The sequence below is a fragment of the Ochotona curzoniae genome, unplaced genomic scaffold, assembly GCF_017591425.1.
Source record: "Ochotona curzoniae isolate NIBS_2020 unplaced genomic scaffold, NIBS_Ocur_1.0 scaffold_4701, whole genome shotgun sequence".
Taxonomy (NCBI): Eukaryota; Metazoa; Chordata; class Mammalia; order Lagomorpha; family Ochotonidae; genus Ochotona; species Ochotona curzoniae.
In genome coordinates, this window is record NW_024467122.1 from 74770068 (window position 1) to 74887255 (window position 117188).

At 49.0% G+C, this 117188-nt stretch overlaps 1 protein-coding gene across 2 annotated transcripts; it reads left to right on the plus strand.

Annotated features, from left to right (window-relative positions):
- Positions 1-37903: 37903 nt before the first annotated feature.
- Positions 37904-97167, plus strand: BLM (BLM RecQ like helicase). Of its 2 annotated transcripts, none has more exons than XM_040969550.1 (21): positions 37904-38235; positions 39374-40068; positions 42871-43033; positions 46721-46842; positions 49765-49897; positions 50207-50856; positions 53235-53426; positions 55383-55501; positions 57626-57739; positions 59169-59267; positions 59476-59624; positions 70402-70508; positions 72261-72421; positions 76490-76685; positions 79926-80116; positions 86242-86389; positions 89118-89317; positions 89738-89930; positions 92077-92218; positions 93932-94087; positions 96934-97167. In XM_040969550.1, exons 1-21 carry the CDS (start codon positions 38138-38140, stop codon positions 97085-97087), a joined length of 4182 nt encoding a protein of 1393 aa, XP_040825484.1. In that variant the 5' UTR covers positions 37904-38137; the 3' UTR covers positions 97088-97167. The 2 variants fall into 2 exon arrangements, with proteins under 2 accessions (XP_040825484.1, XP_040825483.1); XM_040969549.1 differs by having other exon boundaries at positions 92077-92199; positions 93898-94087.
- Positions 97168-117188: the final 20021 nt, after the last annotated feature.

Sequence of the window (117188 nt, forward strand, 5' to 3'; positions counted from 1 at the left end):
GCATGCTGGGAATATCTTTATAGTTCCCTTCCCCCTTCTTCCTCAGGGGGAAGTCAGCTTCCCTCATTTCCTCACAAACAACAAAACACACAATCCTCTAAAGTTTAATTAAATCTCTCTACTGCTTGTCTCGCAATGTTGTTGTTTTCTCACTCCTGATGGCTACAAGTTAAACAACATACCTCCTATGGAAGCTGCTGTGAGACGCTCTTCCTGAATTGTACAAAACCATACATTTTAATTTAGTATTTTTCACTTTTTACATTTAATACTGTGAAGATTAACTATAGAATAGAATGCACAGTGAAGTCTTTCTCGCCTGTATTTTCCCCACTTCTATACCTAATAGGAACACATGATTTTATAGTTTTGAGGTTTATCTGTTTATTTATTTTAAAGGCAGAATGACCCTCAACATCAGACTCCTTTTCTTCTTCTTCTTGTAAAATGAATAGGACAGAAAATTCCACTCCCCCCGCCTTTAAAAAAATGTTTTTTGTTTTTTGTTTTTTTGTTTTTTGTTTTTTTTTTTGCGATTTTTAGTTACCTGACAGAGAAAGATATCAGCCATTGTTCCACTTCCCATAGGCCTGCCCGCACTAAGCCAGGAGCCTGGACGGCAGTCCCACTCAGCAGACACAACCTGACCGTCCATGCCGTCACTTGCTTGCTGTCCAGGTTATATTATCAGCTAAACTGGCTCACCGCAAGGTACATGCAATCCAGCATTCCACTATTGATGGGTTCCCAAGGGGCACTTCAACTGCTCCAAACCCTTGACCCAAATTTCACCATTTTTAAGCGTAGGGGTCCCTGGCATTAAGTGTACTCACACTGTTGTGAAAATGCCACCACCAACCATTTCCAGAACTTTTTTCATCATCCCAAGTAGAAAATCTACTGATTGAACAGTACTCTTACCTCCTCCCACCAACTCCTAGTAACGACTATTTTATTTGTGTCTGAGAATTAAAGGGACCCCCAATTAAAGGCAATCAACCAGTATCTGTTCTTTGTGACTACTTCTTTCACTTAGCAAAATTCTTCAAGGTTTAGCTATGCTATAGCGTATGTTGAAATTCCCTTCCTGAGCCTGGTACAGTAGCCTCGTGGCTAAAGTCTTCGCCTTGCATGCAGTGGAATCCCACATGGACACCGGTTTTAATCCTGGCAGCTCCATTTCCCATCCAGCTCCCTGCTTGTGGCTTGGGAAAGCAGTCGAGGATGGGCCAAAGCCTTGGAACCCTGCACCTGCATGGGAGACCTGGAGGAAGCTCCAGGCTCTTCTCTTCAGATCGACTCAGCTCCAGCCGTTCACTTGGGGAGTGAATCAACGGATGGAAGATCTTTCTGTATCTCCTTCTCTCTGTAGATCTGCCTTTCCAATAGAAATAAATGAGTCTTTTAAAAAAAAATAAGTCTGTTCTTTTTAAAGCTGCATAGTGTTTCACTGCATGTCTAAGCTGCATTTTGTTTACCCGTTCATGGGCATTGAGGCACGCCTAGCCATTTCTACCAACTAGCTGCTATGGACTTAGGGTACAGTGGGCTTGGGGTATATATGATATCCTCTGAACAATAGCCAGAAAAATCTTTTTTTTTTTAAAGAAAAAGTTATTTTTTTAATTGGAAAGACAGATTTATAGAGTAAAGGACAAACAGACAGAAAGATCCTCCATCCACTCATTCACTCCTCAAGTGAATGCTTTTCCAGGCCACAAGCTGGGAGCTGGAAGGGAAGTAGGGCAGCAGGACATGAACCAGCGTCCATATGGGATCTGGGAGATGTGCAAGGCAAAGATTTAGCTGCTGAGCCATCATTCCAGGCCCAGAAAGAGCTTTATAAAGTGGATAGCTAAGCAAATAATTTCTCTCCTGAATACGTCCTATGACAAGCTAACAAATCAAAATAAGATGCCTGTAAGTGATTTCTAGACAGCTAAGGTGAAGATGACTGAGGGTGACTGACAGTTCTAAGTGTTGTTGACAAAGATGCAGCGATAGATGTTGATATTGGTGGCAATGTAAAAAGGCTGAACATTGACTATGAGTGGGGAAGCTTGCAGCCTAGCAATTGAGGGGCCCAAGTTCTACCTTGAGGACCTGGGTTCTATTCCTGGCTTCTGGCTCCTGTTTTTTACTGCAGGGTGTGGGCAGCATCTGTGAGGGTCCAAGGAGCTGCATTCCTGCCACCCATCTGAAGACTGGATGGAGCTTCTGGCTGGTTCCTACAGCTACAGATATTCTGGGGAAGGACTCTCTCTCTTTTTAAAAGATTTATCTATTTTATTGCAAAGTTAGATATACAGAGAGAGGAAGAGAGATAGAAATATTTTCCATCTGATGATTCACTTCCCAAGTGACCGCAATGGCCAGTGCTGCGCCAATCTGAAGCCAGGAGCCAGAACTTCCTCCAGGTCTCCCATGTGAATGTAGGATCCCAAGGCTTTGGGCAGTCCTCCACTGCTTTCCCAGGCCACAAGCAGGGAGCTGGATGAGAAGTGGAGCAGCTGGGATTAGAACTGGTGCCCATATGAGATCCTGGCGTGTTCAAGCCGAGGACTTTGGCCGCTAGGTCATGGCGCCGGGCCCGGAATTTCTTTTTTGAATAAATAAATAATAAGTACACTTAGCCTAAGACACAGAAATCCCGTTCCTAGCTGTTTACCCAAGGGGAAAAAAAATCAATGCATTTATTTACAACAAGACTTTTGGTAGCTTTATTTACTTATAATAGCCAAAGGAAATGATTCAAATATCTATAAATAGATGAATAAGCTGTGTGGTGTTCATAGAAGCATATTATTGTTGAAATACTGATTTTCAAGATTTATTTACTTGAAAGAGTTATGGAGAGAAGAGGGAGAGGCAAAGAGAGAGAAAGAAAGAGAATGTTTTATCTGTTGGTTCACTCCCCCCACAGTTTCAACAGCCAAGGCTGAGTCAGGCTGATGCCAGGAGCCAGGAGCTTCCTTTGGGACTCACTGTAGGTGGCAGTGCCCAAGTACTTGAAGCATCCTCTGTTGCTTTCCCAGCTCATTCGCAGAGTTGGATGGGAAATGGATGTGAAGTAGTACTCATATGGGATGTGGGCACTGCAGGCAGCAACTTTACTCACGATGACACAACACAGAGCATGAAAAACACTTTAAAGCATGACTATTATACAAACATGGAAAGGTCACAGATTTTATTTGACTGGCAAATTAATGAGTGAGTCAAGAAGATGAGCTGATTCAAAGGAAAATGCAAAGTACTAACAATGAGGAATAATGAAATAACTTCACAAACTGGTGCAAAAGAACAGCAGAACTGGGCAAATCGAAGTTGATATTCCACTGAATGCAATGCACCTTTCTATAAACAATAATGAATTTTTTTAAAAAGACTTGTTTTTATCAGAATGGCAGGTCATATTCACGGAGAGGAGAGGCAGAAAGATCTTCCATGCGTTGGTTCACTCCCACTAAATGGCCACAATGGCTGGAGCTGAGCTGATCCAAAGCCAGGAAGCCAGAACTTATTCTGGGTCTTCCACATGGGTGCAGGGTCCCAAGGCTTTGGGCCGTTCTCAACTGTTTTCTTAGGCTATAGGCAGGGAATTGGATTGGAGTGGAGTACCTGGGATACAAACTAGTGCCCATATGGGATCCTAGCACTTAAAGGAGGAGGATTAGCCATGGCATGGGGTCATGGATTTTCTAGTTGTTCTGTAACTCAGAGGCATTGCATCAAGTCTTTCACTGCATTACCTGAGAGAAGCCACTCAAAAAGAGAGGTGTAGGGCCTGCTCCCCATTTCTGGTTTTTCTGGCCTTGTCTCAGTTGCCTTAGCATTGTCCCAGGATCCTGGCCTTAGATTTTGCATCACACCCTTTCCTTGCCTCATGGGCCTTCAGCTGAGGTTAGGGGTTAATCCTACACACACCCAGGACACTGCCAGCTAGTGGGTGTACTGTCACTGTGTGTGCGGCTGTCTTCCTCTACCATGGGCTAGGGGCGCCCCAAAGCAACCCACAGGGCCTGGCATGCTGGAAGGTATCAGAAGTGGCCACAAGACTGAAGAATGCAGAGGGCAAAAAGCCAAAGGTCAATCAAGGAGTTTGGAGAAACCCCATTTCAGGGACTGCCAACTCTCCGTGGGCTGTGACTGTTCCACCAGCTCTTTAGGTAAAACCAGTGGAGGCTGAGAGTCAGCTGCGATATTTTTGGTTAATCCCTTGTTGCCTTGTCTTGTTTCTTGGGCTGCTTCTTGCTGGGCCAGTCTGCTATTCAAAACCTGCCTGGTCTTCCATGCAGAAGGGAACCCAGGGGCAGTGTGACAAGAATGTGTTCTGTTTGTCTGCCATCTGCAGTGTTTTGGTTGTCACAACATTTAAACATAGGTAGATTGCACACAGATACTCCAAAATAGAAACAAATAGCCATTTAACAAAGGGTATGGTGTAGACATCAGCATGTTAAGGAATACACACCCACAGGTTGCTACAAGGGAGCAAATTAACATATCCATCACCTCACAGTTACCACTTCTTTTTTTTTTTTTTTTGGTGTGTGACTTGCTTTATTGTAACTTCCGTTCCAAACACACTGGGACCTTATCTGTGCCTCGAGCAATGCTGGGTGTCCATCGTTCTCAGCACTGGCACAACAGGGCAGCGTGGAGGGTACCCTGCGTGACCCACCCACCCTGAGGCCCACGACCCCAGCTTAGGACCACTTCTTGGTGACGCTGAGGTGCTCCAGCTGGTCGACCATGAATCGGTGATGGGCAGTGGGGGAGGAATTTGGCAGACACTGGCCGCCTTCAAGGCCTTGGCCCTGTGCACTGCTGCGTGGCTGCACTCCTGCTCCGCGCTCATGCAGGGTCTGCTCGGCCAGTAGTGGTGGTCGGCCTCGACCTCAGGACATTGGAGGATCACATCCTGCTTCGTGAAAGCTGACATGGGGCGGCCCGGGAAATGGTTGCGGAGGAGGGGACGGTGAGGAACATGGCGCCTGTGCACAAGAACCCGAACTGAAACCAGCTCCACAGGCCAGAGGGCACCCCTCAATGCCGTTCAGAGCCTGGCTTAACATCCACAGGGCAAGGCAGGCCCCCCGCCCCACCATCTCCTCAGGGACAGCCATTAACCTCCTTTAAAAAAATTTTATTCAATTTTCTTGGAAAGAACGATCCGATTTTTTTTTTAATTGGAAAGTAAGATATACAGAGAGAAGGAGAGACATAGAGGAAGATCTCCCCAAGTGACTGCCACGGCCGGAGCTAAGCCAATCCGAAACCAGGAGCCCAGAGTCTCTGGAATCTCTTCTAGGTCTCCCATATGGGTGCAGGGTCCCAATGCTTGGCCCATTTTCTACTGCTTTGCCAGGCTATAAGCAGGGAGCTGGATGCGAAGCGGAGCAGCTGGCACGTGAACCAGTACCTATACAGGATCCTGGAGCTTGCAAGGTGAGGACTTAACCATTGAATCATCATGCTGATTCCCTCACCCCCCACTTTTTAAAAAAGTTATTTGAAAGACAAATTAAGAGAGAAAATGAGGGCCCAGCACGGTAGCCTAGTGAGTAAAATCCTCGCCTTGCACGCACCAGGATCCCATATGGGTGCTGGTTCTAATCCCGGCGGCACTGCTTCCCATCCAGCTCCCTGCTTGTGGCTTGGGAAAGCAGTCGAGGACGGCCCGGGTCTTGGGATCCTGCACCCGCGAGGGAGACCCTGAAGAGGCTCCTGGCTTCTTGGGGAGTGAACCAGCGGATGGAGGATCTTCCTACCACTCTGTAAAATCTGACTTGCCAATAAAAATCAAAACAAAAACAGAGAAGCCAAGAAAGCAGGAAGCACACGGGAAGACAGGAAAGAAGCCTAACCCGGCCTCACAGGGCCCACTGTCCCGTGGAACGCAGGCTGTTTGCCACAACCGGGTGCCGGTTCCCTCAGAGGCTCCATCCTCCCCGAAGACGCCTAAATCTAAGACTCCACACAGCGCCGGAAGTCAGGGAGGTTCACCACGGTCACCTGATCCGCCCTTCTCGGTTCTGATTGGGGTTTGAGAATACGTGCCTCTCCAGTCACGTACGGTGATCCCTCCCACCGCGCGAGGGAGGTGGGGCGCAAGTGCCACGGGACGGAGGTATTGGTCGGGATTCTCAAGACGCAGCCAATCGGGGCGTGCTGTCTTCCGGCGCCAAGCGCTTGACGCCCGCGCGGGAACGGGGCTGGCGGCGCGCGGAGTTCGGATCGGGGCTCGGCTCTCCGGGAAGTTGCGGAACCGGTGAGTGCGGCGCGCGGCCCTACGGGTGGTCCCCGCTTCGGCCCTGCCCCACCGCCCTGGCCGGCCCGTCGGAGTCCGCCGCCGGTTCCCTGAGATCCCGGCTCGGGTTGGCGGGGCCCACCAAGGGCTGTGTGTGGCGAGCAGTCCGCGGACTCCCAGGGGCGCACGGAGGCCTTGGGAACCTTCCCAGGCCCCTGGCGCCGGCACCCCCCACTGTGCTCGGGAGGAAAGTCAGGGCTCGTTGCGTGTGCTGCACCTCGGTCGTGAACCCGGCTGTTACTTGGAGTGGGTTCTGTGGGTCTCGCGCCTAACAGCTGCTGCCCCGAGTGGGTTCTGTGTGTCTCGTGCCTGGTGCCTGCTGCCCTAGGTGTGCAGCTTCGCCGTAGCCAGGCTGGGCCAAGTTGGTGAAAGCCTACACTGCACAGATTGCTGGGGTTCGAACCCCGGCTTCTGCACGTCTTAGCTCTGTGGCTCTCTGTATATGACGCTCTTCGTGTACCCTGATTTTCCACCCTCATTCCAGGGTAATGATCTCTCCTTCGGCCTGGAGTCCTTTTAAGGGTTCAAGTAGTCTGATGTATGCAGAAGGAGCTTGCGAGAGGGCCTGGTGCGTGTTTGCCACACACGAATGGGTGAAGATTGTCCTTTCTTGAGATAGGAAGACTCGGAAACACGAGAAGGTTGCCTTTGTACTAAAAGGGTTTTGGGGACAGAGATAGGAAGTGAACCAGGAGCTCTGGACATCATGTGTTGCCCCAACCTGTGCTGGTATCATGGAATTTCGGACACCTGCTGATGTCTTGATAAAGTGGCAAGGGACTTGCGTGGGACAGGCTGGTTGAGAGCACACGAGGGATGGGCCAGGCAGAAGTATTTTATTTGCCAAGCAGTGTAGCAAATCAAATTGAACCCACATTTTGTTAGCTGGGTTGCTCTACTGTTTGCAAGAATCTTGCAATCTGCTAGGAGAAATGGAACTGCTGGGTCTTGAGACACTTGCAATGCTGGTCACTGTGGTAGTCAGCTTATGCATAGAATTTCTCATCTTAACCTTAGCTGGGAGAAGTAGCCTAGGAGGAAACAAGGAGTTTAAGACATTAGATAGGGGTTGGCACAATGGCTCAACAAGCTAATCCTTTACCTTCAAGTGCCAAAATCCCATATGGGAGCTGGTTCTTGTCTTGACTGCTCTACTTTCCATCCGGCTCCCTACTTGTGGTCTGGGAGAGCAGCAGAAGATGGCCCAAAGCCTTGGGACCCTGCACTCATGTGGGAAACTCAGAAGAAGCTCCTGGCTCCTGGCTTCAGAATGGTTCAGCTCTGGCTGTTGCAGCCACTTGGGGAGTGAATCAGTGGACAGAAGGTCTCTCTGTTTCTCCTCCTCGCTGTAAATCTGCCTATCCAATGGGGAAAAAAAATTTTTTTTTAAATAAAGGAAATTAGACAAAGATCTAGGATAGCAATAGCATGCACAGGGGAATTACACACATTGAGTTTAGCATTACAGGGTGGAGGAGGAGAGGGAGTAGATAAGGGGAGTGAATGAGATTTTTTATTTATTTTTATTTAAGTGTACCTGGAATGTGCTGTGTCATTGAAAGAAACAGAACTGAATTTATATGTGTCTTTATTTTTAAGAGAAGAAAGGCTAGAAAAGACTTCAAGGCAACACGCAGTAACCTTGGGAGTTGAGTGCGGGAAGTCCCAGGGGGTCCCATGAGCTGTGGGGTGAGAGTCTGGACCCCTGTGAGTATCCTAGCAGCCACCGCTCTAAGCAGTGCTGTTCCTGCTGAACCCCTCCCTGACCATGCCTCCTCACAGCCTCTGCCTTGTCCACAGGCTTCACCTGTCCTTCAGGGTCTAGTTCATGTGCCAGAATGTCAGAAAGATGCGTTCATTCCTCAGATGGATGGCTACAACAGCCAGGGCTGGGCCAGGCTGAAGCCAGGGGCCAGGAGCTCCATGGGGGACTCCTCCTTGGGTGGAGGCTGTTCACTGCTTTCCTAGGCGCATGAGCAAGGGCCTGGATTGGAAATTGGAAATAAAGCAGCCAAGACTCAAAATGCTGGTTCCAATTCAGTGCTGTTGAAAAGCTGCTCTAACAGGCATTGTGGCCAGGCCAGAGGGTTAAGCCACCTCTTGCAATGCTAGCATCTATAAATAAATGGGAAGAGACAGAGATCTTCTGTGCACTGGTTCGCTCCCTAAATGGTCACAGCGGCCAGAGCTGGGCTTATCCAGGAGCTTCTTCTGGGTCTCCTACATGAATGCAAGGGCCCAATGATTTGGGCAACCTTCTGCTGCTTTCCCCCGGCCTTAAACAGGGAGCTGAATTGGAAGTGGGGCAGCCATATGGAATGTCAGTACCATAGGCAGAGAATCAGCTTTCTATGCCACTGTGCCAGCCCTAGCATCTCATAATGATGCTGATTTGCATCCTGGCTGTTCCACTTCTGATCCAGCTCCTTGCTAATGTACCTCAGAAAGCAGTAGAGATCAACCTAGTTCCTTGGCCTCAGAGGGAGACCCGGATGGAGTTCCAAGATCCTGACTTCAGCCAGGATGCAGCCTGGCTGGTTGTGGCTGTTTGGGTTAGTGAACCAGTGAAAGATTTCTATCACTGTACCTTTCAAATAATAAATAAATCTTAAAAATTCATTTATTAAAAGAATGACAGAGACAAGAAATCATCCATCTGCTGGTTCACTCCCCAAAATGGCTGAGAGACCCGGCTAGGCCAAACTGAAGCCAGGGGCCAGGAAATTCCATCCTGGTCTCCCATGCAAAGCAACTGGGCTCTCAAGATTGGGACCATCATGCTCCACCTCCCATGACACAGCAACAGGAAGCTGAACAGCTGGCGGAGTAGCTGAGATTCTAACCAACTCCATGGATGTGTCAGCACCATGTGCTATGGCTTAGTGCACTGTACCACAACACCTGCTCCTGAAGCCAGCAAGTTTTTAAGAAAGCACTTTGTAGAGCCTGGTGTGGTAGCCTAGTGGCCTCACCTTGCAAATGCCAGGATCCCATATGGGCACCAGTTCGTGTGTCAGTGGCCCTGCTTCCTATCCAGCTCCCTGCTTGTGGTCTGGGAAAGCAACTGAGGACGGACCAAAGCCTTGGGACCTTGCACCCATGTGGGAGACCCAGAAGAGGTTCCTGGCTCCTGGCTTTGGATCAGCTCATCTCTGGCCGTTGTGGCCATTTGGGGAGTGAATCGGTGGATGTAAGATCTTCCTCTCTGTCTCTCCTCTCTGTATATCTGCGTTTCCAATAAAATAAATAAATCTTGGAAAGTATTTTGTCAGGTTTGCCCTGTTGTGTGGTGATTATTTGTTGGCATGTCCATTTCCTCATAGTCTGGAAGTTTCCTGAATGCGGTTCTTATGTCATGTTACTTCAAGGCCTGACCATGGTGTCTAGCACAGTATATCACTGGGTAAATAGTAACTGAATGAAATGTACAAGTCTAAGAGGGGAAGCTCCCGGAGTGATCATTTATGAACTTTGTTTTCTAGAATGGCAAGTAGCTCTTCAGTTTGTTTGAACATTCCTGTATTTGGTCCCGTGATTAACAGCCTTTCCCTGTATCTCCACACCAATCCTTTATCCCATAATGCAATGCACTGGTTGGAGTCCTGGCTCCATTTCCAATTCCAGCTTCCTGCTCTTGTGCACCTTTGCAGGCCCCCCAAAAGTTGGGTCCCTGTTACCCAAATGGGGAGATTTGGATCAAGTTCTCGTCTCTGGGTTTGGCCTGGCCCAGCCCTAGCTGTTATAGGACAGTTGAGCAAGGACCCAAGGATTTGGGCCACTGCTGCCTCCTGGGGTACATTAGCAGGAAGCTGATTTGGAAGTGGAGGAGGTAGTCCTTGAACTGGCACTCCAGTATGGGTAGCTTCACCCACTGCGCCACAGTGCTGCCCCTTCCTGCCTCTCAAAAAAAAAAAGGCTGGTATCTGGCAAGGGCATTTGGCCTAATAGCTAAAATGCCAGTTAAGCCCTTTGCATTCCATATCAGTGTCCTAGGCTCTTCAGTTCCTTGCTGTGGCTGCCAACTCCAGCCTGTGCAGTGCAGGTCCTTGGAGGCAGCGAGTGACCGCCCGAGCAGTAGGTCCAGGTGGCCGGCCTGCATGGGTCCTGGCTACCAGCATTGGTCTGGCCCGGGATTGATCACTGAAGGCGTTTGGGGGACAAACCAGCAGATAGAAATGCTTTGTTTTTATCCCTCTGTCTGCATCTCTCTGTCTCTTGTACATTTTTGAGAACATCCTGTGTCTTATTGAAACTATGTCAGGAAGAATATTACAGTCATAATCCTTTTGATCACTTAAGTTTTTGGGGTTTGCAGAGGTCCTTTCCAAGTTTTGGCTATAAAATAAGCTATACAGATTTAGCTGTATACATTTCCTAGATAGCTTATAACATAACTCAGTGTTTGGCATTATGTTTTTCAATGTTAAACTATTACTAAAGTAGCTCTTCAGTCTTTGTGGTTGTCATTTGTTTTTTAAATTGTTACAACATTGCTTTGCCACTTGGCTTAATGGATCTAAAACAGTGTTCTATAGAGTTAGCTGTTATGAGACTCTGTCATTTTCTTTGAGTTTATTTAGTATCTGTGGGTTCTGATGAGCTGTGCGTCAGTTCCCTGATCATTGGTCATAGAAATTTAAATGCATTTTGTACATTTTAAATGTTAGCTCCTTATCTATTGCCTGTTTACTAATTTCTTTTTAGAAATGCTTTACTGTGAAAAACAAGATACATTTAAAAATATATTACATACATAATTGAAAGCAAGGAAAGAGGAGGCCAGCACTGTGGCATGATGGGTAAAGTTGGTGCCTGTGACACCAGCCTCTCATGGCATCAATTTGTGTCCTGGCTGTTCTACTTCTGCAGCTGCCGCTAGTGACCTGGGCAAAGCAGTGGAAAATGGCCCAAGTGTTTGGGCCCCTGCACCCCGATGGGAGGTCTGAATGAAGCTCCTGGTTTCATCCTGAACCAGTGCTGACCATTGCAGCCATCTTGTGAGTGACCAGTGAATGGAAGATCTCTCTCTTTCCCCGGAACCAGAAGTCTGGAGCTCCGTTCTGGTCTAGCTAGTGGGTGGCTGGACTTGAACACCTGGATCATAAGCAGAACAACTAGTACTTGAACCTGTGTGTTCCCATATGAGATGTCAGTGTCACAGCTTAACCTGGTGTGCTACAATGTGGCCCCCTTTGTGTAAATTTTTGAAAAGATTTATTTGAAAGGCAGGGTGACACACACCTACACACACAAAGAGGGAGGGGGAGAGAGGCCTTCCATTTGCTGATTCACTTCCTAAATGGTGACGGCAGTCAGAGTTGGTCCAGTCTGAAGCTGGGAGCCAGGAGCTTCTTTGAGGCACCCAGGGACTTGGGCCATCTTTCACAGCCTTCCTAGGCCATAACCAGAAAGCCAGAACAGAAGTAGTGCACCTGGGAATTGAAACAATTCTCATTTGAGATACCAACACCACAGCCAGAGGATTAGCTTGCTACCCCACCATGTAGCCTTGAGAATTTCCATTCCTTTGATCCCTATCACACAGAGGTTCCTTTCCCCAGTTCCTCACTGGCTGAACAACTTGGAAGGCATCATTTGAAGCCAGGTCTCTTGTGTGGGTGGCAGGAGTCCAGGCACTTGAGCCATCTTCCACTGCCTTCCCAGATGCATTAACAGGGAACTGGGTTAGAACCAGAGCAACTGGGTCTTACTGGTGCCCCAATCTGGGATGTCAGCATCAGAAGCATAATTAACCCACTGTACCACAGCGCTAACCACTGTTACATTTTATTGTGGTAGAAACATTTACCATGAGACCTTTTCTTTTTTCTTTTCATTCCTTTTTTTTTTTCTAGATTGGAAAATCAGATAGATAGAAGAGACAGAGAGGAAGATCTTATGTCCACCGATTCACTCCACAAGTGGCCACAATGGTCAGAGCTGAGCCAAACCAAAGCCAGGAGCCAGGAGCCTTGAGCCTCTTCTGGGTCTCCCACACGGGTGCAAGGTCCCAAGGCTTTGGTCCGTCCTCAGTTGCTTTCCCAGGCCACAAGCAGGGAGCTGGGTAGGAAGTGGAGCTGCTGGAATTAGAACCAGCGCTCATATGGGATCCTGGCAGCGAGGACTTTAGCTGCGAGGCTACTACCCGTTTTTTAAAAAAACTTTTTCCATTTTTTTTTATTGTATTTTTTACAATCTCCACATAGTTAATTAGGGTAAAAAGGTTCAAAGGCTACAGGAAAGTGGGTAACACTAGTATTTCCACATTGTTACCTTCATGTATCTGGTGTAAAGGGAGATGCTAAGGGAGAAGCCCCACACAGTCTCCCACCCACCCCAGGTCCCGGATGTGGGGCATGCTCCAAGGGTCTTGCTCAGGTGGTTTTGATAGTTCAACAGTTATGAATTGCTGCCACTCCAAGCATGGTGAGGTCATTGAGGAATCCACTGATATACCTAGTCCATCATAGAGTCTCCGTTTGCACAGTATTTCGCTGCCAACATACAGCTGAGGTGGTTGATTGACTTGTTCTGTCCTCTGTCTTTTCATGGTTAGGGTTCTGAGTCTGGCAGTTCGATTGGGGAGATCCCCAAAGAAACTTTGTCTGAGGTGTTACCAGACCAGATTCTTATATGTACAGGCCCTGGTACAGTCCATCGCCCCAGCAGCTGGTGGTTGCAATTGCTGGGTTGGTTCTGTTTCCAGCCCTGACTTCTACTGGAACCAATGGGTGTTGCAGTCCAGCCTGGTTCTGCCCAGCACACACTTGGCCTTCACATAAACCAGTGGGAGCTGCAGCCTACTTAGAGTGACAACAATAACCCCCACCAGGCCCGCCCCCTACCCTGGTTTGCCAGTATGTGTCGCAGACTAGTCCAGTCTGTCCCACATTCCATTTGGCTCTCGTACATGTCGATGAGTATTGAAGCTTAGTTCCATCTAACCAGCTCCACTATCCAGCCCTCATAGATGCTGATGGGTGCCTTTCTGTCTAGTCACCCCAGCCCCAATCCTGGTTTTCATGCTCTCCAGTGGGAGTGGTAACCCAAGAGGGAGGAGCTCACTATTTCCCTTCTGGGCCACTCCCACTCCCAGATTATGCACTCTCCAGGTGGTTCTGTAGTGTAACTTGACAGAACTAGCCCCCAGTGCCAACTTCTGCCAGCTGATGCTGAGGCTAAGCTCAGACAACCCTCATCCACTCTAATTTTTGTTTGCGCCAGGAGGAACAATCAGCCCAGCCTGGCTTTTCCCTGATCTAGGCCACATGAGGTCCACAGGTGTAGCCCTGCTTAATCTGGTCTGCCCCATCCCAGCTCACACTGTCCAGTGGGAGTAGCTGTCCAGCAAGGGAATACCCCCACATTCCCCCTGCTGGGTCCGCCATCCTCCTTCCTGGTTCTCACATGTGCTGGTTGGGTGCTGCGGTCACATCTGGTACAGGTAACCTCACCTTGGCATTCCATATTGTGCACTGGTTTTTGTCACAACCGAACCTGGCCTGACCCACACTCTGTTCTGGTGGGTGATGTGAACTGATTCAGTCTGGTCTACCCCCAACCTATGCCAAATGTATGCCAGTGGGAAACTTTCCATGGCCTGTTCTGGGCTGTTTCCTATCATGCTTCTTGTGCTTACCTGCAGGGACAATGTCCTGCCAGTGGAATTGCCCAGGCTCTTCCATCAGAACCTCTCCCAATGCCAGAATTTGCGCATACCAGTAGGTTCATGAGCCATCCCTACTTAGTTCACCTCCTGTCCTAGCAGGAACGGTGGCTTTTCCTGACTGGCCTTCAACCCAATCTGGTTCTTGCTGTTAAATGTTTCAGCCCAGCCATGGCTCATCCATACCCACATACAGCTCACACATTGCTCAGCAGTGGCTGAGACCTAGCCTAGTCCGTCCCACATCTACCATGGTCCTCCAGAGCACCAGATGGTGTTGGAGTCTAGCCCAGCTTGGTACGTCCAGTCCCAGTCCACACTTATGCCAAGGGGACTACAGCCATATCCTGATTAGAACGCAGCCCCCATTCCAGCCCACATGCCCCTCGGTGGGAACCTCAACCCAGCTAGGGTGTCTCCTTAGCTCCCCATCCAGGCCTGTTCCAAGCTGTAGATCACACGCATGCCAGTGGTTGCTCTGACTCAGCTTGGCACAACCCCTCACCTGTCCCGGCCCCTGCCCTAGATGGTGTGGCTTAGTGTTCCTGGCTTGGCTCACGCAGACCAGTAGGTACAAGAGCCTAGCTCGGCATGACCTGTGCTCCATCCTGGTTTCTGTTTTTGCTTGTGAACTAAGGTTAGCTCAGTCCTGCCTGATTTACCCCATTCCATTACCAATTCACACATTAGCCAGTCATTGGAGCTACTTTTCACAGCTTGTCTGACCCCCAGGTCTGGACCACATGTTGACCAGTGTGAGCTATGACTCGCCAGGAGAGTTTCCCAAGTTCCTCCACTTGATCCACTCCCAGACCCAGTTCTCATATATGCCGTTGGGTTTTAGGCCAGTGTCAGACATAGTCTGGCCTTCCATTTGGCCTTATGTGAGCTGGTGAATGTTGCAGCCCATCGCACCTCACACCCTATTTAGGATGCACATTCAGGTGCTGCTGCCTTGACCAGTCCAGACTGTTGTTGATTCCTTTACCTGTGATTGATGGCAGGCTCCTTGGTCACACCTAGCCTAGTGTATCACCATGCCAACTCTTGAGCTAACCAGTGGGGCTAGAATTTCCACAGGGATTGGCCCACACATCCCCCACAGAATCTACCCCCGGATATGGTTCTCTCGAGTGCTAGTTAATGACATGACCCTGCCTAATGAGACCTGTCTCCTGATCCACAATCATGTCAAGTAATAGAATATGATCCTGCTAAACACGCAGGTTTAGTCTTAGGTTTTGCATGGACTGGTGTTCGCTGGTCAGCATTGTTCAGTGATTAGAAGTTCTTCAAAGGAAAAGTTACCCTGTCATTGGGAATCTTTAGGATTAATTCACATCTCAGATGCAGAGTACTATCAACGTGGAGCTACCTAAGCAGTGATATAAAGAGCGAAAACCCCAAAGGCGGCCTGATGCATGTGTTGGCTGGAGTCAGGGATCCGAGCATGGAGACACCCCAGCCTGGTGCCCACCAGCAGCCAGTATGCTGCAGGAAGTTTCAACCCCCAAGTCCAAGGTTGTGCCCCTCCCCAATCCCATCCCATGCACAATGATGGTGGCGGGTGGGCCCCTGGCCTGCTCAGCTCCCGAGACTTCCCTCCTTGGTGTACTCACCCCAAGGGAGCAGCCACTGGAGCCCAGGCAGGCCCGGGGATAGCTCACCACAGCATACGGTGGCTGGAGTCAGGGATCCATGCTTGAAGACACCCTAGCCTGGCGCACAGCCTTTTTTTTTTTTTTTGAATGCCTATTACAAAGGTGAGAGGGTTACAGACCCATGTGGGCCTCCCATTCCGATTAGGATTGGTGGGAAGGAGATGGATGAGATAAATATTTCCATTTTCCTTATGTCCCTGGGGACTGGGCTGGTGTGTGGGGAGTAGGGGGAAGTCTCTGCTTTCATACTATATTAACCTCCTAGGGAGGATGTGGGGAAAAATATTCTAAGGTTGTTATTTGGATGGTCTTGATTGTTTTAAGAGGTTGTCAGCTTTCTTACACCAGAGTAAGAAATCCTTTCTAAGGCCTGTTGGCTCTTGTCCGCCTCAGTGTGCCCACAGACATAGGTACCTGTTGTAGAGCCTAGCCTGGAGTGTTGTTCAATCTGTCCTTCTTTCCATCTTTTTTTTTTTAATTTAATTATTTTTATTACAAATTCAGATAACCAGAGAGGAGGAGAGACAGAGAGGAAGATCTTCTGTCCAATGATTCACTCCCCAAGTGACCACAATGCCTGGAGCTGAGCCAACCTGAAGCTAGGAGCCAGGAACTTCCTTCAGGTCTCCCACACAGGTGCAGGGTCGCAAGGTTTTGGGCCGTCCTCTGCTGCATTCCCTGGCCACAAGCAGGGAGCTGGATGGGAAGTGGAGCTGCTGGCATTAGAACAGGAGCCCATATGGGATCGCAGTGCATTCAAGGTGAGGATCTTAGCTGCTAGGCCACACCACCGGGCCCCCTCTTTCCATCTTTTGATGAGGTTTTCACAGTTTTCTGTTGGCTTAGATGAGCTGCCTTGTGTTTCGTTTTTGTCTGGGTACATTCTCCAATCTTGTGCAAAGGGCAGCAGCTGAGGTAGTCCAGTCCTGCAACATGTTCTCCAGGATCAGACCACATGTGTGTGATTTTCTCTGAGGTCAGGGATCTAGTGCAGTGGTCTTGTTGGGGCTCTCTAAGAACCCTCACCTGGGAGGTCTTTGGACCTTGCCCTTTTATGTGCCAACTAGTGCAGGGTCTGGTTCAGTCTGTCCCTTGTACCAGCCAATGTGCATACCAGTGGATGCAGCTGCCTGGTAGGTCCCACCCCTAGTCCTGGCTCTCAAACCACTGGTTCTGCAGATTAATTCAGCCCAGGCCGCCCCCAGGCCCAGCTCTGGTGTGCACTAGTCAGTGCTGTAACCTAGATGGAGTAACCCCAAAGAACTACTGGCCTGCCCCAACCTCAATTTTCTCATGTTCTATTGGGTGCTGTGGCCTAGTGTACCAACCCACTCCCAACCCTGGTTCTTGCATGCACCAGTGGGTGCTACAGCCTAGCTCAGCCCAGCGTGCCCTAACTCCAGCTTTTGCACGCACTGGCAATGCTGCAGCCTAACCCAGCCCCAACACTCACTGCTGCTGGGTACTGCAGCCTAACCTGGCCCAATCCACTGCCAAATCAGCTCTTGTGCATTTGCAGGTGCTTTGGCCTGACCCAGGGAGTCTCTCCAGATTCTATTTCTGATTCATCTCTCAGCTCCGTTGATACCTGTAGGTGCAGTGACCAGTTCATGGAAGCCCCAAGGAATCATTTTATGTATGTCAGACAAGTCCTCAGTGGTCCCCGTTCCAGCCCGTCCCCCTAGCAGTGCACCGCCCTCCCATGGCTCACGGCAGTGGTGATGGCGGTGGAGTGGCTATAGTTGATGCACATCCATGGTGGCACAATGGGCACTCTGCTCCCTTCCCCACAGATCTTTTTTTTTTTTTTTTAAAGAGACGGGCAACTATGCTGGCACGCTGGTAAAGTTAACATAGCATTCACTAGGCCCAGGACGCCTGTTGACTGCTAGCTGCTGTTCTCCCAGCAGTGTAACACTTGCCTAGGTACAAGGCTGCTGCCCACAGCTGGGGGAGACCTTTCCTCTTAACAGGTTTTCAGTTACCTGCAGGCACAATGCAGAGCTCTAGAACTTCTCGTATGTGTTACTGGAGCTTCCTACTTTGGATTGGCAACTCTTTAACCCTTGATTCTACTTGCCTCTTCAGTCTGTCTTAGGTGCCTCACTCATCTTAGTGGAATCATGCAACGTTTGTTCTTCTGTGAGTGGTTTATTTCTGTTAACATAATGCCTCCTTCAGGGTTTATTTTGTTCCATAGTGCAGATTTTTTTTAAAGGGTGAATACTATTGCATTATCTGTGTATACTACAGTAAAAGAAAACTCCCCTCTTTTGTGTTCCACACCCATAAAATACAAATGGTTGCTGACTTAGGATCTGATTTTACTTCACAATTCTCGACTTTATGACAGTGTGAGAGCAGAATGCACTCAGTAGAGATTGTGCTTAGGGTTTTGAATGGGGTCCCTGAGCAGTGACAGGCACCAGCTGTGAGTCAGGCCTGCAGGCACGAGGGGAAGCTTTGGATGCGCTCTGGCACGACCATTTGCTGAGCCAGGCTGTGTAGGGTAGGGGCCTGGGGATGTGTTTCCCTTGGTGGCTGGATTCTTGGGCTTCCCCAGCAGCAGTTCAGTTCTTCACGATACCTCCTGGCTTCCCTGTGATTTAACCTGCTTCTGACACTGCCTGGAGTTGTGCAGCCACACACTACCCCTGTCCCTGCAGACTCTTAAATGCTGCTGGTGGATGTGGGCATTACACACAGCTTTCTGTTTGGATTTGAAAATGTTCCACAACAACTCCCAGGACTCAAAGCAAACAGTCTTCTGGTGAAGACAGCTCAGGGGCAGCAGAGAGAGAGAGAGAGAGAGAGCAGTGAGGCACAGTGCAGGGGAGCAGGGGCACACCCTGTTGTCACCTATCCACCACCCCCGCCACCCACCAAACACACCGGGGCCTCAGCAGGCCCCTCAGCCTGGAGCTCTCCAAACCTGCTTTGGATTTTACAGAAGGTGTTGCCTGGCTGTTAGGGAGGAGTCTGTCGGCAGCCCCTCTCCCCTGTCTGGAGGAAGTTTGTGTTGAATGAACTCTTGGGTCATAAAGTATGTGTACATTTTCCTTTACCATCCCCCCCTCAAATTGTTCTCAGTCAAGGTGTTAGGCTGATACACCATTACAGGTAGGTGTATATCAGGAATGCAAAAGATGGTTCAACATTAAGATCATTACTATTCACCATGTTAATAAGCCTAAGGGTTATATTATTGTGTCTTTAATAATATGTAATATAACCTTATGTCATAATTACCCAAAGATTAACACCTATTTATGGTGAAGCCACTTATGCAGTTCCATTATGATCGACACTGCCTAAATATAATGACTGTCTCTTCACACACATGTCTAGGCCAAAGGAGAACCCTAGAGGCATTTTTAGTAAGGTCAAGAAAAGAGAAAGATACTCACCAATTCCACTCATATTCAGCATTGTACTGGAGCCTTGCTGACGCAAGTAAACAAATCGATAAAGAGGCATAAGATTTGGAAAAGAAAAAGTAATACTGTTCCTATTTGTAGACAGTAAGACAGCATATCTAGACTGCTACAGAAAATCAATAGTAAAACTAACTCAAAAATACAGTAAGAACAGCAGAATATGCAATTAATGTGCAAAAGTCAATAGTCTTCTTACACACAAATAACCTTTGGGGTAGATAATGGTTGGATAATCCCATTTACGGTGACAGCAAAAAGAAATAAAATATAGGGATATAAAACCACCCAAGACTTTAATTTTTTTTTTTCTTAAATTTAGGGCACTGCATGGTAGCCTAGTGGCTAAAGTCCTCGCCTTGTACATGCCTGGATCCCATATGTCACCGGTTTATATCCCAGCAGCTCCACTTCCCACCCAGCTCCCTACTTGTGACCTGGGAAAGCAGTCGAGGACAGCCCAAAGCCATGTGAGAGACCTAGAGGAAGCTCCTGGCTCCTGGCTTTAGATCAGCTCAGCTCCGGCCATTGTGGTTGCTTGGGGAGTGAGCCAGCAGACAGAAGATCTTCTCTGTCTCTACTTCTTTCTGTATACCTGCCTTTCCAATAAAAAGAAATAAATACTTAAAAAAAAAATATTTATTTGCTTATTTTGAAACACAAAGCTACAGAGAGAGGAGAAAGATCTTCCACCTCCTGATTAATTCCCCAAATGGTCACAACAGCCTTATACCAGGAGCTATAAGCCTCTTCTGCATGTCCCATGTCAATGTTGGGGCCCGAGCACTTGGGCCATCCTCGGCTGCTTTACCAGGTACATTATCAGTGAGCTTGATTGAAATGGAGCAACCAGCACCCATAAATGACGTTGGCTTGGCTGGTGCCAGCTTAACGCACTACGCACAATGTACGCCCCAATCAAATCCTTAATAAAATACCTCTGGAATGCAGAAAAATACTTTTAAATATATTAGAAGAAATCCTTGGTTTTGGGATAGGACAATCAACACTATGAGTATCTGCTCTGTGTAAGTTAATGTATAGTTAGTGACATTTCTATAAATGTATCAGTAAGTTTTTTTGTGTGTGTGTGCTAGGCAAGTTGGTTCTGTATTTTATGTAGAAAAAGCACATTGCAAGGCAGTCTGAGGATCAGATCTGAGACACTAGACCTGTAGATGTTGAAGCATTCTGCAAGTTCTGTCATGAAAGTTGTATAGACCAGTGGAGTACAATAAAAAGTCTAAAAATCTCCCCCTTACAAAGAGAAATGTAGTGTATAATAAAGATGCTGCCTTCGATTATTGAGACAGAGATGAGTGTCTTAACAAATGGTGCTGGGGCCACTCCGGCAGCCATTTGAAAACACAATATTATATCCATAACTCATATCAAACCCAGAGAGGAGCAGACAAGTCTTCCGTAACTTGAGTGTGGCAAAGGCAATAAAACAAAAAGATAATATTCACTCTATTAACTAAGTTCTTCATTACAGAAGAGAAAAATCCCAGAATAAATGTTTAAGGATGAATGAGACACTAGGATTTACAATGAACATGTTAAAAAACTACTGTCATCAATCCAAATTGTAAAAGAAATACCAAAATGTAATAAAGGACAGAAATACACGAGCAGATACAAATTTTTTTTTTAAAAAAAGACTTATATTATTTGAAAGGCAGATCAGATTTTACAGAGAGGAGAGATAGAAAGATGTTCTGTTCGTTGGTTCACTTCCCCAAGTGGCTACAACAACTAGCACTCAGCTAATCCAAAGCCAGGAGCCAGGAACTTCTTTCGGGTCCTCTCATCCTATTGCAGGGTACCAAGGCTTTGGGACCCTTCTCTACTGCTTTCCCAGGCTACAGGTAGGGAGCCAGGATACAAACCAGTGTCCATGTGGATCTCAATGCTTGAAAGATGAGGTTTAGCCACTGAGCCATCACGCGGGGCCTGAGATGGAAATTTTAAAAAAATTTTAAAGTGCTTAAATACTGGGGGAAGGATAACGTGCAGTTTTACTTGAAATAGGAATTGGAAATCATAGACTGCTCTGAAATGCTGTTTTTCACTTCTCTTATTGCAGTCATCTGAATGCTTGACAGGAAACCCTGTGACTGAGGCTGTGGGGTGGCAGATGGGGAGTACCCTCAGAAAACCTAACAGACTGTGCATGCGTTAAATCCCACTGTAAGAATATTTCCTGAAGACTCATTTGCAGAGCCGTGGTGTGGAGAACCTAGTAAAGCTGCCGCCTACAATGCCAGCATCCTCTATGGGCAATAGTTCAAATCCCAGCTGCTCTACTTCCGATCTGACTCCATGCTAATGAATGCTCTGGGAAAAAAAGAGATGGCCCAAGTTCTTGGGTCTCCTACACCCACATGAGAGACCTGGAATAAGCTTCTGGCTGAGGCCTGCCCAGCCTGATCTGTTGCATTTGTCTGGGGAGTGAATCAGTAGATAGGTCTTTCTCTTTTCTCTCTCTGTCTTTCAAATGAATCTTTTTTTCTTTTTAATTTATCTTTTTTTTTTTTCAAAGTCAAATATACTGAGAGGCAAAGAGACAGAGAGGAAGATCTTCCATCCAGTGATTAACTCCCCCAGTGAACACAATGCCTGGAGCTGAGGCAACCTGAAGCTAGGAGCCAGGAACTTCCTCCAGGTCTCCCACGCGGATGCAGGGTCCCAAGGCTTTAGGCCGTCCTCTGCTGCATTCCCAGGCCACAAGCAGGGAGAGAGCTGAATGGGAGGCAGGGCTGCTGGGATTAGAACCAGTGCCATATGGAATCCAGGCATGTGCAAGGCGAGGACTTAAGCCACTAGACCATGGCCGGGCCCTCAAATAAATCTTAAAAACAGAAAGACCTGGGCCTGGTGGTGTGGCCTAGCAGCTAAAGTCCTCGCCTTGAGTGTGCCGGGATCCCATATGGGCACCGGTTCTAACCCTGGCAGCCCCACTTCCCATCCAGCTCCCTGCTTGTGGCCTCGGAAAGCAGTTGAGGACGGCACAAAGTCTTGGGGCCCTGCACCCGTGTGGGAGACCCAGAAGAGCTCCTAGCTCCTAACTTCTGGCTCTGGATTGGCATAGCACCGGCCGTTGCAGTTACTTGGGGATTGAATCATCGGACGGAAGATCTTCCTCTCTGTCTCTCCTCCTCTCTGTATATCTGACTTTGTAACAAAAAAAAAAAAAAGTCTTTAAAAAAAAAAAAAACAGAAAGACCTGTTAAAATGTTAAACAAAGTAACCTCCTGGAGAAAATTCTGTATTACTGAAGCTTTGATGATCTGTGATTCCTTTAAAATTTACTGTACCTGAAATAATTGGCCCTTTTCCATTCAATTAGTGTTTATAGCCATTGTGTGTATTCCCACGAAGCTAGGATATTTTAAGTTTTTAGCAAATTTAATTGCTAAACTTCTCATTCAATCTAGTATTAGGCCTTTTTAGTATAACAGAAATGAGAATGTTATCTCAAAATCTAAAAGAAGAAAGAAGAAAGAGACTAGGAGGGAAAGGAGAGGAAGAGGAGGAAGGGAAGAGCGTTATGTTCCTACAGTTGTATCTACAAATGATACTGAGACTGTTCAAGACTAAGAATTTTTTTAAATAAAAATTATTTGGATCCTATAAAAAGGTACATTTCTAACAGCAGGAAGGTACACATGCAAGGTTATTTGGCACAGTGTTATCTGTAGTTTGTAAAATATTGCAGAACACTGAAATGTCCAAACAGGAAATGTGTTGAATATCGCAACACAATGGAGTAGTGCGCAAGTGCCCAGCGGAATGAGGCAGAGGGTGTGCGGTGACCTGTAATGTGTAGGTGGGAATGCTGTCCACCTTTTATGTAAGGGAAAGGAGAAATCAAGAGACTGCTCATTTTTGCAAAAACAGAGAAGGAAGAATGAACCAGAAGTTTGTTTGTTTGTTTTTTAAAGATTCATTTATTTTTATTTCAAAGTCAGATATACATAGAGGAGGAGAGACAGAGAGGAAGATCTTCTGTCCGATGATTCACTCCCCAAGTGAGCGCAACAGCCGATGCTATGCCGATCTGAAGCCAGGAGCCAGAAACCTCTTCCAGGTCTTGCACGTGGGTGCAGGGCCCCAAGGCTTTGGGCCATCCTTGGCTGCTTTCCCAGGCCACAAGCAGGGAGCTGGATCGGAAGTGGGGCTGCCAGGTTAGAACCGGTGTCCATATGGGATCCCGGCACGTTCAAGGTGAGGACTTTAGCTGCTAGGCCACTGTGCTTGGCCCTGAACCAGAAGTTTAATAAAATTTGTAAAACCCTCAGGAGATAAAGTGGTGGAAAGTTCTAAGATAGGCTATTTATGAAGGAAAAAAGGGTATTCTAAAAAAGATCTATTTATTTTTTGGAAAGATTTATAGAGAGAAGGAGAGACAAAGGTCTTTGTCTATTGGTTTGTTCCCCAAGCGGCTGCAATGGCCGGATCTGAGCTGATCCAAAGTCAGGAGCCAGGAGCTTCTTCTGGATCTCCCACGCAGAGTCCCAAGACAGTGCTGCTCTCCCAGGCCATAAATAAGGTGCTGAATAGGAAGTGGAACAGCTGGGATAGGAACGGGTGCTCATACGAGATGTCAGCACTTGGAGATGGAGGATTCACCAATTGAGCCATCATGATACCAGCCCCTGTTTTAGATTTGTTTTTCACAGTGGGAAGATGTTGTGATTCTGAAACTGCTTTCTGTAGTTTAGAATTGAATAAATGAAAGAGGGTGGGATTTTTTGTGTGTGTGGTTTAACAGAAGGATGTGTTGATGTAATTGTAGAGGTAGTTACATGAGGGTACTCCAGTAACTTTGTGGAAGAATGGATTACTACAGAAGTCCATGCAGGTTTTTTCATAAGGCACATTTTTCATGAACTTTTAACTTAGTACTTTCACAATATCATCATAGAAAGACACTTTTTTTTTCCCTAGAGCTTGACTACCTTAAAGATCTGTGGACAATGACAGTGAGGTATCAATGAGTAGCTAGGGTTTTTTTTTAAAGATTTATTTTTATTATTTTTTTGTTGGAAAGGCAGATATACAGAGAGGAGAGACAGAGAGGAAGATCTTCCGTCCGATGATTCACTCCCCAAGTGAGCCGCAACGGCCGATGCTATGCCGATCCAAAGCCAGGAGCCTCTTCTGGGTCTCCCACGCGGGTGCAGGGTCCCAAAGCTTTGGGCCGTCCTCGACTGCTTTCCCGGGCCACAGGCAGGGAGCTGGAAGGGAAGCGGGGCTGCTGGGATAGAACGAGTGCCCATATGGGATCCCGGGCGTTCAAGGTGAGGACCTTAACCACTTGTGCCACCGCGCCAGGCCTGAGTAGCTAGGTTTTAAACTTTTTTTCTATATGGAAGAATCCACAAAGCTCTGGGGAGGTGGTCAGTTCCATGCCTCAACTCTGCTCAGTCTATGAAGAGGACGAACAGGCCGTGCCAGAGAATGCCCTGTAACTGATGGGACTATGGGACTACTGGGTTCACTATGGAACCCAGTGAATCAGAGGAGAAATCACAGAATAGAAAATTGAAGAAAGATACAGGAAATCAGTACAACTAGGAGTTAGTTTTTTGAAAAGATATATACATATAACCCTTTAGCTAGATGGGCGAAGGATTTTTTAAAAAATGACTAAGATCAGAAATAGAAAATGGAATATTACAACTGATTTCATAGAAACGAAAAAGACTTGTGAAGAAATAGTGTGGCAACAAGTGGATAATGTAAGGAAATGGACAAATTCCTACATTTACATAAGCACAAAGATGGGATCGTGAACAAATAGGAAACCTGAAGGGATGTAAAACTAGTGAGGAATTTGAGTCCATAATCAGGAATCTCCCGACTAGGGGGAAAAAAAGCACCAGGTGCCTTCACAAGTGACTTCTACAGTTTGTTTATGAAATTTTCATTTTATTATATCTGAAAGGCGAATTTTTGCAGAGAAGGAGAGACAAAAAGCTCTTCTGCCTACTGGTTCACTCCCCAAATGATCACAGTGGCTGGAACTGAGCTGATCTGAAGCCAGAAGGAGCTTCTGGGTCTCCCATGCAGGTGTGGGATCCCAAGGCTTTGGGCCATCCTCTGCCTTTGCAAGACCATAAACAGGGAGCTGGATGGGAAATGGAGCAGCCGGGACCTGAACTGGTGCCCATATGGGATGCTGGTGCTTGCAGGCAAAGGACTAGCCAGTTGAGCCATTGCACCAGGCCCCTGTACCAAGCATTTAATGAGGAATTAACCTGGGCACTCCTAACCCTCCAGCAAATCATGTCGAAGTATGTAAAGCACCTCTACAGGGGCCAGTGCTGTGCATAGTGAGTTAGGCCTCTGCCCTGCAACTCCAGCATCCCATATAACTCACTTCACTTCCAAACCAGCTTCCTGCTAATGCACCTGGGAAGGCAATGGAAGATTGCTCAAGTACTAGGGTCCCTGCCACCCACATGGAAAACCTGGGTGAAGCTCTTGGCCTCTGGATTTAGCCTAGCCCAGCCCTGGTTGTTGTGACTATTTAGGGACTGAGTCAGTAGAGGGGGATCTGTCTCCCTCTTTGTAACTCTGCCTTTCAAGTAAATACGCCTTAAAAAACAAACACTGGCTGCAGGTGAACAAACAGAAAATAAAACCAGATTTTTTTTTAAAGATTTATTTTTTTTTTATTGGAAAAGCAGATATACAGAGAGGAAGATCTTCCGTCCGATGGTTCACTCCCCAAGTGGCTGTCACGTCCAGAGCTGAGCCAATCTGAAGCCAGGAGCCAGAAGCTTCTTCCCGGTCTCCCATGTGGGTGCAGGTTCCTGAGGTTTTGGGCCATCCTCAGTTGCTTTCCCAGGCCACAAGCAGGGAGCTGGATAGGAGGCAGGGCTCCCGGGATTAGAACCGAGGCCCATATGGGATCCCAGCAGGCGTAAGGTGAGGACTATGCTATCGCTCCTGGCCCAATAAAACCAGATTTAAAAATGAGGAAATGGGGCTAGCATTGTGACATGGCATGTTGATCCACTCCTTGCGACACTGGCATCCCACAGTGGATGCCAATTAGAGTCCTAACTACTCTGCTTCCAGTCGTGCTCCCTGCAGGTGTGCCTGAAAAGGTAGCAATTGATGATCCACGTACCTGGGCCTGTCACCTATGTGGAAGACTTGGATGGAGTTCCGAGCTCTTGTCTGTGGCCTGGCACAGTCCTGGCTGTATTAGCCATTTGGAGAGTGAACCAGTTTTTGAAAAATTGTTGGTTGTTGGGGGCTGGGAGGAGGGGGAGATAAGAAGTTACTGTCTCCGGGATATTGAGTTTTACAGTTAGAAAATGCAAAATTTCTGGAGGTCTGTTGCACAACAACATGGTGAAACTCAGCAGTACTCAATAAACACTTAAAAACGGATGGTACATGGTATCCCGTGTGGTTTTAACTCCCTCTGAAACAGGGAAAAAGACGTGGCTATCACTCCCAGGGGATAAATAGGAAGCAGAATGAGCATCAAAATAAGTGATGATAATGGATTACAACCCTAAATAAACTAAGTATTCTGACTGACTAAAGAATAATAATAATGGGAAAGGGCAAAGTTCCTTTTGGGCGGGGGGAGATTTATTTTATTTTCATTGGAAAGTCAGATATATAGAGAGGAGGAGAGACAGAGAGGAAGATCTTCTGTCTACTGATTCACTTCCCAGCTGGCCACAGTGACTAGAGCTGGACCGAGCCGAAGCCAGGATCCCGGAGCCTCTTCCAGATTTCCCACATGGGTGCAGGGTCCCAAGGCTTTGGGCTGTCCTCGACTGCTTTCCCAGGCCACGTGCAAGGAGCTGGATGGAAAGCAGAGCCGCCAGGATTAAAACCAGCGCCCACATGGGGTCCCGACACATGCAAGGCAAGGACTTTAGCTACTAGGCTACTGTGCCGGGCCCAAGGGTAAAGTTTTTTTTACAGTGGAATGCCAACTAATGTAAAGGAAGGATCTACTGGTACAGTGCGATGGCTTAGTTTCTAAGTCCTCGCCTTGCAATTTCTGGGATCCCATATGGGTACCCGTTTGTATTCCAACAGTTCCACTTCCCATCTAGATGCCTGCCTGTGGCCTGGGAAAGGCAGTAGAGGATGGCCCAAAGCCCTGGGACCCTGCATCCACACGGTCTTATTTTTATTTGAAAGGCAGAGTTATGCAGAAGAAAGACAAAGAGATGTTCCAACTACTGGTTCACTCCACAAAGGTCTGCAATGCAGGAGCTGATGAGATCTGAAGCCAGGGGCCTCCTACAGGTCTCCCACATGGTTGTAGGTTCCCAAGGACTTGGACCATCTTCCTCTGCTTTGCCAGACCATAAGAAGGGGAACTAAATTGTGAGTGGAGAAGCTAGGACTTGAACTTAACTGTTACCCATAAGGGATGTTGGCATTGCAGGTGAAGGCGTAGCCTGCTTGCCATGGCACCAACCCCCAAGGCTTTCTGACTTACAAACTTTTTCTTGGTTGCTCTTTGCTTATATTCTTCCATTTTCATTTTTTTTTAAAATTCTCTTTTTAATATTGTTTAAATGGTTGAGAGGGATGCATGCCTATGTGGTCTTCTAGTTGATGGGGAAGTTCAGATACCAAGGAATGTGAGTGGAATAAGTGTTTCAGTCTTTTTTTTTTTTTTTTTCTTGTCCACAGGGGAGGAGGAGAAGGAGCCTGTCTTTGCTGTCAAACCACATCAGCACCTGGGGATGAAGAACATTCATTTGATGACACCTTAGAGCCCTCAGGTGGGGATGAGTGTTCCAAGGGTGTCGTTTGAGTGATTTTGATAGTTCTGAGAAGTAGTTGGTTTCATTGCTCCAAGGTTGAGAAAATCTTTTAAATGTCTACTGGTTGACAAAGTCCATCTTAGTGCATCCACAGACCCAGGAACATGCTGTAAAGGTTGGCCAGCAGGCTTGTCCACCTGTTTTGTTTTCCATCTTTTGACGAAGCTATTGATGTCCCTTTTTGGTCTATATGATCTGGCCAACACATCCCCTGTGCGCATTTGGGCGTGCTATTCACTGAACAGGCACCAGCAACTGAGGAGACCCAGTCTCAATATGTGCACTGCAAGATCAGACCCCACATCCTGTGGTTTTCCCTGTGGCCAGGGTCTGAATCCAGCCATCTAGATGGGGAGTTCCCCAAGAAACCTCACCTGGGGTGACCTCATACTTGATTCCTGAGTGCACCAGCTCATGCAGGTTCATGTTCAGTTTGTCACCTGTACCAGCCGATGCAGCTGCCTGGCCACTCCTATTGCAACCCCATATCATGCGAACCAATGGGTGTTGCAACCTAGCCTGGCCTGCCTACCTCAGATCCAGTTCTCACACATAACAATGAGTGCTGTGGCCTAATTTGGGCGACCCTCAATAACCCCCACTTGACTTGTCCACAGCCCTAGTTTTTCGTGGGTACTAGCCTTTGTTGCAGCCTAACCCTGCCCAGCCTGTATCCTATACAGCTCTCATTTATACGCATAGGTGCTGTGACTCAGTTTAACCTGACCTGGCTCTCACATATGCCAATAGGTGCTACCACCTTGTCCAGCCTGGCCCACCCCTAACTCTGGTTCTTGTGCTCATCAATGATAAGTACAGGCTAGCAGGGAGGTGCCCACAGTTCCCATGCTTGGCATGTTCCCAGCCCCAGATCTTGCGCCTGTCAAGGATTATTGAGGTCTAGTCTGATGTGACATATATCCAACCCTGGAACTTGCTAGCTGGTGCTACAGCTTAGCCCAAATTGGCCTGCCCCCAATACCAGCCCACCCCCCTCCCTGCTGTCATACTCACCAACGGAAGCAGCAGCCCAACAATGGAGCCCCAAAGTTCCCCTAGTAGGTGTGCTTCAGCCCCATATGAGATGGCCTACACCCTTTACTAAAAGGTGGTGCAGCCTGCCTCAGTTTGGTCCACCCCAAGTCCTAGCTCTTGCTGGCAAATGCAGCAGCCTAGTCCAGCCTGGGGTAATCCTAGCCCTTGTGTGAACTGGCAGGTTTTGCAGTCCTACCTGGCCTGGCCTGCATTGTGTCTTGGCTCTCATTCATGCAAGTGTGTGCTATGAACTGACTCTCCTTGGCCCATCCCCAGACTGGGCTCACATATATGCCAGTGGGTTGGACAACCCAGCCTGCTGTGTCCTGCTCCCATCTCCAGCTTTCATGCTCACCAGAGGGAGCTGTGGTCTAGCAGCAAAGTTCCCCAAGTTCTCCTACCAGGCCTGCTCCCAGCAACAGATCTCACATGTGCCGTTCAGTGCTGTGGCCTAACCTGACTGGCCTGCATCCATCTCAGCTCTCACCAGTGGTTGCTACAGCTCTGCACAGCCTGGCCTACTCCCAGATCTGGCTCTCATGTGACCTTGTGGGTGCCGCAGCTTAGTTCAGCCTGTTCATACCTGTTCTGGCTCTCGCAAGTGCCAGCGGGTAGTGGAGCCTAGCTCAGTCTGGCTCACTCCAGACTTAGTCCTTATGCATGCTAATGGGTGCTGCAGCCTTGACCAGTCTGGTCTACCCACAGCTCCTGCTGTCATACTCACCAGTGTTGGCTGCAGCCCAATGGGGGAGTCTCCAGAGCTGCGCACGCTGGCAGGTGCTTTGACCCAGCCTGGCATGGCCCCCCCACAGACTGAGCTCTCACTAGCAGTTGTTGCAGCCTAGTACAGCCAGACATGGCCCACACCTTGTCCTGGCTGTCTTGTATGCCTGTAGGTGCTAAGGCATTTTCTGCCCCATCCCTGACTTTTGTGCTCCCAGCAGGAGCTGCAACCTAGTAGGGCATTTCTCCAAGTTCCTCTGCCAGGGCTGCTCCCAGCACCAGATCTCACATGTACCAGTTGTGGTCCCACTTGGCATGGTTGGCCCTTAACCTCAGCCCTTGCATGTGCCAGAGGGCGCTGCAGCCTGGCCACACCTGGTTTCCCAGCCCCAACTCTCATGTCAGATTGGTTCTTGTTGAGTAAGCGCTGTGGTCCAGCCAGGCTTGGCTATTACCACCCCTAGCTCTCCTTATAAACTTATAGTCCCATAGAGACAAGCCCCCAATTTGTGTACAGAATCTGCCCTCCAAATCTGGTTCTCTTGCATTCTGGTGGTGCTGCGGCCTAGCCTGACATGGTCCACCCCCTTTGCCAATGCTTGTGGGTGGGTTCTGCAGCCTAACTCAACTAGTCATGCTCCCAGCCCCAGGTTTTGTGTACACTAGCAGGTGGTGGATAATGCTATTTAGCCCATCCCAAGTCTCCCTTGACCTGAGTCAGACATGCCCTGCGGTTCCTCCTCCCCTTTAAACCACTCTGTCAGCTCCCTCATCTACCTGCAAATTCAACGGCTTGATCTATGGAAGCCCCCAGAAGACATTCCTCCCCTGCCAAACATATCCTCAATTGCTCCCACTCCAGTAAGTCCCCAAACTCCCTGCCCCAGGCAATCTGTAGTGTTCCCCCTCCTCACCTGGGGTTGTGGGTGCCCAGGTGGCATTTCCCAACCCAGAGTTCCCACCTTCCCCACCTATAGAAAAATACTAAATAATAAGCAACTATGCTGGTATTCTGCTTTGTTAACAGTAATTGACACTAACCAGCTACTTAACCAGCTACTGACTTTTTTTTCCCAGCAGCGTAACACTTGTCTAGGTACAAGACAACCTAGGATGCCGCCTACAGCTGAGGCCTCCATTTTCTTACTGCCAATCTTTCAACATACTTAATATTTTACATGTGTCTCTTGTAAACAGCAAGTTTAAAGTCACTTACATTTTTCCTCACTTAGATTACTATTCTTTGTAACTAAAGCAATTTGTTGATTTACATTTATTATAACTAATACTTGAATTTAAACCTCTGTGTTTTTGTGTGTGTATGTGCTTTGCATTCTATTTTTCCTTTGTGTCCCTCTTTTGTGTAGCTTCCTTTGAGGCAAGAGTTGGTTTTCTTTTTAAAAAATGATTTCCTTTTTCCCCTTCTAACTAGATGTTAGTGCCACATGCTGCTTTTTATTTTTACCCAAGAAAGCACAACATGCGCATTTACCTTTTCCGTGTATAAAGCTCATCTGTGCCGTTGTGTTCCTCCTGGGGATCGAGGGCACAAGGCCTCTGTGTGCATTAACTCCCCACCTCCCTCTTCACTTTTGTGTTATTGTTGGAGTGTTATTTATTCACGTTTCACATTTTCATTTTATTCCATAGAAAAAAAGAGCTCTTCCTTTAAAAAAAAAATGTCAGAGACAGAGGTAGAGAGGGTGAAATCTTCCACCTGTTGGTTTGTTCTCCAAGTGACAACACCTGTCAGGTCAGAGCCAGGAGACTGTCACATACTGCCTAGGGTTGCTCTCACACCATGGTTCAATAGTTATGAGACTGACTGGTCTGTAAAAACAAAAAATATTTGCTGTTGACTCTTTATATAAAAGGTTTGTGGACCACTGCCCTGGGTTACTGCTGGATAAAGATAAGAAATTCTCAGGCCCAATGTGGTGGCCTGGTGGCTAAAGTCCTTGTTGTGAAAACACTGGGATCCCATATGGGCTTTGAGCAGGGAGCTGGACCAGAACTGGAGTAGCAAGACCCAAATCAACACCCAAACGGGACGTGATATTGCAGGTGGCAACTTTACCCACAATGCTATAGCACTGGCCCCCTTTCTCTTTCTTTAACATTTGCAATTTATTTGACATATGAAGGTAGACAGCTTTTGTCTGCTGCTTCACTCTACAAATGCCCACAATGGATAGGACCAGACTGGAAACTTCATCCAGTTCTGCATATGTGGTGGAGATCCAGTTACTGGAGCCAATTCCTGTTGCTCCCTCCCTGGGTCTTCACTGGTAGGAAATTGGAGTCAGAAACCGTAGCTGGGGTTCAGGCCCAGGCACCCCCATAGGGAACGTGGGCACGCTAATCACTAGATTACAGATGATCACATTTCAATTAAATTACCAGATGTTATTTAAACCTCCTCACCTCGTCCCATGCTTTTGTCAAATGAATTTTAGAGGCATTTTTGTTGAGTTTTGAGACATTCTTTTGGTGTTCTAATTGAAACTTTGTTAACCCATGAATTGGTGAAGAGTTGCTGTCTTCCTGATGTATAGCTCTCCTCATTTAAGGACATGAGATGCTTGTCTGTCCAAATTCGTATTTCTTCCAGTCATATTGGGTCGTTTTCTTTGTATCAGTTATGTATGTCCTTTGTTGGGTTAATTACTAGTTGTTGTAGTATTTGTCATTGCTATTAATTGGGTACGTTTTTAAAATTGTATTTTCTGGTTAGTTATTACTACTACATGAGAATACGTTTGACTAGAGGATTTATATTCATCTTTTATTTAACCACTTTTCTGAAGTTTTAATTATCCATTGTTGTGACTGCACTTTTTATGGATTGTGCTAATGTATGATCAAGTTGTCTGCATGTAATGATAATCTTCTATTTGGAGTAGTTTGCATTGGCAAAAGTATCCAATATGAGCGTGAACATGAGAGCAGTCTTGTTGGCCCCTAGCTTTGATCAGTTTGCCCATAGTGTAAAATATATTGGCTTTTGGTTTGAAATATTACCTTTTTTTTTTTCCTTTTTAAGATTTATTACTTTGCTTAAAAGGTAGAGTTACAGGCTAGGGTCAGGGAGACAGAGAAATGTCTTCCATCCTCTGATTCACTCGCCCAAAGACCACAATGCCTGGAGATGGGCTGGAGTGAAACCAAGAACTTCTTCCAAGTCTCACATGTGGGTGTAGGAACCCAAGGATTTAGGCTGACTTCTGCTGCTTTCCCAAGTGCATTAGTGAAGCAGGGAGCTGGGTCACAAGTAGAGAAGCCAGCCTTTGAACTGGAGGCCATATGGGATGCCAGCACCACAGGCTGCAGCTTTACCCTTTACTCCAGGTGCCAGCCCCTAAAAACACTTCTAATTCTGTGTATTAAATCCATTTGTCAGAAATGCTTTGAGTTTTATCAGATGCCTTTCAAAATTACTTTGATAACACATGCTGCTATTTGGTTCTATAGAAAAAAGCAAGAATTGGGACTGGCATTGTGGCATAACAGAGCCAGTGACTGAGGGCCCACTGCCATGGCTCAACTGACTCCAAGTGCCAAGATCCCATATGGGTGCCAGTTTGTTTTCTGGCTGCTCCACTTCCCATATAGCTCCCTGCTTATGGCCTGGAAAAGCAGTGGAGGGTGGCCCAAAGCCTTGGGACCCCGTACCTATTTGGGAAACCCAGAAGATCCTGGTTCCTGGCTTTGGATTAGCTGAGCTCCAGGTGTTGCAGACACTTGGGGAAATCTTTTTTTTTTTTTTTTTTTTAACTTAAAAAATAGCCTAAGACGCTATATTTGGACCCCTGTGAACCATCAGGGAGACCTGGATGAAGCTCCTGGCTGCTCGTGGCCAGCTGGGGGGTGAACCAGAAGATGGAGCATCTCTTGCTCTCTTTCTTGTTGTTTATCTTCTCTCTGTAACTCTGACTTTCAAAATGAATAAAGAAATCTAAATCCAGTGAAACTAATATAACTGGGAAGGACCTGGGGTTCCTTCCAGTGGGATGCTGAGAGTTGAGTTTTTTCCCAGCCATGTGTCCATGAGCCAAGTACTGAGCCATGCACCAAAGGGGGGAGTGCAGTCCTGCAGGGGAGTACGCCTCAAGAGAAGCAAATCCCTGCTCATCTGATCATGCTGGTTTTATTATTTGGTTACATTCATGTGTCCATCAGTGGTTTCACTTGATGTTTTACCCCGTTTATGTTTCTGGGATAACCCCTGGTCATTGGGATAGACCTTTTAAGGCATCCTCTCTCCTTTAACATTTTTTGTTTTCTCCAATACGTATTGACTGAGTGCCAGACGCTGTAGATTACAAAACCAGCAACCCATATTGTACCAGCACTTACAGTCTGATGGAAGAAATAGCCCACCAGGCAGTCACCAAAGTGAATGCTGTGGTAAACACTGCTGTGGGAAACCATTTATCTTTATGGTTATTGCGCTTGGCTTTATCCAGCACACAGTACTGCTCACAGTCTGCCAAACACCGTTCTCAGTGCCCCCCAGATACCGGTTTGCCTAGCAACCACATGAAGTGGGCGTTAAGTGAGAAGGCTGAGGTGCCAGGAGGTCAGGGAGACGTCCAGGGACACTTGGTGGTAGGCGGCAGAGCCAGGGTTAACCGTGTCGTTTGTTCAGAGCCCGTGCTCTGTGCCACTGGCAGCCTGCTGTCTCAGTAGGGGGTTCACCTAAGGGAAGTAATGAGCAGATCGTCTGGACGGATCTGTCAAACAAGGGCTGAAAAAAGGCATTAGTTCACTCCCCAGGTGTCTGCCACAGCTGGATCAGGCTGAAGTAGCAGCTAGAACTCCATCCGAGTCCCCATAAAAGTGGCAGAGTCCCAAGACCTAGAACCATTATCTGCCTCTCAGGGTGCGTTCACATGAAACTGGATTGGAAGTGGAATAGTTGGGATGCAAAAATCAAGAGGTAGCCCAGCTGCTGCACCAAACATTTTCATGGGGAAAAATATTTAATTTAGACTTATTTATTTATTTGGAAAGCAAAGTTATAGAGAGATGCCTTCTGTCTGTTGATTCACTCCTCAAGTGGCTGCCACAGCCAGGGCTAATCCAGGCCAAAGCCAGGAGTCTGGAGCTCTATCCTGGTCTCCCATAGGGGTGCAGGGGCCCAAGCACTTGAGCCATCTTCCATGCTTTCCCAGGAGCATTAGAAGTTAGGCTGAAGTAAAGTAGCACATGTGTGGAATGTTGGCACCAGACGCATTCCACTGTGCTGGTCCCTTAGAAGTGTTTTTGGGGGCCAGGCCTGATAGCCTAATGGCGAAAATCCTCTTTCATGTGGCTGGAATCCCATATGGACATCAGTTTGTATTCCAGTTGTCCCACTTCCCATCCAGGTCACTGCTTGTGGACTGGGGAAGCAGTAGACAACAGCCCAAAGTCTTGGGACCCTATACCTGTGTGGGAGACCCGGAAGAAGCTTCTGGCTTCTGGCTTCGATCAGCTCAGCTCTGGCTCTACCTGTTGCAACCACTTGGGGAATGAACTAGCAGATGTAAGATCTTTCTGTCTCTCCTTCTCTGTAAATGTGACTTTCCAATAGAAATCAATAAAATTAAAAAAAAATTTTTTTTTTAAGGTATAATAACTCCTTTAAGAAAGGCATAGTGGATAGAACCAGTTCCTGTGATGCTGGGAGCCCATATAGATGCCATTTTGAGTTCCAGATCCCTGCTAATGGCCGGGGAAGAGCAGCAGCAGATGACCTAAGTGCCTTGTCCTTACCACCCACATCGAATACCTAGAAGAAGTTCCTGGGTGCTGACATCGATCTAACCCAAACTCACCCAGTGAGCCCATCTGGGGAGTGAGTCATCTCTCTCTCTAACTCCAACTTTCAAATAAATAAACACACCTTTTTTAAAATGCATTTTTGTATTTTACTTTTGTTGTACTTAGTTGCATGTTTTCTAGTTAGTAGTCTTTTTCCTTAGTATTATCCCCTTTTTAAAGACTTAGTTATTTATTTGAAAGGCCAAATAACAGGAGGCAATCTTTCATCTGCTGGTTTGCTCCCCAAATACCTACACCATCCAGGACTGGGCCAGACCAAAGCCAGTAACTCTGGCTCTCCCAGAGCGTGGCATGTGCACAAGCAGCCACGCCATCCCCTGCTGCCCCACTGGATGCACATCAACAGAAAGCTAAATGGGAAGTGGGGCTTGCCAGCATCCCAGGTGGCAACTTAACTGCCAGGCCAGATGTGCCACTGGTCCTCTGTCTGTGAGAGGAGTCCCCTGTATCTGCAGTGCTTCCCGTGCACCGGCTCTGGGTGGTTTTCACACCATCTCTTCCCTGATTTCTTTGATTTCGTCCTCTTCCCCTCTTTGAAAATGGTTTTCTAGCTGCTTTTGTTCAACTCAGCACATTTTAAAATCAGCCTTGTGCTGATTTGTGTTGTTTTGTGTATGTAAAAGAGAAGTATAATATGCCAAATTACCCTTGTGATTCTGGTGGTGAGTTGAATTCAGGAGTTTGGTTTTAATCTTTGGCCTCTTACTGCTTTGTGCCTTTTCTTTTGTGTTATAAAGGGTTTTGCCCATCTCAGTCCTTTTTCAGTTAGTTTTCCTTTTGTCTAATCTTTATTATTGTTGGTGAACAGTTTTTTTCCAAATATCTGACAATTTTATTAATACTTTAATGGAGCACTTTGTATCTCAATATTCAAGTTTTTAAAAGATTTATTTTATTTATTTGAAAGACAATTACAGAGGGAGATAGAGGGAGGAAGGGAGATCTTCCAACAACTGATTCTCTCCCCAAATGGACACAACAGCTGGAGCTGGACCAGGCTGAACCCAGGAGCCCAAGGACCTGGACCATCCTCCATTGCCCTCCCAGGCCCTAAGCAGGGAACTGAGTGGGAAGTGGGAGACAAATTGACACACATATAGGATACTGGCACATGTAGGTGGAGAACTAGCCAACTACACCATTGTGCTGGCCACGCAAGTGACTACTCAATCACTGTGCCACATGCTCACTTCTTATTTTTTTAATTGATACTTAGTTGTCATATTTTGGGGGAACAGCACTGGTATTTTCATGCATGAATGCAATGTATAATGATCAAACCTGTGTAACTAACGTAAGTATAACCTCAAATGTATTATTTCTTTGTAAACATAGGCTTCTCACTTATAAATGAAACACAAGCTATGTGGAACTTGTAGCTTCTGCAGGTTAACACAGAGCATTGTTAATCCCTGCTCCTAAGGTTTGTGGCACAGGTAAGGGTAGGTCTTCCATAGAATGACTGGCAGAGGGCTTGTCATCTGCAGGTGAAATGAATGCTTCTGCTGTGCCGGTGGCAGCTTCCTCTCATCCATAGTTTTGTGTGTATTTTTGTTTTGTTTTGAAGATTTGTTTTTCGGACCTGGTGTGGTGGCATAGAAGCTAAAGTCCTCGCCTTGAGTGTGCCGGGATCCCGTATGGTCGCCTGTTTTAATCCTGGCAGCTCCACTTCTCATCCAGCTCCCTGCTTGTGGCCTGGGAAAGCAGTCAAGGACAGCCCAAAGCCTTGGGACCCTGTACCCACGTGGGAGACACAGAAGCGGCTCCTGGCTTTGTATTGGATCAGCTCAGCTCCAGCCTTTGCAGTCACCTGGGGAGTGAATCATCGGATGGAAGATCTCTGTCTCTCCTTTTCTCTGTATTTCTGACTTTGCAATAAATAAATAAATCTTTAAAAAGTTTTTTATTTGGTTTTCTTGGAAAGGCAGATTTACAGAGAGAAGGACAGACAGAGAGAAAGAGTGAGCCCATCTGCTGGTTCACTCCCCAAGTGGCTGCTGTGGCTGGAGCTGAGCCAGTCAGGAGCCAGGAACTTTTTCTGGGTTTCCCATGCAGGTACAGAATCCTGAGGCTTTAGGTTATCCTCCCATTGCTTTCCCACAGGCAGGGAGCTGGAAGGGAAGTGGGGCATCTGGACTCAAACTGGTGCCCATATGGAATCCTGGCACATGCAAGGATCTATCTCGCCATTGCCCCAGTTTTAAAGTGGCCTTTAAGGTTTGTTCTGCTGGGCAGGAACTCAGCGACCGCCACGTTAGTTCCCCCTGGGGTAGAGGTGCTGAGTGCACGTTTTCTGTCAGCTGAACACGGGTGATCAGGACCCGGTGACCTCTTCCCCACCTCCCCATCCTGTGCCACACTTCTCTCAAGCCATGTCCCATTTTCCTGGAAGCCCTTTCCTACTAACCGTTTGCTACTACTTTTGTTCTGTTTTGCTGTGTGAGGAAGAAGGGAGGAGGAGCCGTTTCCTTCATCAAGTGAGCCTTCAGGTCAATAAGGATGTGCAGTTCAGATGTCACTAAAATACCCAAGGAAGTCTGGTTGCTGTGAGCACGGTGAGGACAGTGCCTGCATAAAGCACCAGATCCTCTCTTTCCGTCAGGAAGTCTTGTGACTGACGGAACCCTGACTTTACTGATAGCTGTCTTCCCTCACTTTGTAGAGTCATGGCTGCTGTCCCTCAGAATAACCTACAGGAGCAACTGGAGCTGCACTCAGCCAGAAAACTTAACAACAGGTCAAACCTTTCCAAACCCAAAGCTTCGTAAGTATTGCGCGTGGCTTTCTGTCGTATGTGTGAGATCGCTCCCTCTCTCTCATTCTGCTCATGAGGAAATGAAGTGACAGCGTTCCAGGCTTTTCCTGCCTGGCAAATTAATAACAGAGTGACTTGGCAGCACTAGCTAATAATTTATCCAACATCTCTATTGAGATCCTGGCAACATATTTTCCTAATAAAGATTGGCTGGTAAATGAATTTTTAAAAAGATTTATTTATTTTTATTAGAAAGTCAGATTTATGAAGAGAAAGAAAGACAAAAAGCTTTTCCATCTGCTGGTTCACTTCTGAAGTGGCCACAGTGGCTAGGGCTGAACCGATCTGAAGCCAAGAGCCAGGAGCTTCTTCCTGGTCTCCCACACAGGAGATCCAGGCCTTGGGCCATCCTTGACTGCCTTCTTAGGCCACAAACAGGGAGCTAGAAGGGAAGTGGAGCAGCAGGGTCATGAATCGTGCACATACGTGCGCGTGCAAGGCAAGGATTTAGCCACTGAGTGATCATGCCAGGCCCCAGAGTATCCTTGTAATGCTCTCCTGCTGGTTAGGATGTTTATCAAGATGTGAACACCGTTCCGGGCACCTGACTTTACAGGCACCACTGACCTTCACGTCCCTGAGTCTGGCCAGCAGCCGGACCTGGCCTCCTTTATGTGTCCTTCAGGTCTAGGCAGAGCCTGCCGCTTTAATTCTTTTCTTTTCTTTCCTTTTTTTTTTTTTTTTTGCCTTATAATCTTGATGAGCAGAGCAAAAGTAGCCACATTGGTTTCCTTCCTTTTTCATTTAACACCATTGCTTCCCCCTGGAGAGGGCTGCGTTTAAGTACTTCACTAAGTAATAATACCACCCTGAAAATGAGCTCATGAGAATGGACCTGAAAGTCTCAAGGCTCAAGAATTCGCTTCTCCGTGGGAAGCACCCAGAAAGAACACAGTGTGCTTTCACTCCCTCAATACATTTTAAAAATCAGAGCCACGTGGATCCTCTGCTCATTTACTCATTTCTAATACAAGTAATATAATTGGCCATAGACATTAGTAAAATAAAAATTGTTTTATAGTTGGTGGCTTTTTTTTTTTTCTTTAGATGAATCCATCTAATTCAATGTCTTTCCATTGCTTTTTAGAGGTTTCACTTTTAAAAAGAAAACCTCTTCCGACCACAATGTATCTGTAACTAGCTTGTCAGTAGCCAGGACGCCTGTGTTGGCTGAGAAGGATGTCAATGTCACGGAGGACTCTCCCTTCAGCGAGCTGCAGTCCCACACTGCCAGTCAGCAGACGAGGATTGGCCACTTCTTTAAGACTGTCCCCACAAGCCAGCAGACCAATAGCACTGAGGCACCCGCGCCACCATGGCCTGCATCACAGCCTCCCCAGCCAACATTCTGCACTCCCCAGAATGTGCTGGTTGCAAAGACGCCCCGCAGCACTGTCCTCAAGAAACTGGACTTCAGCTCCTCCCCAGACTCGCTCAGTGCCCTCCACGGCTGGGACGATATGGATGACTTTGATACCTCCAGGACCCCAAAAGCACTTGCCACACCCTCCAGAAAGCCTGGGATAAAAGTAAGCACAGCTCAGAAGCCAAAAAGAGCCAATAGGAACATTTGTAAAGCCAGTACCACAAGGGCCGGCTCAAGCCCTGCCTCCCTGGCCTGCAAGAAGGTGGACTTCACTAAGGAAGACTGGGGAGATTCGAGTTGGTTGGGTGGCAGAGTGATTTGCATCAGTGATGATGATGATGACCCCATTTCCCAAGTGCTAATAGAAGATTCTCAGGAAAACCAGTTGCCGGAAACCGACATGGGAGATAAAAAAGGTAAAATGGACCGTTGTCTCTTGAGTTCAGTGTGGTGATTGGCTCTTCAACACAGGACTGGGCATTGAGAGCAGCAGTGAGCCTGCTAGAGCTCAGGGAACTGTATGCTGTATTAAAGTGCTTGTTCTTGTTGAATGTGGCTTTGGGCCACATTCTCGAGGCAGGTCACATCGCTGAAACAAAGGGTTTAATTGTGCTGGTGTCATTTTTTCTATCAGTATCAGTGGTAGCTCTATGGCTTTGCACATGGAGACAGTAAGGTCTACAGGGTGATAACAGCTGGCTCATGGTAGAATTGCAAATGAAACCAAGCCTTTCATGGTATGTGGTTGCTATATGACTTGGTACCCTCAGTTGTGTACTTGTTGTTGATGCATAGTGTGATCTCGTGGCCTGGTTCCAGTACGGGCACGTGGTACTTAATGACAGGGTATGTCCTGGGGGAAGGCATGGGTGAGCTATGCCATCACTGCGTGACATCAACGGAGGGACGTGTGGGTGAGCGATGCTGTCAACTGCATGACATCACATTGTCCTTCCCAAACTTGGGTGGTGAGGGTGGGCGTAGCCCACTGCACAAGTGGACCTGGATGGGGGCGGCAGGTATGACCTGCCACCAGCAGGTGCCTCTGCTGAGCACTGGAAGCAGCTTTATAAACATAGAACAGGTACAGTAACAGTATGACATAAAAGGTAAATGAACAAACAGAACAGTGGGGCACTTTCTGTGACTGGCACTCACAGTGCTGGAATTTGCTCCAGTGAGTCAGCGAGTGTGAAAGCTGAGGCCGCTGCTCTCTGCTCCCATAGACTTTCTGAGTGCTGTGTGCTCTGCCTGCACCCAGTTCAGGACACACTAACTATCAGGGTTGTGGTTTCCTATGTAACTATGTGGAATACCACTGGAAAAGTCCTCCTGAGGCCACAGTACTCTTGGAGTTTTTGTTGCCATGGTCGAAGGAGTATACTATAAAATGACAACGGGCAGAAGTCTGGCGTGCTGGGGCTCAAGGCGCAGCTCCACTCCACCACAGCTTCTTGGGGATCCACACCCTGGGGCCACAGTGATAGCTTGTGTCATTGGATCCCCGATGCCCACATAAAAGAGCTGGCTAGGGTTCCAGCTCCTGACTTCCACCTACCACAGCCCCGGATGTTGTGGGCTTTTTGGGAGTGAGTCAGCAGGTGAGAGATCTTTCCGCCTCTTTGCTTGTCAAATGAGAAATAAGATTTTCTAAGATAAGATGCCTTGAAAATAGGCATGCATAAAAAATAAATAAATGTAATATACCAAATGCACGAAACACTAATACAGTTGCTTATTATCAAATATGTGTTATATTATTGTGGTCAGTATATACTGCCCCTAATTGTATGAGCTATACTTGTAAATACTTGGAAGCACAGAAAGTTTGTTTAAAGATTTATTTGAAAGGCAGAGAGCTAGAGCTTCCATCTACAGTCTTACACCCCAAATGGCTGCAGTGACTGGGGCCAGACCAGGTCAAAGACAGAGATAGAAAATGCCATTAGCCACTTGGGTGGCATGAGCCCAAGCACCCTGATTGACTTCTGCTGTCTTCCCAGGCAGACTGGTAGGGAACTGGATGGGAAGTGGAGTATCTGAGATTTGAACTGGTACTCATGTGGGATGCAGGTGTTGCAGGAGGAAATTTAACTTGCTGCTCTACAATGCCAGTGCCCACAGTAGGCTTGCTGACAGCAGCATCTCCCCAGAAGCATGGGTAGTATGTATGCACTGTGCTACCATGCTGCCACCTGCCACACTGCCATGTTGCGGCATTCCGGCAGCTGAGGGATGTCTGAGCTCCCTTGTTACCTGCCACGTACATGACCTGTTGCTGTGTGGCCCATGAATGTCATAAAAAATGGCATGCAGCACATTTCCCACTTAAGCCTTATAGCTACTAGATACTCAGCACTTGACTGAGCTTAGCCAGTGGTGGCATAACCACCTTACAAGAGAATTGTAAATATGAGGCTGAACATTCTGAACACGTGAGAGGACTGAAACTGTGTGGCTGTCACTAAAAGTGTGAAAGTGACCTGAGAGCAGGCCTGGTCTTGTGCCATCCTGTGTGGCCTGGAGGTCCTGCGGCAACCAGGTCCTGTGGCTGAGGCGGTCACCTGTGCAGGCGGCCGCCCCTGCTCATGCTCCTGCTACACTTAGTTGTTCACTGCAGCTATGTGCGAATGCAAGTAGAAAATAACAAAGTGTGTGTGTTGACACTAGGCGGGGATCACATGATTTAAGGAGAGATAGGCAGGAAAATCCCTGAGCAAATCTTAGGCCTCAACCCCAGACTTCACCAGACTTCATCCAGGGGACTCTGTAACCTGATTGCTGTGCACGTGAGAGGGTTGTCAGGGCTTGGGCCAGGGGCCCTTTCTGCCACCCTTCCCCTCCCCCCCCCCCGTTTTTTTTAAGATTTGTTTATTTTTATTGGAAAGGCAGAAGATGAGAAAGATCTTCCACCTGCTGGTTCACTCCCCCAAGTGGCCACAATGGCCGGAGCTGAGCTAATCCAAAACCAGGAGCCAGGAGCTTCTTCCAGGTCTCCCACGCAGGTGAAGGGTCCCAGTGCTTTGGGCTGTCCTCCACTGCTTTTCCAGGCCACAAACCAGAATGGGAAGTGGAGCATTCTGGATATGAACAGGTGCGCATATGGGATCCCAGCACATGTAAGGCCAGGACTTTAGCCACTAGGCTACTATGCTGGGTTTCCTTTCTGCCCTTTTAATCATCAGAAGGACTTGTGTTGATCTGCTGCTTTCCTTCAGATGACAGTGAAGACCAGAAGCATTCGGAGGTGATGGAGTCAGATTGCACTAAGGAAGTCCCACCTGTCGATCTGGATGATGACAATTATGATGTGGATTTTGTTCCGCCCTCCCCGGAAGAAGAGCTCTCTTCCACCACCTCTTCCTCTTTGCGGTGCTCTAGGTAACATGTTGCTGCAGCATGTTTATTGCAAGTTTGGACAAAAGCATCAAAATGTCTTATTTATATATTTTATTTATTGAGTTAATAGTAGTTTAAAGATGTATCATCTCATCATTTCCGCATAGTTGATTTTTGGCATGACTGTATTGCTGAAAATAGCAATATTTGACCATTTCATTTGGCATTCACTAAATTTTAGCAAATGAGTGATGAGATTGTTGTCATTATGTACTGTCACGAGCAAACTTTCTCCGTGACTGGTGGAGAGTGTAGATTCCTGTCTGCCACATTTCCCGCATCCTGAGCTCAGCTCCAACCCCTCGCAGTGGAGTGGTGTATTATTATTGCATGCATGTCATTTGAAGAGCAGCAGATCCCTGAGCGTACCCTCAACAGGGAAGGAGGCCAGCGTTGTATGTGTTTCCCTCGGTTTGTGTTTTAACAGAAGCACTGAGAGGTCTGACAGGTAGAAGAGACAAGTAGAAGAGGAGTGTTTTCTGTTGAATAACTGAACTAAGGAACCATTAGCACCCTCTCTTTCTCAGCATCATAGCAAGCTGTAACGCCAAGCGAGGTCCTTAGAGAGTCCAAGCCCATAATCTCCTGAGTGATACGGGCTGGGACCAGCATAGCACCTTCCCCTGGCCCTCCTGGCTTCCTGGTGGAGGCTTGGCACCCGTTATAACCAGCATTCTACATAAGAGTGAGGAAATGCTTGTAGTCCCCCAGTTCCAACAAAGGAAACAGAGTATTTGCCCATGTTTGGTTTTCATCCTGCTCCACATATGTGTTTGATTTTTGCATTGTTGTAATGTATATGTAACAATAATTTCACATTCTGCTGCTTTTAACGTTTTTCAAAACTTTCCCCATATTGTTGCATGATTTTCTTCTTTGTAATAGCTGTGTAATTTATTAGGTTGTCATATCATAAATAACTTTACCTGCATTTTTTTAAAGATTCTTTCTCTCCCCCCACCCAAAGAGTTACAGGGAGAGAGGGAAAGGCAGAAAGAGAGACTGAGAGATCTTCCATCCACTAGTGAATTCCCCAGATGGCTGCAACAGCCAGGCTGAAGCCAGGAGCTTCATCCGGCTCTCCCACCATGTGGGTACAGGGGCCCAAATGCTTGGACCACCTTCAGCTGCTTTTCCCATTCCATGCCCTGAGCGGGGAGCTGGATAGAAAGAGAAGCAGTCAGGTTATGAACCAGTGCCTGTTGCCACAGACAGCAGCTTTACCCTATAGAGCTACAATTCCAGCTTCTACCTACGTTTTCAGCAGTTGGAAAAGTGATCATTTCTGATTGATTTTCTTTATTTTCCATTGCAACCTAATACACAAGTTTTCACAGATGATACTTTGGTTTATGTTAGGTAGACATTTAAATTTTTACTACTATTTATTTATTTGTAAGTATTTAAAATATTCATATATTTATTACTTATTTAATGCTGACTGTGACCTCACTTTTCCAAGATTGATTGATCAGACAATAAAAAGAGACATGGGTTTGTTTCCTATATTCCAGATTTCTTTAGTTGGCACTCAATTCTCCATCTATTGGCCCCAAATGACCAATTCTGCTTTATCTCCATTTATGCCCTTTTGCAATAACCCTAAAGTTTCAGTGAGCCTGATGAGACAAAATGAAAAACATTGCTGATAATATGACAGTTTTCTTTAATTACAATATGTTATCATTTAAAAACCAATATATTGTAGGCGTGGAATTGTAGTGTAGCTGGTTAAACTGTTGCCTGCAATGCCAGCATTCCATATAGGTATTGATTCAAGTCCCTGCACCTCCACTTCTGATCCAGCTCCAACTAATGCACTTAGGAAAACAGCGAAGATGGCCCAAGTACCTGGAGCCTGGCCACACCTGGCCTGGTACTCTAGGCTCCTGGCTTTGGCCTGGCCCAGCCCTAACCACTGCAGACTTTTAGGGCATGACCCAGTGGAAGATTCTCTGAGTATCTCTTCCTTTCAAATAAATATTTAAAATTTTTAAAGATCTAGTATATGCCCTTGTCTTGATTTAGTTAGAATATTGTATTTCAGAATCCTGCTTTAGGAGAATACAGTTGATCCTGGGATGCCAAGCTGATAGAATTGTCTTTTAAAATTTTTCCCAAACCTGTCTTTCAAGGCTTGTTCAAATTCCACCTCCGTGGAGAAGCTTTCTCAAATTCTATCAAGTGCTTTCTTTGTTCAGCTTTCCACAGGACCCTCAATCATTTAGTATTCATTGGTTTTGCTACTTTTAAAGTATTTTATTTACTGATTGTGCATTTTAAGATTTGTTTATTTGAAAGAAGCAGTGACAGGACTTCCAAGCACTGCTTTACTCCCAAAATGACTGCACCAGTCAGAGCTGGTCTGGGCCAGGGCAGAAGCCAAGAATCAACTCCTTCTGAGTCTCCCCTGTGGATGGCAGGGGCCCAGGTATTTGGGCCATCATCTGCTGTCTTCCCAGGCATGTTAGCAGGCACCTGAGTTGGAGTAGCTCTGGGATTCAAACCAGCACTCTGATCATAGATGTGGGTATCTCAGGCAGGAGCTGTACCACAACACCAACCCTCTTTTTATATGTTAATATATTTTTGTGTAATATGTATGATTTAATTATTTGAACATAATATGAGAAGTTGGAGTAAAATGCCTTAAAATTTTAAGAAGAAAGGGGCCTGGCACAGTAGCCTAGCGGCTAATGTCCTCACCTTGCATGCACCAGCATCCCATATGAGCACCAATTCATATCCCGGATGCTCCACTTCCCTGCTTGTGGCCTGGGAAAGCAGTGGAGGAAGATGGTACAAGGCTTTGGGACACTGCTCCCACGTGGGAGACCCGGAAGAAGCTCCTGGCTGCTGGCTTCAGATTGGTTCAGCTCTGGCCATTGTGGCCACTTAGGGAATGAATCAGCGGGTGGAAGACCTTCCTATCTGTCTCCCCTCCTCTCTGTATATCGGCCTTACCAATATAAATAAATAAATAGGGCCCGGCATAGTGGCACAAGTGGTTAAGGTCCTCGCCTTGCACTCCCGGGATCCCATATGGGCGCCGGTTCTATCCCGGCAGCCCCGCTTCCCTTCCAGCTCCCTGCCTGTGGCCCAGGAAAGCAGTCGAGGACGGCCCAAAGCTTTGGGACCCTGCACCCGTGTGGGAGACCCGGAAGAGGCTCCTGGCTTCAGATCGGCATAGTATCGGCCGTTGCGCTCACTTGGGGAGTGAATCATCGGACGGAAGATCTTCCTCTCTGTCTCTCCTCTCTGTATATCTGCCTTTCCAATAAAAAAAAAATAAATAAATAAATCTTTAAAAATAAATAAATAAATATTTTTTAAAAAGAAGAAGAAAGAAAAAAGAAAGGAAACACAAATTTTTTAATTGAGAGAAGGTTGAATACCCCTTCTCTCTAACAGATAGCTATGGGCCTCTGAGGATTGTAACTGACAGGGTGATATTAGAATCAGGTGTTCAGGAAAGGGCACCATGAGAAAGCTGAGGACTCTGGGATTCCAAGGTGGGGAGAATGGGGTCCAGCTTCAAGAGGGGTTAGAATGGAAGAGGTAGGAAGCCATGCCCCTGTTGTCTGTGATTTGTCTGGCCAGTTGTAAAAGAAATGATGCGTTTGTTTGGCTTGGCATGAGGCCTGATTGGGTCAGAGTTTTGCTTTGCAGTGTGTTAAAGGACCTTGACACCTCACACAAGAATGGCCTGAGCACACCAGAAGACACTTTGTCAATTCCTGAGAAACGGACCCCACCAGAACCTGATCCAGGAACCACAACAGGCTGTGAAGGTACAGAATGTTTTAGATGAGGCGCATAATGCAGCTACTTACTTTGCATGCACCGTAAGACTGTGTTTCAGCCTGTGACAGTGTAGCACAGAACAACAAATTGACGGTCTCCTTTGTTCTGCTGTCAAAGAAGCATCCTGATGGGTGTCAGCATGTGCTAATCTTGTCCTCTGATGAGCTTCATTCTGTCTCAAAGATGCTGCTTATCAGGCCAGCACTGTGGTAGAGCAGGCTAATTCCCCATCTGTGGTGCTGCTCCACTTCTGACCTAGCTCTCTGCCAAAGGCCTGGGAAAGCAGCAGAGGGTTGCCCAAGTCCTTGAGCCCCTGAATTCATGTGGGAGACCTGAAACAGACGCCTAGCTTCATATCAGCTCAGCTCTGGCCTTTGCTGCCATTTGGGGATTGGTAGCGAACGGAAGATCTCTTTCTGTTTCTCCATCTCAGTAATTCCCAACTTTCCTTTAGAGAAGAAATTCTTACATCTACTGACTCACTCCCCAAGTACCTGCACTGCCCAGAGCTGGGCCAGGCTGAAGCTAGGATCAAGGACCCTGTCCGGGTCTCCCTGTCGGGGGACATACATATGCATGTGTGTTGCATGGTCTGTACATGGTGTTTGTTTCCTCTGAACTTCTAATTTTTGGTCTCTGAATTTTTTGCGGGAGATTTTCTATCCGATGGCCTGTATTCAGCAACCTTGCAGTATTAACAGAAGTCTCACACTGACCGTTTCCTGCAGTTTCTGTTAGCCTCATTTTACACACCGGGAACTCGGGTGGGCTGGCTGCATGAGTCAGACGGCAGTAGGCCTGCGACCCCAACCCAGCAGCTTGCGCTGATAACCTGTGAACCAAGCCAGCTCTGTGTCGGTCATTTTCACTGATAAAGACGGTTAGCGAGGACAGGGGCAAGGACAGTCCTGCAAAATGTCCCTGGGGGCCTTCCTCTTTGCTGACACCAGTCCAGTTGTCGTCACTTGCTTCTGCCTGTCAAGTCACATGTCTCTCCCTTGCCCCTGTGCGTGCCAAAGGCCTGGTCGTGGGACTCCAGAACATCCCAAGGGCAAGGAGAGATGCAAACCCAGTGTAGAAGCAGCCCTCCTCCTCCTTTTCTTCCTCTTTCTCTTCCTCCTCTTCTTCCTGATCCCCACACTACACTGTGGCTGTTTAATTTTTCTCCAGAAGCATGAGGAAAGTTACACTCAACTGGCTTGGTAGTTGTGAAGCAGGTACACGGCTGTCCTTCCCTGAGTGGGAGACGTTGTGACCTGCAATTCTGCTATTCCCTTTGGGGAAGTATATGCACTAAAGTGGCTGATAGGGCTACCTCCGTAATTGTTTCCTTTCCTTACAGCTCACAAAACAGCCACCTGATAGCATTTCTAGAATTTTTCCTTGTAGTGATATCCAGACCACCAGACTTTAACTTTGGGCAGGCCCTGTGAAATGTTTCTGAAAGCATTTGCAGGAGCATCATTTGCATGGCTTCACGGGGCTCCGTGCTGTGGTTCCTGTCGTTGCACTTTCAGTGGCCGGGCTCCAAGCCTAGCCCAGGGATCTTGTTTATGTCCTGGGGTGCAGCCTGCCAGACACTGCCCCCTACTCTGCAGCCTCAGGACCATTCTCCTCGCCTAGAAAATAGAATCACCTGGGGGCCTGCCAGTGCGCTGGCCCCCTCATGGGCTGCTGGCCCATTTGCCTCTGTCCCTGGTCATCCCCCGTCTATTTGTTCCTTCCTCTGCCTCTGCCTGGCGTCCCTCCATGACTGCTGTTCCCCCAGCAGGCTGTTCTGGCTTCTCTTGCTCCTTGGAGCTTTCTCTTCCCTGTGGTTCTTGTGAGCTCCTGAGAAAGCAGCTTTCCCCGCAGCCTACCACACTGAAGGTGGAGCAGGCATCTTCTTGCTCATCACTACCCTGAACTGCCTCTTTACTGCATCTAGAACCCCAACTGGCATGGCCGTGTAGTCCTTCTGTCCAGCTCTGTTTAGAGCTGGCACCAGCTGGCTGCATTCCATGGCACAGGCTTCACCATCAGCATTTCTCTCCTCTCTCTGGCTGTCTCTCATCTTCACCCCTCACTTCCTTCTTTCTGTTTTCTACCTTCCTTAGTGTCTCAAGTTCTTCTTCCTTGTGTGGGGGCAGGGAGACCAGCAGCAACCTGTCATGCCGGTTAAAAGCAGAATTTCCCTTTCCCAGCTGGTCTACCACAATTCCAGAGCTGGGACCAGCTTTATGCTGCAGCATGTCAGGCCGCCACTTAAACATGACTGTCTCATGGCAGAGTTCCATTCTGATCCAACTCTCTGCTGATGCTAATGCCTGGGAAAGCAGTAGGTGAGAAAGAAAGTGCCTGGGCTCCTGTCACCCATGTGGGCAACCTAGGTGGAGTCCACAGCCCCTGGCTTTGGCCAGGCCCACCTCTGGCTACTAGATCCATGTGAGAAGTGAAGATCTCTTTCTGGGCGTATCCTCCCTCTCTGTGCCACTTAAAACAATTAGTCCATCTTTAAAAATAAAATCAAAATTTCCCAGAGCTGATTCCCATTACATCACCTCAGCTCAGATGTCCACGGATGGAGTCGGGAAAAGCAGAGCGAGGGGCTGCCATCAAAGGGAAGCCTGGGGACGGGCAGGCCAGGCAAGGGGGCCTCTGGCCCAGCTCACCCTTAACTGCACACTTTGGATTGACATAGAAATATTTACACATGGAGTTACTGAACAATCACGGTAAACTGAAAGAGCTTCATGCCTTCCAACAACCTTAGTTACCCTAAGAAAACTTACTGTCCTGAGATTCAATGGAAGTACTCTGATGATACAAAATAAAGACAGTCTGTTTCTGCGACAATGTGTGGTTGTTTACAAGCTCGTTTTTCCATACTCTGTACTTTTCATGGTCTAAGGTCTCTCGTTGCCTTGTAGCTGGACAGGCACGTGTGCGGCAGCAGCTGCTCCAGGTGATGCATCACATCTGTGAATTGGTTGACACCATCCCCACCGAGGCACTGGGAACCCTGGAGGGCGGGAGTGAGCTGCTCCGGCAGCGGGACACAAGGTACTTTTATGTCGTTCCTTCCCAAACATGTCTTTCAGTGTTTCTAGCCCCCTCTTCAGTCCAGAGCAGACAGAGCTAATGGTCAGCTTTCTGGCCTGCACATTGCGTGAGGGTGCTCATCATGTGGCTCTGTTATCACTGTATTCACTCGTCAGACCATTCCCTTAGCATTTGGATTCAGACTCTCAATAGGGAGTGATGATGTGTTTTGCTACAACTTCTGTTCAGAGTGAAAACTGAGGTTGCACTTTTGTGGCCAGCCGTGGTAGACTCCTGAGTTTAACAGGCTGTTCTCTTTTCTCCCTTTAGAAGGAAGCTGCTGGCTGAAGCAGGTTTTGACAGAGACGAGCCCCATCTCCTGGATTCACTGTGGAGAGTCGGGCCCGACTCCCTGGGGAACTCTGTGCACAGCGATCCCTGCCCCTCAGCAGCTCCTGCGAAGGCGCTCTATTGTCCACGCTTCCCCTCAGCTTCTGTTTCCACTGGGAAACGTTTGACCACTGGCCCAGGAAAGATGGACTTCTCAGCCCCTACAAAGCATCTCTTCGAAAGACCCTCCTCGAGTTCCCATTTACAAAAGTCCTTTGTGGGCAGCAGTCCCTTGTGGCCTGAAATCTCTAGAACCCAGAAAGGCAGTGAGGGCCGCTCTTTCCCAGGAAGCATGCTCACCAGCACTGCGGTGAAAGACCAGCGTACACACACGGCCAGGAACGCCCAGGCCGCCTGTGTCACTGACAGCTTTGATATTGATGACTTTGATGATGACGATGACTGGGAAGACATCATGCATAGCAAAACCACAGCCAACAAGTCGTCCACAGCCGCATATCCCCCTATTAGGGAAGGGAGGCCGCTGAGGACAGCATCCGAGAAACTCTCCTTGGCCAAGAGCAACGGGCTTACAGTGGTGCCCACAACCCCCTGCGGACACTTCTCGGAGTCCATTCAGAATGACGCTGGTAAGCTTAAGATCAAGTGAATGCTTCTGTATTATGGGAAAACAGGACTGTCCAAAGCAGCAAATGTGTAATACAAGGCCATAGCAAGTCAGGGTGGCCTGCAAGCCACATTGCTTCTATGCAGATTTCTACTGATAATATGAATTACAAATCACACTTTGAAAGGCAAGTTGCTCTTTTGTCTGTGCCGCAGCTGTAGTTTTAGATAGTATGTAATTATCACCTATTGTAGTAAAGCTCCAAAGTCATTACAAATGTGCCTTTCAACTAATGGGTCTTTAGCCTCAAAACAATAAAGCTTGAGCTCAGGAGGGCCAAGTTTTTGATGATTTGGGAATGGAGAAAAGAAAAGATGAATTCTTAGCAGCCAAAACTTGATTAATGTATGACATTGGGGATCAGTTTGCCCACCAAAGATTGACTGATTGGTTTGAAAAGCAAGATGAGTCTTATAGCTTCTGGTTTTCTCCTCAAATGGCTATAATAGCCAGGGCTAGGCCATGACAAAACAAGGAGCCTGGACCTCCATCCAGGTCTCCCATATGGACGGCAAGACCCAAGCACTTGGGCCTTCTTTTGCTGCTTCCCTAGGTGTGTTAGCAGAGAGTTGGATTGGAAGCAGAACAGCTGGGACAGAAACAGGCATTTATATGACATTGCTGGCATCACAGGTGGTGGCTTAACATACTGAGCCACAGCACCAGCTCTAGGGAACATGTGTTATGTCTTTTTTTTTTTTTTAAAGGCAGAATTAAATAGATTGGAGAGATCTGCCATCCACTGGTTCATTCCCCAAATGGCTGCAACAGCCAGAGCTGAGCCCAAGAGCTTCTTCTGGGTCTCCCATATGGATGCAGAGGTCCAGCCACTGCCGTCATCCACTGCTTTCCCAGGTCATTGGCAGGGAACCGAATTGGAAGTGGAGCAGCCAGGACTTGAACATGCACCCATATGAATGCTGGCTCCACATTTGGAGGTTTAAGCTACTATGCCACAGCAGTAGCCCCTGCTTAATGTCTTGAAAGGATAAACTGAAGCCATATGAGGCAGTAGAGTCAGAAATTTCCGGATGTAGTTCAGTGATTTCCTTGTGCCGTTTGGGTCTTGCAACAGACATGCGTTGCATGCTTGCCCTGTGCTGTGTACTGTGTGAGCTCTGGTTACATCCTGGTGTACAAAGGAGTAGTGAGCAGTTCCTGCCCTTTGGTGCTCACAGTATAAGAAGAGAGAAGCTGCGGGGGAGTGAGGTTAGCCACTGTAAAGGCTCCAAGGAAAAGCCCAAATGAATGCACAGCCTTACCACAATGCTGTGAGGCTGTCACAGGATGTTTCTTAGTGAAAGCGAACTTCTACGTGCCAGGTTACGTAAAGCGCAGCCCTTGCTGCTTTTGCCGCTGGCAACTTAACACCTCGGAAGCTATTCTGACAGTCATGCTGCTGACCTTTCAAATAACCATTAATTTATTTTTGTGTCATGTTAGAATGTGTCACACTTGACGTTGGCAATTATGTACGAGACAATGGGGTGTTGGGTTGGAGTGGGTGCCAGGGCTGGCACGAGCGCATGTTGCTTTCTGTGCTGAGTCCAAGTTACGACAGCCAGGGAAGGAGTGAAGCAGGATGAGCGTGAGAGATGCGAGGGAAGGAGAGCCAGGCAGCTCAGAGAGTCCCCAGCGAGTGGGAATGCTGGATCGCCAGCAGTGGGGACGGCAGGTGTGGAAAGGAGGTCAGGCAGCCGTTTTCAGACTCACTGGGCCTGGAGTGTCAGAAGCAGCCAAGTGACACCAAGTAGGGCTACAGAGGGAGGCCTGGCGTTCTCCGCATGTGGGCAGTATTGGAGGCCCGAGGAGTAGGAAGGCCTCAGACTGGGGAAGGAGCCCCGGGAGTACCGGAAAGGCTCCCGTAGGTGCAGGACAGACAGGCTGAGTGCAAGCCAGGAAAGGGAATTTCAGGCCAGTAGAAGAGCTGTGGATGCTCTCAGGGTCAGGGGAGAAGGGGTTGTAGAATCTGCAGGACTTGGCAGACACTCCTGCAAGGGCCAGGCCAGGCGTGGGGGTGGGCTCTGAGCTGGGTGGCCAGCGGTCACTGTCTATGCAGTGTTTTCTTTCAAGGACTAGAATGCTTTCTCAAACCCAGGAAAGAGGGTTTTGATTGTTTTCACCATAAAGCAATGATTAATGAGAAGAGTTAAACACAGCTTGCAGGCAATAAGGACGAGTGTTGAGACATCACGTGGTACCCCATAAAGAATGGGTCAGTCAGAAATTTAAAAAGAAGTGAGCCAGGGGAGGCTCTGTGAGGAAGAGGAGGGCTGGGACTGACTAGTTACATTACATCAGTGCACTCAGTACCTCTTAACATTGATTGTTTTCTCTCAGACAAGCAGACGCAAAGTTTAACCTCCAGAAATGTGAAGCATGAACGTTTCCAGAGTCTTGACTTTGCCCATACAAAAGACATGATGAAGATTTTCCACAAAAAGTTCGGTCTGCATCATTTCAGAACGAATCAGCTAGAGGCCATCAACGCCGCTCTGCTTGGGGAGGACTGCTTCATCCTGATGCCCACCGGTAGGTATTTTTAGACAGGAATTGGCAGCAATTCCCTGGCAGATGTTCAATGAAAGCCCTTCACAGAAATGGAAAGCACGTCTCCCCAGCATCTCTGCCACCGAGGGACCTCTTAGACCTGCTGGGTGAGAGGAGGAACACGTGCTAGTTACCTCAGCCTTGCACCCCCATGGTTAGCGTGATTGTGTGGACAGCCCCCCAAGATCTTCCAACTCGACACCCTTCGTGTTGAATTAATCTAAGTGTTTTTCCTTGGTAAGTTTTCTTTGCTCCAGCCTAAATAAATCTAGTAAGTGAGGTGGACTTGATGCAGGCTGGTGTTGACGTGGTGAACAAATTTGGCAGCTCCAGGGTGTGGCTTGTATGCAAGTCAGTATGGCAGAGGCTTGGCCCTAGCTCCTCCTGTGTGGCTTGAGGAGGTTGATATTAACAGTCCTGCTCCCCAGAGGGCCACAAGGATTAGGTGAAAAGCGCTTGTCCCAGTTTGGGGGAGTCCAGGACCTCCCACCATGCTCCCTGAGCTGCTCAGCTTTCTCCCTGAAAGCAAGAGAGCATTTCCTGGAGAGTTTAGAGGGACGGCTCAGAGCATCCCACAGGACCTCAGCCCCTGTGTATCTCTTCCCTCTGCCTTTGACTTGCCTTGTGCTGATCTTCAGCAGGTCACTAGTGCCATCATTGTTAAATTGCACTCACTGGCTGTCTGAATTTTAAAACCACTTTTAAAATTTAGGTGATGATGGTTTCAGTAATCAACATTTCAAGCTGGAATAATTTGTTCAATGCATGTCTTCAAATTTGACTCTAGTTTGGTGTTCAAAACTCTTAACATTGGAAAGGCCCTTGGTGATGGACCACTTCAGTGATATTCAGGGCTTTCCAGAGTCTTTTAGGGCCTTTAAGATATATATATTTATCAAATATATATATACACATATACACACATACATATACATATACATATACGTAGAGAGAGAGCGCGCACGCCAGAACTGACTTGCAGCTTCATTCCAAACACCTCCTGCTTGTTTGCTTTCCTTATTTATCTGGAAGGCAGAGGGATCTTTCTGCTGCTGGTTCACTCCCCAAAAGCCTACAACAGCGACGACTGGGCCCAGCCCAAGGTAAGATTCCAGAACTCCACCCTGGTCTCCTGTGTAGGTTGCAGGGACCCAGGTGCTTAAGCTGTCATTGCTCCTAGGGTACACATTGCAGAAAACTGGATCAGAACTGGAAGAGCCAATACCCAAACCAGACAACATAAAAACTCAGGGGGCAGGTATTTGGCCTGATAGTTAAGCCACCGCTGGAATTGCCCATGTCTAGTATTGAAGTGTCCATTGCTGAACCCAAATTCCTGCTAATGCACACCCTAGGGACAGCCCTGATGGCTCAAGTCACTGGGTTCTCACCACTCGTGGAAAACTTATATCAAGACCAGGTGTTGTAGGCGTTTGAAGAGTTGAACCTACAGGTAAGAAATCTCCATTGCTGCTCTTCCACTGCAATTAATTAATTAACTGATTAAGTTTAAGAAGAAATGAGCAGCTGAAAGCCTTCGGTTTCATCCTAGGAATAATAAGGCATGTTTTGTGTGGTCTTTAGAACTGTGTATTTTATTACATTGTATCTATTACTTTCTACATTGTGTAGGAAGTAATTCTTTATTTTACCATGGTTGTTAGAAAGCCAAGAAGTTTTTCAGCAATTCCACTGCGTGTGAATTTCCTGCCCTGATTCTGGCTTTTGCTATTGGAGGTGTCTGTGTAAGATGTGCTGGCAGAGTATTGTTGTGCGTGATGGAGTTGGGCTCACTAGCTTGGCTCCTTCTGCATAACATGTTGTTGGTGCCCTGCGCAGCACCTCTTGGTGTCCTGTTAATATTGTATGTGATTTCCTTTGTGACTTGTTGCTCGCGGGATAGAACCTGACAGTCTGTGTTCATTGTGTCCCTTTCAGGAGGCGGTAAAAGCCTGTGCTACCAGCTGCCCGCCTGTGTTTCTCCTGGGGTCACGATTGTCATCTCTCCCTTGAGATCACTAATAGTGGATCAAGTCCAAAAGCTGACTTCCTTGGATGTAAGTTATGACATAAAAACACTAGTAGGAGCATGCGTCGGGAACCATTCTAGTTCTGTAGTCAGGATAACTGATAACCTTCTTTGTGAAAGAACTTGTGACTTAACAGAACAAAGCAGATTAAGTTGTGTTGTTGAGCACAAATTGTTGAAAATTCTGAAACGGGTACAACTTGTGGTTCATAGTTAAGTCTGACTTTATTCTACAAGAATGTATTTTCAGCTGTGTTTTGCTGATGTGACTTTTTTTTGTCATATAAAAGGATTTCCTTTTCTACGCCTGCCAGATCAGCATAGTTCTCTCTCCCTTGTGTCTTAAAATGCAGTCACATGCACATGCCCACACACATATGCCCCTTTTTCCTCAAGGCTAAATTTAAGGAAAGGTATGACTCCATTCCACTGAACTCTTCAGATTGTGTTCAACCAAGACTGCTTTCACAGTTGTGAGTCACAATTTCTCAACAAGGCCACTGATTTGTTTTTTTCTTTTCTTTTTCTAAAAAGTGCCTTAGTACAATGAAGGTGGCCAGGCATCTGTGATATTGTAATGTTGTAATGCATTAAAATCCTCAAGATACATTAACCTAAAAATATAGGCATCCTGGGGCCCGGTGGCCTGGCCTAGCAGCTAAACTCCTCACCGTGAATGCGCCACGATCCCATATGGGCACCGGTTCTATCCCCAGCAGCTCCACTTCCCATCCAGCTCCCTGCTAGTGGCCTGGGAAAGCAGTTGAGAACATCCCAAAGCCTTGGGACCCTGCGCTGTGTGGGAGACCTGGAAGAAGTTCCTGGATCCTGGCTTCGGCACAGCACTGGCCGTTGCGCTCACTTGGGGAGTGACTCATCAGATGGAAGATCTTCTCTGTCTCTCTTCTTCTCTGTATATCTGACTTTTCAAAAAAAAAAATAAGTTTTTAAAAAATATCTGTATATAGGCATCCTTTGGACTATAATCTTTGTGTTAAATTCCTATTTTACTTAAAATAGGAATAGCAAAGCAACCATAGAAAAGGAAGTAAACAGGCTGGTGGTGTAAAGGTGTCGCCTGCAGTGTCGGCATCCCATATGGGTGCCACTGAGTCCTGGCTGTATCCACTTCTGTCCAGATCCCTGTTAGTGCATGTTGGAAAACAGCAGTGGATGGGCGAAGTGCTTGGGCCCCTGCACCCATGTGGGAGACCTGGAAGAAGCTCTAGGCTCCTTGCTTTGGCCTGGCCCAGCTCTAGATACTGTAATCATTTGGACAGCAAACCAATAAATGGAAGATCTCTCTATAATTCCACCTTTCAAGGTAAAAAAAGAAAAACAAAAACAAAATCTTTTTTTAAAAAAAGGAAGTGAAAAATGGGAAGACTATATTGAGTTTTGCTTAGTAAGGATTTTTAAATCACACATTACCACTTAAGCAGTATTCTCAACATGCTGCACATCAGGGACCCTGGAGTGACATCAGGTGGCCTTCTGCCATTCCTGGATACTGATGTGGTTGGGTTAGTAGGAGTGGCCCTCTACTTCTTTCTCCACTTTCCCCAGATACGGGAAGCAAAAAGGAGATTGGAGGTAGTGTCTCATCTCATTTCCCCCATTCCTTGACTCTTCCCCACCCTAATTGGTAGTCCACATGGGCATGCATCCCTCTTAACTATGTAAACATCATCAAAAATAAAAGGAATTTATTATTAATTAAGAAAGAAATCACAGTGATTTCTTTTGTTACTTCCCCCTCTTACAAGAGGTGAATGACAGCAAGGGAAAGCCAGAGGGAAAGAATGAACTCTCATCCAGCTGCCCAGCCCCCAGATGCCCCAGCGGTTGGTGGACCAGGCCAAAGCCAGGAGCCAGGACTCCACTCAGGTCTCCCACGTGGGTGACAGAGACCCAAGTACTTGGCATTTGTCTGCCACCTCTAAGACCCATTATCGGGAAGCTGGATCAGAAGCAGAGCAGGCACTTCCCTATAGAGATGGCCATCCCAGTTGGTGGCTTGACCCACTGCTGCCACAACAATCTTGACAGGTCAAGTGTGTGATTTGTAAAACATGTTGAAACCAAAGAATAAATATAATCTTAATTCAAATTGGTGCATAAACTTTAAATCCTGTATTGCTTTTGCATTTAGATTCCAGCTACATATCTGACAGGTGATAAGACTGACTCAGAAGCCGCAAGTATCTACCTCCAGTTATCCAAAAAAGACCCAATCATAAAACTCCTGTATGTTACTCCAGAGAAGGTTTGTGTGCATACCATTGTTTTAAAATACTGTTATCTTTTTAAAGGCTACTATAGAAATGCTTGCATGAACATTTTTTTAAAATTTTGACATTTTTGGTATACAGCATAATGTAGCAAATTCCAGAAACTTGCAATGGTAACATTTTACTATAATCATTTTATTGTCCTTTTTCTCCAGTTTTTTTTTTTTTTTCCCTCAAACACTTGGGAACAAGTTGAAAGCATGATTTGCTTAACCCTAAATATTTCACTGTGCCTTTCCTAAACATAAGGAGCCTTCTCAGATAATTTCAGTGCAGTTGCAAAATCAGGAAATGCACGTTGATACAATGACATTGCTTAGTTTCACTAGTTGTTTCACTGGTGTCCTTTACAGCAAAGGAAAAGCCCAGTATCCTCGATTTGAGAGCAGCTCTCTTCTCCCTTTCCTGACTCTGGCAGCTTTCAGGAGTGAAGGCCAACTGTTCGGGGAGCTGTCCTTCGGCTGGCATTTCCTCCAGATTAGATTCCTGCTGTTGGTTTTAGCGGAAGCATCTGGGTAGTGGGGCTGTGCGCTTATGTAGCCCGTTAGGAAGCACTCAGTGTCCGTGCAGCCCGTTAGTGATGTGCATTGACTGATCCCCTTGTTAAAACAGTGTCAGCAGTGGTTGCACTTTTTTTTTCTCTTTGTCCTTTGTAATCTGCAGACCCCCTGGTGTGGGTACTTTATGTCCTATTACTCTTGAGCCTTTTACACACAGCTTTGAACAGTCATTCATGATTCCTCCCCAGATCACTCAGTACTGTGATGGTTTTTCTTATTTAATTGGCATCCTACCATAATAGAGGAAGACCGTGTACTCCATGTATTTAAACACTGGTGCAAGTATTAGCTCAAGGGTTCTTCATTTCTTCAGTGGGTTACAGTCAGTTGTTATACATTCTGGTGGCTTCATTGTTCTAGATGTGACCACTGAAGCTATCTTCCATGTCCTTTCGGGCTGCTTCTGTTGAGCTGTGAGTACTAGATATACCTATGGCACAGGGCTGCCATGGCTTCCAGGTGCTGTTACCAGACAGACTCCGGAATCCAAACACAAGCAGCAGTGTTGTCCACCAAACTATATGCCCACATGCCTTTAACACCTGTTCCCAAATTAAAGCAAACAAACAAAAAACCAAAAACACCTGTTCCCAGGGTAAACGTGCAGTGGCCTTCAGACACTTTGGGGCCTGAAAGTGTTTTAGAGCCACTGACCTTGGAAGTCAGCTGGTGACTGCAGCTGACTGTCCTCCATGTCTACTCTCTGTTTTCTACTTCTGCCATTCTCTCCACAGGTGGAAATAAGAACCAGTGCTATCTGTAGATCTTAACGCAGCCATAAGCTAATAAGATGACAACTTTGACAGGGTGCTGTGTTTAGATGTCCTGTGTGTTTCTGTTCTAGGTGTGCGCCAGTAACAGGCTGATCTCTACCCTGGAGAACCTGTACGAGAGGAAGCTCCTCGCCCGTTTCGTCATTGATGAAGCGCATTGTGTCAGTCAGGTAACTGCTACCCTTCTGTACTGCAGTGTCGTCAGGTGCACGCCACCAGAAGCCTGCATGTGTGTGTAGGACTGAAGGCGGACTCACACTCATTGCACACGCCTGCTGTTTGTTGCACACCAGAGTCGTGCTTAGTATGCTGACCAGTTTGCTTTTTCCTTAAAGAAAATCTGAGCAGTCTGAAAATCAGTGTTTCTGTTTCAACTAGTGGGGACACGACTTTCGTCAGGATTACAAAAGAATGAATATGCTTCGTCAGAAGTTCCCATCAGTCCCAGTGATGGCGCTCACGGCCACGGCCAACCCCAGGGTCCAGAAGGACATCCTCACGCAGCTGCGGATCGCCCAGCCCCAGGTGTAAGTTGTAGAGAGACCAGGGTTTCCCAGAGCTGCTAGCACATTAGGGTCGCCCATGCCAGCAAATAAGAATGTCAGCCTGGGACAATCCCTTCGTGGGTCCAGTGGGCAGCAGAGGTTGGAAACTGGAGCCCTGGGGCTTTGCTTCACTTGGTGAAATGAGAACTCCCAGCGCGCGCTTGGGACGTAGGGATGAAGTGCATGCTGTTCCTGGTGACCCCGTGTGATCCTGGAGTGGATGGGCTTTTCCTCAACTCCTTTTGGCCACCAGGTATTTCAGGGTTTATTGCACAAAAGCCGGCAGATGACCTTGCTTTACTGTTTCCTCCTCCCCTCAGAACCCCACTCATACCCAGGATGTAGAGAACATCCCAGAAACCATGCCATATCCTTTATCCCTTTTTGCTTCCATCAGGTCCGTAATTGTTTAAAAACAATGACAACAAATCTCACTTCTGTATCTAGGTTGGGCCGAGTCCTACTCCACCTGGGATTGTAGTGTCGGATGTGTTTTTTGTTGTGTCCACTGACTCATTAATTGCTTCTTTACCATCTGTTGCATACCAAGGTTAGAGTATTATTTTTTCCCTTGCCCTTTGTTAGCAAGCACTTTGAATTTGAGGTTCCAGGCCATTAATGGTTCTGGAATGGCCTAAGGAATCGTGAATGATGAAGAGAATAGGGTGAGTTTTTAAAGCCCATTGTTTGTTCACTTGAATGTGGAGACAGACTGGCTCTCTAAATACTGTGGGTGGTGAACCCCTAAGCAGTAACTCCCAGAAGGTGGGGAGGAAGCTGGAAGTGGTACGTGGTTGGGCATGAGGGCACCCTGAGCTCACGATGGCCGTAGCAGCCTTGGCACAGTAAACTGGCGGCCTCTAAATTATCTGATTTCAAACAGGGAGAACGAGTGCTTTGGCTGCCTGCCAGCCTTTAAGTTGTTTAGTTCCAGCCTAAAATATTTTGTTGCCAATAGCGCTTTTCTTATCGCACTAATGATCATTCTCAAGTACAGGAATTCTGGAATGGGATATTTTAACTTACTCTCACTTGTAGAGAATTATTTAGATCAAATTTTATGGGGAAAGATACTTTACTTCAATTACTGATATGCCCTATAATGGTGTGTTTGAAGGTTTTGTTTTTTAATGTTATTTGAAAGGCAGAGTTCAAAGAGTACAAGAGTGGGGGAATCTTCCTCAGCTGGTTCACTCCCAAAAGGACCACAGCAACAAGGGCTAGGTTAGGCCGAAACTGGGGCAGGGTAGGGCGCAAGTACTTGGTCCATGCTCTGCTGTTCTCCCAGCTGCATTAACATGGAGCTCCATTGGAAATGGAGCAGTTGGCACTTAGTGGGATACAGGGAGAAGCTTAGCTTACTGTTAAGCTCCTATACCACCATTTTTACGATTTAGGTTCTAACAAAGAAAGCATGTACTGTGAATTTATTTTTCTAAGTACCTCCTTGGGTTATGAAATTTATTTTTTAAACAGATTCTTGTTTTCAGCTTTTTTTCTATTGGTTTGTGCCAGATGCAATCTTCTGTCCTGATAGGTCTTGCATTCTTTGACAGATGCCCGTGCTTGGTGCCTTTCACCTTCTGAGAGTGAGCATTTGTACTTGCAGGCTTTGTGACCTGTGTTTGAGTAAGCACCACACACAGCCTTGTAGAGGCGGAGACCTGGAACCTCTTTTGTTAGTGCTGGTGAGAGGAGATCTGCCTGGGAAAGCAAGATTGTACATTTTCAGACTCTAGCATGTGGTGCCTTTTCGTACCTGGCACGCAGTGAGAATTAATAAGTGAAATGCATGCAGGCGTTTTGGTGAGCGTGGGTACTGCGTTTACACTTGGGCAAGTCTGTTGGCTGCCTGCTCTGCTTGATCCTTCTTTGCGTTTGGGAGGGGGTCCATCTGCATGGAGACCGACGATGCTAAGGAGGAATGCTTTCTGCCGCACTGTTTTCTGCCCTTCTCCAGTCAGGAGAGCTCTTGTGTCATGACCCCAGGGATGGCAGGTATTCCTGGGGTCAGAATAGTGGCTCTGTGGCTCCTGTCTCGTGCCAGTCTGTTACGATACCACTCCTCTTTAGGAAAACAAGGGTGGATACAGAAGCCAGGCTTGATACCATTCCCTGTGGACCTTCAAATATGAACTGGGAGACAGCAACGGTAGACACGGAGAGTTGACTGTCAGCATGGCAGTGGCTATGCCTGACATTGCGCATGTGCTAACTCTTGGCTGAAGGTTTCTCAACTGGTTCCTCCTGCTTTTTCCATTCTTTGGATGAGGGAACTGAGGCACAAAGAAATTAAGTAAGTTGCATGGTATCACACGCCTAGCAGGCACTGCAGTGAGGACTTAACACCAGCAATCTGGCTTCAAAACCCCATTTTTTAAAAAAGAAAACCAAGTTACTTTTATCCACTTGAAAGAGCAAAGGAGTTCTCCCATCTACTGATTCACTCCCCAAAGGCCTGCAATTTGTATACCATAAAATGTACAGTTCTCTGGTGTGAGTTTTCTGGTTTGTTTGCCTGGAGTGTTGGGTTGTTGTTCTTCTGCTGTGTCCATAGTTATGCATCTATCACTGCTGTGTGATTTTTTAGAACATTTTTGTCTCTCTCAGGAGACTCCATACCCATTAGTAGCTGGCATCCCCCAGCCCTATGCAGCCAGCCGTTCCTCTGCTCTCTGTCTCCACACTTTGTTGTCTATTCTGGATATTCTGTGTGAAGGAGGCACACAGTACGTGGCCTTTGGTAACTGGATTCTTTCGTTGAGCCCAGGTATGGGAACCGCATGAGGAGCTAACCACCTGTTCACAGCACCTGTGCTGTTTCCCATCCCCTTGAGCAGCATGTGTGGGCTGCTGCAGTTACTCCACGTGCTTGTCAGCACTTGCTTACACCTGCCTTTTGAATCATAGACATGAAAGACATAGACACGAGTGGGACATTAACAGGGAAAGATGAGGCACAGGCTAAGGTTTAGGCATGAAAGAACAAGTCAAGTCCAAAGCCCAGTGAGTAATCCACAAGATGAAGAAACATGGAGAAGGGTCACCCTCAAGAGTCAGCCTGAGGCCAGGTCACAGAGTCTGGCCTGTCAGTGATGGGAAAGTGTTTGGGTTTAAAGACTGGTCAGAAAGCACTCTGGTCTGAACTGGCAGCTCTGGTGGTACAGTGGGTGACAGAGGGTGGGATGCAGAGATTAAGCAGGGCAGCTCTTAGGGGCCATCTGGTCTCCTGCCCTTGTCCAGGAAGATGCTGCCGCTGGTACCTGCAGAAGGGGAAGGAGACAGAATCGAGAGTGAGCAGAGTTGAATTCACAGTGCTGACAGCCAACTGAGAGGAAAAACGTAAGAGCAGTGGAAGTTTATACCAATTTCCTAGCAGGCGACAAGTCCCCCTGACTTGTGGAGGGAGGAAAGGTAGCAACTTGGGAGTTGCGGGTGTGTGAGGTTTGGAGTTTTTGAGGGATGTGTGGAGAGACAGTGGTCTGCCTGCTTTCTCTGGCTCCATGTACCTCCCACTGGAGTTTTGGAAACCCTGCAGCCCTTGGACATTATCTAGTTGAAACTTGGAATTCTTCCAAGTCAGTTTAAATAAAGACAATACAATCTGTTGCAGTGTCAACATTTTAAAAACAATTGTTACCTAGCTCTTTAAAATGTATCCCGCAGAATAGAAATAACAGCAGCAATTGTGTACCCCTTATCAAGCCTTTAAAAACATTAAAAATGTTTTTTAACAATTTTGTTTTTCCTTTTAACTCATTTCCTCATAGATTTTCACACTAAGATAATCTGCTTTATGGGTGAAGTCTTTTTGCTTCCCGTCATATTTTACCTAAAAATCAGAAGTTTGTAAATTAAAACTTTTTTAAAAAAAAAATTTATTTATATTTATTGGAAAGGCAGATATACAGAGAGGAGGAGAGACGGAGAGGAAGATCTTCCATCTGATGGTTCACTCCCCAAGTGGCCCCAGTGGCTGGAGCTGAGCGAATCTGAAGCCAGGAGCTCTTCCGGGTCTCCCGTGTGGGAGCAGGTCCCAAAGCCCTGGGCCGTCCTGCATTACATTCCCAGGCCACAGGCAGGGAGCTGGATGGGAAGTGGGGCCTCCGGGATTAGAACCAGTGCCCATATGGGATCCCAGCGGCCTCAAGGAGAGCACCTTAAACGTTATGTCATCGTGCCAGGCCCAAGCATGGATTCAGTTGAGAGTGTGTTTATTAATGAACCACGATTATGTTTATCAGTTAGCTCATGACCCTCCGGACGAACTGAGTCAATTCATGTTTCTTGTTTTCATAGATGTAAGTACTGAGACATGTTGCTCAGATAAAGGCATTTCTTTTAAAGATTTATTTATTTCTATTGGAAAGTCAGATATACAGAGAGGAGGAGAGACAGAGAAGAAGATCTTCTGTCCGATGGTTCACTCCCCAAGCGGCCTCAACGGCTGGAGCTGAGCCAATCCGAAGCCAAGAGCCAGGAACCTCTTCTGGGTCTCCGACACAGGTGCAGGGTCCCAAGGCTTTGTGCCGTCCTCAACTGCTTTCCGAGGCCACAAGCAGGGAGCTGAATGGGAAGCAGGGCTGCCAGGATTAGAACCGGCGCCCATATGGGATTCCAGGCATGCAAGGCAAAGGCTTTAACCACTATGCTATCGCGCCAGGCCCCACATAAAAGCATTTTATTATAGCAGTAACACTCAATTATTTGAATTCTGAGACATATGCCAAAATTTCATCATAATCTGTCACCAAAAATTATTGTTAATGATCTGTCAGCTGACATCTCAGTTAAGTTCTCCAAATTTGTAGTGAGCAAAGAATTGGGAATTATCTGTTTGACAGCTTACTCATTTCGTTTATGTGGGGAAGACCCCTAAAAGACTTCGCTGGGACCTAACCCAGCGACTATGAAGTATTTTTGTCACTCTTTCAGTAAGAATCCTGTACTCTGGATCCAATGTATTTTAAAGAGTTGGGAAAAATCAAAGTATGCTTATTTCAATATACTTTTCTTATTTTTTTTCAGTGCCCCTTTCTGTTAGGATATTCTTAACAAAATACTTTTGTTGTGTGATACAGCTTTCAATATAGTTTTGTCAAAAGTTTCGGGGCGGGCATTGGCCTGGTGGTTAAGACAGCAGGTTGGGACATCCCATATCAGAGTGCCAGGGTTCAGTCCCCAGCACAGCTTCTGACTCTGGCTTGCTAGGTTGCCAGGGAGGGGACACCTCAAGTGGTTGGGTTTCCTGCCACCCACTACGAGAGCATCAGATTGAGTTCTTGGCTCCCAGTTTTGGTCCTTGGCCTGGCCCAGAACTATCTACAAGCATTTGGAGAATAGCTCCTCTGTGCTCCACAGCATCCTACTCGCAAATGAATTAATAAAAATAGATATTTCAAAGCCTTTGTAGCTATGTGATTAGCTTTTTTATGTAATATTTGTTTATTGTTTTTATTGGAAAATCGAATCCCAGAGAGGATAGAGAGAAAGATCTTATGTCTACTGATTCTACTCCCAAGCAGCCACAACAGCTGGAGCTGAGCCCATCCAAAGCCAGGAGTCAGAAGCCTCTTCCACGTCTTCCATGCGGGTGCAAGATCCCAAGGCCTTGTCTGTCTTCCACTGCTTTCCCAGGCCCCAAGCAGGGATTTGGAAATGAGGTGGAAGAGTTGAGACACAAACCAATGCCCCCATGGGATCCCAGTGCATGCAAGGCAAGGATATACTCACTAGATGATCGGGCCAGGCCCTGATTGTCTCTTTCAACTACCATCTAGCCTAATTGCCCAAGTCAGTCTTCATTGCCAGAGAAGTCAGCAAAAAGTAGATCTGTTCTCTCTCTCACACACACACAAACACACACATGCACAATTGTTTTATCAGTTCACATAGACTCTTCATAGACAACAGCCTCTGTTCCCAGCGCCACAGGAGATGAGCATTAATTGGTTCCATTTGCTCATATTGTCACATTGAGGTGCCCTTCACATGACACCCTGGGCTTGTGGTGTTTGTCCCGCTGATAGTTGTCCCTGTATTCACGTGCGCCTGGCCTCTTTCACAGCACGATGCTTTCAAGGGGTCATCCTGGAGGTCCATTGACCAATTTCACTTACCAGCTCAGGAATTGATAGAAACTGACTCTCTTGCTTTTCTTTTCATTTTTGTATATATCTTTGAAAGGTAGCAAGACAGGGATCTCCCATCTACTGGTGCCTGCAGCAGCCAATGCTGCTGGATCAGGTTAAATTAACCAGGCTCTGGGAGCTGGTCAGTTTCCCCACCTCGATGGCAGGTCCCAGCAACTGGAGCCATCACCAGCCGCCTGCCAGAGTGCATGTTAGCAGGAAGCTGGGACTCGTACCGAAGTGCTCTGCTGTGGAAATTGGTGACCGCACACAGCATTTAAGACACCAAGTGCCCATCCTGGAGGAGAACTCTCTGTACCAAGAAATTTAGTAATCCCAATGTCTTATTTTCTAACAGGCAAAGTATCATTTTGTTGCATGTAGTAAACTCTCGGCCTATTTTTGGACATCTCGTATAAACAGAATCATGCCCTGTGAGCTCTGTGACGGACTCCTGTTGACTTGTTTTCAGTGTTTGTTGCTGATAATACCCCGTTGTATTATAACTCATAATCCTGTCAGCATTCATGTGCCAGTCTTTTTTGATGCCTTTCAGGGTTGGTTTTTATTTGCTTGAGAGATAGGGACTGATCATCTCCCTGCAGGTGGCCAGGCCTGGAAATGCAGTCCTGGTCCTCCCTGTGCATGTCAGGGCCCACTGCCTCCCAGCCATGCTTTACTGGGATGCTGGGGTCAGACACTGTGCCACAAGGCAACTGTAGGCACGCTAGCAAGAAGACACAGTTGTCTTTTTATTTATTTCATTTTACCTGTTTCTTTCTTTGAAAGGCAGAGTTACAGAGAGAAGGATCTTTCATCCATTGATTCCCTCTCTTAATGACCACAATGACCAGGAATGGGCCAGGCTGAAGCCTGGAGCTTCATCCCAGTCTCCCACATGGGTGGCAGGGGTCCAGACACTTGGACAATTTTCCATTGGTTTCTCAGGCCATTAGCAGGCAGCCAGGACTCAAACCTGCCCCCACATGGGATGTCCATCTTTTGTTTGGAAGTAAGGATGGGAGTCTCCATTATATCATCACTATACATTCAAATTTGCATGATGGTTTCCTTGTATTAGAACATATGCTATTTGTCTTTTGGGGATTGACTTATTTCATTGAGCATAATGGTCCATAGTTGGGGGACCATCTAGTTGCAAATGGAATCATTTCATTATTTTTAATGGCTGAATAATATGCCATGGAGCTATCATGAAGAATATAAACCAAGCTGCAGGAATCACAATTCCAGGCCTCAAGACATACTACAGAGCAGTGGTCATCAAAACAGTCTGGTACTGGTACAGAAACAGAGAAGATCAATGGAACAGAATAGAAACAGAAAGGAGCCCACACATACATACCCAAATAATCTTTGACCAAAAAAAAACTGAAAACAATCCAGGGAAAAAGCCTGGTCTATTCAACAAATGCTGTTGGGACAACTGGATAGCAGCCTGCAGAATTAAGAAACAAGACCTACACCTGTCACATCATACAAACATCAGCTCTAAATGGTTCAAGGACCTAAATCTACACCCAGAAACCATCAAACTATTAAAGGAAAACATAGGGAGCACTCTCCAAGAAATAGGAATGGGAAAAGTCTCTTAGAAAAGATGCCAAGAGCACAGGCAGTCAAAAAGAAAATAAACAAATGGGACTACATTAAACTAAAAAGCTTCTGTACAGCAAAGGAAATGATTAACAAAGTGAAGAAGCAATGAACGGAATGGGAAAAATAAATCTTTCCCAAGCAGCTTGGCCCCATTTGCATTCCTGCCAGCAGAGGACCCTGAGTCTTACATAGCCTCCCCACCACTAGATTTTGACCTAATTTTTTTTTTAACTGACCTTAGAGCGCTCGTCTGAAGTTGTGGTGTAGTTCACACGGCAGGTTGGGGAACAGCAGCAAGGCCGTTTTGGGGGCAGCCATCCCAGCGCTCCTGCAGCAGCGAACCGGGGGTCCCTTCTCAGCAGAGACCCGGGTCCATGCAACCACACTCAGGCCTGTTTCCACTGCTCCCTCGAGCTCCTGGACAGTCCTTTTCGCACACTGTCAGTTTCAAGCCCTCAGTTTCCACCCTAGCAGCAGAGGTGATGAGGGACTGCCGGGGCCTGGCCGGCCTGTAGCGCCTGCCTTTCTGGCCCCAGTCAGCTTTACATTATTCGCTGTTTTAAGCTAAGAACTCTCAGTGTTTCATACACATAACTGATATCCCAAGAGATGGTTCTGAAGGATCATCCCACCGTCTGTGGCAGGATCAGGGAGGAGAGAAGCAGCCTGGCAAAACGCAGCTTGCCCTCCCCACCCTTCCTCCCAGAGCATGCTGATGAGGCCTGGAATCTGAGAGTCCTGATGCTGTGCTCTGCCCTCAGCACAACCAAGTGAAACTCAGGAGGCCGCCCAGCCCTGCCAGGCCTCCCTCAGTACTTTGACAAAAGGGAGTTTTACCTGCATTCCAACTGCATCCACAAGTGCCTTGGTTTTCTATCGCGCAGTACAGGGTGCTAAGTGTCAGGATGGGCAAGAACAGAATTTATTTTTATTTTTAAGAAGTGAGAGGACACCGGGTCTTTCTGGTTTGTTTGTGGAGAAGTGAGAGGACAGTTTAAAGGCGGAAATGAGCCAGGAGAAAGTACAGGACCAGGAACCCTGTGACATCCATCTTAGGACCATAGAAGATGGCCCTGGCTTGTGGGCCCTCACATTGACAAAGCCCAGGGTGTGTAGGCCATAGTTTCAAATCACTGTTCTGTAAAGATTGGAACTGGCTGGGAAGCATCTAAGCCAAGGACAAAGGCTGGCCTTGTTGGAGTGAGGCCTGTGTGCTGGGTGGAGCAGTAAGAGAGTAGAGGGAGGAGAGAACAGAGAATGAGGCGTTTGGGGCTGATTCTTTCCCAAGGGATAGGGAAAGGAAGAAATGGGGAGGAAAAGGACAGGGATATTCGGGTGTGGACAGAGAAGCGTGCAGTTGTCGGGGCTCTTGGAAGGTTCTCATCTAGCCAGCAATGACCCGGGAGAGAGAAGACCTTCCTGCTGCCTGTCAAATAAGTTAATGAATCTGGGGCTGGCACCGTGGCGAAGCAGGCTGGGCCTCTGCCTGCAGCTCCAGCATCCCACATGAGCACCAATGAGAGTCTGCACATCCAGCTCCCTGTTTATGGCCTGGGAAAGCAGTGAGGAAGGGCCCAAAACTTGGGGGCCCTTACACCCACATGGGAGGAGCTCCTGCCGTGGTGGCCATTTGAGGATTGAACCAGCGGAAAGATCTGTCTTTCTGAAATACTGCCTTATCTAAAAATTTAAGAATAAATGAATGAATCTCTTATTTTGAAATGTGTGTATTTCCTCTGATTTTCCTGTTTTTGTCCACTTGTTTGTTTTTTTTTTTTAAGATTTATTTTATTTTTATTGGAAAGTCAGCTGTACAGAGAAGAGGAGAGACAGATCTTCCGTCCAATGATTCACTCCCCAAGCGGCCGCAACGGCCGGTGCTGTGCCGATCCGAAGCCAGGATCCAGGAGCCTCTTCCAGGTCTCTCATGTGGGTGCAGGTTTCCAAAGTTTTGAGCCGTCCTCGACTGCTTTCTGAGGCCACAAGCAGGCCACAGCAGGGAGCTGGATGGGAAGTGGAGCTGCCGGGATTAGAACCGGCACCCATATGGGTTCCTAGCATGTTCAAGGAGAGGACTTTAACCGCTAGGCCATGCCGCTGGGCCCGTCCCATTGTTTTTTATTTTATTTCTTTGACAGGCAGAAGTAGATCTGCCTGCTGATTTTCCCCCCAAGATTCTCACAACAGCCAGGGCTGGGCCAGACCCAAGCCAGAAACCCAAAACTCATCTGAATCTCCCATATGGAAGCAGGGACTGAGTACTGAAGACTTCTTCACGTGCTGCCTCCTAGGGTGTGCAGCATCAGAGATCTGGAATTGTGCGTGGAGCCTCCCCCACCGCCCTGTGTGGGATGGTAGTTTCCTGAGCTGCCATTGCCAGCGTCATGCCCCTGTTTTGGTTTGCTGCTGCTGTATGCTCTAACCAGCTTTGTTCTCAGTCAACCTGTTCTTCGAGACTGCACTCCTAGCTTCCGTTGTCTTTGCTACAGCCTTCTTCCACAATCCTAACGTTTTGTCAGCAGGCTCTACAGATATTCCTTCTATGTCACCATCCTTTAACCCTTCCCGTACTTCCTGTTACGGAATTTGCCAGTGACAATACTCAGGTGCAGACAGCGTGATATGTAGATTTGTACTGTGGGAAATGGGTATTTCGTTTTTTAATAATGGCTGGTTTAGTTTGTTCTGCTATGAAAAGAATAGCATAGGCTGGTGGTGTTTTAAACAATAGCAGTTTATTGTAGAGCCCAAAATCCAAGGGCCAGCAGTTGCAGTGTTGTGAGGAAGGGCCCATTTGCTGGCTGACAGGTGGCATCAGATTTGGGGAACAGGGAACCACTGGGACCTACTCGTAGCTTAATCTCATTGCAGGTTTAGCCCTGTGACCTAATTGCTTCACCCAAAGCCCCTTCTCTGTTGTGGTAAGACTGAGGATTTTGAGGGACACATTTTGTGGCTAAAAGTGTATGTTGTCCTAATAACTAAATGTCATGTTTGTCTTCTTTTAGGTTTAGCATGAGCTTTAACAGACATAATCTGAAGTACTACGTATTGCCAAAAAAGCCTAAGAAGGTAGCATATGATTGCTTAGAGTGGATCAGGAAGCACCACCCATGTGAGTACCCATGTGATGAGTCATGTACAAGTCATAGATGAATGTTTTTTTGGCATCACAATAGGCATATACAGTTGAGTATTAGACATTTCTCTTCACATGTGATAGCGCAGCTGGCTATTTATAGAGCAGAATATTGCCAACTCTCTCAACTCTGGAAATTGCGAAATCTCATTCGGTGTGATAACAATAAAGCCTAACAAAATCTATTAAGCATCCCTCCTACACAGCTTCAAGCCTTGCTTCATCGTCTCCTCTGCCTTCTGTCAGAGTCTTTCTGTGGTAGCAGCTTCTCCCGGACATGTTGCCTTTGAGTAAGGTTAACAGGCTCTGAAAATCCTAGCAGTTTTCCATGGAGAAATTTTTTGGGGAAACATTTCTGTCATGTGTGTTAGAGGGGTGTGTTTGTTTTCTGTGTGTGTATACAAACACACCGTTGTCTGCCTCCCTCAACTTTGGTTCTACCATAGAGAACAGACTTTTCCTCAGTAGCTTTTATTTTCTGATTTGAGAACTAACATACAGAGGGGCAGGTATTGATCCTAGCAATTACGACAGCAGTTAGGACACCCACTTACCGCACTAGAGTGACCCGCTCACCGCTCTGCTCCCAATTCCAACTTCCATTGCACCCCAACACTGGGAAACAGCAGGCAGTTACCTAAGCTGTGGGTTCTGCCACTCACATGGGTGACCTGGATTGAGTTCCTGGCTCCCGGTTTCGTCTGGCCCAGCCCTAGCTACTACAGTGGAGTGAGTAGGAGCTCCGTTATCTCTCCCTGTTGTCTTTCTGGCTCTCAAATAAAAAATAAATATGCATCAAAACAATAATAAATAACTCTTTAAAAGCCATACAGAAAGATCTTCCATCTGCTTCCATTCCCGAATGTCTACAATATAGCCAGGGCAGGGCCAGGCTAAGGCCAGGAGCCTGGAACTCCAACCAGTCTCTCATGTGAGTGGCAGGAGTCCTCTGCTATTCTTTCCCAGGTAAATTAACAGGGAGCTGGAATTAACAGGGAGCTGGCTTGTAAGCGGAGCAGTTGGGGCTTGAAGCAATGCTGCTATGGGGCACCAGAGTATCAGGCAGCTTCACTTGCTGCACCTCAACACTGACCTCCTACAGTAATTCTAAGGCTCTTGATGTGTGTTACCTTGTGCTTTATGCAAAAGATAGATAAGGTGTCTCATGCCTTCCCATTGTTTGTTTATATTTATTTAAAAGAGATCTCCCCAAATGCCCCCAGCAGGCAGGGCTGGGCCCAGGCTGAATCTGGGAGCTGGGGATGCAGTCTGAGTCTGCCGTGTGGGTGGCAGGGACCCACATCCTTGGGCCCTCACCTTGCTTGCTGCTTCCAGGTGGGGTGTTGGCCAGATGCTGGAATCAAAGGCAGAGCCAGGACTAGATCCCCTGGCGCTGCAGGATGACGTGCAGGCATCGTACATGGTGCCTCCACCACTGTGCCAGGCACCTCTCTCTCTCTCTCTCTCTGCCTTCCTGTTGTTAGGCCTCTGTGCAGCAGACCCAGGATTTGCCCAGGCTCTCCTCCAGCAGGTCACATGCAGGGGACTAGATTGAAAGTCACATCTTACTTCCCGTGCGTGGGAAGTCAATGCTGTAATTGTTGTGCCTGTGTGGTCGTCCTGTCCTTTAAGAATGCCAGGAACTCTTGTTTATCTCCAATTGTGTCAGCCATGCTGTTAGCCATGTGAGAAGCTCTTGTTTCTCAACTCTGTCTCCCTTTTCGGCAGATGACTCAGGGATCATTTATTGCCTCTCCAGACGCGAGTGTGACACGATGGCTGACACACTACAGCGGGATGGCCTTGCTGCTCTCGCGTACCATGCTGGCCTCAGTGACTCAGCCAGAGACGAAGTGCAGCACAAGTGGATTAATCAGGACGGCTGCCAGGTAACCGCATTACCAATCAGCTAAAGGAGCTCTCTTTGGGAGTATGCTCTCACATAAGCAAATCTGTGTGTGTGAAATGCATATTGTTTCTGGTTTTGGACTAGTCATACAGTTGTTCATTTGAAAGGTAGAGCAAAAGGGGGATAGACAGAGAAAGACCTTCCATCTTCTCTTTCCATATTCATCTCCTAGATGGCCGCATCATCTGGAGCTGACCCCATCCGAAGCCAGGAGTCAGGAATTTCTCCCAGGTTAAAATAGGGTTTATCAAAATAATAAAACTAAAACAGCAAAATTATCTAGTAAGGCACCAGCAGAGGGCTGGTGTTGTGGCACTGCAGGTTTAATCGCCACCTTCAACACTGGTGTCCCATATGCAAGTGGAAGTAGAGTGCTGGTTCCAATCCCAGCTGCTCCACTTTTGACCCAGCTCCCTGTTAGTAAGCCTGGGAAAGCAGTGGAAGACGGCCCCCGTGTGAGAGACCAGACTGGAGTTCCTGGCTCCTGGTTTTAAGACACATGTGGACTAACCAAATGGCAGGTGACTACATCATGCTGTAGTCAGTGATTGGAGAATGTGAGAGGGGAAGCGGAGGTGGACATTCAGATAGGGGAATGAAAATGATATTTGCCAGCTGGAGATTAGAGAGTCTACCTAAGAATAGTAAGAGTACCCAAGGGGAAAGCGGGGTGGTTAAAACGGATACATTGGTCAGATGTGTTATAAATAAACAGGGAATGGGCGAGGGTTTCTCCTTGTGGATGACATGCCGGTCAGAGGCCCCACATGCAGTGGCACAGTGCTGTATCAGAAGGCATCTGCTGCCCTGGTGGCCCCAGCTTCCTGCTGCTGCAGACCCCAGGGCATGGATTGAGTTCCCAGCACCCAGCATTCCTCCAGCCACCAGGCATCTAGGGAGTGAGTAAGCTGTGCTGCAGGTAGCTTCCTACCTCGCTATCTGCCTTTCAAAGATTTTTCTTTTTTAAATAAAAACAAAATATAACCAGGGGAAGACAAAGACTGAAGACGTACATACTGGCTCATGGTTATATATGTTGGAAGTCAAGAAAGCACTTCCAGAGATGTAAGAATATGTCACAGATTTTCTTTACTGAAATTATTAGAGATTTAAGTCAACTCACATGAATGCACATATTTAATCCAAACTCCAGTGTAACCCTCTCCGGGGGGCTTTTCCTGGAGCTTACCTGAAAGAATATTCAGGTGAAAATAGCTGAATTGGACAGGGAACACTTAACTCTGGTTTTCTTTTTGTTTTGTTTTTGTTTAAGATTTATTTACTTTTATTGGAAATTCAGATTTACAAAGAGAAGGAGAGACAGAGAGAAAGATCCTCCATCCACTAGTTCACTCCCCAGGTGACCGCAACAGCCAGAGCTGAGCTGATCCAAAGCCAGGAACTAAGAGCTTCTTCTGGATCTCCCAGGTGGGTGCAGGGTCCCAAAGCCTTGGGCCGTCCTCGACTGCATTCCCAGGCCACAGGCAGGGAGCTGGATGGGAAGTGAGCAGCCAGGGTATGAATCGGCATACAAAATGCGATCCTAGTGGTGCATGCAAAGCGAGGATTTTAGCCACTAGCCTACTGCGCCAGGCCCTTAGCTCTTTTATAGAATAATGTGTTGCCTGGTCTAGAAAGTAAAGCCAGTTTTTTAAAAATTGTTTCAGCGAATTTGGCACCCCCAAGAAACAACGGCAACAACAAAACAAAACAAAAACCAAAAAAAAAAAAAAAGGCTTGGCTGTATGAGATCAATTGAATAGAAATCTAAAAATAGGAAAATGAGAAAAAACAATATGTGATGAGGATGGTACTAAAAATTGAGAATACTGACACTGTAGCACAGTGGATTAAGCCGTCACCTGCAGTGCTAGCATCCCATATTAGCACTAGTTTTGAGTTCCAGCTGCTCCACATCCCATCCAGCTCCCTGCTAATGTACTTGGGAAGGCTGCAGAAGGTGGCCCACATGCTTTGCCCCTGAACCCAACTGTTAGACCTAATGGAGTTCCTGGTCTAATACTGGCCTAGCCTGGCTGTTATAGCCATTCTCTCTTCAATTCTGACTTTAAGTTAAATTTTTTTAAACGAGGAAGGAAAGAGTATTTGACTGAGAGTACTGGTTACCTGGTGAGGGGAATCGCTTTAGATTCTCACACCAGGTAAATTGCAGAAAAATGAAGTCGGATGAACTCTCAGTGAGGGAGAAGCTGAGCTTGAAGCAATCCCAAAGGACGTAGCTACTAGAGATGACGGAGAAGCATAACACTTCTATATCAGGAAACAGATACAAGGGGACAGCACGCAAGGACACCATCCTAAGCAAAGGAGAACATCCGAGCGCATTACGGCTTTGATTAGAGCGTGAGTTAATTAGCCCAGGCCATCAACATTGTTGGAAATGAGGGAATATAAATGTTCTTCACCGTTTGACTTTGCTAATCAAAGGATCTCCCACATGAGAGCAGCGAGGAGGCTGCTTGTCACTGTGCTGTGGGGGGCCCCCGGGGCCTTGTGGAGCAGAATCCCCCCTCAGCATGGCAGGGACCCTAGTGCTACCCACAGTGCCAAGCAGCCTGATACTTCCATACCAAGTAGCACCAGTACCCCAAGAGACAAAATGTGAAGGTGGCCAAGTGCCAGGGTGGGGACAGACAGGGGGAGACCAGGGTGCAGAAAGGAGGAATGCTTTCTGTCCAGTTCTTTAAAACTGTATGTGTGTCACAGGTTGGAACTGTTGTACTGTGAAGGCATGTGTGTGAAAGGGAGTAAGGTGGTTCTTCCTCTGCAATCATGTAATCGTGTGTGCACCGCACCCTCTGCTCACCCTCCTGGTGTAGAGGCAGGGTGAGCCAGCCGCAATCAGACAGCCTTGACCTTGTCAGACTCCCGAGACAGAAGAAAGCCCCGAGGAACGGCTGTAGCCTCAAGTTTTAAAAATAAAATTTAAAAAAGGAAGTATTGGTTCTACAAAGCCAGTTTCCCCAGTTACGAGACCTCTCAGCTGTGGCCTCACAGTGGCTTCGTTCAGTACCTTGCAGACCACGCCCCGCAGCCACTTGCTCACCCCCTCAGCCCACACCTGCTCAGCCTCTACACGAGTGGCCACTCACGGGGAGTGGCCACGGGATCACTGCTGCTGGTGAGAGCCATTGGGGGGACGGATGAGGAGCCTGGCCAACCAGGCCACTGCCATCACCCGCGTTGGTGACTGCCCATCTGAGCTCTTGTCCTGGGAGCCTGCAGCCTCTTTCTGGGTGCTCACAGGCGCTGAAATCTAGTCATTAGCCCCCATCTGGCTGCCAGATATTTCAGATGCTTTTGAAAATTTTTTAAGTGCTGAAAAAGGAGGTGTAGCTTTATTTGTATGGTGTAATTTTGCCTGGAGAAATAACATTTTGGTTTGGATTAAAAAGGTCCTAAATTCACAATTGAAATGCATACTCTCAGAAAGCTGATTTATCCAGCTCGGGTATGTCACCTGGCTCCCACTAAGTAATCTGTATGGACCAGTAGCCATAGTCTCTGGCCTTCTTTTGTTTGCTTATTTGTTTTTAAAGTTTTATTTCTCTTCTTTCCTTTTAAGCATAAGTGACTCAGATTGTTACATGTATTTCCAAGAAAATTCTACCAGTTTTGACATTGAAATCAGCCGATGAACAGAAGGAGCTGAGGTGTAAGCAGCCATGTCCCTGGGGACCACAGGGCACCCAGGGGCAGGTGAGGAGCCAATGTCACTGAGTCGTGTAGGGCTCACAGGTCTAGGAACAGCCAGAGCCCCCATGCAGCATGGTGCACAAAGCATGGTCCCTCTATACAGAGACAGAAAGACCCAGTAACACAAGAAGGCCTGGCTCCCTGCATCCCCTGCCACACTGGGCTGCTGCTCTTGGCCTCCTTGGGAGTTGCCAGTTCGGCCACGCCAAATAGCAGGACCAGGTTGTGCTGTTTGATTGTTACGGAACGTGTTGCACTTCTGGGTGCTCCTGAAGTTGCCATGTCCCTGTCACTGCGCTCCTGGGCTGATGGCTTTCTGCTCTCCCCTCAGGTGATCTGCGCGACCATTGCCTTTGGAATGGGCATCGACAAGCCTGACGTGCGGTTTGTGATCCACGCGTCTCTCCCCAAGTCTGTGGAGGGGTACTACCAGGAGTCTGGCAGAGCCGGAAGGGACGGGGAAATCTCTCACTGCGTGCTCTTCTACACCTACCACGATGTGACGAGGCTGAAGAGACTCATCATGAGTAAGCTCCAGCATCCGCTGCTCCTGTCCAGCGCAACTCCCTGTCTGCTGACCTTACGTAGTTAGAAATGGTTTTTAGGTTACTTGCAAAGTAGGTTTTCTTAGAAAAGCTGTGCTTTTCTTTGCTTAAGAGTCAAATGGCACAAGGCAAAAACTTTCCAAATTCCATCTTGCCCCAAGAAGCAGCCCCAGTTACTAGTTTATTTGGCGTCCTTCCAGAGCCATTTTACACCTGCATCCTTGCATCAAATGCGTCTCTCAAAGGTGCGTGGAGATCAGAAGAAGGGGAAGATGATGAACTCACACAAGTAAAAATCAGTTATCCACGGGCAGAGCCAGCCCTGCCCTTTCCCTCCCCTCTTGTATCTGTTATTTACTTGACTGTTGTGTACTTTGTGTTTTTATGTATTGTGACCTGATGTTTTTCAGTCAACAGTAGGATATAATTGTCACCCTGACTAGCGTGTGTAGCTTGCCTTCATAGGAGTCCATGGTATGGTTATCCCATGTCATTAAGCCAGGCCCTTTTTAGATATTTAGGTTGTTTATTGGTTTGGGGTTTTTTGTTTTGTTTTTCTTACTGTTAATCAGTGGTGCAATACTGAGCAATCATGAACAAATGCCATTACCCTATTTATACAGGATATTTTTGAGACTTAAGACTCGCTGGGTTGGATAGACCCGTATTTCCTTTTGCCTCTTATCCACTTTTCTGCCAGATTATGCTTGTTAAATACATGTACTGATTTTGAGTCCACTGCTGAATGAACTCGGATAGGTACACAGCCCACAGGAAAAGGCCAAACACCCACTGCACGTGGCTCCTCACTCCCTTGTGTGCTGCCAACAAGTAGTTCTAAGGGGAGAGTCGCTCTCGCGAGAGGTGTGAGCTTCAGAGAGATTTGTTTGCAAGCAGGGTCACTGGCGGACACGGCAGGTGCAGGGGCCTAGCAGCAGTAGTGACTAGGATAAGGCTGCTTTAGCAGGCCCTGTGTGCTGCTCCAACTGTCTGACATATATCAGCCTTGCAATCTTGTCCACACCCCTACAGGATCAGAGGAGGGGCATGAGCTATGAGAGAACCCCAGTTCATCTGACTCCGGAGCCACGTGTTTTGCACAAAACTTGTACCAAAATGACTGTCATTGGGAAAAACAAAGTGGTCCCTGAAAACATGAAGGGCTCACGCCTGGTGGCCCATTTGTATTCTTAAACAAGCCCATACAGGTGGCCCCCATTGACAAGATGGCTTCACATACCACTTTCCAGCTTCATTGTGCAAAAGCAATAACAGAGTTGAATTTGCGTCTCATCCTGGGCCCCCCGCTCCGTGGTGCAGTACACCCCAGTGGTGGTGGTGCTGGGCAGCGCCATGAACCACAGCTGCCAGTCATCCTTGCCATCACTCTATGGTGTGCTGTGTTGCTAAGCTACAATGCCCTGTAGGGCAGGTGTACTGAATGTGTTTTTCATTCTGCATGTTTCCAACTCAAGGCAACTTAAAATATAACCCTCAGTCAGGGAGCGTCTGTATTTAGTTAGCCCCAAACAATGAAACCAGCATTTAGGTTCTAATAACTTAGCAACCATGTGAAAACACAATACTCAAAGAAAAAAAAATATTTTTTTAAGATTTATTTATTTATGATTGAAAGGCATATTTTTACAGAGAAGACAGACAGATGGGTCGTCAATCCAGTAGTTCACTTTCCAAATGGCCACTATGGCCAGCCGTGAGCCAGGCTGAAGCCAGAGTCCAGGGGCTTCTTGGGGATCTAAACAAGGAGCCCAGCGACTTGGGTCACCCCTACTGCTTTCTCAGGCCATGAACAAGGAACTAAACCAGAAGTGGAGCAGCCAAGTCTGGCATGATGGCACAGTGGCTAAAATTATCACCTTGCAAGTGCCAAGATCCCCTATGGGTACTAGTTCATGTCCCAGCTGCTCTACTTCCCTTCCAACTCCCTGCTTGTGGCCTGGGACAGCAGAGGAGGAAGGCACAAAGCCTTGGGACCCTATACCCATGTGGGAGACCCAGAAGAAGCTCCTGACTTCTGTCTTCACATCAGCTCAGCTCCAGGTGTTGCAGCCATTTGGGGAATGAACCAGCAGATGGAAGATCTTTATCTCTCCCTCTCTTTGTAAAATCTGACCTGCCTTTCCAAAAAGAGTGGAACAGTACCCAATTGAAACACCGGCACCACAGGGCAGAGAATTAGACTACTGCACCAGCCCCTAATTTTTTTTTCTAAAGGATTTACCTATTTATTTATTTAAAAGAAAGTGTTAGAAATAAAGAAAAATCTTTTGTCTACTGGTTCACACCACAAATGTCCACAACGGCCAGAACTGGGTCAGTCCAAATGCAGAAGCCAGGAACTTCTGGGTCTTTCACACGTATACAGGCCCAAGTACTTGGGCCATCTTCTGCTGCTTTCCCAGACGCATCACCAGCTGGATTGGAAGTGAAGAAGCCAGGACTCCAACCACAGCCCATGTGGGATGCCTGAGCTACAGGCGGCAGCTTCACCCACCATGCCACAGTGCCGGCCCCTAACTGTATTCTTGAGTAACAACAAATGCTCAAGAAAGTGTGCAGCTGCTTTTTCTCAGAACTTGGCAACAAATCACAGTACCACACTCAGTAGTTCATGTTTCTCATTGATTTTCCCTGGAAAGAACGCAGTGCAAACCAGTATTCCAGCCATGAGCTAATGCACCTGTTGAGCTACAACAAGCTGAGAGTATGGAGTGAAGGAGATGTTACATAGTGGTGTGTTCCCCTTCACTTTCAAATACCCTGTTCCTGGGAGTTCTCTGGACCACAGGATTTGCTGACCTGCAGCTTGGCACAGCACCTTGACCCCAGACTGGCAGGAGGTATGTGGGCTCCGCCATGGAGTCACACTGACTTACCCTGTGCCCACTTCAGTTAGTGTCTGTCCAACACATGCAAGTCTCCCCTTCATCACTGAGGATCTCCAATGAATATTTGGGGAAAAACAAGAGTTTTTTCACTTGCAAAAAGTTTTTTAAAAAAAAAATAAGCTTCCTCTACCATTGAAAACATGAGGGACAAACATAATGACCAGTGAGTTACATTACAGGGTGACATCACATTGACCTCCTGTGTTAATCAAAGTATTCTCAGTATTTCAAGTTCTACTAATCCCTTCTGCTTCTCATCGGTCTCCTGCTGCTGTAGGATGTATGATTTATTTGTGCTCTTCATCTCTTTTAGTGGAAAAAGATGGAAACCGGCACACAAGAGAGACTCACTTCAACAACCTGTACAGCATGGTGCATTACTGTGAGAACATCACAGAATGCAGGAGAATACAGCTTTTGGCTTACTTTGGTGAAAACGGATTTAATCCTGATTTTTGTAAGAAACACCCAGATGTTTCTTGTGACAATTGCTGTAAAGCAAAGGTAATGTAAGAAAATCCTAACTTTTTTGTAATTAAGGAAATTGCCAACATTTTTTATCCTTCTGGTGATTTAGGAAAGTTGTTACATGTTGGAGTGCCATAGGTAAGCCCAAGGGGCTAAGCAAGGGAAAGAGGACTTATTTTAATAGGAGTTTTTTGAGATTTATTATTTTTATTGGAAAGTCAGATTTGACAGAGAGATTTTCACAGGGCACAAGTAGGGAGCTGGATGGGAAGTGAAACAGCCAGAATATGAACCAGTACACATATGGGATCTCAGTGTGCAAGACAAGGACTTTACTCACTACACTACTGTACTGGGTCCAGAACTTTATTTTATTATTTATTTATTTATTTATTTTGGTAAGAGTTATTTATTCTTTGAAAGGCATAGTTACGAAAAGAGAGAGGTCTTCTATTTCCTGGCTCACTCAAATGGCCACAAAGGCTGGGGGCGGACCAGACTGAAGCTAGGAGCTTTATCCAGGTCTCCTGTGTGGCTGGCAAGGGCCCAAGTATTTGGACCATCTTCTGCTGTTTTCCTGGGCACGTTGTCAGAGAGCTGGATCAGAAGTGGAAGAGCCAGGACTTGAGCCTTCTGCTGCCTTCCCACACACAGTGGCAGAGAGCTGAGTCGGAAGTGGAGCAGCTGGGTGTGGAACCAGTGCTCATGTGGGATGCCAGCGTCGCGGGCAGCAGTGTAACACACTGTCCCACAACACCAGCCCTGGGGATAGGAACATTTTAAAGTAATTCAGTGCAATATTTTTTCTTTAGAATTAGAAGATTGTTTAAAAAAAAAAAAAAGGGAGGGATGGAGAGAGGGAGAAAGAGAGACAGAAAGAAAGAGAGGAAGGAAGAAAGAAAAAATAAATAAAAATGCAGCAAAGGCCAGTCTTGTGGCATAGCAAATACAGCTGCAGCCTGCAATGCTGACATCCCACATGGCAGTCCTTCTGGTCCCAGCGCTTCACTTCCGACCCAGCTTCCTGCCACTGTGCATGGGAAGGAGCAGAGGATGACTCAGTGCTCAGTGAACACTGGAGATCTGGAAGAAGCTCCTGGCTTCAGCCTGGCTCAGCCCTGGCCGTTAGAGCCATCTCAGGAGTGAATGAAGAAATGAAAGCTCTCTTTCTAGAATTCTGACTTTCAAATAAACAAAATAAACCTTTTTTTAAAAATGCATTCTCAACACCTACCTGTCTAAAATATCCCAGTTATGCATGTGTGCTGGTAATTACAGGATATTTTAGAAATATTAATACATGAAAATCCAGAAAGATCCAAGGTGGGCAGGTGGACTGTTTTAAATTCAGTTACAACCTACATTTATTTAAAGATCTCTTTCTCCAAAGAAAACATTCGTGTGCTGCATGTTTGGATTAAAATCAGTTACCTTGCCCATTGTTTCTTCACAAAGCCTGTAAACCACAGAGGCAGTGCTTTCTTGATGCGTTGTTCATTGTCATTGTCCTGAAATAACCTGGGGAGGTTGTGAAACGCAATCATCATCTAGGCTGGCAAGTCAGTGAGGTTTCACTTTTGTTTTGTAAAGATTTATTTCTTTTTATTTGAAAGGCAGATCTGCAGAGGGAAGAAGAGACAAAGAAATCTTCCATTAACTGGTTCATTCCCCATATGGCTGCAACGGCCAGAGCTGATCTGATCTGAAGCCAGAAGTTTCTTCCAAGTCAGGAAGGTGTAGAGTCCCAAGGCATTGAGCTGTCCTCCACTGCTTTTCCAATCCACAGGCCAAGAGCTGGTTTGGAAGTAGAACAGCGAGGACATAAACTAGCGTCAGTATAGAATTTGGTGCCGCAGATTAGAGGATTTACCTGTGTGCCATTGTACCAGCCAATTTTTTGTTTTTAAGATTTATTTTTGGGCCCGGTGCGGTGGCGCAAGTGGTTAAGGTCCTCTCCTTGCACGCCCGGGATCCCATATGGACGCCGGTTCTATCCCGGCAGCCCCGCTTCCCTTCCAGCTCCCTGCCTGTGGCCTGGGAAAGCAGTCGAGGACGGCCCAAAGTTTTGGGACCCTGCACCTGTGTGGGATACCTGGAAGAAGTTCCTGGATCCTGGCTTCGGATCGGCATAGCATCGGCCATTGCGCTCACTTGGGGAGTAAATCATCGGACGGAAGGTCTTGCTCTCTGTCTCTCCTCTCTGTATATTCGCCTTTCCAATAAAAATAAATCTTAAAAAAAAAAGATTTATTTTTGAGGGCCCGGTGGTGGGGCCTAGCGGCTAAAGTCCTCGCCTTGAATGCGCCAGGATCCCATATGGGTGCCGGTTCTAATCCTGGCAGCTCCACTTCCCATCCCGCTTCCTGCCTGTGGCCTCGGAAAGCAGTCAAAGATGGCCCAATGCTTTGGGACCCTGCACCCGCATGGGAGACCTGGAAGAAGTTCCTGGTTCCCGGCTTCGGATCAGCACAGCACTAGCCGTTGCGCTCACTTGGGGAGTGAATCATTGGATGGAAGATCTTCCTCTCTGTCTCTCCTCCTCTCTGTATATCTGACTTTCCAATAAAAAATAAATAAATCTTTATAAAAAGAAAAAGATTTATTTTTGAGAGGAAGGGATAGCTTCCATCTGCTGATTCACTTCCCAGAAGGCCTCAGTAACTAAGGCTGAGCTGGTCCAAAGCCAGGAGCCAGGAATTTCATCTGATCTCCCATGTGGATAACGGGTCCCAAGGACCTGCGCCATCTTCCATTGCTTTCCTAGGTGCAGGAAGTTGGATCAACAGTGGATCAGCCAGGAATTGAACTGGCAACCATATGGGATGCCAGCAATGGCAGGCAGCAGCCTAACCTATTATACCACAGCACTGACCCCTTCATGTCAGCTATACCTGGCTTTTACAGAGCAGTTTCACAATTGATGTATTGCCTAGAAAGTCCAAGGTGGATGCTAAAGGTTTACAAATGAACTTGGTAGGGGCCAGTTCATAAACTAGGTAAGGTGTGTGTGTGTGTGTGTGTGTATGTGCACATATCAGGGAAACGTGCTGTCATTATCATGACCGAGATAGGGAGCACTGGCCCTAGCAGGTGGCTCTTTGAGCAGATCAGTGAAGCAAGCACTGTCCTGGGAATGTGAACAGAATAAAGCCCCTGACCTTGTAGAGCTTTTACTTTCCAGCAGAGGGAGGTCAGTTTCAAGGAGGCAGTCAGAGGGGGCAGGCCTGCATTGCACAGTGAGTTAAGCTGCCATTTGCAGATGCCAGCATCTCATATTACCACCATTTCAAGTCCCAGGTGCTTCAGTTGCATACCAACGCCCTGCTAATGTGCCCAGGAAAGCAGCAGCAGGTGGTCAAAATGAACGAGCCCCTACCACCTACACGGGAGACCCCAGTGAAGTTCTGGCCCAGCCATTTAGGGAGTGATGCAGCCAATATGACATCTCTTTTTCTGTCTCTCCCTCTATCTTGCCTTTTTGAAGACCCCTCAGATATACTAGATGTATGTTCATGCGGTAAGGAGACAGAGTGATGGGTGGGGCGCAGGGTGAGGAATTCCGCCACGTGAAATCTGAGCCACACTTGAGGGCACTTAGCATAGCCCCTGCCCAGGTGTGGACCTGGCTGGCAGAGGCGCTGGCTTCAGCCTATCCCCAGGGTAAGGAAACCAGGGTGCGTGGGAAGGATGGCCAGAAGGCTGTGTGGACACACAGGGGTGAGAGTCACTGGGGAAGGGGTGCAGAGGACCAGAGCAGTCACCCTTGGCCGAGATGGGTGAGGCAGTTGGGCAGGGAAGGTCAGGAACACAGTTTTGGGAGTACTGAGTCAGCCAGGTCTGCCGAGAGTCAGATTCTGAGGAGAGGGGTGTGCTAGTGCCTGTGCGTTTGGGAGTGGTCAGCACATCATGGATGATACCTAAGCTGTGAGCTCAGGTGCAGTCTCTTGGAATCCAGGTTCAAACAGAGGAAAAGAAAACCAAAGACTGAGGAGAAGAGAAGGAGCTAGAAGTGGATAAAGCTCTAGGGATAGGTGTTGGGGTGCTTTTGTCAGGGGCTGCAGGAAGGACTGGAGATCACCAGTGGATTGGGCATCACCAAAGGCATAGTGGCCTTGCTCAGCTGCGTGGTGCTGAGTGAGCGCAGCTGGAAGCAGTAAATGTGTAGGGGTTCTTCCCAGTTTTGCCACAGAGATGGGGCCGTAGGGGCTTAGCTGGCACGGGAGGCTGAGTGAGGAAAAGACCGGAGGAATAACTTGCTGGTGCACTGCAATGTGTGAGGGGAGGGGAGGCTGGCTCAGAGCGGGGCCTTTGGGGCCGGGGAGGAGGTCCCTCGGAGAAGCAGAAAGATGGCCTTGGGTGCAAGCCTGTCTTGTGCAAGTGCAGTGGCCAGAGGGAACATGACACATGTGGGAGCAGAAGCTGACCAGGGAGGGACACAGTGGTGGGAATTGGTGAACGTTCTCCACAAATGGAGACATTCTCCAGTCTCCCATGTAGGCAGCAGGCCATCAGCTGACAGGAAAGGAAAACTCTTTGGCAGAAATAGGAAGCAGCCAGTAAGCGTTTCAGACTTTGCCACCATGGGATCTCTGTCACAACTACTCAATATTGTGATAGATTAAACAATAATACAGCATGCAGCACCTTCTAGTCGTGCTCCATGACTGTGTTCTGATAAAGCTTTATTTATGAAAGCTGGGATCGGCTGATAGGCTCCTGATTGGTTTAAGGGAATGAAAGTTGAGCTAACGTTGTACCTCACAGAGCACTCAAATCCCATATCAGAACACCTGCGTCCAATCTCACTGCCTGCAGCTGCACCTGGGAAGCAGCAAATGACGGCTCACACGGGAGACCTGGTTGCAGTTTCTGGCTCCTGGCTTCAGCCTGACCCTGTCTCTGCTGCTTTGGCCTTTTGGGGCAGTGAACCAGTGAAAGATTCTCTCTCTTCCTTTCAAACAAATTTTAAAAACTTTGAAAGGAGAGGGAGAGAATCGAGGAGCTGGGCGTATGATTCCATGAGCGTGGTGGCCATGTGCTGCAGTTAAGTTAGGAGTAATCACCCTGATTGGTTATGTTGTGTCTCCAGCCAGGTTCAGCCACATAGGTGCAGACCTGAAGGAGGTGACCACTTGGAAGTAAGGTGATGTAGTGACCAAGGGCAGTGCCGAGGAGTGTGGGGGTCCAGGCTGAGTTGGGAGGACGGCTGAGGTGGAGGCTTAGAGTCGTTCATGTCGGAGTCCTGCACACCGTGTGCTGGAATTGCCATTTCCTAGGTTCTGAGTGGGTGAGGCTATGGTGAAAGATGTGACGTTGGGAGGGAGAAACTGGCATACGTGGAAGACCGGCTCAGTGGAGCAGAGCAGGTCAGCATGCCAACAGCCAGGGTGACTGAAACCACTGACAAACTCAGGCAGGAGTGGTTTGGGAGTGACAGGACCCAGGGTCTACCAGTTGTTGATGTGAGACAGAAGCACCTTCATCTCCAGGTCAGTAGAGTGTGTGAATGACAGAGGAGCAGAAGCTAGGGAGACCCGCATCAATGCACAGGTGGCAGCATGGAAATGTGAGAGAACCAAGATAAAAGAGGCAGATCCAGTGATCATGTGACATGAAGGGGGGGGCAATTGGGGAAGCTGAGGGCAATGAGAAGTATCTGGCAGGGAATAATATAAGATGGCTGCCTGCAGCAGTGAGAGCCAAGAGAGGGGTAAACTCACCTCTGAATGGCAGGGTGAGGTTATTCAGCCAGGAGATGGGCAAGAGCTCGTATGTATTCACACACCTGCTACATGGATGTCAAGGCAATTTTTTGCACCAAAACTAATTTACCTTTTTTTTTTTTTTTAACTTACCTTTCATTTTATTTTCATGACCTCTTTGCAGTGTCTCCTATATGCCTATCCACAGAGAGCTACCAAGTGATCGGCAAGTGGTTGAAAAAACAAGATGTGTGTCAGGGCATTAGATAGGTGTTGTAGAGTGCTAGTTATTCTAGAAGCTGGACAGCAGTAGGTGTTTAAAACTTCCTTAGCTTTCTTTAATCTTTGTTTTAGCCTGACAGCGGGTTGTCCTGAGGCCACCCACCACAGTCAGTGTTAACCCTTGTAACAGCAGGCTCATTACCTCAGTAACAACAGAGGGGATCTCTGTGTTCACAGGACTTCAAGACAAGAGATGTGACTGACGATGTGAAAAATATTGTACGGTTTGTTCAGGAGCACAGTTCATCACAGGGAGTGAGAGCCATGAGCCACGCAGCTCCTTTGGGGAGGTTCACCATGAACATGCTGGTCGATATTTTCCTGGGTGAGTCGCCATCAAATAACCTTTGGGGGGTAACAAAAGCAAAGCAGTTGTTACAAATCAAGATTGACAAAAGTCGCCAAAAAAGTGAACAAAACTAAAGTGCACCTGTATGAGTGGGCAGCAGCCCAAGCCTCAGAGCCCACTGGCTTTCTTGCTTGAAGCCCTGTGAAGAGATTGGTAAGGAAACCAGCTGGAAATTGAATCCAGAAGAGCGTAGCAAACAGGAGAGGGACCATCAGATGAGAGGATGAAACAGAATGCAGCCAAATCATGAAGTACACGCAAGACAGGATCTAAGTAGAGGAGGCCTGTCAACTGGGCCCCACACCACGTCAGGCAGGCCACAGGGCAGTGAGCATGGGAGCCAGCCTGGGAGGGCAGTGGTTGGGGTTGGCCCGCCACAAGCTGCACAGCCTCAGAGCCCTGGGTGGACCCTGAGTGACAGCTGAGTGCAGATCCGCCTCTGGCACAGCCAGGCAGCCATGCGCCTGAGTGGGTGGATAGCAAGCAGAGAAGTAACTAAATCCCTCTACGTAGGTTTTCCCAGAGACGTGCCTTGGAGGGAGAGGACTGAGGCCGCACAGGCTACCTCAAGATCGGGGGAGAGCAGAGGAAAGTGAGCAGCCCTAGGCCATCCTACGAACTGGAGCTGGCCCCCTCGTGGACCAGAAGAGAGGAGGGAGAGCCGTCTGCTTCCATGGGGCATATGTGCTCGGCTTGGCCTCTCATGGCTTCTCCTGAGGTTTCTGGGAAGATAGGAGGTTTCTTGAACTCAAATGCTTTCTGCTCCAAGTAATTTCTGTCATTGGCATCATGGCCTGTTCTGGACCCCTTCAAGGCCAATCCTGAAAGCTTTGAAAAGAATAAATCAGGAACTCATAATAGACTGGCACCAGATTAACATCCACAACCCTGGAGACCCATTGGCCAAACAAGTGAAGGCCATGATGATGCAGTAAGCAGTGGGACTGACCATGATCCCCATGAGAAAAGAGTAAGGCTGAGGCCTGCGGCGTCAGCATCCCATGTGGACACCAGTTCAAGTCCCAGCAACTCCACTTCATTCCAGCTCCCTGCTAAACTGGCTGGTGTCCCTGCACCCATGTGGGAAACCCAGAAGAGGCTCTGGTTCCTGGCTTCAGAACAGCCCAGTTCTGGCCATTTGGGGAATGGACCAGTAAATAAATCTGAAAGATCTGTCTGTCCTCCCTCTCTGACCCTCTCTGTCTCTTACAGAAAGACCTTCAAATAAATCTTTAAAAAAAAAATCTCAACCAACCAGTAGATAGTATGTCAAGAAAGCTTTATCAGTAACAAGGGAAAACACAAATGTTATTTTTCAACAAAAATAGGAGAAAGACACTGGGAGATTTCAGGGGAGAGATTATACGGGAGGACCAAGAGTACATATAAGGCACAGGAAACATGACGTGGCATGCCAGAGCTCAGCCTGCTCCTTTGAGTTGTACAGGAGTTCCAGTTCGTGCTGTTCCAGCTAAGAACGGAAACTTGGGTGAGTCACAGTTGGAATCCATACGTAGCCACACAGAGGCAGCACAGGGCGGAGCGGAGCTGCTCATCTTAGTAACATGAAACTATAAGCACAATAAGTAAAAGGAGTGCGGGAAAGGCTTGGCTACTACAATAATCACTAAAGGTTCAGAAAGGCAGGACGGACATTGTGACTCAGTGGGCTAGGCCACCAGCTTTTTCATTTTTCTTGACAAAGCCGTCAGTTTTTTGATGTTCATCACAGATGAGGATTGCAGACCCTTGTGGGTCCCTGGTAGGGATGGCAGGTCAGGAGAGAGAGGAGACATGAGGCTGCATTAGTGGCGGGAATGGGAATGGTCTATTGAAGCCACCATCTCCAGGGTCTCAGCATGACCTATTCCGTCTGTCCTCACAGGGTCTCTTCATTCTCTCGTCTAAGCTCTGAGACCTGTAGGTTGTCCCTGTCTACCTCAGAGTGTCCACAGGCCTAGTGCTCTCCCAGAGCTTGGCCTGATGTGTTGTGCCACTGCTCTTCCTTCCCCATTTTGAAGAGTATTTGAGGTTTTCTCTTGGATTAGAGGAGCCGATTGTCTTATCCTTCATGTGCCTCTGCTTATGTTCTTCCTTGTTTCTCTGAAGTTGGTACAGAGATGACCCAGTCCCACCACATGTGCCTCATGGTCAGACCATATGCTCATATGTCCTTAGGATGTTCCCTGAGATCAGGGATCCTGTCAATCTAAAGTATTATTATGATACAGGGGCCCACCCCTGACCAGGGCAGCCTGCCCGGCCCACTCACCAGTCCTGGTTCTCACACTCCTTGGCAGGTACTACATCCCATGTCAGGGTGCCTAGATTCAAGTGCTGACCCCACTTCCAACTCTAGCTTCCTACTGGTCCATGCCCCAGGGTGGTAGCTCAGGTGACTTGAGTCCTGCCACCCAGGTGGGAGACCTAGATTGAGTTCCCAGCTCCTGGCTTCAGGCTGGCCTAATCCTGGCTAGGTGATTGATCTGTTTTGTTTTTGTCATTGTTGTTGATGAGGATGAGGGAAAGTACCCACAGCCAGGGAAGTTTTAGAGTTTTACAGAGATAAGTCATTTCTGGCTGAGCCGCGGCTTTACTTGCAGAATAATGATCTGATTCTGTATGTCCAGCTATGTCCTAATGACATCTTAGCCTTTTGTGCCTGGGGCCCTCACTCATCCAGCCTTCTGTGCCTTCTCGTTAGGGAGCAAGAGTGCCAAGATACAGTCGGGCATATTCGGCAAGGGCTCTACCTACTCACGCCACAACGCTGAGAGACTCTTTAAAAAGCTGGTCCTTGACAAGATCCTGGATGAAGACTTATATATCAACGCCAATGACCAAGCAATCGCCTACATCATGCTCGGAACTAAAGCCCAAGCCCTATTAAGTGGGCACTTAAAGGTATGGTATTCTCAGTGTTTTTTTTTTGTTTTATTTTTTTTTATCTTGCAGTGAGCAGGCCAGAATATGTTACTACAAAAACTTAAAGATCCTGAGTTCCCACAGGCTGAGCTATAGGAACACATTCTGTTTGTCCTTTCGAATGAGGTTTTACAAATTGAACCCACTTAATTCCCATCTGTCAGAGTGAATGGGCAAACAGAACACTCTGTCTTCACGTGCCAGCCAAGACAGTGCTTATCCAGGCTGTCCCGAACATGGCACCTGCCCATGCAGATGGCGTGTGTGTGGCTACTTTTCCCAGCTCCCTGACAGGACAGGAAGACAGAAAAACGTGTGCATAGGGGCTTGAGGGGAAGCCCCTGCCAGGGTCCGGCCGCGCGCATATTCACTCCTCTGATTTTATCCTCTGTCACTAAGGTAGACTTCATGGAAACAGAAAATTCCAGCAGCATGAAGAAGCAAAAGGCTTTGGTGGCCAAAGTCTCTCAGCGGGAAGAGATGGTGAAGAAGTGTCTTGGCGAGCTTACAGAAGTCTGCAAGTCGCTAGGGAAAGTGTTCGGGGTGCACTACTTCAATATCTTCAACACTGCCACCCTCAGGAAGCTCGCAGGTAAGCCCCGGTGTGGCTCCTGTCTCAGGGACCTACTGGAACCAAGCTGGAGGACTTGTTTCTGAGTGAGAACTATGTCTCGGTCTGCATATCTCGAGTATAGACTCAGAGGTAATGCTTTCAGATACCGTGATTGATAGATGGGGCACAGGGCCAGTGTTGTGGTGCAGTGGATTAAGATACCATCTGCAACACCAGCATCCCATATGAGTGCTCATTTGAGTTCCGGCTGCCTCACTTCCTATCCAAGCTCGCTGCTGATGCACCTGAGAAAAGCAGTGGAGGATGGCCCCAGTGCTCGGGCCCCTGGCTTCAGCCTGCCTCAGCCCCAGCCATTGCAGCTAATTGGGGAGTGGACTACTGACTGAAAATTTTTTTTTAAGTTATATTACAATAGGGTGTGTGTGTGTAATCACTGTTCAAATCTGTGGTCTAATTTTAATACTGTGTTCTAAAGCCAGATGCCAAAATGTGCATGAATGAAATCACTGAAGCCAGGGGCCCTAGCTATTGATGTGGATCACCTGCCAGCCTCCCCACTCTGTGTGTGTGTGTGTGTGTGTGTGTGTGTGTGTGTGTGTACGTGGGCAAAGGCCCAGGTCCCCGTGGAGAGATAATGCATGTGCCACCCGAGCCTGACCGTCCTGACCGAGGCTCTGCTGCATCTCCATGTGGTCCCAGCCACTTGCTCGTCCAGGTGGTCTGAGATTCGGGGAGCACAGCCCAGACCCAGAGCAATAAAGGCCCCAAGTTGCTCCCAAGGTTGCTGGCCCGTGAGGGAATCCCTCTGCCTCATCTGCCCTCAGCTGCTGGGAGACAGAATCCTGGGGGTTCAGTTCCGACCTTGTTTAGGGGGAGTCCCCTGTGACTACTTGTTCAGGCGTAAACCTTATCTTCATCCCTGAGTTCATTAAACAGTCCTGGGTATCTAATCCAAGCGAATGGACTTAGGCATTCGGAAGGACTCGCACTCAAAACCAGGCTCTTTTAGATTGTCTTCTCCCTCCCTCGCTGTCTTTGTCCCATGTCGCCACTGGTGGTACCATGACTCACAAAGCATGTTCGACATCTCCCGCTGCTCTCCTGGTACTTTATTCCACGTGTTGAATAGGCGTCCTGGGGCTCAGACCGGGGAAAGAGTTGCAGTGAACAAGATTGCGGCGTCCATGCCCCACACAGGTGGGCCCAGGCCAGGCATGAGCAACACAGCAGGGAGACCAGGCTGCTGGGAGGGGCTCACAGGAGGCACCCCAGGTCTCAGGAACCAAGTCTTCGCCACCTGCTGCATCCTCAGGTCATGTGACACCCTGGTTGTGCTTTCCCTCAGAGACAGACAGAGCCTCTTTCTTCCCGCCCCACCTCAGCTTTCTTGCCTTCCCAGTCATTTTCTTCATGCTCATCTCCGAGGAGAGCCAGGCATTTTCTTCCCCTAGTACCCTCCCGTCTCTCCTTGGCTGTCGCTGCAAGCCTCGTGTACCCTCGCTTGGTGTTCACGTGTTCCTAAACCTACAGATACTGACCTCTCCAGACACAGCATGGGTCCCCGCAACGCTGCCACCAGCCCCTCCAGAAACCCCTGTTCTGTCACAGCCTGTTTGTTTCCTAAAGTTCTACCCTCTGTTCAAGCCAACACTCAGGGGCTGTAACTTCCTATCCCCATAACCGTGGCTCCAGGCAGCCCTCCCAGCCCAGTCCCTAAAGCGTGGGCACATCCACCCGCCGCGACCTGCTCACTCCTGGGGCTGCCACCAAACTCTCAACTCCCTGTCCTGCCAGTCCCACTCCTTTGCTGCATCCATCCCCAAACCTGTCGGGCCATGTGTCTGCACAGGATGTCCCAGGGAGACTGCAGGCAGGTCCCTGCATGGGCCAGGGCAGTAACAGGGCAGTGTCCTCCTTAGGCGGGACAGGCAAGCCTGGGGTGCAGGGAAGAAGGTGGAGCTGGCAGTCATGATGTTCTCAGGTAGTAGAGGCTTAGCCAGACATGGGTGAGGCAAGCAAGAGCAGGGTCTGCCTGTGCCACACAATCACAGTGGCGCCCTCAGGGCCTGCCTTCTTCCCAGCTGCTGACTTGGCCCCCATGCCCAACGTGCTGGAGGGGCGAGCATGCACCAATTGATATTTCCGGGTTTATGTCTTTGCACAGAATCTCTGTCTTCCGATCCTGAGGTTTTGCTTCAGATTGATGGCGTGACTGAAGATAAGCTGGAAAAGTATGGCGCAGAAGTGATCCCGATATTGCAGAAATACTCCGACTGGACACTGCCAGGTTTGGAATCCAGCCCAGGGTGTGTCTGCCCATGGAGCAGTCCACCCCCCTGACCCGTGTCATTCTCGGGTTGTGTGCCTATGCCAGACCCTCAGCAGGTGCTAGAGGCCCTGGGGGGTGCCAGTGGGTGCAGAGGTTGCTGGTTCTGGTGAGGCCAGTGTCCAGAGAGTCAAGAGCCCCCAGGGCCTGTCCCTCCAGGACCCGCAGCAGCCAGCAGCATCTTTTTTCTGAGAAAGCAGCACATCATCTGTGGGACCATCCACAAAGCTCATGGTACGCTTTGCGCGTTTTGGGAAAGTGAGCGTGCAGTGGGAAGGCTGCTGCGTTTCTGTCCCTGAAGGAGTGTGCCCACATGAGGGCATCGGTAGCCTCCCTGGTTTTTATGCCAGCCAGCCAGCCAGGAGCACCTCCAAGACTGAGCCTCACCACTCAACCACACTGAGCCCCGACCTAGAGAACTGAGAGCTGAGAGCAGTGTGGTCCAGGAGACTGTGGCCCACAGGCAGGCCAGCCCCACTCCAGGCTACGGGTTGCTCAAGGCTGATGACAAGCAGTGTAGAGACGAGTGAGGGCTTCAAGTGTAACCACGTCTCTCTCCCCACTTAGTTGTCCTTTAACAAATTGCTGAAAAGCAGGGTTTTTACAAATTCTTTTATTTGATCATTATCCCTTTATAAAAGCCTTGTAACAGGAATGGGCATTTTAGCCCAGTCCCAGCCCAGTCATTACAGGCCTGTGGGGAGTGGCCTGGTAGTCCCTTGCACTGTTTGTATGTCTTTGTGCCGCTCAAAAAAGAAAGAAAAAGAGAAAGCCTTGCTCTAAATGCACTTGGCAGTGTGGTTAGAGCCGTAGGCCATTGAGTCCTTGCCTGGACGCAGCTGTTGCTGACCCAAGTTGGGACTGCTGCTCTGTGGAAGCAGCCCACAGGCCTGGTGGCGCTGCACTCATTGCCACCCAGGGATGGCCTTGGCAGGCCCTGGGCCACGAGCTCGTCCACTTTTGTGCCATTTAGTCCTCACAATGCCCATTTTCCAGCAAGAAGAGTGAGGCTTTTTCACTAATCTCAGTCACATGGCAGGGGGGTAGTGCGAGAGCTCCACAGCCCCCCAACGGGATCAGGATTGGGATGGCCCACCACGGGCTCCTGCCATGCCCCTGCAAAGGGCTTCCCCAAGTCAGTAAGGCAAACCGAACCACCCAGGTGGTGGAAAAATGAAGGCCGGGTTGGTTGCCGCCCACCCCGCCACACCAGGATCCGTGTGTTTAGATACCAGGGATGCACATAAAGAAGAGAGCTGTGTGCCCAGGGCTTGCCTGCGGGTGCTGTCCTGCAGGCCGCTTCCTGTGTGGGGAGGGTGGGGAAGTGGCTCCTGTCTGGTGCGTGATCTCCAAGGAACTGTTCTTTTGCAGATACAGTAGAGATGCATCTCACATTTCTGCACCAGGCCTCGAGTGCCCAACCTTGGGATGGCACCCAGTGGCAGCAGGGTGCCTCTCATAGATTGTAAAACAATGAGTTCTGATTCCCTCTCATGAAAAACAGACCATTGAGCATTTGGGGCCCCATGCGGTGTTTGGTCCCTGCTGACTTTGGAAGCTGGCAGTGGCTGAGACTCTTGGCATCAGCTATGCCCCACTCCCCGTATCTATGTGAAGACCCCCAGCCTGATCAGTAATCTTGTGCTCTCTCACCTGCAGCTGAGGAGGGGTCCCCACAGACGAGTCCATCCAGTGGCAGGAGCGCCCCTGAGGCGCAGGATGAAGACACCCCTGTGTCGTCTCACTATTTCGCAAACTCGGCCAGGAACGAAAGGAAGAGGCGCAGGATGCCTACCTCGCAGAAGGCCAAGAGAAGGAGAACCAGTTATGGTGGACACCCGGCGAAGGGGTATGTCCCATGGGGCTCAGGAAAGGCACAAAAGGCAGTGGGGTCCCCTCAGGCTTGCTTCGAAGCAGTTGTTGAAATAAGCCACTAGTAAACATTGCCTTCCGTTAATGGAGTGATGACTAAGGCTTAGTGTGAGACGAAAGCGTCACCTCAGATGTTGCAAATGCGAGTGTCTGCTGCTAACCAAGTGCCCTGTGACTCATGTGTTCTCGGCTGCAGAAACCCTCTGCAGCCGCAACCCTACCTGAGGTGGGTTTTTGTTGGCTTTGGATAACTGCCCTTAATAAGGTTTTTCCTCCTACCAGAAGTCAGCGGCTAGCTGAGTTGGTGACAGAGGCTTCAGTGTCCTTGCTCCTTTTGAGGCACTTGCCGCTCCACTTCCACAGCAGCGGGGTGTGGTGCATGTCCCTGCCCTGCTGGGGTGACGGGGAGAAGCAGCCTTTCCAGCCTGGACACAAGGCGCCCCATAACAGGGCCCCGCAGGCTGGGACACAGCTACTGAGGGCATGTCCCCATGGAGTGCCTGTCCTCACCCCACTGCAGGGCCCCCCGGGCTGGGACACAGCTACTGTGGAGGTCCCCACAGCATTCCTGTCCCCATGCCATTGCAGCACCATGGTCCTGGGAACCTACAGGTTGCAGGGGATGCACTTGCAAGAGCCAGAACACTAGCCCCCAGTGAGCTTCTGCAAGCTGCTGTGTTTGCTGCTTCCTCTACTCCCCCCCCCCAACACACACACACAAGGTAATAAAAATAAAAAGGAGGGCCCGGCGCGGTGGCGCAAGTGGTTAAGTCCTCGCCTTGCACGCCCGGGATCCCATATGGGCGCCGGTTCTAATCCCGGCAGCCCCGCTTCCCTTCCAGCTCCCTGCCTGTGGCCTGGGAAAGCAGTTGAGGACGGCCCAAAGCTTTGGGACCCTGCACCTGCGTGGGAGACCCGGAAGAGGCTCCTGGCTTCGGATCGGCATAGTATCGGCCCGTTGCGGCTCACTTGGGGAGTGAATCATCGGATGGAAGATCTTCCTCTCTGTCTCTCCTCTCTGTATATCCGCCTTTCCAATAAAAAAAAATAATAAAAAAAAAATAAATAAATAAATAAAAAGGAGAAAACTGAGTGAGGGAAGAGAAAAGGGAACGAATGTTACCAAACTATCGTTTGCCTAAACCCAAAAGCAGGCATCTTATGTGCTAATCCTGCTGCTGAGGCCAGCAATGCAAGGCCTGGGTAAATGTTAGTTTAATTGCATGGTTTTTAGTGCGCAAGTGGCCAGCTGGTTTTCCTGTGCTTCAGAAAATTCTTGTTTCCCTGTGGCCTACACAGTGCTGACAGCCTGGGAAGGCATCCGGGCCACTCCCCTGGGGTGCTTAAGAATGAAGCAAAGGCCCGGGCTAGGAAACACTGGCCAGGCCAAGCTGGGCCCCAGCCTAGTCCTGGCGTGCCCACAATCCTTCCATCAGGCCAGGAGGTCTTCTCCCAGAGTGAAGCAGGTGTGTGCACGCGCATATGTCACTGACAGCTGACGGGTTCACTTTCTTGACCCACAGAGCATCCTCTTTGTACCTGGGCCTGTTCTCCCAGCTCTGCAGGCCCTGCCCAGCAGTACTCAGCCTTCCCGCAAGGTTGGAGTCCCTGTGGGCTCTTGACAGAGACCTGGCATGCACGAGCCACTTGTGTCCTGGACCCCAGTGACGGGGGCAGCTGGTTGCTGGCGGGTCCCTATAGTAAATCGGCATGCACGGCAGGTGTTTGCTTGCTTCATTTCTCAGGGAAGCTGGAAGCTGCAATCACCTCTGCCAGCCTGCAGGAGGCTGCCCCAGAGCAGGAGTTTTCAATATGGGGAAACCAGGGAGGCGTTAGCCACAGGCTAGGGTGGTGAGACCCTGGGCCCCAGACCTGGAGGTGGAGCCACCTGCCGCTGGCTGCCAGGTCCCTGTAAACATGCCACCTGGGGAACTTCATTTGTCTTTTGTCTTATTTGGGGGAAGTTGGTTGAGGGAAAAGAGTGCTGAAGGCTTGTCACTGGCTGGTCCCTGTGGTTAAAAGGCAGTTGAGGCAAGAGCTGGCAGCTGCCCGTTGTGAGATGTGGCCCCAACAGAAGTGGCCAGGGCCTAGCAGCATAGCCTAGTGGCTAAAGTCCTCTCCCTAAACGCACCCACCAGGATCCCATATGGGCACCGGTTCTAATCCCGGCAGCTTCACTTCCCATCCAGCTCCCTGCTTGTGACCTGGGAAAGCAGTCGAAGACGGCCCAAAGTCTTGGGACCCTGCACCCGCATGGGAGACCTGAAAGAGGTTCCTGGTTCCTGGCTTTGGATTAGCACAGCACTAACCGTTGTGGTCACTTGGGGAGTCAATCATGGGATGGAAGATCTTCCTCTCTGTCTCTCCTCCTCTCTGTATATCTGACTTTCCAATAAAAATAAATAAATCTTTAGAAAAAAAAATAGTGGCCAGACCTGGGGGCAGGCCTGTGCCCAGCCTTTTCCTGGCCTGAGGTTGACCAAGAGGGGACCCAGCCCTGCCCCTGCCGATCACTCAAGGGTACCCTGTGTCTGCTTGGCTGCTTGCTCCCCACCATGCAGGTGGGAGGAAGGTGGTCACTTCCTTTGTTTCGGATCATGCGAGTGGGGGTCGGCAAGAGGGGCCATAGCAGGTGGGGGTTGAGTGTGGGTCAACTACAGTCACAGAAGGGAAAAGCAGCGGTGGTGTTTTAGAATGACACCTCGGGATCAGGCAGCGGAGGCAGAAGACAGAGCCACTTGGCAGGTGGCCAGCTGGGATTCCGCAGGTTAGAAGAGATGGCAGCCACGTAGCTTTTGGTGACTTTTCTTCCTGTCATTTCAGGGCGTCAACAGCACGCAGGAAGCCAGCTTCCAAGGCCAAGGTTTCCTGCGCAACCCCGAGGGACTCCCACACACCTGCACATAAGCTGGGGCTCATGGCCCCGCCCAAGCCCGTGAACCGGCCCTTCCTGAAGCCTTCGTTTGCCGTCTGCTAATACCCAGCTCACTGCCGCCACTGGGAGCAGAAGCTGCTGCCACCAAGGGAGAGTTCCCCTCTTATCCAGTAATCTGTAAATAAACGCTCAGGGTGGTAGTTCTTATTTTGAAAATAAATGTCTTTTTAACATAAGCCTGTTGTGGCTGCCACTTCTCTGAGCAGCTGAAGTGAGTGACAGCAGGTCCTAACGGACATGACACCAAAGGCAGAGATGGGGCCAGCAGAGGATGCCACATGGCCCCAAATGCATGAGGATCAGAGATTGCTCTCCCGCATAAGAGCATAGCTGAGCCCGCTCCAGGAAAGGCAGCTACACAGCCTGCCTGCTGGTGAGACTGTCACCTATCACTGGCTGCTAGCATGGGAGGCCTCCGCACGGGGCTGGCGTCACTCAGCATCTCCTGCCAAAAGATCAATCACCTGGTGGCCCGCAGTGAGGAAGTGGCCAGCAGCTTCCCCTTTACATGGGGTGCAGTGCCTGGGCTGCAGAACTGAGGTGGATCCCATCCCCGCCTGGGGAGCCAGCCACTGTGGGGTCGACAAGGACACACTCCGCCTCCAGGGCTCCCCAGGGCTTTGGTGGGGCAGAGGCCCTGTACAGATCCCACACTTTCCACCACAGCCCTACACAGGTCCCAGCAGGAGCCTAAGCCCTGTAGGCCTTGGCCTTGGCCACAGCAGAGCAACTGCCAGTTGCCAGGTCGGGCCCCACAAGCAGCTCCTGGAAACACCAGGTTGGAACAGGCCCTGCCACCCCTGCCTTTGCCCAGCCCCAGTGGCAGCCATGCAGCAGCGCCCCCGTGGCAGGGCAGGAGCAGTGGGAATGACCGAGCTGCCCTGGGCAGGGCCCGTGTCACACTGAGCATCCCCTCAGGAGCCCCTGCACTGCTGAGAGCTGCTGGCATGGCTGCTGGTCGCCTGCACGTGGGGCCCCTGCCGCCACCACTCTCCCCCCACACACAAGCACAGAAACTCCTGGGCTGTCCTCTCCCTCCATGCTTGCTGCCGTCCGGGAGGCAGGCCAGAAGAGTACTCTGTAAGACAAAGAGTAGAATCTAGAGAGGTTACGTAACCCCCAGATGCGCACAGCGAAGAGGAGGTGGTAAGTAGGTGACACATATCCATCAGCACTGGCCCTAAAGAATCCCCGCCTGCCACACTGCTCCAGTTCCAACTGCAACCCTGGGGCCCCTGCCATTCCAGCTGGGAGCCCCACCCCGGCTGCTCCAAGGCCCTGCTCTCCCTGGGGCCCTGTGTGTCTCCTTTCCCGGGCAGTAGAGCCTCTCCCAGGAGGCCCCCTCTGTATCCCCGGCTCCTCCTGTGGCTCTGTGCAGCTGCCTGGCTGGGTGGGGGCAGGCAGCAGCCCTGAGCCTCCCACAGCCCAGGGGGCCCCGCTGGCAGAGACTACAAGGAGTGTGCTGCAGTGGCCAGCATGTCCAGCATCCATATCTCCCTGCAATGCAGCTGCTTTGTCCCCCACCCAGCAGCTACGACTCAGAATGGAATGCCAGTGCACCCACACACTTCTGTCAAGGTAGGGGATCAGGGGCGCCACCCCTGGGGAGGTTCCTGGGCTCCATTCTGAAAGCTGCTTTTCTATAACACCCTCACTCCCCAAGGCGCTCCCTTGCCTCACGCCTACTGGCAAGAGACCCAAGAAAGGTGGGCGCAGGACCCTTGCCAGAACTGGGGCTGGAGCCGGGTCAGGGTTGACCCAAAGGCTTAGGCTGCTGCTTCCTGTCCCCCCAAGGAAGACAGAACAAATCAAGTGATTTATGCCCAGGGAGGGCATAGGCCCCCCGGAACAGGGCCTGAACCAGGTCCATGGGACTGGCCATGTGTCAGCAATGGAGCTGGGGGCCTTACTCAAGAGCATGGTTCCCCTCAAAGCCACAGAGGACAGGTCACCTCTGAGGGTCCCTGACACCACCACACACACATACAGGCCACAAGCATGTCACCCTAAGCATGTGCTGGTCACTGATGTGCCTGCCTCCCCCCTTGAGAAGACTGCCTGGGCTGGCAAGGACAAGGGCGCAAGTGGAGGTTGGTCTCTGTCTCCTGGCCCACCACACTGAGCTTCCACCCCAGCCACAAAAACCCTGGACCGTGGCACTCACCCTGGCCACAGCCTCAGCTGCCAGGCCACCAGTAAAATCACAGTCTCTCTTTTCTATCTGCTTAAAATTACTAGAAAAATGAGCCGGATGCCGTGGCCTAGCAGCTAAAGTCCTCACCTTGAACGCTCCGGGATCCCATATGGGCGCCAGTTCTAATCCCAGCAGCTCCACTTCCCATCCAGCTCCCGCTTATGGCCTAGGAAAGCAGTCGATGATGGCCCAAAGCCTTGGGAACCTGCACCTGCACCTCCTCCTCTGTGTATATCTGACTTTGCAATAAAAAATAAATAAACCTTGGGCCCGGTGCGATGGCACAGTGGCTCAGTCATTAAGGTCCTCGCCTTGCACGCCCGGGATCCCATATGGGCGCCGGTTCTAATCCTGGTGGCCCCGCTTCCCATCCAGCTCCCTGCCTGTGGCCTCGGAAAGCAGTCAAGGACGGCCCAAAGTCTTGGGACCCTGCACCCGCGTGGGAGACCCGGAAGAAGTTCCTGGCTTTGGATCAGCATAGCATCAGCTGTTGCGCTCACTTGGGGAGTGAATCATAGGATGAAAGACCTTCCTCTCTGTCTCTCCTCTCTGTATATCCACCTTTCCAATAAAAATAATAATAAAATAAATCTTTAAAAATAAATAAATAGGGCCCAGCGCAGTGGCGCAAGCGGTTAAGGTCCTCACCTTGCACGCCCGGGATCCCATATGGGCGCTGGTTCTAATCCTGGCAGCCCCGCTTCCCTTCCAGCTCCCTGCCTGTGGCCTGGGAAAGCAGTCGAGGACGGCCCAAAGCTTTGGGAACCTGCACCTGCGTGGGAGACCCGGAAGAGGCTCCTGGCTTCGGTTCGGCATAGTATCGGCCATTGCGCTCACTTGGGGAGTGAATCATCGGATGGAAGACCTTCCTCTCTGTCTCTCCTCTCTATATCTGCCTTTCCAATAAAAAAATAATAATAAAAATAAATCTTAGAAAAAAAAAAACAAACAAAAAAATCTTTTTTAAAAAATACTGGGCCCGGCGCAGTGGCGCAAGTGGTTAAGGTCCTCGCCTAGCACGCCCGGGATCCCATATGGGCGCCGGTTCTAATCCCGGCAGCCCCGCTTCCTTTCCAGCTCCCTGCCTGTGGCCCGGGAAAGCAGTCAAGGACGGCCCAAGGCTTTGGGACCCTGCACCCGCGTGGGAGACCCGGAAGAGGCTCCTGGCTTCGGATCGGCATAGTATCGGCCCGTTGCGCTCACTTGGGGAGTGAATCATCGGACGGAAGATCTTCCTCTCTGTCTCTCCTCTCTGTATATTCGCCTTTCCAATCAAAAAATAATAAAAATAAATCTTTAAAAAAAAATACTAGAGAGAAGATCTTGAATCTTCTGCTTCACTCTTTAAAATGCCTGCAACAGCCGGGGCCAGGCCAGGTGGAAGCCAGGAGCCAGGAACTCCATCCCATCCAGGTCTCCCATGTGGGTGGCAGGAACCCAAGTACTTGAGTCATCACCTAATGCCTCCTGGGGTACGCACTGGCAGGAAGCTGCCGTCCAGAGCTGGAGCCAGGAATCAAACTCCGGTACAGAGGACAAAGGCCCGTTTTGAAATGCAGTTTCCGCCTCCAAGCTTCCTGGAATTTCAGCCCCGGCCTGCAGTAAGGCATTCTCCTTCCAGCTTAGGCTACCAGCTGTAAGAATGACAGCAGAGAGTCCTGGCCTTCCCCCTGGGTGGGCTTGTGGCACGAAAGGCCTTGCGCAGAGCAAGCCATCTCAGGACAACCCCTTGCTGTGTCCCATGGGGCCTGGGCCACAAGAAGCAGGATGGCCATTCCCAGCAGGCTGGAGGCAGAGGAAGCCCCGTGGGAGCAGGGCAAGTGTGAGCTGACAATTCCCAGGCCTGGCCAGCCTGCGGGTTCAGCGAGGTCACATTACCATCCAGGCTCGCCTTTGAGCAGTGTTGGCTCCTGGTCGGTAGGCAGAGGCCACTGTGTGGTATGGATTGTAGGGGACTTCTGGCCAGGGCACAGGCTCCAGGGACCGATGCGCAACGGAGGAGGGGAAGTGTTCTAAAAAAAAAAAAACAGAATTTCCGGGGCCAGGGTTGTGGTGCTGAGGTTTAAATGGATGCCTTGGAACCCTGCACCCACATAGGAGACCCAGATGAAATTCCTGATTCCTGCTTTCAGATCAGCTCAGCTCCAGCCATTGCAGCCGCTTGAGAAGTGAACCAGCAGACAGAGGAGCTTTCTCTATCTCCTTTCTCTATATATCTGCCTTTGGTGGCTCGGACATGGTGACTAAGGAACAGGCAGCATGGACCTCCCTAGCCCAGGCTGCTGCACCGCTGGCACACGAGAAAGAAGTCGGTACTGGGCATGGACCAAGTCAGGAGGGTCAGAAAATGCCTTTAGTGGCCTCCCCAGGCTGGGCGAGAACACGCACAGCAATGCACTGGAACCAGGACTGGTGGCATGCTGGGCCAGCAGCCTAAAAAAGCCAGTGCACAGCAGCTGCCCGGGCCAGGCCACAGCACGGCTGTATGTGCATCAACCGGGGGCACCCACAGATGGTTGCAGGTGTCACGAGCCTGGCGGTCATCACATGTGGTCTTCAAACACGTCAGAATCTCTGATCTCAGAGACCAGGACCCGTGGGTGTACAGCCCTGCTCCAAACATACACATTGTATGATGTTGCTGACTTCTTCACAAATAAGCCAACAGCTTCTCAGAGGAAAGAGGAAGATGTGCAGGGCTGATGCCCCACTGGGCACTGGTTAGACTCCCGGCTGCTCCTCTTCCCATCCAGCTCCCTGCTTGTGGCCTGGAATGACAGTAGAAGACAGTCCAGATCCTCGGGCCTCTGAATCCATGTGGGAGATCTAGAAGAGGCTCCTGGCTCCTGGCTTCAGCCTGGCCCAGCAGCAGTCATTTTGGCCATTTGGGGAGTGAACCAATGGATGGAAGATATCTTTGTATTCTGTCTTTCATAAATAAATAAATGAATAAAATCTGGAAGCCTTTCTGAAGACAACCAAGATATTCAGCTAAGCAAAGCCTGTAATAAACCCCCAAGAGAACACAGGGAGACGCGGGAAAGGATGGGGGAGGTCTGGGTGTAATTCCTCCGTCATAACAGATCATAAAACGCAAGATGCTAGCGGGAAGACAGGGGAGCGTGCATAGGACTTCGGCACTAGCACACAGTTTTTGATTTGTTATTTTAAAACATCTCAGATCTAAAGTTTACAAAAAAGGAATGTCTCAGAAAAAAAACTGCACCTTGAAAGTAAACAATGAAGTTTCTTTTCCAGTCTCTTCACAAAAAAACAAACAACAACAAAAAAAAAGGCTAATAAAATATTTGTCACTTTGTGGGCTGGGTCAGTGTGTGACCACGCCCAGCCTTCCTGCTGAGCTGGCTGTGTTCCCGGCACCGGGCCACATGTGCTGGGCTCCACTTTGCTGGTCCCTGCTTCCCGCCAGGCGTCTGAATCATCGGGACGGGTGCCCGGAACACACCGGGCCACTCCTGGCCTGGCTGAGGTCACCAGGCTGCCTCACCCAGCACTCCTCAGCCTGTGGGTCACCATCGGGACCCAGTCCCAGCTCCAACCGTGCTGGCAGCTCTGTCCCACTGAAGCCACTGTGGCCTCACCTGACCCCCGCCTCGTGCCCAGGTCCACATTTCTCAAAACCACAGAGGGTGTGGGGAGCACAGGGTAGGCAAATTGGTGGTAGGGTCACTGCCCTGGGAGGTTGAGGATGCGCAAGGCCACCCCTTCCCCCAGACCCTGCTGCCCTCCTGGAAGCACAGGAACAGGACTCCCTGGGCAGGGTACTTCCCTCTTGGGCCTTAGAGGCTGCCCCGGTCAGGGTGGCCAGCACAGCTGCGTTTCCAGGCCGTACATCCATATCACCCAAGGATCAAGACCAGGGGCACGGATACATCTCACCTGCACCCCCTGCCTTTTAGGTGGAATGACATCTGGAGTTTGCTGATATCAAAGGGTGGAATAGGGGTAGGGCACAGGTGATTCTCAAGTTGCTGGGCACGCTGTGGCTGGGACCAAGGTGGCCTACGGCTGCCGGTGTCTAACAGACATCAGAAACAGGCCTGAAGCCCCAGCCAGGACGGCCTCCCAGGCCACGGACAAACAGCAGAGGGGCCGGGCCCTGTTCCCCTACACCCCAGGCCTTGCAATGACCATCAATCCCATGACCGCCATCCAACACTTCACCCAAGGACTGTGAACCCCCACAGGAGCTGGAACCTGCCGGGTGGCGCTGAGGACAAAAACAGCAACTTACAGCCCCAGGAAAGGAAAGCCACGCCAGCAGCAAGAGGGGTGGAAAGTCCACGGGGCCTCAGAGGTTTCCCACAGGCAACGCCCACGGCCGGCCAGCCCAGCCGCAGGGTCTGCCTGGTCTGCTGGAAAGCAGGCCCGGCAATGACCCCCACGGGGGCCAGCTTCGTGGAGAACACGGAAGAGGCCAGAGAACATAGCCCCCGAGAGCCCTTGCAACAGAGCACTTAAAGGAATACGCTTCCAAAAATGTGCATTGCTTCAGAGGGACACAGAGAGACAAAGAGAGAGAAATCTTTCACGCGTTGGCTGCCCCCTCCCTCAAATGCCTGCAACAACAGCCAGCGCTGAGCCAGCCAGCGCCAGGAGAAGCCGAGAGCTCCATCTGGGTCTCCCCTGTAGGTGACAGAAGCCCAAGGGGTGGATTGGCAGGAAGCTAGGTTAGAAGTAGAACTGGCACTCCTACAGTGAATACAGGCGCCCCAAGCAGCAGCCCAAAGTCTGCCCCTGTAGGGGCTCGTTTAAAGGTGGAACAGCTTTTCCTACAAACATAAACTGGGCTCACACCCAGGGTTTTCATTTAACTCATTAGAGTCAGAGTAAGTGTAGAGCCTGACAGACGACACGCCATGTTCTGCATCAGAATACCCAGATTTGCTCAGCCCTGGTGCCTGGCTCCAGTGTCCGGCTAACACGCACTCTGGGAGGCAGCAGTGGTGGCTCAGGGCCTGGCTTCCTGCCACTGACATGGGAGACCTGGCTGGAGTCCCCAGCTCCTAGGTTCAGCCTGGCCCAAGCTTGACTAGTGCAGGTAACTGGAGTGTGAGCCAACAGATATGAGATCTTTCTCTCTCTCTTTGCCTTTCAAACAGATAAATAGAAAAAAATGCTCAGGCCAGGCACGATAGCTTAGTGGCTAAAGTCCTCGCCTTGAACATGCCAGGATCCCATATGGGCACCGGTTCTAATCCTGGCAACTCCACTTTCCATCCAGCTCCCTGCTTGTGGCCTGGGAAAGCAGTCAGGAACGGCCCAATGTTTTTGGGACCCTGCACCCACATGGGAGACCTGGAACAAGTTTCTGGCTCCTGGCTCTGGATCGGCACAGCACCGGCCGTTGCGCTCAGTTAGGGAGTGAATCATCAGACGGAAGATCTTCCTCTCTGTCTCTCCTCCTCTCTGTATATCTGACTTTGCAATAAAAATAAATAAATCTTTTAAAAAAATGCACATTCTGTAATAAATCCTGCCTTGTGGGAGCTGGCATTCTAACAGGGGAAATGTATTACTCCATTGTCTGTACTTCATATATATATTACTTTTACTTCAAAGTCAGAGTTATGGGGCAAGAGAGAGGTCTTCAGACTGCTGGTTCACTCCCCAAATGGCCACAGCAGCCAGAGCTGAGCCGATCCTAAGGCAGGAGCTTGCCCTGGCTGCAGGGTCCTAAGGTTTGGGGCCGTCCTCGAGTGCTTTCCCAGACACAAGCAGGGAGCTGGATCAGAAGTGGAGTAGCTGGGACTAGAACAGGCACCAACGAAACGTGGAAGATTAACTTGCTCTGCCAGCCATCACACCAGGCCTTGTATTTTTCCGGTATTATTTGTTTGGTGTCAGTTGAGGATGAGCACATACTATCTAAACCGTTTTTTTCTTTTTAATTTGAAAGCAGAGGAGAGAGAAATTTTCCATCTGCTGGTTCCTTCTCCAGGTGGAACTGAGCGAGGCTGCAACCAGGAGCTGTGAATGGCATCTGGCTCTCATGGGAGTGGCCAGGACCAGCATTGGAGCCATACTTGCTGTTCCCCGCAATGTGCACTAGCAGGAGGCTGCAAATGGGAGTGGAGGCTGAGCCCCAGCCTTTGTGGGGGCGCAGGCAGCCCGAGCAGCGGCCCTTCTGTTTATAAAAGCAGCGGTCCCGGCACACGTGAGTGATGACTCCCCAGAGAAGCCGTGCATTTCAGCTGGGTGAGTCACTGGAGTGCGGATGAGTTGCACAGGAAGACAGAGAGAAGACCAGGCATCCTTGCAGGTTCCACATAAAGGTGAATCCCCTGCCTGGAGCCCAGTAGGAGCTGGAGGACCCGGAGGCACCTGTAGCTCTACTTGTCCCTGTCCTGGGACCCACAGCCCCGAGGCAGGTGCCCATCCCAGGGGCACAGGGTCTTGGCACCCTTGCAAGGTGTCTGAGGCACACCTGGTGGCACTATGTCCCCTGCAGCCACACTGACTCCCCAAGCCCTGCTATCTGTCACACCCACCCGCTTACCTTCTGCCCTGCCCATTTGTATCCCCATCTAGCCACCAGTTCTATTTCTCTCACACGTGGCCTTCACACTTGCTTCTTCCTGACTCGTCCCTCCCCACCCTGGGGACCCCACAGTGCCTGCTGTGAGCCTCTGGTTTCCCCGGCCGCCCTGGCCCTGCCTCAGGCTCAGAGCTCGGAGCCCATCAGGGCCTGGTGCCCAGGGCAGCTGGTAGCCTCGTGGCCTCTTCCCTTGCCTCTGGGAGGCTGTGTCTCCAGTGTGAAAGCAGCAATACGATAAACTCCTGGATAGGAATAAAGGAGACAATGTGTGAACTCTGTTGACTATTTTTAGTTTAAGGTTTGTTGAAAGAATGTTAATGAGAAAGGAGCTGAAGGATGATGGGAAGGAAGTAAAGAGAAGCCACCAACGGGTCTAGAGACACCCAGTCCCGCTTTCAAAGAATCCAGAGAAGGGGCCAGCACCGTAGCATAGCAAGCTAATCCTCCACCTGTGGTGCCAGCAGCCCATAGGGGCACTGGTTCATGTCCCGGCCACTGCACTGCTGATCCTGCTCCCTGCTTATAGCCTGGGAAAGCAGCAGAGAATGTCAAGTCCTTGGGTCTCTAGACCCACATGGGAGACTTGGAAGGAACTTCTGGTTCCTGGCTTTGGAAAGGCCATCGCAGCCATATGAACCAGTGCATAAAAGATCTTTGTGTCTGTCTCTCCTTTACTCTGTAAATCTGTCTTTCCAATAAATATAAGTAATTTTAACATAAAATAAAGGTCCAGGGAGCCCTGCGTGGGTGCTGGGTCCTAGGTGAGCTGGGCTGGGGTCTCCAGTGTGCCCCTGCCTCAGTGTTCCCATGCTGCTCACACAACCACAGCTCACTCCCACAAAAGGCAGCTTTGGGGCAAATGCTGACAGGTAGGGCAACTGAGGCCAGCCCACCCCAGCAAGGCTTACTGCTACACCCTGGGGCACCCTCCCTATCCCAGGAAATGATTGTTCCTTCCCCACCAGCAGGACCCAGCCATCAGCCAGCCCCAGGGAAAAGGAGCGCCAGCGCTGCCTTTGCCCGCTGCTCTGCTCCAGCTGACTGGCGAGCCCACCTGGATCTGATGTCAGCCAAGAGTGGTGTCCTGACAGGTGGGACCCAAGATGGCCTGAGTTGGTCCTCAGATGCTGGGACAGTTCCTGCATTTTTCCCCAGCCCTCTGCCTGAGGCCTTCCTCCCAGTCCTGACTCCATCTTGCATTATTGACATTTAAATATAAGGCCCAGAGCGGTGGCCTAGTAGCAAAAGTCCTCACCTTGAATGTGCCAGGATCCCATATGGGCACCGGTTCGTATCCCGTCAGCCCTGCTTCCCCTCCAGCTCCCTGCTTGTGGCCTGGGAAAGCAGTTGAGGATGGCCCAAAGCCTTGGGACTTTGTACCCATGTGGGAGACCTGGAGGAAATTCCTGGCTCCTAGCTTCGGATCGGTGCTGCACCAACCGTTGTGGTCATTTTGAGAGAGGAGTTAGAGTGGGTAGTAGGCAGTTAGGGTATTCTGGGTCCCCGAGTAAAAGAGAATTTCCCCACCATGTCTTGAACTCACCAGAGCACGTCTCTTCCAAGGGATAAGGGTGCTATTAGCATATCAATTCCCCACCAGAAGTATCGGCCATTACCTCAGGCCACTGTGGGAAGGCCTCAGGTTGATCTCTTTATCATTGAAAGGAGAGCAGGAAGAAGTAATACACATCTGCCCAAGGCCTGGAATGTCCTATGTCTGGCACCTCTGTGGCCTTTTGTCCCAAGGCCAGGTACCATGGAAACTAGGAATTTTCTTTGTTCATGGAGAAACATCTTTGAGGGAAACCTTTAAAAGGTGCATTCCCCACCAATAATACGGGTTTTGCTTCTTGTCCTCCTGACACTATGGCAGGAGGTAAGGGTCCGCTAGGACGGGAGTCTTCTCTTCTCAACTTTTCTAATAAATCTTGCTTTAAAACTAAACTGTGTCCACATGAAAATTCTTCTTTCCTGCGAGACAAGAATTTGAGGTTGCTGCCATACTCAGAGTCAAAAATCCTGCAACAATTTGGGGAGTGAATGATCGGACGGAAGATCTTCTTCTTTGTCTCTTTCTCTCTGCATATATCTGACTTTGCAATAAAAATAAATAAATCTTTAAAAAAATAATAAAAACATAAATTTTTACAACATATATTTATTTTGCAAGGCAAAGTAACACACAGAGAGAAACAGGAATCTTCCATGGGTTAATTCACTTTCCAAATGCCCACAACAGCCGGGCTGGGCCAGGGCAAGGCCAGGAACCAGGCAGTCCATGTGAATGGCAGGGACCCAAGCTCTCGAGCCACCACCTGCCTCCCAGCATACATCAGCAGGTAGCTGACTCAAAAGTGACTGGTGTGGTGGCACAGCAAGTTAGGCTGCCTCCTACATTCCAAAAGGGCTCCCATTCAAGTCCCAGTTGCTCCACTGACTTCCCGTTTAGCTCTCTGTGATGGGCCTGGGAAAGCAGCAGAGAATGGCCGTAGTGCTTGAGATGCTGCACCCATTTGGGAGCCCCCGATGGAGTTCCTGGCTGTTATGGTCATTTGGGGAGTGGACTGACATATTTGTCTCTCCTTCTCTCTCTGCAACTCTGTCTTTGAAACAAATAGATCCTTAAAAAATTTTTTTTAATTTATTTATTTTATTATAAAGTCAGATATACAGAGAGGAGGACAGACAGAGAGGAAGATCTTCCATCTGATGATTCACTCCCCAAACGGCTGCAACGGCTGGTGCTGTGCCAATCCGAAGCTGGGAATCAGGAACCTCTTCCGGGTCTCCCACATGAGTGCAGGGTCCCAAAGCTTTGGGTCGTCCTTGACTGCTTTCCCAGGCCACAGGCAGGGAGCTGGATGGGAAGTGGAGCTGCCAGGATTAGAACGAGCGCCCATATGGGATCTTGGGGTGTTCAAGGTGAGGACTTTAGCCGCTAGGCCACGGCATTGGGCCCAGATCCTTAAACTTTAAAAATATAAAAATACAGAGTAGGTGGGACTCAACCCAGCACTCTGAGAGTGGACGTGCTGACCCATAGAGCTACAATGTTAGCCCCTGTGCTACTGCCTTGGTCCCCAGCCTCATTCCTGGCCTCCTCCTCCTCCACGAAGGCCTCACTGGGTACTTCAGCCACAGGGAGCCTAGCCAAGGAGTGCCCAAGCTGGGTCAGTCCTTGAGGAGAAGCAGACAGGCGCTCCCCCAGGTGTGCAGCTGCCCAGGGCGAGGCTGTGGAGCCCCAGCCAGCTCCCGAAAAAGGCAGGCATCCCGCAGTGCTCTCAGCTGGCAGCCCTAAATTCTTCTGCCTTTTTTTTTTTCCCCCTCCTTTTAGTGCATTTCAGGAATTTTTTAGCTAATTGATTTAAGAGCACTGTGCCCGGGGCTAGCAAGTCTAGCAAGCATTTGTGGAATCTCCCTGATGTGGACGCAAACAACGGGACACACCTCTGCTTCAGCTCCCGCCCCGTTGCCCTGTCTGGACCAATCAAAACGGAGCCAGCGTGCTACTGACAGCGGTCACACTCTGGCTAAGGACACTGGAGGAAGCCAACAGAGCCCTGACCAAGGCAGAAAAACCACCTGAGTCAGCAGAGTCAGGAAGTCCCCCGGAGGCTTCACAAGGTGACCTGGGCTGACCTGAGGTGAACCAATCAGCAAGAAGTTGCAGAAACTGAGGCTACTTTGATTTGGAAAACACAAATGAAAGTTGATGGGGGCCTGTGCTGTGGCGTAGAGGGCAGACCAGTCTTGGCTGGTCCAGTTCCCATCCAGCTCCCTATTGATATGTGTGAAAAAGCAGCAGAGGATCGTCCGAGGTCCAAGTGCTGGGGCCCTGCACCCACATGGGAGACCCCAGTGGACCTTCTGCCTGTTGCAGCCATGTGGAGAGTGACCCAACAGAAAGAAGATGTGTCTTTCCATCTCTGTAACACACACACACACACACACACACACACACACACACGCAACCCCTCCCCAGGCAGAACCAAAACAGACCCCACCCCAGCTGAAGACGTGCTCCCAAACATGACTCAGCCTGAGGCCAAGCCTCTATAGGCAAGGTGTTTTCCTAACAGCAGAGAGACAAACCAGGACGGTCCAGTCGCAAACACCAGCCCCATCAGCTCCCTACCTGCAAGCTGGGTCTCAGAGCCTGTGAGCCCGGGCTGGGCCTTATCTTGTGCCCAGAATGACAGGGTGGGCCACGTACCATGGTCACCTGCTCACCTGAGGAATGAGGGAGGCAGACAGATGAGGCAGAGCCTCCCCTCCCCCCGGAGGGTTAGTGCCAGCTGTGGGCTCCAGTCTGGGACCAAGATGCTGGGGTCCCATCCTCTGCTGGCTAGGCCTGTGCCTAGGGGAGGAACGGGTCATGGTACAGACAGGCCATCCTAGACCCTGGGCTTGGAAATGGGAGCACTTTTCTTTGTCCAGCAGGAGGACTGCCCCGCGCAGGGTTTGTTTCCTGCCACCCCAGCTGCACTGCATTGCCTGGTCAGGGGTCAGGCTGTTCCTCAGCGGGCATCTGCCAACTTTGGCCTAACTCCCTCATCTCAGCAGACAGCACCTGCCGGGTCATGTCCAAAACCACATTGAGAAACAGAGACCTTCCATCTGCTGATTCACCCCCTCTGTGCCCACAACAACCAGGGTTGGGCCATGCTGACATTAGCATTCTGGGAACTCCATGAGAGGCTCCCAAGTGGGTGCAAGGGGAGTGCTTGAACTGTGGCCTGCTGTCCCCCAGGGTCTGTGTTCATTAGCAGCAACCTGCAATCTGGAGCCAAAGCTAACAACACAAACATCTGGTCTGGGATGTGGGCATTTTGATTTAGTCTTATTGGAAAGCTAGATTTTGCAGAAAGAAGGGGAGACAGAAAGATCTTCCATCTGCTGGTTCACCCCCCAAAGGACTGCCATGGCCAGAGCTGAGTTAATCCAAAACCAGGAGCTTCTTTCAGGTCTCCCATGCAGGTGCAGGGTCCCAAGGTTTTGGACCATTCTCTGCTGCTTTCCCAGGCCACAAGCAGGGAGCTGGATGGAAAGTAGAGTATCTGGGAAAGAAACTGGTATCCAAATGGGATGCCAGTGCTTATAGCTGGAGGATTGGCCAATTGAACTATTGCATCAGCCCTAACATGAGCATTTTGGCACCAGCTTGAAAAGCAAAAGCCTTATCCCCAATCCTACATTCTGGTCAGTCCCATTTGTCCCCCAATTCCCTGCCTCCAGCCACTTCTCAGCCAGCCCCTGAAACTGGGCTGCTGACCTTTTGTTTGCACACCTGCCAACTGACCACTGCCCTTTGACCCTGACCTCCTAAACCCGCTCCCCTCACCTCCGAGTGACCTCAGATGTCCTGTCCATTTTGCAACCTGAGTCCTCCTGAGGGGACCTGCCAGCTTAGGAAAGGATTCCAAAGGAATTAAGGCAGAATGTCTTGGGTGTCAGGCTCTGTGCAAAAGCAGAGACGGGCAGGTAAGCCCTGAGGCTGACCACGGGTGCCCTGTGACAGAGCCAGCAGCCAGCAGAGAGGACAAGCGGTGCTCCCCGCAGGAAGGTAAAATTAGCTGCTCACCTAGCACCATGCTCACAGCTCCTCATGGGCACAGGGCTGCCACGGGGAAAACACAACACGCCCACGTTTAGACAGAAATACAGGGGAATGTGACCTCTGCACAGGAATACTTTCCCTTCTAAGCAAGTACTTTGTCTGATCATAACACACAGGTAGAACCCAGGTCATCAATGTGCAACTAGATAGAAGTCTCCTAAAAATATAGTTATTTATCATAAGCAGAGTGACAGAGAGAGAGCGAGCGAGAGATCCATTCTCCAAATAACCATGATGACCAGGATGGGACCAGGCTGAAGCTGGGAGCCAGGAACTCCATCCAGACCTCCCACTCAGGTGGCAGGGGCCCACACGCCTCTTCTCTCTGTAAATCTGCCTTTCCAATACAAATAAAATAGATCTTTAAAAGAAAAAGAAAGTCTACAGATCAGCCAAAGGGAGGTGGGGGGGAAGGTAGCATCCATAGAAGGTATGCCATGCTCTGGAGAAAAATTAATTGCCACACACACACACACACACGCACGCACACCAATGTCCCCTGCACGTGTGAAGGACAGGACAAATGAAGCACCATCAAAGGATGGAAAAGAAGCAGAACTATGGAAAGATCATCCCCAGTCAAGAAGAAAGACACCTATGCAAGAACCAGGAGTTGCAGCAGACACCTGGCAGGGAGAGCAGCCCCCATGGCCACGCTCCCATGGAAAGGGGCTGTGCGTCACTGCGCAGAGAAACGGAAAAGAAAATAAAGAGCTACTAAGTCTCTCCTATCAGATCAGCGGATACCTGTTGACTTTACCTTTAGCACAGCCTCTGCGCTGGCGTGGTGGCGCTGAGGGGCTAAGCTGCCACATGCAACATTGGCATCCCATTTGGGATCACTGGTTCCAAGCCAGCTTCCCGCTGATGCACCTGGGAAAACAGTGGAACAAGGCCCAGGTGCTTGGACCCCTGCCACCCATGTGGGAGCTCCTGGCCTCAGCCTGACCCATCCTGGGCCCTGGCAGTCATTTGGGGCACTAGCAAGTGCAAGCTATCTCTCTCTCCCCGCCTCTATCACTCCACTTTTCAAATAAGTAAACAAATTCTTTTAAAAAATCTTCATTTGTGTATTTTTAAAAGAATTTATTTAATTTTACTGGAAAGAGAAGGAGACTCAGAGAAAAAAAAAAAAAAAAAGCCTTCCATCTGCTGGTTCACTCCCCAAATGACCACAATGGACATGAGCCGCTCCAAAGCCTGGAGCAAGAAGCTTCTTCTGGTCTCCCAAGGCTTTGGGCTTTGGGCTGTCCTTGACTGCTTTCCCAGGCCACAAGCAAGGAGCTGAAAGCGAAGCAGAGCAGTCAGGGCAATAACCAATGCCCATATGAGATCCTGGTACATGCAACATGAGGATTTAGCCACTATAGTATCACATGGCAGGCTCAACGACTTTTTTTTTTAGGATTTATTTATTATTTTTATTGAAAAGGCAGACACACAGAGATAAGGAGATACAGGAAGAAAGATCTTCTGTCCACTGGTTCACTCCCTAAGTGGCTGAAGTGGCCAGAGCTGAGCTGATCCAAAGTCAGGAGCCAGGAGCTTCTGTTGAGTCTCCCACGGGGAAGCAGGGTCCCAAGGCTTTGAGCCATCCTGACTGCTTTCTCAGGCCACAAATGGTAACTGGATGAGAAGTGGAGCACTTGGGATTAGAACTGATACCCAGGGCCCAGCACGATAGCTTAGTGGTTAAAGTCTTCGCCCTGAATGCACCGGGATCCCATATGGGCGCCAGTTCTAATCCTGGAAGCTCCACTTCCCATCTAGCTCCCTGCCTGTGGCCTGGGAAAGCAGTTGAGGTTGGCCCAAAGCCTTGGGACCCTGCACCCGTATGGGAGACTAGGAAGAAGCTCCTGGCTTTGGTTCAGCGCAACATCGGCCGTCGTGGTCACTTGGAGAGTGAACTATCGGACAGAAGATCTTCCTCTCTGTCTTTTCTCCTCTCTGTATATCTGACTTTGCAATAAAAATAAATAAATCTTAAAAAGAAGAAAAAGAAAAAGAAAAGCACTGATACCGAAATGGGATCCCAGCGCATGCAGGCAAGGACTTTAGCCACCATGCTATTGCCCTGGGCCCCCAACAAATCTTAAATAATAATAATAATAATAATAGTAAGTATCGTGTCTGGCAAAGATGTGTGAGGCCATCAGAAGGGACAGAGGGTACCTGGACAGGTAGATGGTGACCCTGGTGTAGACCCCAAAACATCTTCACAGACTCCTACGGAAACAGGCTTAGGGAAGGCAGCCATGAACCATCAGATGGGCCAGGCAGCACCTGCGTGTCTGCGTGTCTGCATGGCCCGCACCTGTGTTCCAGGGGCAGGAACCTCCTGCAACCAGTAGATGGTAAACCTCTCTCTGTGCCTCTTCCTCTTCCTAACTCAGCTTGAGAGAGAGAGAACCGGTTAGGAACCAGGACGTACCACTGAATCTGTGTTCATGCTCTGAGAATGAGCCGCGCGGGAAAGCCGCAGGCAAACACACACCTAGGTGGCCTGACCGAGGCTGGGCTAGTTCTCCTTCCTGGCAGAGCTTTCCTCAATGAGGAACCTGGAACTGGCCTGGGTGCTCAGAGGAGCGCCGTGGGAAGCGCATGTCTTCACCTGCCCCCACCGCAGGGACCCTCAGGCTGAGGTGGGGCAGCTCCTCTCCCCACTTCGGGTCAGATCCTGCCTTTCCTGCCCAGCCCTCTTGCTGGCCGCTGCGAGGTTGTGGCTCAGGCCACACCCACCGGGGCCTGACTCCCTGCCGGGAAGTGGGCCAGGCGGATGGAAGTGGTGACTAGGGACCATGACGTCGCCGCAGCCACATCCTTTCTTGGGGCCTGCTGCGTCCGCTGCTGAGTCAGGGTCTCTTCGGGGCCCGAGGCGGAATGTGGCAAGGCTTCCCTCAAAACGCACTCAGCATTTAATTCCCCCCTTTCCACGAACTTTTGGAAACAACCCCCCTGCACTTGCTTCCACATCTCAGTAACCAAAGAAATACCTCTGCTCCCTTGGGCCCTTCCCGACCCTTGCCACCCTCCGCCCCTAGATGTGGATGGGTCAAGGTGCCGCCAAGTTGAAAAAGATGCGGTGGAAGTGATGGTGGTTGGCCTCGGAGGCCAGGTCACAGGAGGGGTTAGGTCCCAGTTGACCTCTCACCCCATCCACACAATAAGGCTGAGGTGGGATGTTCCAGCCAGCCTCCCCCTCAACATCACGATCCTCCATCAGGAGACCCCAGCCATGGGATGATGTGGAGGGTGGGGGCAGTGTGATACCCTCACCCTGGGGTGGCCTTCCTAGGCCATGTGCAGAGTCGAGGAACCAGAGGCAGAGGCCAGTGGCGTGGTTACTGCACCATGGCAGCCATTGGGATTGGGGGCAGGAAAGAGGCCTCAGGGATGGGGTGCTCCAGAAATGCCTCGTTATTTCCCCATCTAAAAAGAAAAAAAAAGATGTGTTTATTTGAAAGATTCACAGAGGAGAGAAAGAGAGAGTGATCTATCTCCTGGTTCACTGCCCGAACAGCCACAATGACTGGGGCTTGAGCCAGGCTGGAAGCAGAAACCAGGAACTCCTCCTGGGTCTCCCAGCATCTTTCACTGCTTTCCCAGGTGAATTAGCAGAGAGCTGGATCAGAAGCAGGATAGCCGGGACTCGAACTGGCATCCATATGGGATGCTGCTGTTGCAGGTGGTGGATTGACTTGCAGCGCCACAGTGCAGTCCCTCTAGCTGTTCTCTTCATCCTATGTGTTGGCCAGGGTTTGTTCCTGGGCGCCCATGGGCACCTGTTTGGAGTTGTGTGCACCACTCCTCCAGACAAAGTGAAGGCCTGCTTCCCCTTTGCCCTTTGTCTGAATCCACAGAAACCGGTTTCTGTCCCCCTCCAAGCTTGGCGGAGGTCTGTTGGTTCTGGTCCCTACAGAGTTGTTGGGAGGGGTGCAGCTACGATGAGAGATGTAGGTCACAGACTGGGACAGTCCTGGGGTCAGGTCACTGCTCCGGAGCACTTGCTGTGTGCTCACAGCTTGATAGAACTTGCTCATCCTGCTCCTGGAACAGCTCAGCACAGGAACTATCATCCCTGTTCAGTGGAGGAAGATGTTGAGCCTTGGCAAAGAGAAGGCACCTGTTGGTTTTCCCGTTGATGGAACAGGTATCTGAGGCTGTGGACAAGACTGGTTCAGCTGGGCCAGGCCTGAATGCTTCTCTCTGGGACACTATCCCTGTGGCTGGACATTTGTCCCAAGGGACTAGGTGTAGTTGTGTGGTCCCCACACCACACACCTGGAGGTAGATGCCTTTCCTGGTAGTAGCGAGTATGCCCTGGACACAGACTCCAAGGTTAAGGCTCAAACGGACATGTGTGGTCAACAGCCCCATCCCAGCCATCTAGCGCCTCACTTTCTGTCCACTGCTGCCCTACTAACTTACAGAGCCCAAAATGGTGCCCCTTTTTGGGAGGACAGCTACCCTAACAACAGTCTCCCCTCAAAAGTGAACCCTGGTAGATTGGCAGTGTTTGGAACCTGTGTCATGATGGATTAGCAATGTCTACCATGAGCTAGACAAGAATGAGGTGGATTGCGTGACATCTAGGCCACAAGGGTTACCTCCAGGAGTTCCCCTCATGCTCCCCTTGGGTCTGAAGTGTCCTGTGACCCAATTCTGTGCAGAGACCTGGGGGAAACCGTGGGCTTCTTCTCACAGCCACTTCCTGTCCCAGATCTGCAGCTCTCTGCCTTGCCCCAGGGCTTACCTGCCTGGTCACCAGTGCCGTCTGGGACTCTGCCCCCTGAAGGCCACACCCCTAAGGTAACATGCAAATCCAGACCTGGTTTCTGGGGCTGCCAGGGCAGGATCTCTGGGGCTCCAGCCAGGGTGGAATTCCAATCCCAGACACTGGGGACACCTCTGGGGACAGGCAGGCAGGTGCTGGTGCTCTGCCCAGGTCCCAGAGCAGCTCTGTGTGGCATGCTCTCCAAGTGTCCTCTGGCGCCCAGAGAACAAGGGAAGACTGTGTGGGCAGCATCCCTCAGCAGTCCCCAAACCCCCAAGGATTCCAAAGACTCTCCAAATTTTCCCATGGGTTCTTTTTATCAAAAAAGGGAAGCAATTTATTTATCTATATTTTAAGGTAAGGCACTCACAGATAGATGCAGGGCCTTTTGGGGTAGAGTGGGGTCAGGAATGGAAGCTGGAAGAAGAGGAAGTGTTTCTGCCTTCTATTCTGTGTCTGCTTTGGCAGTCCTATGATCTCGTGCATGGGGTGGTTTGTGTGTGTGTGTGTGTGTTTTAAGATTTATTTATACTTTTTAAATCAGTTTTTTAAAAAGATTCATTTATTTTTATTGGAAAGTCAGATATACAGAGAGGAGGAGAGACAGAGAGGAAGATCTTCTGTCTGATGATTAACTCCCAAGTGACTGCAGTCGGCAGTCAGCCGGTGCTGAGCCGATCCAAAGCCAGGAGCCAGGAGCTGCCCTGGGTCTCACATATGGGTACAGGGTCCCAAGGCTTTGGGTCGTCCTGGACTGCTTTCCCAGGCCACAAGCAGGGAACTGGATGGGAAGCAGGGCTGCTGGGATTACAACCAGCGACCATATGGGATCCTGGTGTGTGCAAGGTGAGGACCTTAGCCACTACGTTATTGCGCCAGCCCCAGAGATTTATTTTTACTTTGATTGGAAAGTCAAATGTACAGAAAGGAAGATCTTCCATCTCATGATTCACTCCCCAAGTGACTGCAGTGGCCAGAGCTGAGCCGATCCAGAAGCCA

What these genes read in the sequence shown, in the direction of transcription:
- BLM (XM_040969549.1), top strand. Translation starts at nt 38,138, where the DNA reads ATGGCTGCTGTCCCTCAGAATAACCTACAGGAGCAACTGGAGCTGCAC. An exon ending in CGACATGGGAGATAAAAAAG is followed by an intron (nt 40,069 to 42,870) that starts GTAAAATGGACC and finishes GCTTTCCTTCAG; the next exon opens with ATGACAGTGAAGACCAGAAG. An exon ending in AACCACAACAGGCTGTGAAG is followed by an intron (nt 46,843 to 49,764) that starts GTACAGAATGTT and finishes GTTGCCTTGTAG; the next exon opens with CTGGACAGGCACGTGTGCGG.